A 144,179-nucleotide genomic window follows, 5' to 3' on the forward strand; every position below is an offset into this window, starting at 1 on the left:
TTCAAAGAGTTCTAATAAAATGAGCAATTTACTTATCACCTTATTCTGGTAATTTAAAAAAAAAAAAAAAAAGGCAGTGCCAAAAGAGCGTCACCAGTCTCTGACACGGTTATTTTGGGGATTGCTGGTTGAAAAGTTTGGGAACCCCTGTACTTGTCAACTAATTAAGGATTTAGGTGGCCCAGTGGATAGAGTAGGACGCTTGAGACCTCGAGGGGGTAAACGTTCCCAGATCCAAATCCCACAGACTGCCACTGTGGGTCCCTGAGCCAGACCCATAAACCCAAGACGTCATACAGTGGCAGCCCACAGCTCCCTAAGGGGGGCCAGGGTAAAGGCAGAGGACACATTTCAATGGACTGTGCAGTATGTTGCAAATAGAGATAATCAATTAAGTAGAGATAATCAATTAAGACTGGTATGCACTTTTACGGGTCACTAATAAACTTAGCGGGTAGAATTTGTGCTGACTAGTTTACATGTTTGTGTTTTTAATACAAACCGAATAAGTTGAAGACTAATGCATCAAAATGTCTACTAATTGGAACCTTCTTCCTACTGTAATGCAGGGCTTGAACAAACGTCAGCAGCTGTCGAACTAGGGAAGTGTAGTTGCAAACTGTTTTGCAAGAATTCAGACTGACGTGCATTTTAGATATCTGAATATTTACAAATTGGATTTGCCATACAAGCTTCCAGGCAGCCGATGCGTCATTGGGCAGTAAGGTGGCAGTTTGAACACTAGATGGCGCCAAACTCCGTTTTTTTTCAATCCAACAGATTTGAGAACCCAAGCCTGAAACAATGTTTTTGAATTGAGACGCATTGTAAAATATTTAAAGCTACAGTAGCCACTTGGTTAAGAAAATGATAAATAATACTCTAAATTTAGTAAAAGCTTTTTTTATGACTCATATTTGTGCTCAGTTATCAGGACAATGCTCACATTACACTGGAAGCACTACATGGAGAAGAGGCAAACAAAAACAAACCCTCTGAGCCTCGAGTGAAATTAGAATAAATTATTTTCCACTGGAAGATTCTGGTGATATAAAAGATATCTGTCCTCTTCTAACCAGCACCTTCATATATGGGTGGAAAATGTAATTTTCTGGATCCTTGGAGGATGTTTATTGGAAATATGGAAAGATATTAGTCATGACATCAACCATCATGTCTGCACCTTATAGTCGTGGGAAAATTAAAAAGCCCACGCCTGCCAGTGTTATCAGGACAGTTATGGGAAATATCAGGACCTGATCCAGTTCCCTGTTGAACCCCTTTAATAAACAATAACACACAGTAGTCACTTTCTGTATTACTTTATCTGTCTGCCACATCGCTGTGAAGGAACTACTTTTTCTAACATCATGGCTGAGTTGTGCAGACATTTCCTCATGCACAGCTCGGCCAAAATTATCGATTAGGTAGAGGTCTGGCCTTGGCCCTTGGACCGGGCCAGTGCAGTACCTTGATTCTTTTCTTGTTATAGATTACTGGTTTTGTCAGGGATCATTTTTCTGTTGATGACACAGTTTGGCTCATCGTCAGCTGTCTGATGGTTGGCCTCACATTCGACTCTTCAGTACCTCGGTACACAAGGTATACAACCTTTGACCCAAAATACGGACAGAGCGCTGCGCAGTCTGGCCGAACACCTCTACTTTTGGTCTCATCCGTCTAAAGGACAGTCCTCTTCACTCTTTTCACCTTTTTTTCCAAATGCAACACTGCAAACCCAAGTTGTGGAGTTATAGGAGGGTTTTCTGCCGTCAACCGTTATAAACAAGCCACACTTGTTGAGTCATTTGTTTTCAAATTATACCGCAATGAACTTTGATGCGAAATATGCTCACCAAGGCCCGTAGAGTCCGAGATGGAGCTCTGTTTATGTGTTTCTTTTTTTTTTTTTTTGTTATTTATCTCATTTGGTTGAATTTGGTGGGTCTGCTGGGAGGTCTTGGAAGACCGAGAATTTTCCCCAAAGTTTGCCACCTCTGTGAACTTTTTACGGTGATGGAAAAATTGCAGATACATGGGTTAATCACCTTACATCTCTTTGCAGATTATTTTGGGATGCAGCTGCTACTTCTCCAACAACATCTGTACGTTGCACACCGGCCTACAATCAGAAGAGCGTTAGTAGGGGTGGTCACATCTGCTGGGGATGAATGAATCGGGTCCATTTCAGAAGCACCTTCCAGCTGCTACATTCCCCTCAAATTCTGCTAGTTTCTCCGGTGACTGCATTTCTCACAAAAAAATATTTGTCTTTGTCCCACGAAATCATATCAAAGACTGCTTGTGAGCATCTACTTGTTTAGCAGTCAATGTTGAATCGTTTACACGCATATAGAGCTGCAAAGGAGGAGCGGCTCAAACATTGGCCTTGAAATAGTTAATATCTTCTTGTCTAAGACAAGAACACGTGCGCTTTCAGGAGGTCAGCTTGTGGAACATTTCAAAGGTGCACAAAACACTTTGTGAGAGTACAGAAAGAAAAGCAGCCACTGAGGCCAAGGTTTCTTTGACAGACAAGCGGCGCTGCAGCTAAAAACGCGTATGTGATAGAAAAATGTCCAGATCATATTAGAGGAAGCAATTATTTTTCCTGGGTATGTGTGCGCTCACTCTAAAAATGTGCTGTCACTGTAGTGAATGATTGCTGAACTTGTTAGTGGTCTGCCCGGTTCACCATGTGAGGGAACTGCAACGAAAGATAACTAGGAAAAAAAAAAGAGGTAAAACCAAATCTGTACATTGGTAGATGTTACGTTTGAAAAATGGAGATAAAACATATAGCTCCAGTCTGATGTTGGCATGTTATGTAATATGTAGAGGTTTTAGTGATGAATCTGCTTTTTTCCCCAGGGTTAAATTGTAATCCAAGGGATTTTTGGGGTGTACAAATTTGGATTAGATTAGTTTGTTTGTCACATGCACAGTAATACAAAGTACAGTGAAATGTTTTGTGGTACCTGCAGCTAAGATAATAGCAGCACACAAGATGATACATTTAAATTTATAGTAGATTTACTCCAGTCTGGACCAAATCATAATTGAACAGACGGACTAAAAATGTACAAACACACTAATAATTTGTTATTTATGCTTCAGAGAGTCAACTTTGACCACATCTCTTTTGCTCCTGGCTTCATTCTGGCTTGACATGTAAAAACTCCTCTTATTAGGACCCCTCAGTTCACTTAAACCGATGCTGCCCTCCTGACGTGCACCTGGCTTTCAAGCAAAGCCTCCAGATTTTTATCAGGGTCGGGATCGAGGTCACTGTAGAATATTAATCTGGACCGGCTTTATCCGGTACAGATGCAGCGTTCATGCGGGGTTTTCGTGATCATCGTCCGGTTGGAACGCCCGACTGGGTCCGCGTTGCCACCAGATTACCCAAACTCTGCCCTTCAGATGCAGAGAAATCAGGATACTCTGGGCCGTTGTCCACAATGACTCTGTTTTTACGTCACCATGGACGGAGTGAGTGACAACCCAGAAGAAATTGCCCATCCAAAATTGACATCTTTAATGCGCAGCTGCCCTCATGGGCAAATCGAATGGCTTTTGTTTTACGGTAAAACAAGACAAGGACTGAGTGATTTATCAGCAATAACAAAGAGGATGATGAACTAAAACAACACTTTGCCAGCTTTCAGGCACAGCGGTGGTAGTGGCATCATTCCGAGGGCCTGTCTGAGCCGCCAGTGATGCTGGTGCATGACATAATGTGACTAAAATAGCGAGATTTGGGTACCAAATTCAAATTAAAAACTGGATTTAGAATGGAAAAGCTCAGATAACATCAGGCTTCTGGATGCTTTTTCAAAATCTGTGGGCAACGTTCAAAGGTGAGATTCATGTCAGAAAAGCAGCTCTTTTAAATTAGCTCCGTCATTTCTGACAAGAAGATCGGTCAAGTATCCAGCCAGAATTTGAAAAAAAAAGAAGTCTGCAATTTTCTGTGCTACGTGTTAATCCACATTTAACCAAAGGTCAGTGGAGGTTTGGCCTGTATCTTTGATTATTGACTCTGTAATAATTATGCCTTGTGCAGTTGTATTCAGAAGTTGTTGAAGTTATGTGTTGCTTAACCTTAGCAGTCTGGAAAAAGACATGTTACTCTGCAAAAGCTTTAAACTGAAATCACTGAGGCCAATGATTAGTGTAATAATAATACCAGGAAGAAGAAGACAAAATAGAGCAATGCCAGTTCTGCTGCTCCAAATAAACCAAGCACACACTAAAACAATAAAGTCAGAAACAAACACACATTTGCATATTTGAGTTAGCATCTTTATTTGTTTTCATTATATTATACTTTGTGTTTATTCATTGTTTTTTTTAGATAAAGAGACATATTTCTTGTACACATATAGATTATATGGATAATTTGTTTCTGTTTACAGCATATGTACATGTTAAATAAATCTTAGATCAACACCAAGAAAATAAAACATCTTACAAGTGCAAGAATGCTCGTTAGTGGTCAGCTTTCGCGGCCGCTTACCCTTTGGGAACCACAATCAATGCAAAGCTCGTGTGCTGAACTCATCTGATAAGCTAGTTTTCTCTCCGCCCACTAAAAAAATAACCTTTGAGAAAAAAAAAAAATCATCATCTCGACATACTTTGGAAATTCTTACCTGTTTGTTACATTCAAACGTCTCATCAGAGCAGGTTATAGTGAGATATTTTGGGTAACAGCCACATTCAATTTGGTTCCCTTTGGAAACCGAGACTTAATTTAGCAGACAAAACAGAGAGGAAGATGTCTGTTAGATTAATTTTCCTCACCTTTTTTATTTATTTTTTTCTTTTTAAAGAATTTCCTGCCACGCAAACCCTATTCTACTCTGCATAAAGTCTCAGCAAGAGCACAGAAAAAATCAGCCACTTCCTGAAGGATTCCTTTGACGAAGAGGTGGGGGGTCGGACTAAATCAGAGGTGGGATCGGTTCAAACAGCATGTGTGTGTGTGTGTGTGTGTGTGTGTGTGTGTTTGTGTGTGTGTGTGTGTGTGTGGGTGCTGAGGGGAGGGTTTCATGAAAAATGTGCACAAAGCACATGAGTCATTGCCAAGGCCATAAACTGACTCTTCCAAACTGAACGGGGAAAGAATGGGATGTGCGAGAACACGGCCGATTACAGCGGCTATTGTAGAGATTTTATTTTTTCCTCTGTGTGTGTGTGTGTGTTTGTGTGTGTGTGCAAACGCTAAACCAAAACAGAGTGGCAGTAGAAATTAGTTGAATCAGAGGAGGGAAACGTGGTATTTAATGCCCTTTTACTTAAAAAAAAATAAACTGAAAGGGGATGTTTATGCTGATCATGGGTTTGAAAATGCATGTTTTCGCTCAACTGGTGCTAAAGGGTTCCCTGCAACACACATCATATCTTCCAGGACATCAAACCAAAAAAAGAATAAATAGTGAGCTAAATGTATGTGTGCAACTTCTTTTTTTTTTCTTTTGCAAAAGAAAAAAGAAAAAAGTTCATATTTACAAAAAAAACATTGGATTTCTTGATGCTTCTCCGCAAATGAATGCATAAAATTTAACACACAGCTGGGGCAACCAGCCTGAGTTCCTCGCATGCATGCTTTCTCACACATTCAGAGAATCTCTCTCTCTCTCCATATATATATATATATATTATTATCGTTATTATTTTACAGTTGACTCCTACGACGCGGCTGTGCTGAGGTAAAAAGCAGGTGTTTTAGGTCAACTCTAAACAGGAAGGAGGAGAACTGGTCGCCCGGTTTACCTCCAGTGGGGAAGGGAGACGGAAAGGGACAGACGAATGGGAGGGATCAGGGTCCGTGCATGCTCTAACAATTGGACGTTCTCGTCAGATACCAGCAATGAAAATAACAAAAATTGAACTCTAAAAAGGCTTCAAATATTAGATTTCTGTTTGAAAAGACAACATTCAAACATGAGCTGACTATGAGCTGACTTTCTGTTTGTGGTCAAATTTAGATGTGATTTTCATGTTTAAAATGTAAAAACAGAAACGGAAGAGACCGTGTGGCTCAGTGGGTACAGTAATCATCTTGCAATCCGAAAGTTGTGGGTTTGATTCCAGCTTTTCCCTATAACATGCTGATGTGCCTGGATGTCCCTGGACCAGGAACTTTTGCCCACGGCCCTGTGCAAAGTGTGGACGTTTGTAAGTGTACCTGACCAGTGTGGTGCTTTGAGTGGGCAGAATCACAAAAAAAAAACCAAAAAGCACTTTTCATAATCACAATTCAATCATTGTTGAATTTATTTTCAAACAAAGTCTCATTTCTTAGGCTTTACCCCCAACACCCCTCTTCCTCTTGTCCCTCAGCACTTAAATCCAGGCAGTGGTTCAAATATTCCTCTGAGAAATGGGAAATTTGGAATGTTGATTCTGACTGAATGACACCGGGATCTCCCAAATATTTAAAAGATAGTCTTTAAGACTTGTCAATATGAAAAGAAAAAAATCTCTTTTTATTTACATATAATAGAAATGGCATGTCTCAAATATTTATACCCTTCACAATAATCACTTGAAACACCTTGTTGTAATTGCCGATGAGCTTTTTGCATGTTTCCTCAGGTATTTTGACCGTTTATCTTTGGTTATTATGAGTTCTAGTCTAGGAGGTTGGAAGCCCCTTATTGCCATCACCCTCATTTTTAGCTCCCTTCATGCAGTCTCTGGCTGGGAAGCTCCCAAATATTGATGTCACTTCCAGCCAGAAGAAACGTGTTGGTAAAATGAAAAGATGACCGTAAATGTAAATCTTGCAGGAGCGTCAATAACTGCTCGTCTACATGATTTTAAAAGGCCCTGAAATCAGTCAGACATCACCGCTTACTATTTTCTGTCTCAGTTAAGCATGGACAAAATATATCTGATGCACCTCATTGGAAAATAATTCTGCGTCAATGTGTTTAAAATGCATTAAAGTATAGAAACAAAAACGGATGATTTGGGGCACAGTTGTTCTAATATTGCTAACAAAGTACACCGATGATTATCTGACTACACGTACGCTCTGAAAAGAAAACGCAGCTCCAACCTCAATTATTTGCTTCAACTGGTAACAATCATTGCGTTAAATCGATCCAGCTTCATTTATTTAGTTTCCAAGTTGTGAAGCTAAACTGTCGTGAAGCTAAACCGCCGTAAATAGATTAATTTGGGCAAACCTAATTCAATTAGTGATATGATACAGTATATCAACGGTGGAAATGCTTAGTACATCCATATTTTCCACATTGGCAATGCAGGAGAACACATCAAACAAGACATTTGTGTTTTTTTTTTTTTTTTTGTTATTCTGTTGTTCTTGCAGCCGCATTTCTTGACTTATAACAGCATTGACTTTAGTGATGTTAAAATATTTTAAACAGAGAAATATTTGCAATAATCAGCAGCGATACAGAATATAACATATGGGAAGATATTTCAAAGGGGGTGTTGTGCCAAAAATATATATATATACTTTTACTCACTGGAATTTTTACCTTTGCTCTTGTCATCGTCCCCTTTTTCAAGTTTTATCCCGAAATGCCTCAGTTTCCAGCCGCTAAGAGGTAATCATTGTGTACTGTGACTTTAGGAGGTACGGTCGGCTCTGCACACCTCAGTGGCATCCCGTGTGTTCTGTCCACCGCAAAATAAATATAGATAAACAAGAAGGTGCAAAAAAAACCAAAAAACCACATATCTATTGAATCTTTGACGAGTCTGGATGATCTTTTTTGGGCAGTGATGTCACAGGCTGAAGCACAGACGTTACTAACGTCAGAGTATAAGAAAACGAGGTCGTTATTTTTCTCAAATCTTTTTTTTTTTTTTTAAACCTGTGATTTTATGTCTTTTTTTTATTTTATTTAAAACATGAAAACCAAATCTCTATTTCTGCTCTGACCACAAAACTAAAAAGCAGATTTCCAATATTTTTAAAACAAAGTCAAACCGCCGCTCGGTTTCAGCTCATCTTCCAGTGATGGTATCGGATGAGAAAAACACAAATAAAAAAAATTCCCCATCAACAAAACATGCACGGAGCGCTTGACGCTCTCAAAGACGACATGTGGTATATTGCTATAGAGTCTGTGATCCCCCCCCCCACACACACACACACACACACACATTCTACGTAGCTTAAAGAGAGACGAGTCGGTGTGCTCGTATATGCAAAAACGTCTCTGTGAGTGATTACATTTCAGTGTGGTGACTCCAACCGCAGATCTGCACACATGCACACAAAAAAGCACCTTCGATTAGAGAGGAAACGGTTTGATAGACAGCTTGATAGATATCGACCGTACATAGAGGCTGAGCCTTGGTTGGTCAAGAAGTATTTGGGAAAAAACAAAAAAAAAAAAAACAGTACTTTTTTTTTGTTAACTCTTTTAAATGTTGGTTATTTTCTCACCCTGAAGGGTCTTTTTATCCCCCCCCCATGCAGTTACCGCCTTGTTACTTGTACCTCAAAACAGCTTGACTTGAGGTTTAATGGAGGACGAAGCACTACACATCGACTAATCTAAGCCAACCAGGTTGCTTAAATATGGTAAAGATCTTCTTTTTTTTTTATGTGGTACTTCTAACATTGATTTAGTTATGTTACTTTATTGAGCCTACTCATGCATTCCTTCCAAAACAGTGTGAGATTATCGGAGACTAGTGGCTAAATGTCTGTCAGGCTTTTCGTTTTTGCCCTTTTCGGGTTATTTTTATTTTTTTTTTTTTCATTTTATTTTTTTTACTTGGAGGATTCTGTACAATCAGAGAGAGGAGGGAAAAAAAAAAAAAAGAAGCAGACTGTTAAGATGGCTTCACGTTTGAATAATACTGTTACTGTAAACCTACTGCTACTTCTATTGAGCCAAAAAAGAAAGACAGAAAAAAAAAAAAAAGGCTCCGCGGAAATGTGTCGACGGCGATTGGCAGGACAGGATGGAGGCTGGAACGTGCCATGGAGGCTGAGCACAGATGGGTTCGCAGAGATAAAAAGGAGGAAAAAGTTTGCCTGCAGAAATCTCACACGAGAGTCTCAGTAACCGTCGGGTTTGGAGCGCAAACACTCGTCCGCCGAGTCTGCCATGTCCTCATGAATAAATTCATCCGCCTCCAACACTTGCTTCAGCCTGCTGAGCGAGCTCGTCCGTTCAAATGTGCTCACAGTTGCTGCTCGAGTCGTGGTGTTTCAGAAGAAAAAAAAAATAAAAAATGAACGCGTTGCTCTTCCAAACCGTCAGCTCTTCCAGTGAAACCAATCACATGCATAATACCTTTTATTTAGCTTGCACCCCCCTCCTTAAAAAGAAAATCCACAAAATCCTTCCTGGGCAAAGTCTTGTCACCCCTCCCTGTGGGCCAAAAAAATAAATAAAAAATGTTCGCAGATTCCACTTTTCCATGTTTTTTCCCCCGTAATCCCCGTTGTTCTTGCGGGGGGGGGGGGGGGGGGGGTGGGGGGGAATGATGAGGGTCGGGTGAGATCGACTGTGTGGAGGGCCGTGGGACGGTGACGGGGCCGGGGCGAGGAGAGGGGCCGCTCCTCGGCGCCGTCGCTCAGATGGAAACGGGGCAGGTGATCACCCGGTCCTCCAGCATGACGCTCACCACCAGGAAGACGAGGTACAGCATGAACATGATGAAGCCCAGGAGCTTGCTCATGCGCCACTTGCACGCGGCGATGGAGATGATGACGAAGAGCAGCATGAGGAAGAGGAGCACGATGGCGCAGAAGAGGCCGTTGGAGCTGACCTGCACTGGGATGAAGCCGCGGAACATGGACCACATGAGCCAGGGGAACGGCAGTCTGCAGAGAGAGGAAGACGTCGTGAATGCTGCGCTCTGACCTGTTAAACAGTTTCACATTTTTATACAAGCTTTAATACAAGCTTTAATGTATCGTATTAAAGGTTTGGGGGAAAAGGACATGTGGTTTATGACAGCTTTTACAAATTAAAAGTCTGAAAAGTGTGGTGGGCCTTTTTTTTGGTTGAGTCCCCCTTTACTGTCCTACCCCGAAATAAAATCCAGCGCAACAAATCTACAAATCTGGTTATAGACGAGGAGCCTGAAAAAGGGTCATTGCTGGTCAGATTAGACTAACGTTGTATTTCTTGGTCATTTTCCTTGCTGTAAACTAACAACGCATGAGCTACTATGGAAAGGGTTTTAGATCAAAGCATGTGTGTCTATGGGGAGGTAGTGGCCGAGTGGTTAGAGCAGCGCGCTTGCACTCAGAGAAGGATGCAAGTACCCGGTTCGATCGCCGGTCCCGGCACTCTGGGTCCCTGAGCAAGACCCTTAACCCCTGATTGCTACCCGGGCGCCACACATGGCAGCCTACTGCTCCCCAAGGGTGATGGCTTAAAAAGCAGAGAACAAATTTCGTTGTAATGTATGTTTCAATGACAATAAACGTGATATTACTATTACTATATTACTATTACTAAATTATCCGGTCTTAGTCCAGTCCTTGGCCAATTTGAGAACCTGTGACTGCGCTATAAAAGCTGATGTTCAAAGATGCTCTCCACACCATCTGGCTGAGCATGGACTGTTATGCCAAAAAGAACGGGTACAGATGTTCGTCTCTGGATGTGTAAGGAGCTACTAGAGACAGCGGCAACAACTGCAGAGAAAAAAAAATGGTTCTGTAAAGCAGATCATCTGAATAAAAAAATGCACCAAACTTTTCAGACTTTATTTGCAAAAAAAAAAATTCAAAATTATGAATCGCTTACCTTCCACTTCACAAAGATTTACTTGTAAATGCTAAATGGCCTGTACATGTATAGCATGTAATCAAGTCCAAGAACTATTTTCCCAAAGTAGAGCTGGGCAAAATTGGGGAACAGTAGGAGAACTGAGCAAAGTGAGAGAAATAATCTTGATGTCCACCAGCAGCCTAAGCTTATAGCTGCATAACTATAGAGGTAGCTCAGGGTAACATAAGCCACTCTAACTATAAACTTTGTCAAAAAGGAAAGTTTTAAGCCTAGTCTTAAAAGTAGACAGGGTGTCTGCCTCACGGATCAAAAGTGGGAGTTGGTTCCACAGGAGAGGAGCCTGATAGCTAAAGGATCTGCCTCCCATTCTACTTTTAGAGACTCTAGGAACCACCAGCAGACCTGCAGTCTGAGAGCGAAGTGCTCTGTTAGGAACATACGGGGTAATCAGAGCTCTGATATATGATGGAGCTTGATTATTAAGGGCTTTATACATGAGAATTTTACATTATATTCATGATTTAATTATGACACCCTAATTCTGTTACTTGTTCTGAAAAAAAATATTTTCATCAAACATTGGATTTTTGTAATAAAAAAATTATAATAAAAACAATATAAGATTGTGGTGTTGAAATAAAACACAGAATATAATTTAAATTGATTTCATATATTTAACATCACCAGAAACACAAACGCATGTGCCGGCTGCTACGTGACCTGATAAAATAAAATGCTTTATGTCTTTTCAGAACAGCGTCAGGAGCTAAAAATAGTTTTAAATGCAAAAATGTACCAAGTTTAAATGAGAACGACGTCTTGGAGAGGATCCCGGGGACAGATTCACCCCATTTGACCCCGAGGTCCAAACGACACAAAGTTAAAATGATGTCACGTACCCGACAGTAATGTCAAAGATGTTGGATCCCACAGAGCTGGACACAGCCATGTCACCCAGCCCCTTACGTGCCACAATAACACTGGTGATGAGGTCAGGGATGGAGGTTCCAGCTGCTAATATAGTCAGACCCATAATCTCCTCTGTAATCCCGATGGTTTCGCCAACCTGCAAAAAAGAAGACGGCGAGAAAAAAAGCAAAACAACAAAGTAAAAATATAAGCTCCTGGGAGTGACGAAACTCCACAGACAGCCTGTTACGTTTTGAATGAAAAAAAAAAACTGTAATTATGTTTTAATCAAAAGCCAGGGATGTAAAATTGGAAGAAAAGACAAAAGAGTTTACTTTATTACATGGAGATTAAGCTTACTGGCGAGCAGTCTACGCTGTTACACTGATGTTTTTAATCAAATATTGTAGGGCTGGGTGTACCTGGTGAGCCCACCACACCATTAGGTAGGAGAATACTGCAATCCAGCAGATGGCCCCCAGGAATGTGACGGGGAAGAACTTTTGTGACGACTGAAAAACAAAACCAAACAAAAAAAAAAAAGAACAGGTGAGTCCATTTCCTCTAGAGGAGAGGAACTTTCTAGAAGAAGCTTGTGTGGAAGTCAGCCTTGCACACCGTTTTCCTGACATCAGGAAGAGTTAGCCACAGGGGAAGGACAATGGGCATGATAACCAGGTAGGTGAAGCGCTTGCGGTTGGTTTCGGGCCAGGACAGGCTGAGAGGCTGGTCCTCCTCCTCCTCATCTTCAGCCTAAGAGCAGATGCCACAAGATGAAGGGAAGAAAAAAAAAAAGAAAAAAAAAAAACAGCCGTTATGAAATCAAAATAAAAACAACCATCCTTCATGTTGAAATATGCATTTTTTTTTTGTTTGTTTGTTTGTGTTCAGTATCAGGCTGTCGGGTATTACTGCCATGCCGGCGTCCACGTAATTCAGTCCGCCATTTGGAAATAATTAACAGCTAAACACGAAGCAAATAACCTGATGGGCTGAGTCATGCTTTTTGCTTGTGCATTAAAGGGTGATGGAAAAATTCACTACGGTCCTTCAGCTTGATAAATGGTCTCATCAGGATGCACCTTCCCATAGCAACCAACCTAATGAGGAAGGCAGCCACGCGACAACACAGAGGTCTGCAAGAACCTACAGCACCACCATGAAGCCCGCGTGCCTTCGCTTACCTCAGTGGTTCTGGATATCTGAAGTAAGGTTCTGTTAAAAGGTGCATGTCCAGTAGATTACACTTTCAGGCATTTTCATACAGATCCAAAAGGTAACGACTAATCTTAAATGAGCCCATCAGGTTTATGCAAATCCTATTGTACAAACCTTTATCCTATCATACCGGCTGCATCGATAGGTCAATTACAAACAAGGCAAAGATCATTTACATGTAGATCTAAAATCTCTGTGTGTGAATGAAATACATGATGGAAACAGAACATAAAGCAAGTCAGGCACAGCGATGGAAGAGTAGACGTCAGCGCTGCAGCCATGTGGCACGTTCTTCTCGGACTCTGGCTGGTCTAGGTCAGGAAACTGAGACTTCAATGCTGAAGTGGCATTGAAATTCACGTATAACTACTTTTGAGAAATCCTTTTTTATTACTCAGTAACGCATGTTTATGGTAGCCCCAATAACAGTGATCACTGAGACAACATAATGGCAAGTGGACATTGGGACGTACAACCGATATGACACAGAACGAGGGTAAAAAGTGGGCCATCATCCTTCTGCATCCCATCACACCCGCCTGCTCCGCTGTGATTAGCCGCTTGTCTCACACCTGATTCCTGTTTTTAGAAATAAGAGAAAAGGACAGAATAACACAGCGGAGCAGGCGGATGTGGTGGGATGCAGAAGACAGACGGGCACAAATCATGACTGTAAATGCTTAATTTACCTCTGAAAATACAGCAAGCCACTCTGATAAATGTACTTGAAGTTATTTAACTAAATTGTATTGATTATTAATAGTTTTACTACTATTTATAATAATAATAATAATAATAATAATACATAATAATTACACATAATGACTTACCTGTTTGTGACTAAACAACATAATCAAAATTATATTTATTCACTACAGATCCTATTTAAGAAATTACAATTTTGAATAAAACCATGGAGGCAAAAAAAAAAAAAAAAAAAAAAAAAAAAAAAAAAATATATAAATATATATATATATATATATATATATATATAAATATATATATATATATATATATATATATATCAGTTAATACTGAAGTCAGGATTATTAATTTTTTGCAGCTAAAGGACAATGCTTTATTTTCTTCAAAGTTCGGTTGTTATTTTCCCCTCTCTGATTTCCATAAAGCAGCCAATAAGATCACATTGGACAACCAGACCAGCAGCAGCAGCGACCAACTCGGCCATCACTGTCCACTCATTGTGAACGCTGGATAAATCTCAGTTTGTCGCGAAAGCTTCGATTTATTAGATCGCATCCACACATCGACAAATTCCATGGAATTAGCTTTACAGCGTGGTCCTCGGTCTGCATTTTCAAAATAACTCTATATATTTTTTATTGCTTTGCTTTTGTGACGTTTGGAGCAGCCATTTAAATACAAACAGAATTAATTGCATAGCCCTAACTTACATGATGATGGAAATGTTGTACAACCCAGACCCATTGGGCATCTACTCTCCCATATTTCAGTATTTCCAATAAGAGCAACTGCCTGATAGAAACCTAAGGAAGTCTCAAAATCAATAAAATACTGTTCAACCTAAACGTCTATAGTGTTTTTTTGCTTAAGGCTACGGTTTACTCATATCATGTCACAGTTACTCTGGCAAGAAACAATTTACGGGTAGCTCACTAGCGCCTCCAAACTTTATTTCCTGCATAAATAATGTTACATTTGTGTGGCAAATGCAAACTTGACAATGGTTTTAAAACATAAAAACACAATGTTGGGATTAACTTCAGGGATATTTTTGAGATTTGAGTTGTTTTAAGATTGCTTTGATCAAATATATCAAGAGAAGAAATTAAACGCTTTTAACCCCCTAGAACTTCGTTTGGACAATCCTGAACTGTCCCTTTAAGAAGGCCAAAGTCCAGTGGCGGGTTTGGGCGCCTGCACCGAGCACAACACGCTCACTTCTAGCGGTGGGGCTCATCAGCGTTGACTGCTGATGTCGGCTGTGCAGCCCCCGACCCCCCGGGGTCTGATCGGTCCTTCTACCAGAATGCCAAGTAAGCTGCAGCGAGTCAGTGATTACCATGAAGCGTCCCCGCAGCTAAATCACATTTTCTATTAACTCCCGGGCTCGCCTTGCCTCAGAACTGAAACGGTGCAACGGCAGACACTTCTGGCAGCGGATATTTGTCTCTTCCCCTTTGAATCCGATTACGCGGGATCATAATAGGCCACGGGGACAAGCAGAGAGCAGGTTTGCACGTGCGTGTGTGGGTGACCCAGAGCTCGTCCTGTGCCCTTGCGTGAATGACGTTGGCGAGACAAACAAAGAGCGTACAGGGGACAAACGACGAGAAGAGGGATGTACAGTAACACAGCTGGAGACAGCAGGTGCTGCTTTGTACGCTGTAATTATTTCAAGAAAGCCTTAACACCCTCAATTAGGTCTGCTGCTGCATACCTGCAGAGCCAAGCAGTGATCTTTAAAAAAAAAAATAAAAAATCTTTTCGCACGAATCATGAATCATGTGTCGCTCGTCCTGCTGTGACAGCTACAGCTGCTAAGCATCGCTCGGTAACCTTGGTAATCAGAGCTGCCTAACAAAAGGCAGCACTCGCATCCCTCTCCGGCTCTGCATCCTCATTTCTACCTGTTCTCCATATCCAGATGGCTGCATTGTTGCCCGAATTGAATTAAATAAGACTTTAATAATGCCGAAAGGAAATTTTATGTAGTTGCGCGGAAGATTATTTAGGAGGAGGAGGTGGAACACGTGGAAACATGCTGAGCAAAGAGGCAAAGACAGAGGCCGACGGTGAAATCTGCTGGCATTAGGTTGGATGCATGGTGGAGCGGTTAAATGTTTCTTAAAAGAAACATTTAGGGGATTCTGTCAGTTTTCAATTCTTAGTTTTTCTCACTCTGATGAAACAAAGATGGACTGTAGGTTTAAATCTAATTCTTATTGCTAATCTTGCCTTACTTCTCTTGACGTTGACGAAGACAGAGTGGAAGTCAGTGTGTGAAATTCAAACCATCTTGTTCTCTGTTGTCATTGCTTCAATTCAATTAAATTCAACTGTATTTATATAGCGACAATTCATGAAACATGTCATCTCAAGGCACTTTCCAAAGTCAAGTTCAATCAGATTAGACAGATTGGTCAAAAATAATTTCCTTTCTAAGGAAACCCAGTAGATTGCATCAAGTCTTGACAAGCAGCATTCACTCCTGGAGAAAAGTAGAGCTACAGGGAGAGTCGTCTGCATTGTCCATGGCTTTGCAGCAATCCCTCATACTGAGCAAGCATGAAGCGACAGTGGAAAGAAAAACCCCCCTTTAACGGGAAGGAAAAACCTACAGCAGAACCAGGCTCAGTGTGCTTATGCTTGTAACAGCTTTAGCTTGTTTTCCTCAGTTATGTGCCTCATCCAGAAAGCTCCCATGAGTGTGTGGCTTCATCGGCAGCAGGGTCATAAATCATTAGATGTTACAAAGAACCCCACTAATTAGCTGGTTAGACCATCATAACCAGCTGGGTGGAAAAAACATTAAAAAAAACCTCTTCATAAAATCTTTACATAAAAAAGATAAAATGACAAAATTGTACTTCTCCATATTAATCTCTTTTTGAAAGGTAAGTAAACCGAAGATATGTTTTTAGTTCACTGCTTTACTCCATTGCCACACATTGTGTCACCAGCAGGGGTTCCAATTAGAGACTTTTGATTTATTTATTTTTTTAAAACGTTACTTCTTATTAGGGATTCTTTGTACTCAAATTAAGGCCCTGTTTACACGACAACCGTGCCACTAGTCATGCTATATTCTTTGATACTCAAAGTTTCACTGTGGAAACATGACAAGGTTAAACGACCATAACGCGACTTTGAATTATAGCCGTGCGTAGCCGTGACTGGTCAGCAGCCAAAGCAGAACTCTATCTGCCTTTTTATTTCTTCTTCTGTGGTGTTTAAAACTGTGGGCAGTTGTAATGTTGTGCCTGAGTGCCCTTATTTCCATGGATTTCTGTCATGCTTCATATGAGCCAGGGATTCCCTGGAAGAGAAGTTAAATTTAGTCCCATTTACATGACAATGGAAACTGGGACGTTTTCGAACCAATACACTCTGGAACGTGTTTTCAAATTGTGTCGTTTCCATTGGAAACATTTGGGATTGTGATGTAAATGAGCAGCACAAACGCAAACAGACTTTTCCGTTTTCACAAGAAAACCTGGTCATGTAAACAGGGCCTAAAAGTTGTTTTTCCTAAAGAGAATAAATAAATCAGTTTAATGTTATGCTACTGCACTAAATGTCCCATTTATTTTTGCAGTTCACACATCTTTACCAGGGGTCCCAATCAGGCACCGCCCCCCTTGCAGGCTCTATAAAGTTTTACTGATATCATGTTTTAGCATGTTGAATGGGAACATTTTTTGATCTGCAGAGCAGCTTTCACATGAAAAACGAGCTAGTGTGGCGGACCATAACCCTGCCCGTGTATGGTTTTCTGAACATGCTTTGTGAGCTGAAGCATCCCATGTAGCTCGAGCCCACCGACTCTAGCTCGGTTCTGAAATGCCAGCCCCTCGGGGGCCTTTCCTGAGCTTGCGGTGCCTCAGTTGGTAACACTGCCAACCCTGTGCTTAAAGGGACTGACTTTTATCAGACACCACAGAGCTGCAAGGGGTGGCCTGACATTTGCCCGTTTCTTTTTTCTTTTTTTTTTCTCCTCTCTCTTTTCTTCTGGAGGTAAGCGTTTGCTCTCAGCACCTGGTGCGAGACCAAAGTTACACTGACTAAAATCGTGCAAAGATTTAAGCGCAGCTGCAGCAAACCTAACATATGTGCTGATACGGCATGTAAGTATCAAGGAATGGGCTAAAACATGGCACTCTGCCTGAAAAACCCACCGCAGCAGTACGCATGTGGGATTAAGGTAAGATGCCGGAAACATTTAATGTCAATTTATGTCAAAACAGATTTGCTTCAACATCCTCAGTCATTTTCTCACGGCATTCGCCAAGGCACGGGTGTTTTTTTTTTATTACCCAGGACTCATTTGGAGAGGAAATTCTCATGATGATCTGCCGTTAAATCCTGTCATGGCTGAACACACGACACACGCCGTACAGATTTCTCCATGTTCTTTTTATGTACGATGAGTCACAGGATGCTCAGACTTCTTTAATTTTCCAGTACGTTGCAGGGGCTTTTAAACGAGGTCGTCTTTTTTTTTTTCCGCCGAAGACAGTCGCAGATCCTAAATATAGAAACGAGATCTTGCTGTGAAACATTCGCCGGCACAAGCATCTGTAAGGTTTTCTGCTGTTAAATCAATTTTATCTCCTTAGATTATGGGGAACACACGTCAGAATGCCGTAGATAACATTTGCCGGCGAGAGCTTCATAAAGAAAACTACGAGATGTCGGCGTCAAGTTTTAATTCGACCGTAACAACCCCCTCATTCCTTGTTGCCAGGGCTTCAGAGGAGGGATGGAGCAATCAGTCCGACGGGGCCTCTGGTGGCACATGATGGCGTGAGCAGTTTCCAGTTACTTCCTGGGTGACACAGACGGGCGCACTGTGGGACAGATGTCTAAAAATAGCAGCATGGAGGAATTAGGCGTGCCAATAAGCATCCAGGTCTGTCAAAGTTAGTGAGTCACCACCTGAGAAGCGCTCTTGTATTTGTATGCACACAAATCTGGAGTCGTCGTCTCTCGCCAGCCATAAAAAAATCCTTTTTTAGAATCACATCAGAGGCTTTTGTGTGATTCGGAAACATGAGGTGTTGTTTTTTCTCTTTAACAGAGGCAGATATTTTTTGAAGCTTGAGGGTTTTTTTTTTTTGTTTTTACTATTTTTAACCCAAAGCGTTACTGGAGAATGCGAATATGACTTGCAGTGCAGCGGATCAATACAGACATGACCGAGTGCTGTACTCTGATATCCTTCAGCACGACTCCCACACCGGTTTACATCTGTAATCTACAGCTTTTTGTCCTTAAATAGAAGCTACATAACAAACCGGTACAGTATCCATGTTTTACGTAAATAAAATTGTTTTCCATTCCATCAAGTTCGGATAAGAACCTGTAACTGAAATGATTAAAAAAACAGTAATTTGAGATCAGTTCATGTAAAGATGCTATTCAGTAGTGCTTGTGTGCTTTGTAAATACTCTGGAATACAATGTTGTCTTACTGAATTAAAAATAATGATAAAATAATGAGTACATTCGTAAGAATCGAGGTAAAATTATGTTGATTTGTTCAGAGGATGACGGTTTATGAGAGTTATATAGGACAGTACTTGTAGTAAATACCAAGAGTATGAGGCGGATCCTGTCTATCTAGCCCAGGGGTGTCCAAACTTTATGTCACGTGGGCCAATATTGTCAAGTCAAAAGTATTTGAGGGCCAAAAAAACAAAATTTTTTGAATTACACTAAAATTGTATTATTTTTTTTACTTGCTCCACAAAATATGAAAATGCAATATATCAATTAAATAAATTAGTCAGATTTCCTATAGGAAAAGGATGCATAAATCATGGTATGTCTAAAACTTAAAAAGGATTTTGCACATTTGCCTTATGAAAACATGGGCATCCAGTCTGCAAGTTGTTTTGCTAACTGGATGACCGTCTCAATCGAATTTTATTTTTCTCTATTCTCAGCATTAAAAACAGGATTTGGGTCACACTTTTGTTTTAAACACTTGCTGTATTTAGCCAATTTCATTAGTTAAAAGCAGATTTTTGTGCACCAAAGCCTACTTTTGAGTATCAATGAGGTCCTATTTGCCAGGAAATTAAATAGAATGCAAAAGGTGTGGGAATCAGAGGATGCATTGTGTCGTACCTAACATTTTCAATTGCAAGACGATTTTAATTTGTCCGAGATAATTTAACTAATTAAAAATGAAAATGATCACAAAAATCACAAAAATCAGTGTTCAGGCCCCACTTTGCACACCCGGGTTATTTCATTCCTGGGGGTACAAACGTTGCTACGCCTTTTTTTTATTTTTATTTCAGCCTCTTGTGATGCAAAAAAAAAAAAAAAAAACTGTTGGTGCAGATTTAATGTGTGCAAACTAGTGTGTATGTCTACCTAATTCTCAGACTACACACAAATTAATCTCTGCTCCTATTACGTCTTTAAAGTGCAAACAGATGAGTTTTGTACAAACAGCCCTGCATTCTTATATATATATATATATATATATATATATATATATATATATATATATATATATATATAGATAGATAGATAGATAGATAGATAGATAGATAGATAGATAGATAGCAATAAACCAGAAATTAGTAGACTATATTTCAATACACAATACTAAATGTACTAATGTTAGCAATTTGTTTCCGTCTTAACTTCATTCCTTCTTAAATTTTTGTGAGTGACTTAAATATTAATATTATTCTTCTCATCATCTTTAACGGTCCCCTCTTGTTATTGGTTACAGAAATGCCATTCCTGATGTGTTTCCTTCAGTCCGTTAGTTTTTGTTCTTACAATTTTAAGAAATGCCTCAATCTAGCTGGAAACCTCAACCCACTGTAAGGAACATTTCTAGCCTTTAGTAACCCACACATTGGCTCGCCAGCAGTCCCAAAATGCTATGCTGTCAACATTTTATATGAGACACAAAGCTTATTAAACTTTAATTGTATCTTTCGTCCAAAACGTCATGAATGTGTCCACCAAGGAGACTAAAATGAACGCTGCACTAAGTTTGAAAATGACTCAGGGTTTAGCTCATCTCCTCAGTCGCTGCGATGTGAAGGGAGAAATCCCGACATTTCTGCTGTCTGCTCTCCTCTAAACATGCGACTTTGAATCGCTGCCCGCTTGCGCCGGGGACCGTCTGCTCGCCCGGCGGGCTGCCGCATCCCGCCGCCATCTTTAATGCCAGCACAACTGCCGCAGGTGCGCTTCTGCGTGAGGCAGTTCGTCAAAGAGGTCTCGTTTGGAGCGCCCAGCGGCGGCGAGCTGCAGGTGAGCGAGGGCTGTGATTATAGAACTCTGCGGGAAGAGGCGGGTCGTTGGCAGGTCCGGCCGCAGATGGAGGGTTGCATGCTGGGAAATTATCAGCTGCACTGGCCTGTGCCGTAATCTGTGCCACCTTTCCGTCGGTCACACTCACAGAGGAACAAAGGAACAAATCAGAGGCATAAACTATTTATAAATGCCTCCCTAACTGGGAGCTGGTCTCGCAGATGTGTTACCTTTAAAAAGCCCGATCGCGCTGCATAGAGCGCAGCCTGGTCTCTTAAAGCTGCCGTTTTGAGTGATTTCTTACCGTCTCCCCCTCCTGGCCAGCGGTGCCGTTCATGGGTGGGGTCACCTCCACTTCCACGCTGGAGCTGTTGGGAAGGTTCTTCTCTAAGAAAACACAGATGAATAATCAATGAGTAAAGTATTCAGGAAAAATAAAAGCTCACGATGCCTGAAAAGGATATCAGGATATGAGTTTTGTGTGAGGTACTTGTTAAATTGTTTTTTGCCTCCACTTGCTCAAACTCCGATTTCCAAATAGCTGTTGTTCATCTGACAGTGAATTAATTTCCTTTCATTTCATTGGAGATATTACGCAAATTTTTAAAAGTGTGATTCATTTTCCCAAGGAAATAGGCTTTAGCAAAGGACCGTGCTGCTAAAGGAGACTCACAGCCCCAGAGAAAGTTATACCACTAACACTAATTAGAAATAGAACCAATACTAGTTCCTGCATTCAAATGTTGTTGTTTTTTTTTTGTCAATGAGTTCATGTCAAAGTTTGTGACATTCATCTTCAGTTAAGTCAGGTAAAACCATGAGTTGGAAAATAATAGACCATCATAAATCTCAAACCAGCAAAGTGTGTACTGTAATTTGTCACGTTATGACCAAATTCATGTGACGGACTAACACGAAGACGTGCAATATGTTGAAGTAAAAAGGAAAATTAAACAAAGTTTTTTAAGTTGTTTTATTTTTGCAGCTGGTTATAAGTGCTGCTTTCCTTTCTCTCAGACTTCATTACCCTGATATATTTTGACACAAAGTCTGGAACAAATGTTTTGCTTGGCGAGAAAATAACACGACAACAACTCGAATGCATTCCAAAATCAGATTTCTAACTTTGAAAACTGAAGGCTTCTCATCAGCCATGACCTCTCTCAGCAGAAATGTTGCTTCTGTGTTGCTAAAGTTTCAAATTAAAGATGGACCGATTGCAGCCTCCCTTTGAAGATTTCCCGTTTCCCAACACTTTTACGTTCAGATTTCAAACGCTCTGACTGAGATTTCTTCCTGACAGCTGTAACAGATCGCTTCCAGAAATAAAAAGGTAGAGATTTGAGTAGAAACGTGTGGAGGCTTGGTCCAGCAATGGAAATGGGGAAATATCCAACCTGCTCCCTGACAGGTATGTGCACGACTGCCACTACCCTCATTCTTTCCCGCTTTGGCTCACAGGACTCCATTTCACTGGAGGCTGCACTCACTTAACAACCCTCGCTGAAATACGGAAAGCCCAAAGCCATGTAATCAGATGATAAAACTGTAATTGCTGAGGAAATTGCTTTAATCCAACTGTGGTTGTGACACAATTAGGACGAGCCTCAGATAGATAATGTGACTTAATATGACAATATCCCCAGCTCATGACCCCCCCCCCCCCCCTTCCCCCTCCGCCCTCCTCGGCTGGATTGTGATATTGCAGATCGAAATGAGATACAAATGAAATGCTCTGCACAGACGGGAACTGCTTTTTAGACTGAACTTATCAAACGAGAGGCTCCTCTCATGACCACCAGCGTGGCGTCAAGAGGCTAATATGTTAATGCGGCGCTGTTAACATAAATTTATGTTTTTTGATCTTGCTTTTGATTCTCCTGCTCTTTCAACAGCGAAGCCATGAAAGCGTTTCTTTCGGCCTGTGTTTATTTTTTTATCGTTTGGTCTGGTGCGCTTTGAGGAGTTGGGGGGAGGGGGGGGGGGGGGGGGAGAGAAAAAGCACACCCGAATTACTCTTGGCAGTCAGCGTGATTGATTTAAACACTGCTCGAAGACAACAGTTGCGATCAATTTGGCTGTCCTTGGTAATGTCATGGTTGTTTAACGTCGGCTGTGATCTCATTAATCATCTCGGTGGAGAAATCCTTGCAAGTTGTTATGAAGTTGGTTGAAGTTTCGGCGAGAATGTACACGTTTTCGGAGGTACAATAACAGACTAATAATGTAATAGTAGCCGTGGAGCCCGTTTATTGACAAAAGGCATCACAATAACGGAGTGAAAGGAATTTTTCCAAACAAGAACGCTCTGAGGTTTAGTTTGAATGCAATCCCAAGGTGCAGTGAGTGTTAGGTTTCAAATTAGATAAGGCCCAACACTTAGCAGAATGGTGTCTATGAATCACTTATTTCTGCGGGGAGGGGGGGGGTGCTAATTGTGAACTAGCAAGAGCTCCTGTGATCGCAGGTCCTGATGCTTGGCATCTGCATAAAAGAGGTTCAAAATACCTTGGTTCTGGGTAATTTGGCCAACAGGAGGCTCAGAAATGCAAATGAGGTGAGTAATGGCTGTTTAAACGAGTCTTGACAGACAATCCCATTTCATTGTGTAGGCAATCACAACCCTTTAATAGTGGGTGTATACAGCTGCTTTCCTGGCCATCTCACTAAAATGTTACTGCCATAGGTATCCCATCTGCATGACAGAATTTTAATCGAATTTTAATCGACAGAGTTACACATTTTCCTAAAAATATGGCAGGCTTCTTTGCTTCTACCATCAGTGTCAGTATTTTTGTTGAGGGGAAAAAAAAAACTATTGGCTTTTCAGCAGCAGATAATGAATAGGACCCCTGAGCGTGCCATCAAGTACAATAAGGTAAACGAGGATGCCTTGGCAGGTGTGGTTATAAGGAAAGCATGGAAACAAAATATGTTTTGTGTTTACATCATTTTTTATGAGTTGCACTGCAAAAATTGTAGGAAAAAACCAGAAGAAAAAACAAAATACCTTCTGCAAATTTTTCTTCGTTCTCCAACTTTATGAACACCCCTAAAACCATTACCAAGACTTCCTTTGGATGGTATAACAGTTACATTTAGCAAAAACTCACAACCCACATCCATCCTATGTTGGCTGAAAAATTCACAACCCACATCCATCCTATGCCCAATTTGGAGGTGTGTGTGCTAACCAAACCTACAGCACCTGTGCTGGCCCTGGCCATGTCAACTAGGAGCACTATTTGTTTAGAGCCTGCATGTATGAATTTCCCTGTGAAATGGCTCTGCTCATACGGTGGTATTTATTAATGGGAAGACTGCGGATTGTTAATTGCATCCCTGTCCGCCTGCTGTCCAGCAGAAAGCTTTGCCATAATTAATTGGAGGGCCAACAGCCGGATGTGGATGTGATGAGGTTGTTGCTCTGGCATGCCGCCAGCTGGACCGTCCCTGATTTAAAGTCTCTATCAATCTATGTCGGTGTGATAATGAACCGATATGACTTTCAGATGAAAGCTTTGAGCATGCTCCAAATAGTTTAGGAAGTTTCACATTCATCACGCATAATGGGAAGCGGAGTGCATTCCTAACGCACCCCAGAACACGTCTTGGCGAACATGCAAAGATCATCAACGTAATGGCTAATTTTAAATGCTTTGGTTTCAGTCTGCTTTAAAGGATGTCCATGTAAAGGACACTTTTAAGCATAAACACCAGAGAGATTTTAAAGACTGTAGAGACCGTGTTGTCCCTTTTCTCATTCCAACCCTCAAAACAACAGTGAAAAGACCTTCTCAGCTCCAAAAATCGGTTTAATATACGACAGAGTTGTAGCAGCAAGAATAAAATCTGCTAATTGGGATACTATGCTCAAAGTTGCCATATTTTTTTTTTAGTCTCTTCTTTGTTTCCCCTAACACAATGTCCCTATCTTTGTTATCTCTGTTACTGAAAACACATACGTTGTGGTCAATAAAGGCAGTTAAAGTCCATCCAAAGGGCCAAATATATCATTGATATGCTGAGCGTCACTGATTAGACAATATTTTGAAATTTCAAGTTGTTCAAGACACCACACAATGATATTGTGAGGATGAATGCAATTTGACATATTGTACAGATTTGTTTGCTGTGCTTTGTTTATGGCATGTCAGAAATTATGAATGAGACTCTGATGATATGATGACATAGATATGTCTGCAGGTCTTTAATATGTGGGGAAGCACATGGAAAGCCACATAAAAGTGAAGAGAAAGGCATATGAGGAAATCATGTATTCATGCTGGAGGAAGAGGGATACAATTAATAATCGTTAGCGGATCTGGTGCAGCCAGCTCCATCTTTATTTTCACTAGAATCATCTCGCGACATTGTCAGAAGGGCAGTGAGGTGGTGCGTGTTACCTGCACGGCTTGCTACTCCATTGGCCTTCTCGCTGTCCTCCACTTGGCATTTCTTTTTAGCAATCTTGTGAAGGATAGATGCCTTCTCACGAAATTTACCTGCATGCACAAAAAAAAAAAAAAAAGAAGAGGAGAATCCACGGAGGTTAAGTTTGGAACAAAGTGTCGTCTTCAAAGCTCCTCGGCCTTGCCCATTTACACCCTTGAACAAATACGGGGTCACATTTCAGAAGCACACAGTTCCACACTATTGTGTCGCTCAAACAACGCAGCAGCAGTATGACATGGAGTATCATACGCTGATGATTTTTGCAGCGCCCTGGTCCTAGATTGAGGCCACGGAGAAAACCTGTCGTGAGGAAAATCAAACTTTTGGGAGGTCAAACTACGCCCTGGAATCATTCACTCAGTTTTTATTTCACACTTCTCAGGAGGAAACAACTCTTGGCCCTTCAAATACTTGTATTGATATATGACCAGTGAGCTCCTTTATCTTCACAAAGAAATCCGAACACAGCAGAGACATACAAAAATAAAAACTCGAAGAGCATGTTTCGCAAATCTAAAAGTAAGCTTTCGTGTGCTTTCGTGCACGCACGTTTAATTCGACTGAATATCTGCATAACAGACCCTGCGTGTCTGTTCTCTCCAGGCCTGATTTCTCCACTGGAATCAGTGCTAAAGATTTTTATGTTTCATTGCAGGCAGCGTGGCTGATTTGTCGGTGCTCGACGCAGTAAGGCGTCAATATGTACTCCACCCAGCCATGTCGACACTGTCTGTGACCTTCAGGCAAAAAATCATTAATAACCCCCAAGTTGCTGGCTGCTCCTCTGCACCCATTTCCTCTATCTGGCTCCCCATCTCTGCATCACTTCTCTTCCTCCTCACTCATCCGTCTTTCTCTCACCTTGTCTTCTCGTTGCTCGGCACAACACAGCTCCTCCCTGCCTCTCGCAAAAAAAGCAACAACAACAGCGACACGAGCACGCACACACACACACACACCAGCGTTTCACGAGACAGCGTCACATGTTCGAAAGCCCAGACATCACTCACCTTAGGCCGTTATTCTCAGCTGCTTTTGTGGTTGACGGAGAGCATATATTTGTGTAAGACGTGGGTGGAAAATCATCATTGAGTCGTGCTTTCTGCTAATAAATAGTTATTTAAGTCTAAGGAACCCCGCCATATTTATGATCATTAAACCAATTATAGTACTGGGAACATGAGTGAGTGATGATTTAATTTCTTTAGTAGAAAACAAAAAAACAATCCAAACTAACTCGGCCCTATGTGAAAAAAGATTTTTTTTTCTGACTTTTTGTTGCAGAATCCATTTCAATCAGTGGAACAGGATGGTTTTAAAAGGACAAATAAAGTCATGTATAAATAAATAAAGTAATAAATAAAGTAATCTAATAGTACATCAATCAGAGACCAGTCTTTGACTAGACTGGTCCAAAACTATCAGTTGTTTATATTTTGAGCCATTCAGTGGTTTACTGGTGTGCTTCTGAACATTTATGAGCAGCAACGTTCCTCAACACCTTTGTTAGAAAAGTGGTATGTGTGTTTTTTCTAGTTTTTGGCCTCAGAGCCAGAGTCTCTTTCTTATTGTTAAATCCTGAAGGCTGACTTTAACTGAGGAAAGCGAGGCCTGGAGTGGTTTAGATATTTATATGAGGTTTTCTGTGTCCTCCTGAAGTTATCGATGCACTCTTGGAGTAATTTTGGTTGGGAGGCCACTCCTGGGAAGTTTCACCGCTGTGTTTCAGGATTTCTCTTTTTGTTGAGTAGGGTTAGAGAAAGCTGTAAAACCATTTCCAGGCTTAATAATGTTCATAAATATGTTTCTCATTTGCTCTTGAGATTCATTAGATGGAGGCATGGTGTGTTGATTTTTGAGCCTGCCTAATGTCGTCAAACAGGCCGATTTAAATTATTTCTTCACTCTATAGGTCTGACAGTTTCCTAAGCACGATGGTGAATCAGTTAATTTTAAGAAGGAGAGCAATTACTTTTTCACAAAGGGCTGGTGTAACATAGTAGATTAAGTCATTGTGTACAAACTGCTGCTTGTATTTGTTCAGGTTATCTTCAGATATTTAAGTGTGAAATCTATAAAAGATTTTCATTTCATTTTTATAGATCTATAAAAATGAAATGAAAATAATGTGACTGGATTATTTTCAATAATCCAGTCACATTTTACTGTAATTTTGTATCTTTGTCCCAATATTTGTAATGTTTTGTTGCTGCTTCACTGTGGTTACCTCGCATCACATTCGCATCTTTGTTGGGGCACCGAGTCTGGGTCTAGTCAGTAATCTTAAAAAAGATCCACGAAGGCATAAGGGGGTCAATACAGAGACAAGTCTAAGCGAAAATATTTTCAAAGGTTCAAGGCGGGTTTTGAAAGGGATCCCGTCAGACGCTTTCTGAACTCATCAACTCTGAAATGAATCCATCTTATTTTCTTTAATTTTTTCCAATACAGTTTCAAAACTGTAAAAAACAAAAAAACAAATTGCCATTTGAAGTCCCTTTAATAAGACCTCAGAGTAAATCTCGGAGTGACTGGAGCTTTCTGTGGCTTCTTGAAACAAAGAGTAGCGCCCCTTTACTGACTGAAGCTGTGAACTGCTGGCCAGCAGGCTGAAAGACAGCTTCTACATATTTATCTCAGCTACAAAAATGACAACTTCAGCTGATGCTAAAAACTCATAGTCGAGGTGTGGAAACTAAAAAAAAAAAAACAGGAACCATCACTCGTATTAAGGACACTATGCTGTTGACAGGCTATGAACGGCATGCCTTATAAGGTGGATGGCCGCAGGGTCTACTCAGGGAGATTAATTACCCAGTTTGAACCTTTTTGCTGAGATTAAGGAGCAGGTAAAAGGTATAATAACCTATGCTGTATGCACATTAACTAAGATCATTTAGAAGAAGAAAAAAAAACATTAAAACATGGCTTATAGGGAGGTAGGTTTATAATGCTGTTGCAAATACAGTATAATAAAATGTTCTCCCAAGCAGAAAGACGTAAAAAATCCAGCTACTATATATATATATATATATATATATATATATATATATATATATATATATATATATATATATATATATATATATATTACTGTAAATCGATCAATTCAGCGAGGGCCATTTACACTATGCTATATCTACAATTTGAGTAGTACTGAAGAGTCTTTGAGAATAACCAAGCCCGTTCCTCCCCTGCCTGCCTGGCTCTGACACAGCTGCCCTGTTTCCCTGTCAGCTTTGCTCGTTACGTAAGCGCCGGGCGGATGAGTCACTCCGGTTTGCCAAATTCAGCAACGTACGTCTCAGGTGTGCACACCCGCTGCTGGTGTAAGTGAAACCTCCGAGCGAGCGCTGAGGCGTGGATGATGTATTTCTCAGCAACGCAGATGGGTTACAGGAACAGGGAAACCGAGAGAGAGAGAGAGAGAGAAATGGAGGGAAAAAGAAGGATCTAGTGGTTTTAGTTTAGTTTGTTTAAATCCTAGATATGAATGTGCGTGAGTCTGCGCGCGTTTGATGTTTTAGGAGCCTGTGAAATAGATATTTTAGTACATTCACATAATTAAATATACAGTTCCTTGCAAAAAGTATTCACACCCTTTGACAGTTTCCACGTTTCTACGGTTACAACCAAATTAAACTTAAATTAAATTGTGCATCACGAAGACCAAGGAGCACATCAAAACATTGTGGAGATGTTTAAAGCAGAGTCAAGTTAATTAATTCATCAGGAAGAGTATGACAATATCGCAAACCTCATAAAAATAAGGCCGCTGTTCTAAGCTGACACGCTGGATTAATCATGGATGCAGCCAAGGGACTTAGAGTAACTCTGGAGGAGCTGCACAGATCAACAGCTCATATCTGACATAAGAAGCATTTGTTCTATAAAGCACAAACCTTCATGGAAAGGTGGGGAAAATAGCTGCTTAAAGGGTTTCCCACAAGTCATATAGGGGGCACAACTAACATGTGGTAGAAGGTCTCTGGTCACACAAAATTAAAATCTATTTTTTTGTCTTACCCGAAAACTAACACTGCACATAAAGTTAAAGATATCATTACCACAGTAAAACATCATGGCGGCAGCGTCAGGCTGTGATCTTTTTCTTCCGCAGAGACAGGGAAACAGGGATAAAGTTGATGAGAAGATGGATGGAGAAAGATAAAGAGCAATCCTGGAAGACAAGTCAAGCTCCCAGCAGCAAGAGCCACAGAGAAATAGTTTAGATCAAGGCGTGTTTGTGTGTAAGGACGGCCTAGTCAAAGTCCAGACCCAAATCTAGTCTAGAATTGAAAATTGATGTCCATTCAGCCTGACTGAAAAGTTGAATTGTTTCATAAAAAGGGGACAAAACTTTAGTTTGAGAGATGTGCAGACATACCCCAAAAGACTTTTAGCCTTAATTGCACAGAAAGGGGTTCTGCAAAGTGTTGAGCTGGGCAACTGTAATGCTACTACAACAATAACACTTACTGTTAATAATATTATCATATTTATTATTATTATTATTATTATTATTATTATTATTATTATTATTATTATTATTATTATTATTATTGTTGTTGTTGTTGTTATTATTATTATTATATACATATTTTGTGTTGGTATTTAACATACGATACTAACAAAAACTTCTAAATTAGTGGTTGTAACGTGGCAAAATGTAAATAAATAGTTTTTGCAAGGAGCTGTTGGAAACATATGAAGAAAAATGAAATATGAAGAGAGAAAAAAACACCTCACACACGTACAAAAACATGAGAAATATTCTGAGGGCAAAATAATAATCGAAGCCTCAAAATAAAAATGAGAACTTAAAAAAAAGGCACAGATTTGCACTTATGCCAGTGAAATCTCAGAGAGAGGGTTATCAAACTGAAAAGTGAAACTGCGCAAAATGTGCGTCACAAGCAAGAAAACAAAAAAAGATAGAAGCAAAGTGCTGATTCATCATGAGAAGGAGGGGTTGGGGGGGGGAGGCGGAAAATCAAGAGGGGATGACGACAGCTGAATTACACAAGGAAGTAGTTGAAAGTTTTGGGCTTACCTTCCTCAGTCATTGAGTGATAATATTTTAGTTTCCCATAAGTCCCAAGCTCTACAACATCACAGCAAAAGACAAAGGGTAAGCAACGGACACACAAAGAAAAGGGAAATAGTGAACAAGACAGAACAGCACAGGTCCGCTTGGCTCTGCGAGCATCACGCACAGTGCAAAACACTCACACCGGCACAAGGAGTGACAAACAGAAAGACAAAAAAAATATCTCTCTGAGTCATCACTGCATAAGTGCAAAACAAAGACTGAGCTGCGTCTGAAATACCCTGGAACCTCTCAGTGACTTAGCCTGAAAAAAAAGAGCCCCCCGGTGTTAAGGATTATTTAGATAGAAGGTGTGCGGGGAAAAAAAAGTGGGATGACATTTTTGACACTTATAAAGATAAATTAACAACAAACAGACTGAAGAGGGATGTAAAATAGAATATTCTGGGTCACCATGCAGCAACAACAACAACAACAACAACAGCAACAACAAAAAAAGATGAGTCCCCCTCTCCTCTGTATGCAAGCTTTTTTTTTTCTTCTTCCCAAATAAAACCGCGTGACTCAGCGTTTTATTCCAACAATGAAACTACAACGGCTAATTTGATTCCCTTACTGAAGCAGTTCTCCGTGCCACGGGGACCAGGACGGTCAGCACATCTGCATGATGAATTAGCCGGGAACACAAATCTGCATCAACAGCTGAACGGGAAGCTGCAGAAAACAGGCTTCTGCCTCCCACGTTGCTCTTCGCCTCAGAAATAAAAATAATAATAATGTAAAAAAAAAAAAAAAAAGCAGCTCGCAGCTTGGAGCTGTTCTCTTTCAACTATAAATATGCTCGCTTCTCTCCCAGCAGCGGAGTTGTGGGTTGCATGCTCATTTAGCTGATGCGCATAAGATTAAACTACTGACTGAGTACATCGGTTAGGATAGAAAATCATTTAATAGACAGCAAATTAAGAGTACAGAGTCTTAAAACAGAGGTCCCAAGCAGCCAGGTGATTATTGGGAGTGCTTGGGTAATGAACATAAATCAAGTAAAAGCGAAGAACACTGGAAAACCAAACTAATGATATCATACACAGCAAAGACTGCAAAGTTCTCCTTTCAGTGGCTGTATGACATTAAGGACCGATCTTTGCCTGCAAGACATCCCCTCTGAGCAGAAACCGTAATCTCAACACCGAGTAGAACTGTGGCCCATGTTTAGCCAGAACTGTCAGGTAAGTCCATACCAAAAGGACCTGATTGAGAACATGAAGACTGAGTAATTCCTTGGCAGATCTTTCTGTTTGAGTAAAATACCGGGCAACAGGATAAATATACCACGAAACGCCCCAAAACCAAAACCAACCAGTAGTCCAACCCCACCAACAACTGGAAACCACTGGAATGGCAGTGTTGCTATCCACATTGAACTGAGTTTAGTGTTGCATTCCATTTGCGTCGGAAAACGAAAATAGGAGCTGGGAATGGGGTTAACCTTCAGTAAAAAGTGTTCCAGGTAATACAGTCGGAAAAGTCGGGACTCCAAAATAAGGAAACAAAAAGCTAGGATCCCAACATGGCGGCAGCCAGGAAAGCCGTTGTTTTCTTCGTAATGCCTTCGTCCTTTAAAGCTGTACTTTCCACACGCAAATATTGGTTCAGAGTTGCAGCAACTACATGTAACATTGATTTTAACGCACCCTTACAACTGTGTCTATCAAAGTAAACGTGTTTTATCGCAGCTTACCGTTGTTGATGCGAGGAGCTGCCATGTTGGATCCAACTATTTTTAAAAAATTCTCAGACTTTCGATTTTTCGTTCAGAAGCCGGGATTTCCGAGTTCCGACTGCAAATGTAACGCAACATAAGGTCAGCAGAGACCTGAAGGCTGCAGATCCTGCCTCACAACAAAAACCTTCAAGCTTCACTGATGTGTTACAGTTTCCCAGATGGAAAAGCTGACATTTTTGTTAGCTCTGTGTTACTGGTGGGTTCGCCAGTGCTGGTTATCATCCTCTCTTGTTGCGTTCAACTTTTGTCATTTTTCTTCTCAGCCCGTTTCAGTTCTCAGCCACCTGATGTCCTCACAGCTGCAACCCTTCAGCAATCACTGGTCTGTTTTCTATCCAGCAATCTCTCTCCCTGGCATATGAATCCCTTGGTTTCCTCAGTTCTCTTTTGGTTTTTGCTCCTCGCTGGTCCTGCTAGTGCAATCTTGGATTCCCTCTGTGGGTTTTGTTCTTATTCGGATTTCCTTGCTACCTTTGTTCCCCAATGAAAGTGTGAGAGTGCTGATGCAGCTACTCCATTCAGTTCCCTGCTTCCTCATCACATCCAAACACGACACAAACAAGATAAAGTCAAAGCAGTTTGGCCAAATTGACAGGAAGTATGTCTGAAGGAGTCATGCAGAGGTCTTCAAGACCCAGAACACTGTATCAAATGTTAAGCACGGTGGTGGCAGCGTCATCCTGTGAGGCTGTTTTGCTGCCAGTGGCTGGTGAATTAAACAAAGATGATGGAAATAAGGAAAACTATGGCAGAATTTTTCAACTTTAATGCAAAAAAAATCTGTTTAATTTTTAAACGTTGGTCACAAGCTGATGTTTCAAATAAACATTAAAATGAATTTTAGAATGGACAAATCAGCTTTTGGAATGAGCTTACCAATGGCCCTGACTTCAAAGATGAGGCTAAACCCTGGGTCCATGTAAGGAAACCAGCCAGCTGAAGTGAACTCTACTAAATCCAGCTAGAAGTATCCCAGAAGCTTGCTGTCATGATCTTTGGGACAGATTTATTTTTTGGCATTTCACATGTATTCATACTCTGCTCATACAGCACTTTGTGTGTGTCGATGCTCTGTGCCGTCCGCACTTCTCAAAAACTTGCCTATCTAACTTGAGAGGGTCAGCTCCGTCTCTGAATAGGTCATGTGACCTAGAGTGCTGCTTTCGGTCACATGACCCATTCTAGACTACTGTACCAACAAAACAAAACAGACAGATATGATACTTTCCTGATCAGACATATTTTTGGTTCTCTGATGTAGGATTTAATTTACAGTGGTGAATGTGGTCTTGTCTTTACAAGTAACTCCATGACTTATTAAGCTGCTGGTCCAAAGTGGTCTGCTATCAGATTCCAAAACACTGAGGGAGACTGTTTAATTTTGAGAGGATAAAATCAGTAAGGTCCTATAAGAGACTCAACCAAAAACCATGGATTACACAACATTTTTGCAAATCCCTATTAAAATTACCATATGTCCTGAAGGCAGGAAGATGCTTGAAGAACAGGTATATTTAAGGAAACTGAGCCCTGTGGTCAAATTGAAGTCTGAAAGGCCAAAAACCCTTTCCAAGATTTGACAATGCTCAAAGGGCTTTGTTTTACTAAAAAATAAATAAACTCAGATATAGCAGAAGGTATAGCCTTCTGGCCTGAATTTTGAGTATTATTTACACTGTGTCTCACATGCTAATGTCTATTGCACACTTTTAGCTTCTCAGGGAGTGTTTGTCTGGACACACATGCAAATTGCTCATTTCTGTAACTTGAAGATTAAAATTTTTGCTAATTACTATTTGGACACTTTCTAACTTCTCCAGAAGTGTTTTGTCTGAAACATTCTTGGAAATACGCAGTAATTGACATCGTTTCTGTAAAGTGACTTCTATCTATCTTTTCAGATGCTAGGGACTATTTGTACGCTTTTAGCTTCACAGGATGTGTTGTCGGTGCATTTAACTCTTTAAACATTATGTCTTGTTTGTGTCTATGTGTTGTGTGTGAATTCTGAACAGGTGTCTCACCAAATATTTTAATAATGTTACATAATGACAATAAAGATTCTTCATTCTTGAAACATAATCATAATCAGCGTACAAAAGAAATGTGCACTTAGGATATCCAAGAGTTCATACAGTCTTTCAGTAAAAGGGGAATAAACTCCTTCAAAAACTGAAAGACAAAATTATAAAAAAGTGTTTATATTGTATACTTCTTTTTTACAGGAGGGATGCTAAAATTATGTTAGGTCACTATGTGGAATAACCACAATAAGCCAATTTTTTTTTTTTTTTTTTTTCAAATATTAGGAACCAAGCACATTTTAATGTTATTTGACAAATTCTACTGCTTTCAAGATTGTAGTAAGTTTTAGCATTTCTTTAATCTTTTCTTATTATCCAACCTTGTGTTCCTCGTTCTAAGCTGTTTATTTTACCAAAGTGGTGCACAAAAAAAGAAGGTAGCTTTACTTTTCACCTACAAAAGCTTTATTTTTTCCAGATTCCTACCAATGGTGCGTGCCTGATCATGGGTCTACGTAAAAATGCAGCTTTTTCTGAGCAACTTCAACTTCTAACATAAGAATCTGTGAATTAACACCATAGGAAGGAGACAAGGAGCAGCCATGATAACGCATTTTATTCTTGATTAATTTGATATTTCTTATCATCTCTAGTCCTGTTATTGATCCTAACATCTAATCTTTGGAAATGTACAGAAATCTCCTGATGTTTTTTTCAGTCAATGAGGTGATCTTTATCATCTTTATCATCCTTCAGAATTACTTTATGAGGCTGATTGATTTTTTTTTTTTTTTTTTTTTACAGATGAAGAGACTAGTTGGTTTATGAACCTTAATATATTTAGGCGTAGCTTAATCATTCTACACAAGCCTGTGTTTTCTGATACTCACAGGCGACTCTATCTGCCTTAATGTGCAAATTAGTTTGCTTTCCTACATAGAAAATGTTGCAGTAAATAAGTGCTATTCAAAGCAGATATTTACGGTATCATATTGAGTGCGCACCCACTATGCTCACGTGCGGTGAGATCAGCGTGAATCTCTCATGCTGGATATAAGACATGGCAGCCCTGAAAAATCAGTCTAATAAGATGAAAATCTGTCTCACTACAAAATGCCTCGCTCCTCTGCTGCACTTCCAGACAAGTGCTTCAATCTCATTCAATTAGATGATTTTTATTTAAGTGCACAGCGAGGCTAGTCTGTAACTGAGTCCAGTTATGCCAAAGCAAAAAAAAAAATTGCTGCTTTCACACAGGGTTGTGTTTGTTCCCTGCAAGTGTGGAAAGGCGGACAGATTTGTTGCTGTTTACAAACCCAACTCTTGTCCTTGCGACGTGACCTCCAAACCGCGGGTGAGCCAAGCGTGAGAGGGAATGTGTGTACATGTCCAGTTTGTGTGCTGGGGGCTGGAGTGTCAGGGGAATTCACAGCCTGTGCAAAAGCAAAAAGGCTTTTAACATTGATTATATCACCCGTGTGGTGTGGGGTGGCTCAGAGGTCTGGCATGTGTGCGTGTGCGGTTTTGGTAGCAGGAACGATGGATTGACGGATGATGCCATGGCTGGCTGGGCCCAGTTACATAACACACTGGAAATGTGATTAGTTGTCAACTTAACATTAGGGGGAGCAAAACTTTAATGGCACTTTTGCATGATAGGAGACATATGAAGGACAGGATTGTTTATTTAAACCCAAAGTGTAGCGGCTTTGAGGGACAACATGTATTCTCATTATTACTGAGAGGAGACCAGAGTTTCCAGCATATTTTCAAAGCATTCAAAGCATTTTGTAATTCCATCTGAGGTTTGGGACTTGACTCTCAGCGAATGAGCACTGGAGAAAGGCACCAGACCCCCACGACCCTGCAAGGAAACGCAGGCTTAGAAAATAGCTGAATGTTTCAGAGCTCAATATTTTTTGAACTAATTAAATAAACTGAAATAAATAAACAAACAAAAATCAAAATAAATATTACTTTAACCTGATGGTGTGAGGTGTGTGTGGAACCAGAAGTCCATGCTACTATTTCAAAGTGACCACTATTTTAAAAAAAAATTTTTTTATTTTTTTTAGCTACAAATGTTAAATAGCAGCTATGCTAATTAACAGCAACATATGCCATCCACATATCTTTTAAAATATGTTTCATTTTAATTTCCTTTTTATGCATTGTTGGGTCCTGTGAAGGACTCTGTGATTTATATCAGAAAGGTACTTGATAAATAACGTTTTACTTACTTTGCTCACTATATCAAAATTAGGCTAATTAGCCTCTATGTTTGTCAATGAAAAGATTTGTTAATCATTGCTAAACACATGCAAACTGGAGACCAAACAATTAGATGCCACACATGCTAACTAGAAGCTATATGCCAGTTAGCCTCAAGATATACAATATCGTCAAGCTAAAAGGTAGATAATGAGACGTAACAAATGCTAGCTCGAAGCTAGACCAGTTAGCCTTAACATATGGTAACTAAAAGCTATCATTACAAGATGTGTATGCAAACTATAAGTCATGCTATTTAGCATCTAAATATGCTTGCTAGAAGCTATAGCCATTAGCAGCAACACATATTAACTTGAGGTGAAGTACATTCTTAATTGTAAAGGTCAACATTTTAAACAAAATCTTACTTTTTTTTTTTGGAATAGTCACTACTGTTTTTTTTTGGAATTCAAAAGTGTGATTCAGAGCTAAAGCTTTTCATTTTTAACTTAACAGGATGACATTTGCACAATTCTTGACACAGCTTCTAATTAAGCATTTGTAAAGGAAACATTCTGTGTTCAAGTTTCAGCTGCAATACTTGCTTTGGGCAACATTAGATGATACAGAAACAGTATCAAACTTCTTTCCAGTTCTGTGAGGAGTGGCCATTATTTGTTCATATTAGGATAAAATGTAACATTATGCCACAAGTGTGAGAGAGCAGTTGCTATAAAAAATGTGATTACTATTTTAAATGAAAGACAAAATGACAAGAGTTCACATTACGAGGATTCTTGAGTATCCTGTATTCGAGGTAAGCAGCAAGTGAAGATAGCGTAAGAAAAACGGCAATCGTCATCTGTATGTCCCAGTGAATGTAGATCCTTACCTTAACTGTAAGCTTTCCAAATCCAGCATGTTCCATAATAAACATTGAAAGACTAAAGGAAAAAAACATCCTTTGCTATATTTTGTTTAGCCTTCCTGTTCATACCATCTCTGTACTCCCTCTTACTTACATTTAGACCACATCACGCATAGTGATTCTAGTTTAATTGGAGTCTTCATCCCACTCTAACAACTTCAACAGTAAAAAAGCATCAACAGTGAATTTTGGTAGCACTATAACACGTTCACTGATCAGAAAAAGATTTGATTATCGGGTTTCTGGCTGGCTGGGCATTGGCGAGGGCCGATTAAGCTAAGAATTGTCAGATTCTACTCAACAGCAGATTTGTCTGTCTATTTCTACAAAAGAAAAACATAATTATGTAGTTTTCTAAAGCAGACATTTAACATTGTTTCAAATAAGCACTATGAACCCGAGCTATGTTGATACTGTCTGATTATTGACTGTCAGAAGAAAAATCTTCGGTCATGAAAGAGTCACCATTAAATCTTTGGCTGTGAGCTTGAATCTGAGGTCATTCAGTGTGACAGGATTACCGACAGCCATTTTACTCCTCCTACTGCCATCTTTCTGAGAGAATTGTACCATTTCGCTGCTGCTACAAGAAAAAGGAAAATTATAAATACTCTAAATTACCTTTGACTCCCGACTCAGCTATTTGATGGTGAAAATCTCACTGGTGACAATTATTAGAGGATTTCTATATCCTCATCACTATTTGCAGCATCCCATTTTGTGTTTCTGCATAACTGTGTGGTATGGAAGCTGCTCAGCACAGGAGAGGAAGGATCTGGCACAGGTGGTGAGGTCAGCACAGGGGATTGTGGGATGTTGTCTATAAGATCTAGACACGGTTTATGCTGCACCACTCCGGAGAAGTGCCAGATGTATAGTTTAGATCCCACCCACCCGGACAATGCCTCACTTCCATCAGGTAAGCGATTCAAAAACTGTAAATCAACAACTAATATTTTTTTGTTTTTGTTTTTTAAACAGCTTCTTTCCCAAAGCTGTGAGGGCTATCGCCCCCTGCTGAGAATGAAACCACCAGTCCAGTTCATAATCTGTTACATGTTTACAAACATACTACTGGTTCCACATGTTCTTGATCCCATCAGAATTGTTTTCACTGTCTCACGTGCAAATGTGTATTGAAACACTTTTCAGGGAATGTCTGGACATCCATGCCAACTCCACAGTTCTATAACTTGATGTGAATTTACTGCACAGTGTTTCACCGTGTGCATGAGTTTATCAAACGACAGAGCCTTCGCGTGATACACCCAGGCAACTGCACAGTAATCTTTATCATCAGTGAAGAGACTGCAATCTGAGTCTTTGATTAAAACTGAATATTATTAGATGCTAAAGCCTATTTGTGCACTTCAAGGGTTTCAGGAAGTGTTGTTGGTCAACTGATTTCATGGAGAGAGACAAAAAACGTTTGGAAAGATTTTGTCTTGTCCCTGAATGTTATGTGTAATCTGTGTGCGTTCCTAGCCGGTCTCTGTCTTATCAAAGATTTCATTATGTTAACACCTAATGAAAATAAAGATTCTTGATTCTAATGGCAAAGCTAATTTGCTGGCAGCCAAAACGTTTTTGAAATAACAAAGTTAGCACAATTTGGTGCAAACGTTTTGACTCCTTCCTTAATCCTTCGTATTTCCCCTTCAAGCAGCCAGGATTTCTTTTAATTAGGTAAATTGGTCTTGATCTTTTGGTTTTTCTTTCATGCTTTCTGAAGTTCTTTAAAAGTTCTTTCAGTTCAGTCATTTTCGGTTTAGTATCAGACCAAATTCAGGGGAATGTGTTTTGGTTTATTAAGTCGCCTAGTTCTTAAGTATAATTCAGTTTGTCAGAGTAAACCTAACCCTTTATTTCATCGACAAATAGATTCCCAAAGAACTGTTAGCGGAAAACGAAGCATTTAGATGATAAACTGAAAGACGATGCATCTCTGTGTCAGCCCTGTGTAAGAGAATTATCAGAGTTTCTTACTTCCCTGGTTTTGTGCCTAGCCCTTCTTTTGTCCTCCACTTGTCAACATTTCTCATTTTTAAGTACATTCTGCACAGTAGCGTGTCAAGGTCAGGAACAAGGATTGGACAGAAAACATGTGAAAAATCACCCAAACGTCCAAAGAAAACCAATGAAATGCCTTCAGGAGAAGGTTGTATCGCAGAGCGCATTGAAAGATTGCGTTAATGTCGAACTTATTGGAAGCTTGGTGGGGGAAAAAAAATTGTGAGTGGCTTAAAAACATTGCAGCTTAACAGAGTGCAGGAATTGTAAAATATCTAAGTGTCATTCGGCCATATCTACTGTTGCTCTATCTTGTCTACTGCTATTAACCATTGAATAGTGGCGATGTGTTGATACAGCGTTAAAGTAATAGAAAAAAAGTCAATGTGTTATATTTGTAGAAATGGAAAATGCATTTCCATTGCCCGGGGGGGGTCAGAGACAGTGAGTGCAATATTGAACTGTGTGATCAATGTGGTCCTGGGTCACCAATCAGACAGGGCTGCTGGTGTGGGGAGTATTGCCCCACTCTATTTATAGTTGCTAAATTGAAGGGAAAAAATGGAGTCAGGTGTTTAAATATTTATTTTTGTATGTACACACAAATGAAAGGTTGTTGGCTGTCTTTTGGTTGGGTAGCATCAAAAGTGTCCAAGGGAACTGACAGCCGTGCCCTCTTCTGTGCCGCCACCTTGCCCTGTAAGCAGTTTGTCTGCCAATAAGTGCGTTTACACAGACGACCTTCTCTGGTCTCTCCTCAGACCACTGAGGAGGTCAGCGTGACCTGCACGCGATGACAAAAAAATGACCTGACATCAACAAAGATGCGCAAGGTCACTGTGGCAGGGTGAGTAATCTTTCTTGTCTATCTTCCAATCAGCGGGAGAGCGACTGAACAGTCGGAGCCACCACAGCAATGCAGCTCACAGGGCCGGGCTTTGAGCTGGTGGCCATTTAAAGTAAACAGGAAGTTCAATATATATATATATTTTTTCATATTTAAAATATAAATTTAGTTTACAAACAGTCAGGATGGGCATGCTGACTGTATTCATTTGTGGCTTTTAATGATCGGGCTCAATCTTTCTTTCTCTGGCATGCAATGATTACACAACTTTAATGATAAACAAAAAGCAATAAGTGGTTGCACTGGTTTGAATTTCTCGTGGATTTACTCCACATTGGCTCGGAATTGCAAATACAGGGCTAAATATAAACATACGTTAACCTAACTTTAAATAAGTGGTGCTGAAGGTTCATGTATGTCTTGATATGACAATTAACATCTTATTGGGGAATCAGGAGTCAGAAGACCCAATAGCCAGGAAATGGGAAAGTTCAGGGAGCTTTTTTTGGCCATAATAACAGGGATTATGTTAGAAGTTATCATGGTAAATGTTTCTAACCAAAGAACACTGTACTGAGTGCCAAGCATGGAGGCAGCATCATTCTGTTGCCTTGCTTTGCTGCCAGTGTTAGTGGGGCTGTGCGCAGAATGGATTGAATAATGTAGAAGGAGGAGTAACTTAGTAACCTGGTTGTAAAAGTAAGACTCAACTATGTATGGAAACAAAAAATACCCCAAACACAGACACACTTATTTTCCTGGATAGTCTTCCCGAAGAGCCGATCTCAACCGTGTTGTTGATTTTATGGTATACACCCGGGTCTGTGCAAGTAAAGCAAACGTCATAAGACAAACAAACTATCACTACCTATAATTATGCCAGAAGCTGCAAAAGTTAAGTAGTTGCAGCGAACACATGCTAAGGGAGATCAAACCAAAGATTAGCACCCAGTTCCTGTGTTTGGATTTATTTGCATAATTTTGACGTATAATCATTCTAGCCTGAAAAAGAACACAAACATATTATCTAAAAGCCCCAAATTGAGTAAAATAAATATCATCCCCAAAAATAAAATACCAGGCCCAAACCATTCTGATCTCAAATCGGTAGATTCTACCGACTTTGAAACCTCACACCCTCCTCCTCCCATTTCCCCTCAACCCAGTCCAGCTTACATGAAAGGCTGCCCTTAACTCCAGCCAAATATCTTCAGCATCACCCCACTTTTTGACTTTTCCTTCTCACCCTTACTATTAGGCGAGGTCTGCATTTTCTAATGTGTTTTAGTGCCCATAATGAGTGCAATTCAACCTCTGGCCAAGATGCATACAGATATACATGTAACATATAACACGCAGACACAACAGGACATAATATTTCCAAAAAAAAATTTTTATATATATCAATAAAATCAGTTAATTGCACTGACCAACATGCTTCATGAGAAGCTTAAAGCATGTAAATAGTCTTTAGGATCTGATAAGATTTGTGTCTGAGTCAAAAAAGTCTTATATCAGTCCCTTTGCGAACAATATGAATAAATCCCAAATTTCTAGGTTCTAGATTTATGATCTCAGTGGGATAAATCTTATGGAGCAGCTTGAAGCAGGAACGCAACCTGAGTTCTGAGTGTTTTTTTTTTTTTTTTAAGAGACATGAAAACTACAGAGACATCAGACAGGCGAGTCAGCTCCACCCTTCCCTGCTCGCTCCCAATATCTCTGTGCCGTTCAATATTTGATGGCCTTCCTGAGTGATTTTATTTGTAACTGCACATGGATGGAGCAATTTCATATTGGAGCATGAAACACACTGTCCCAGTCAATTAAAAATGTTTTACTTTAAGCAGATCTCAAGCATGCCACGCCACTAAAAGACATTTGAATTCAGGAGAGCACAAGACAAGCAGATGGGCAAAATCCTGATGCGGAGTAAACAGAGAAACCGCGAGGAGCAGGTGAATGCGAGTCGATAACAGTTTAATTTAAATAGCTACTGAAGGGAAAAAAATTTCAATCGATTGCTCTGACAAGCTCTTATTGACTCTAAGTTCTGACGACAGGGATTCAAGAAAAAAAAAAAAGAAGCTGCAAGCGTTTGCGAACTGCTCAGATCGAGAGACTGACACACCATCTTCTCCAAACTGGTTCTTCTAAAATACCCCGACAAACCTGGAGTCAATGTGCTTTTTTGTTCTTCCCTCACAGAAAGAAAAAAAACATCAGCGGAAAGCTTAAACTTTTAAGAATTCATAAGAGGAGAGAGAGGATTGGGAACGATGGGGGTGGGGGGGGCGGCAAAACAATGCAAAAATGATCACAGAGGGGGTTTCCAAGCAGAAAGCATCCACAGAAGAGAATGACATGTTTAAGGGAGAGAGCTGACATACAGCACAGAGGCGTTAAGGAGATGTATACATAAGAGAGCACGCTGGATAAGAGTTGCCTCCCAGATGCCGGAATGAGAACAAACATATTTGCTGTTGGCGTATATACGAGGGATGGGAATAGAGGAGGAAGAGGACGGGGAGTAGGGACACAGAAATTAGAGTAACTCACCAGAGTCAGCAAATTCTGAGGGGACAGTAAAAGAAAGAGAAATAAGAAGAAGAAGAAAAAAGAAACAAAAGACAAGATAAATCCAGGTGATCTTCAGTGGGAATGCGAGCACTCTGAGTCATTGACGAGCATTATTTCAAGCAGAGAAATGCTGAAAAGAGGGTCAACAGATAATTTTTAATGTTAGTAATTCAATGAAATGATGTAAGCTTAGAGAAACAATTCTTCTATCTGGGTGAATTGTGTTAAATTAGAAGCCAGGAGCCACTCTTGTTTTAATTCGGTAACATATTAAAAATCTCAAGACAAATGTGTTTCTCAATAAATTAAAATATTATTAAAAAGCGAGTTTGTTAGAGTAATTTAGCTCAAAAGGTGTAACTCTTTTTTTGTATATGTTCATCATACACAGATTTATATATATATATATATATATATATATATATATATATATATATATATATATATATATATATATATATATATATTATATATATATATATATTCTATCAGTTTTAGTGATTATGACTTACAACCACAATAAAAAGCAAACACACTATAAAATAGATACTTTATTGTCCCAGTGCAGATATTTTGTTCAATGAGCGAACAAACAAAAGAATAATTGAGCAACACACACAATCTCCGTCAAAACACTCCTAAACGCAGAGAATGTAAAGACAGAATAGCTGAACAGCAACACCGTCTGCAGCACATTACCTCCATCCATATACTACTTTATTATGCACCAGGCTCCTTCAGTGTCTGTTGATGGAATAAATACATAATTGATAAAAACATGTTCTCATATAAAAGAAACATAAAAGTTCTACCAATTCAGACCTTAAGACCATGAAAAACTATTTTAAAAAACTATTTCTTTAACGTGTTTTTAATAAACAAAATTAATTTCAGCACAAAGTGCTGTTTTCTGTTTAAAAGCAGCAACTAGTGGATGATTCTGATCAGCAAAAATGCTTTTTACCTCAAAGTCTAACTCACCCAGATGTAAAGGCATAAGTCCTCCCAAGACAAAAAAAAAAGAAAAAAAAAAAGAGACACAGTTGTGTGGGTATGAATGTTGGGGTGGGGTTGAAGCTGGGCTTGGCGCTGCGGTCAGGACAAGGGAAAGTTACATGTTGAAACATGTAGTGACAACGGCGACATCTGGTGGTTTAGCCACAGTTTGGTCTTTTGAGGTGGAGGATTTTTCACCCCCCCTCATCACCGGAGGTTAGGGGAGTCTTTGTGGAGCCCAGCGGGTCTGAGCCTTATCACTTCGAGTCGCTGGCACAAGGCGCTGACTTAGCGATGCCGTAAGCCGGCACTGCCAAGGCAGTGGAGGATAGAATGGGCGCAGTTCCTAAGTGGTGCTAACATGGGCTGGTGTTAGAAGCAGCAATAAACGTTAAACACAATCGATCAATGCTTTCAGTGCTCACGATCCCAACTCCTGAGCCTGACTCAGATGCTTTTATACCTTAACAAAGGGCTATGGTGACGAAAACATGAACCATTTGAAAAAAGTTAATTTTGGGCTGAGTTACCCTTTAAGATCCAAATGATCCAAACTGGCACTCAACAGCTTTCTGCTTCTTGTCACTATTTTCTACAGTGTGTTCTTTGTTTGGTTCCTTATGCCACTAAACCAGCATGTAATCCAACTAGTAGAACACATAAGTAATATAAAACATCTTCAGCATTTTACAGATAACTTCAAATAAAGCCAGGTTTTCCAGAAAGTATTGCCTTTGCTTTCCCTTGAACGAGTTCTATGTATTTGTCCCTCTTCAGGCTGTTTTCTAGAACCACCTAGGGATACGTTAATTCATTAACAGTCCTCTAATAGCTGTCAGACTTAAGGTTGTGACAATCTGGTTTTCAATCTGATAAAATTTCCAAGTCATATCTCGCTCTAGGATATTTTTGTGAATATTTTTGAATATATCTATCTGTCTTTTAATTTTTCTTTGTATTTCTCAGTGGGTTAATCTTTTCAGTGGTGGGCTAACTTCCTTAAGGGAACGTACGTTTTTTTATACACGTGTCTTAAATGTCTTGGTGGGCAGAAGCCATTACAAAATTCGATACAGTCCCATCTCGCTTCAGTTTGTTTGAGTCTGAACATTTAAAAACCTCCCATTTCGTGCAGTCGAAGCGTCCCTGGAATGCCATAATGCTTTCTTCAGTCCGGATCCTAAAATGCGAGCATACATCACCGTAAAGCAGAGCTGTGGAGATTCACGAGGAAGATGATATGGATGAAGAGGACCACAGAGCAGCTCGATGTCAGGGGTCTGTGCGGACAAGAAGCCCCACTTCACCACTGGAGTGGAGACTTGCCTTGGATCTCGGTCAATCTTGTAGAAGGTGAAGCCAGCCGGTTCCACCTCGGTATACGGAGAGCCGCCGTCCAGCCATGTCTCAGTGGTTACCAGCGTGCAGGTGTTCCGATATGCACACAGGAAGCTGACGCTTGCAGCAGGTTCATTTGTCTTCACCCTGAGGGACTGGGCGTTTCTCAACGAGCGGAAAGGTAGACATGATTTTACCCTCTTTGGTCTCTTCAAATTCTTCCTTTTGTTCCCGTTTATTTTGTATTTAACGAGAAGTCCTCAAATCACTCTGTGTTGAATTAAGGTTTAGTGGTTCAGGAGTACTCCGTAGAAACAGATGTGTTGGAAGACGCGCTTCGCAGTGTCCACAAGTTAAAGATATGATCAGAGCTAGTAACAATGCTGCTCCAATAATCCATGGAGGTGAAGCCACAGTTGAGGAGGTTGGTTGTGAGTCTGACTGAAAAATCTAAATCTAGGATATGCACAAAGAGTGTAGAAGACAACAACAAAGCAGTTCAGGCCGTCAGCCACCGCAGAATGGTCAGTTTACTCTCCGATACAGAAAGTTAGAATATTACAGTAAAGCAATAAAAAAGGTTTTCCTTTGAATACATAAATGAGAGCCGACTCAATAGCGTCTCCATGTAGTGTTTAGTGTTTAGACTCAGCTAGCCGTCTTTTTGTATGAATTACTGCATCGATGCAGCGAGGCATGGAGGCGATGAGCCTTCGGCATTGCTGGGATGTAATAGAAGCCCAGGTTGCTTAACTATCAGCTCATCTCCATTGTTGTTTCATCTTCCCTTTGACAATGCTTCATATTTCTCTATGATTTTAGGTCAGGTCACTTTGCTGGTCAGTCAAAGACACTTGTGGTCATTGAAGCAGGTATCGGTTCAGTTGGCAGAGCGGCCAGGCACCAGGTCTTGCTTGAAAATGAGATCAGCATCTCAATAAAACTTGTCAACAGAGGGAAACATGAAGTACCCGGAAAGTCCCTGGTTCACCGGTGTTCTGGCTTTGGACTTGATAAAACCCAGAGGACCAACACCAGCAGATGTGGAACGTGGATTCTGTGCCTCCTCACGCTTTAATTACCAGAAATTTTTTTACTTTGAACCACTGAGCAACAGTCCAGTCTCTTTCCTCCATATTCCATGTAAGATGCTTCTGAAGGTTCTCTCTGGTTCATCACAAAAATTATAAAATAAACACTGATCTGCTTCTACTTTATAAAGCAAAAGTTTTGATGTAGAGAGTTTAATTTGCAAGCTGGCTAATTTAGAGGTAGGGGCGGCCTAGAGGTTAGAGCATGGAACTTGCATCCTGGGAAGGCTGCAAGTTCCCCATTCCAGAACGCTGCTTCCTAAGGGATGGGTTAAGTGCAAAGGACAAATTTCGTTACAATACGATGATTATTTTTGTGTAAAAGCAGCTTAATATAAAGTGTTAAGCTGCCCACCCCAAGCCTCTTGAATTGGCTTCACAATCCTTGGAGTGGTACAACTTCCACAGTTGCTTTTGCTCCTTTTTTGACCACACTTTTTCCTTCCAGTAAACTTTCCGTTAATATTCTTGAATACGGCACAGGGTTTCGAAGAGTGTCTGCTGGACAACTATGAAAACAGAGGTAAGAGATCCTCTTTTTATTCGTCTTGTTGAATATTTTTTTATCTGTAAAACTGGACGTTGAGTTTTTATTAGCTGTAAGTTATAATCCCCAAAACAAATAGCAAATGGAGTTTCACTTTTTTAATGAAATTGCTGAAAATAAACTTCTTGTGTACTTGGCTGGATGGATGTACTGTGTTACACTGAGACATATTAACTGGTAGCTTTGTTTCTATTTTGAAGAAAGAAAAAAAGACGATATGTATCAAAAAAAAAATGGGCTTTGAACAACACAGCAAGTGATCAACTTTCAGACAAACACACACACTTTAGCCATCTGCCTGTCCCAAACAGGGTTTCACTTGATTGACAAACTGAACTGTTACTTTAGCTGTTTCAATTATTTTCCTGCTGTTGCTTCGGAGAAAAAACATTTAAATGCAGCGTTTCATAGCATGACTGGGTGCTATCTAGTAGCACAGTCGCACTGCCTAATGCAGTCGATGTACTTATGCAGCTTATTTAATAATGGATATGTTTCATTTCTAGGGCAATCCTTTAGTTTGTAAGGACCTGGGTGCATGAAGTGAGGGATTTAAAGCCACCAAAACCGGGATAATTTTTCTAAATAATTTAATTAATAATAAAAGTCAATTTCAGTCATTGAAGCCATAAAATCTCGGGGTAAGATTGTAAGTCCATGTCGCTCGTTTGTGAAATGAGATCAAGTATAATGGAGCGAAGTGCCGGCGGATAGGAGCAGCTCAGAGTCCTTTTTAAAGTAATCCTTATCAGTAGTTCTTGAGGCTTTCTGAAGCTCTGTTAGAACTTTTCTTTCAAACATTTTTCCTCATTTTCTTTCCAGTCCTTATATGCCTGACTGCGGAAGTGTATCGGCCCGGTGTAGGCTAATCAGGAAAGTGGAAAAGTGGACAGAAGAAGGATTGTCTAGAAAAAAAAAAACTTTTAAAGGACTTGTAAAAATCTGTGAAGAAAACTGTGGGTCAAAACATCTAATAATGACCAAAGCAATTCTGGCTTCTTAGAGGCTTAATATGGGAAAATAAAAAAATAAAAATGACTTAACACAGTTCTGAATGTTGGAATAAATGCGTGGCTTTTATTGGCCCAGGAGAGAAAAGAACAACACCCGATACCGCCGGCCACTGAATTTATGGTCAGGAGCCCAGATTCAATGGTGTGAGAAGAAGGTAAAGGGCCGAGCAGTTGAGAACCGGAGCCATAAAACCTCTATAGACACAAGTGCACTCACACAAACAATCAACATATGCAAAACAATTATACTAACTAACAAACCCCTCTCTAAAAGTCGAACAAGAGGAAAAAGCACTTTGCGAGCACCGGCAAAACAACTTCAGACTTTGGTTCAGGGTGGAGGCTGCAGACAGCTTATTTTGAGAGAGGCCTATAAAAAATGGATGGATGGAGTCCTGCTAGCTCCCTGCAGCCCCGATGAACTGCTCTTAGAGGCCGGGAACAAACGAGGACAGGCAGGACGGTCTCCATCTTTGATAAATGCACTTGTTCGTCTGTCTTCGTGCTGTAAATCCATCAGGAAAAATGATCTTTTACTGGGAGAAAACCTGTGAAATGCGGCGAAAATAACGTAACATCTGCCCCCGCGTATCATCGGCACACTTTAGAGCAACGTACATGAGTAGACGGTCGAAGATATGAAAAAAGACTATTATCGGTTTTAAAATGTTCCCAGGAGCATGATAAATCTTTCCAAAGCACTACAGGAAAACTCCTAATTGATGCATTCAAATGAGCCGAAGCCTTAGGTGTTGCTTTTGTTCTCTCGGCTAATTTATTCATTGTGCACGTCGTGTCACACTGTACTTGCTGTTTCGGTGCATTCAGTTCTAGTCATTTGTTTGGCAAAGGACCCGTCAGTCAAGTCAGGAAGGATTTGTTCTGTATTCATGCCGGATCTGCTGTTAAAGTCTTTAGCTATTCATCAGCTCGCAGCCACTTAATTTGAACCTGAATGGCACAATGGTTAACAGGCGCCGAAACCGAAAGAAGTCGACGCTGCTGTGAAAGCGCTAAGAAAATGAAAGTCAGAATTTAATTGCGTAAGCCTCGACGATGGATGGGATCGTGCTTAAAACTCTAAACGAGGCGTAAAAACAAGCTGACCTACCACCGAGAGATACACACGCATTAATTTGTTGTGGTGAAAGGATAAACATACAGGGTGACGGGTCGCCCCGTATTCCCCCGCACAAAGGCATATTAATGCACGATAAAAAAGCCCGTCGTTATTGTTTGTGAATCCCTCCTGTGATGAGTCACGAACTATTTTGGATTTCTGAAGAAGTGAAGTTTCTTGGAGTGAAGCCAAAGTGCCTCCTCACTAGTCGTTAGACATCTGCTAATGTGACTGCGTGCACCCATCGGGGAATACTGCAAGTCTAATGATTTTGGTTCAGATCTTTCTCTCTGGACTTTATGCAGTCGGGTATTATGCTGTGTTGTAAGAATCGTGCATCTGCGCAAAGCACGCTGCCTTGCAGAAGCGTTCATACGTCTTAAACATTTTTTCCCCTTTTTTGTTTCATAATGCAAGCTTGGTTGGGTTTTATTGGGATTTTTTGGTGTTTGACCAACACCAAGCGGTGCATAACCCTGGAAAGGGAATGATTTTCAACTGTTATTTCAACTGTTATAAATAAAACTCTCAAAAGCGTAATATTTGATAAATTATAAAATAACCTTCTGCAGCAATCACAGCAGCAGATATTTTGGGGGTATGTCTCCACCACAGACTGACATTTCTGCCTATTTGTACTTCTCAAAATCACTCAGGTTCTGTCCAATTTATATCTCTTTTCATTTAGGTCAAACAACGTCATTCAGATCTGACCAGAGCATCATCTTCCGCTTTACCTCCCATGTGGTCCGTGGCAAACTAGAGAGATAACGCTGAATCTCTTAGGATTTTATGTGTAAAAACATTTGAAAATCATGTATTGTTTTCTTTCCCCTTCATAAATATGCCCCACTTTGCACTGGCCTATCACAGAAACTTAACATTAGGGTTGTTCAAGGGCTATTAATAGTTTTGCTTAGCACGGTAAATGGAGAGTAGATTTCTAAGTCCCTACTTATATTATAAAAGTCTAAAGACAACCTTATTAAATTAGCTCATGCTGTTTGGTCTAAATAAAGATACAGTTTCTCATTTTACCTTCATATTGTCATGGTGGGAAAAGAATCGGATGACACAGCATCTTTACCGCCCACCCTCACCCCCAGAGCCCTGGTGCAGCTGTTATACTCTTTCCTGAGTTTCAGCTAATAGGCCATCGTCTTGGATTAAAAGCAAATAATCTACCACCTCAGCGGCGCTGGGCCCCAAGCCTGTTCTGGATCCTTATTATACGGTTTGTGTATGTTGAGACTGGTGAATCAATCTTGACTTACAGTACGCAGGGTTTCAACTATTGTTTCTGATGTTGGATGGATTTAACTTTGGATTTGTAACAGGTAAACATGACCCTTTATTGAAGAATTTTCATTTGTGAATTACGTAAAACTTCTCAAGGACATCTGATGAGGGCCTTAAAACTCCGGGCCAACTCCAAACTTAGCAGCTTACAATGAAAGCTCGTTTTATTTGTTGGATTTGTTGTTGTTGTTTTTTGTTTTTTTGGAGTGGGGTTCTGCAAGGTAGTTATGAGTAAGTGGTATTTTACCCACAGCAGAAAAACTTATGGCAATCTGAATTTATAAAAATGGGAAAAAAGATCTGCACACTAAATTAGAGTTAATAGTGAGAGTGTTTTTTTTCAAACTGACAAGCTCCACGCTAAGGTTCTCTTTACATGTTGCATTTCATCTTTCATCTGTCAGCAATCGCTCTGTATGTGCAATTTGGAGATGTGTGCTCTTCTCCCCAATTTGGAGTGGAGCAAATACCGATCTGTTGGAGAATGGCTCCTGATCATAGCACTGTATTTATTTGCATGGACGTCGTGGATTGCTTGATTTAGCTACTTGGTGAGATCTTTGCGATTCCAGCCAGGAGTAGCGGCGGGACGTGAGCTTCTTTCGTGGCCACCATTTCAAAAGAAATTACTCAAAGAGCTGTGATCACATTGTTCTGATTAGTTGTTGCATTGGTTGTTACATAGGCATGAGGAAATTATTGCCGGTCCCACTTTAAAATCTCTTGAAGACCAAACCGATCCAAGGCTTGCTGCCAACATGTCACAGATGAGTTTTTACTGCTCCTCCACATTATACCCAAGGCCTCAACATGGGCCACCGTTGGATTTTTTGTGCATGCTCAAAACAGCAGACAAAAACTCATATTGAGAAGAAGCTTGTATTCTTGGTACACCCCAAAAGCTTTCTCCAAGAGCTTCCAGGGACCATTCATGTTCTGGTGGACTTCTTATGCCGTGGAGCATCACTAGTTCAGTCTGAAGACGTCTGTCTTGCTGTTATCCCTGTATGAAACTGTTCCGTCTCTCTTTAAATTTGGTTTGTTGTAACTTCTGTCCCTTACAGGTAGGGCTCCTAAGTAATTACTTTACAAAATCCGATGTAAAGAACTGAATGCACTGATTTTTCAAGAGGAAAACACAAGAATGATGACACATACCAGGCTCTCTCAGCTTGACCGTGCAAAAATCTTGCTGCGTATTCGTTGAGGTTAGAAATGGTCTTTCTGCTGCACACGTTTTCTTACCTTCACTTAAAGGGTCCAGCGTGTGAATCATCAGCTGGAAAATGCTGTTCCTCATCAAACTGTTGTGCAAGGAGGCGGAGCTACCTCCCCTTTGCAGGCGAGGCCTGGCCTGTGAGAGGAGAAATAAAGTGTCGGTCATATATGTTGCTACTGGTAAAGAGCTCTTGTCAGTTTGAACTTTTATCTCCAAGTCAAAGTCCAGTAAATGTCATAAAATTACATTGACGTATGATTCTTCTAAGAACCGGATTCACAAGGTTAAGGTTATTTGTAACTCCCTGAAGTTTGGCATGTTGTGCCATGCGCCAACTAGAAACATTGGTATGCCTGGGCAAATTCTCAGCTATCCGGGTCACTGCAACAGCAAACAGGCTTAAATCGGAGGCAACCGGACTAAGCCTGTTTGATGTTAGAAACATTGGTATCTCAGTTATATAAAAGACCAACACAAAGTAATGGGTAGTGATTAAGTGGAAGGTAAAGCATACATCGTTTTCTTTCTTCTTCAAAACAAAGACCTATGTCAATCAAAGCTGCAGTTTATAGTTTTTTTGGGGGGGGGATGTCTGTGTCAGCTTTGCACATTGAGACGGGGCCCATTCCTCCTTGTAAAACAGTTGAATCAGATTAAATGAAGACAATCTGCAAGCATCAGTTCTGAGATCTAAATTAAATTCAAATTATTTGCTAATTACTTAAATATTAAATATATATATATATATATATATATATAATGCCAATTCACAACACGTGTCATCTCAAGGAATTTTACACAGTCAATTCAAACAAATCATCCAGTCAGATTGGTTAAAAGTTTCCTATCTAAGGAAACCCAGCGGATTGCATCAAGTCAATCCCTCATACTGAGCATGCACGTGGCGACAGTGGAGAGGAAAACTCCCCTTTAACAGGGAGGAAAACCTCCAGCAGAACCAGGCTCAGCGTGAACGGCCATCTGCCAAGACCGGTCTTACCATAGATTGCTTTGATTTAACCTATAATCCTTTCTAGTCGTGGTTCTGTGTTTTATTCACTTTTATTCCCAGAATTCAACTGTATTTAGCTTCATCCTTCTTCCCATCAACCCTGACCAGCTTCTCCTTCCCTGTGGAAGAAAGGCCACAATCATATTTAGTGATGGAAATTGAGGCTCCAGGGCGTTATTTTATTGCCACGCAGTTTCTTTTTTTTTTTTTTTTTTTTGCATGTGGGCCTGAAAGCACAAAATTTGTCTAACCTGATCAGAAAAGCTTCTTCCACATATTTGCCGCATCTCCTGTGATGATCTGCAAAACTCTGCCTTTTAAACAATTCACCACTCTTGCCACTCTGCCATGGCTCCGTGACATATTCAACACTTTAAAATATTGCTTCATAAGCCAGCTGCGTGTTTTACTTTCCACAACTTTAACCCTGATCTGTTTGGTGTCCATAATGCAGTTTGCTCACTAATGCGGTCTGGTCTAGCAATCCTCTGAGGCTCTAACAGAAGAGCTGGATTTATACTGAGATCAAACCTAAAACAGGTGGATGGTATTTACTGATGAATTGACTTCTTAATATAGATAAATGGATGCATTATACTTTATTTGGGGGTGTCAGAGTAAAGAGGGCTTAATGCTAATGCACATAACACTTTTCACGCATCGTTTTTTCCCCCATTTCACAATGAGGTTTTACTTTGTGTTGGTCTAAGCACTAAATGAAACATGTTAAAGTTTATTGCTGTAACACAACAAAACATTAGAAGGTTTGGGTGGAATTGTTCCTTTTGCAAAAACGACCTTTAAGTATCTGTTTTAAGCTAATAGGAAAACCGAGATTCTTTTATCTGCTGAGCGGCCCTAGTCACAAAATGGATTCGTGCTGCTGCACCGTTTGCTCAGAAATGCGCTACGACCTTGGAGGAAAAAAAAAAAAAACGTCTCTCTATAATCCTCTTTTCCCTAAAACCCATGTGTGGAACCTGAAACTGAGTTAAAAAAAAAATAAAAAATCATAAAGCACTACAGCTTCTTATAAACATAAGCCCCTGCTGGTCGAGACAGGCGTGCTGATTTGGAGTGACAGTTCAGTCTCTCCTCCTGAGCGAATCCTCGCCAAGGTCACCCCGCGGCAGCCGAAGCTGAGCTGGGGAAGAAGGAAACAGATCAGGCTCCGTCACAGGTGACAGCTGCTGGGAATGTGTCTGCCTTCGGGTGATCTTAGGTGCTGCGTGGGCACCGGAGGTGTGAGGTGTTAATTCACAAGTCTGTATGGGTGTGAGCGGGAGGCGAGGGAGACAATGTTGGACTGGGGGTGGGCTCCTCCTGCTGCCTGTTTTTTTTTTTTTTTTTTTTTATCTCCACCCCTCCTGCTTTCTGGATGGAAGTTCTTGCGAGCATTAAAACAGCCTGGAAGACACATGCTCCCTGGTTAATTGCCTTTTGCGTGCCGCGTGCAAAGGCAAAAAACGGAGGGTGGGGTAGGGGGGTATGAAAAAAGCAAAAGGCTTCAGAAAACAGACGGCCGCCTATTCTCCGCACACGGGGAGGCTGAGGGTTGGAAACAGCAGTGTGCCGTGTCTCGTTCATTGTGGCGGGGGAGAAAAGGGTTACACGACATTTGCACTAAGGACACCGACACAGAGAACAGGGACAAACACAGGAGCAAGACGGCAAAGAGTGTCAGTCAGACGAAACCTACCGACAACTTGCCATCGTCCTCTGGCGCCCCGGGGCTCAACTTCTCATCCAACACAAAGAGAAGAGGAAGTAAAAGAGAAGGGGGAGGGGGGGGAAAGAGAGAGAAAGAGAAAAGAGGACAAACATGTGAAGCATGCCACACACATAACCACACGTACTAGATGAAGAGACAGCAAAGAGATAGACATTACTGCACAGCAACAGCGACGACTGACTGTGATGTTAGTGGACGAGACTTTGAGGGACGGGTCCCCCCCCCCCCCCTCGCTGCCAGGGCAGCCCGCTGTGTTTGTGGCAAGCGCAGCAGGAGCTACGTGAATTTCCTCGAGATTCCTTCAGAAACGTCACTTTAGCTTTTCATTCAGGTCAGTGATGTCAGCTGCCGTGTCGGACATTTCAGTCGTTTATTGGTCCGGATTTTAAAACCAGCACAGAAATCGGTAAAAAAACAAACAAAAAAAACACTCACTTTCATCTGTTCAAAAAAAAAAAGATAGAAGATTTTTGTACTAACAATAATACATTTTAGTATTTTATTAATAATAAGAATAAGAAGAATAACAAGACTAAGAAGAAGAAGAAGAAGAAGAAGAAGAAAAATAGCAAGAAAACCAAATTGGAGGTTCTGTGAAATACATTAACAAGCCATATAAAATACAACATGTTTATGATTATTCCTAAATTCATTGTAAAATGGTTTTATATAACTACTGTTATGATAAAAACAAAGTTGGGGAGTGGTGACCTAATGGTTAGAGAGCAGGATGCACCCTGGAGAGGCTGCAAGGTTCTGGGTTCAACTCCCACAGGCTGCTGCTCTGGGTCCCAGAGCAAGACCCACTGCTCCCTGAGGGATGAGTTAAATGCAGAGGATGAATTTAATTGAAATGTATAAATAAAGATGATTATTATTTAGAGTTGATGCTTTTTAATTTGAGGTTGTTGTTTTTTTTAAAGCCGTACTATGACTGCTTAAAGTTATGCTGCCACATGAAAACTTGCCCTAATAGCGTTTACGCTCTACTTTTAAGTACTGCTCTTTTGTTTATATGTAGTTAGGACTGACATTTCCTCGTTTGGCGATTACGTCAGGCATGACAGTCGGACTAATAATTTTTAATTCCTAAAACGTCAAGCTACAGAGGATAGGTAAAGCAGAAGAGGTTAAAAATATTTGTTCATTAACTGAGCATGTAGGTGAACTAATACGGTGTTTCGCCAAGCAACACATCCAAAAAAGGGTACAAGGACATTTTTCCACAAACAGACTTTTCAAGGACAAACGGAGTAAATCGGAAAATGATAGGACCTGGTCAGGAGATGCAACCAAAACAGCCCGCTGATACCTTGAATAAAACTTACAGTTATTTATCAGAAAAAACATGATAGACTGACCTCTCTTTGTACAAACCCTCTGTCAATCCCACTGTTAAAGCACGGAGGTCGAAAAGAAGCCGTTTGTCACTAAAAGGCACGAACAGCCTTGAAGGACATTGTCCTCGAGAAGTCGAGTGTCTGCCAGATTACAAAAAGCCAAATCTAATCAGGTGGTTTGATGAAATTACCCGGAGCAACCAGGAATTCAGCGTTCCCGCATCTTTAAACTTAAACTAAAGCTGGATATTGTTATTTTGCTACTGCAGTGAGCAGATTAAGACAAATATAGCTGCAGAAATAAATAAAAAGAACTCTCACTTAAGAGCTGTTTGACACAGCTAGAGATGATGAATGTATTTTTTTTACAATTAATCACTGACATTAAAAACACAGCTTGATGATGAAAACAGGAAGCATCTCAAGAGGCTGTGGCACTTTTGCAAGGCACTTTTAAGGTGGGGAAAATGGAAAGCCCAATCATTTTCCATCTGTACTGGTGAAAAACTAAAGCGGGGCCCCTTTTTCTGTTCCAGGCCAGACTCAAAAACAAAACACGTTCTGCTCGACTTCCTCTCTTAGGGTTCATCAAACTAGCATGCCGTACTTTCTTCGGTCGCCTCGCTTGGCAACTGAGGCGTCAGCTTGACAAGTTGGGCTTTCATCTTTTAGCAGGAAAAGTGAAATTAGACCATCGTGCCAGTTTCTAAAGGCGAGAATTTTGTCACAAAGAACGTGCCACAACTTGCCAAGGAGACTCTTGTCTTTTAACAATCCCTCCTTCTGCCTTCGTCGTCGCCGCCGCCGTTCTCAGCGGGGCTCTTTTCTTTCCCGCTCTTTGGCACGCACAAAACGCCGCTGCGGTTTATTTTTTGAAACGAAAGACTTTCTCCCAGCGACGTGACTGACTGACTGACTGACTGAAGTGCGCTCGCTTCATCTCCAGAAAAACCCGGGTGTGAAACAACAGTCGCCCGAGGCCCTCAGCCTCTAAATGCGAGGGGAAACAAACAAACACACACACACACACACACACACACACACACACAGAGGCTTTTGTTCGGCTCCTGGAAAATCAAGGCATTGTTTCCCCCTGCCTACGTGGTTTCAAAGAGGAACGTGCAGACCGCCGAGGCGCTGGTGTTCACTGATAAGGCTCCCCGATGTCCAGTGAAATTCAGATACTAATCCAGTTTGATTTCAGTGTTTGAAAAAATGCACAAATTCCTGGACGGGGCGACGTGTTTGCACGCCTAAATGACACCGCTTCGCACCGAATTGTTCGACGGCTGCCGGGAGCTTTGGCCCTCGAGGTGAAGCCATCATGGGGGGAGGGGGGGTGTTGGTGTTGCTCCTAACAGACTGTTGGGTTAAACGGGAACAGCTTGAATTGCTTGGGACCTCTCCGGCGATGAGGTTTCGGATTGAATCCGCTCAAAACTTTGCCTCGTTCTACGGAAAGTCTCAGCTTCCACTGTTTAACGGCTCATAATTTACCACGCGCCGGTTTTGCCTCTGCGGGTTAATTACAGAAGCGATAATGATGCAAAAAAAATGTAAAAAAAATAAATTAAAAATTTAGACGTTGAGCTAATCCTGAGATTTTCCCATTATAACCCCTCGTTTCCCTCTTCCCGTTTTCCCATTCGCGGCTTAATTCCCCGCGCACCGCGGCTCAAATGTGCCATTTCACTCCAGAGTATCCAGCTCAAAAGCAAGTCAAGAGGGTTTAGGAGGGAGCAGGTGAATGTGCCGGATGGAAACCATGCCGCGAGCTCCCCCATTAAGCCGGCGTTAAATATTATGACTAATAATGGCGCAGGAAGATTAGTATGTTCTCTGGAGTTTTTTCTGCTCCCTAATACCCAGCAGCAGCAGCGGTGTAGCCGGGAGGGCTCTTACATAACATCACGTCAGGATCTTTCCTGGAAGCGGATCAGCCGAGGGTGATAAATGTCCCTCGTGTTAACACCATCTTATGGAGATTTATTGATTAATGGTGTATCCGAATGTTGAAAATAAAAATAAAAATGGTTATTTTCCTTTTTTTTTTTTTTTTGTCACTCGGTTTACTCACAGCTTAGCGTAGGGAGGTTTCAGAGGGATGTGTGGACTCTGACGAAAAGCTGGAAATAGAGCCGGAAATCCTGAATTTTGAATATCAATAGTGGATTAAAGGTCTTTACACATGAAATCCAAGAGCAAAACGTTCTATTTATGGAGGAGTTTCATTTGCATTTTCTTTACGCTTTAGCTTCTAAGTAAAATTACACTGGATTACAGAATCCACATGTTTTTGCTAATGACTGACTATATTTAAATCCATGGCTTAATTCATGTCAGTATATAGACAGTGACGTAAAAAAGTATTCCCTCCCTTACACGTCTCTTAGGCTTTGCTTTTTTTTCTGTCACACTTTTGTAAAGTTTTGATAAACAGTTTCTGATATCACATAAACATAGTCTAAGTAAAGGCGAAACATTATTTTAAAATTATGATTTAATTTACGATGGGTAAAAAAAACAAAAAACAAAAAATCTAAACCAACCGGGTCCTATGTGAAAAAGTAATTTCCTCCAGAGATGCTCCTTCAGGACTTTCTGCTGGAGAGCAGGATTTGCAGGGCCATTAATTACAGCAATGTATCCAAGAAGAAAAAATGTATAGAAAATATATGTATAGAAAAGTTATGTGTGAGACAATATAAATAACAAAAGCATTTGTAGCCAGCAGGATGTATAGCAATAATGAACAGACTGCATGAAGGATGCAGATAGTAAACAACAAAACAGAAAGTGATAAAAATACTAGTGTGGAACCATAAACTCTGGCCTTAAACGAATCAACCGAGAGTCTGACGATCTTTGGATTGTGGGATATTTTCTGACTTCCTGGCTGGGATGTTTAAACGCTCCTGGAATAATTTTTGTAGGCCGGCCACTTCTAGGAAGGTCCCTTACTGTTTGACGTTCGCTCCATTTGTGGGAAATTGTTCTCACTGTGGTTTGCTGGAGTCCCGCAGCTTTAAAAATGTTTTTTCAGGCCAATTTCAGACCGATAGACATCAGTGACTTGGTTTCTCATCTATAATAATAATAATAATAATAATAATAATAATAATAATAATAACTTTATTTAAAAAGCACATTCATTTAAAGGGCTGAACAGTAGGTGATAAAAATAGTAAAACGTGAAACAAAACAGTACAATTTAAAAACAGGTAAAAACATAAAAACTAAAGGAAACAACAATATTAAAAATATATAGTTTAGGGCTCGAATTAGGCTGCATAAGATAAGGTGAACAAGCGGGTCTGTTCTTGTATTTCTTTAGATTGGGATGTGATATACTAGGTGCTCGAGTCTGAGATCTTTTAGCCTATTTCATGTTGTCAAACAGGTAATAATTAAGTGATGTGTTGATTCTACACGTCTGGAAGAAATCCAGCTGGATTTTAGCCAAGAAAGTTGAACTCAGCTTTTTAAGAAATGCAATTTTAACTCATCATTGTTGATTTACCCAGGGGAGAAATTTACATTTTCACATAGGGTCAGGTTGCATGGTATGGAGGACCAAGTCTTCCATATTTAAAAATAAATACAGAAATAAATCAATGCTCAATAAATAAATAAGCATACAATTAATTGCCACCAAAATACAATAAACAAATAAATGTAGGTAGAAATTATAGCCTTAAATACTCAGAGAAATTATCTTTAAAAATATTTTAATATTCTCTTTGGTTGTCTGATAATTAATGTATTTGATCTAAAACAAGTGTGAAAAAAGAAAAAAAGGACTTTAAAAAAAGTAAGGTAATAAAATGAATCAATTGTAGTTTTTCATGTCTTAATAGCTACGTTAAATGCAATTGCAAGCTAATTTCTCACAATTAACAGATTTAGTGGAGCCAGAATTCTTCAATTTTAGCTTCTCTTAATCAGCTTTCAAATAATGTATTTTACTTTGTTGAGTTAAGAGCTGTATGTTTTCTGGTCATTACCTATTGGCACTTATTTAGTGTCTTTTTTAAGCACTTAAGTCATAAACAAGCAGGCAAATTTTGATGCCTGCTTGCGAGCAGGTGGGTCCTGCATGGTATTATTATTACAAAAGTCAGTCTATATAATTATGTTCATGTTGACTTTGTTTGAGCTGTGCTCGCTAATCTTGCTCATCTTAGACCGAGTTAGATGGTTATTTGATGTTTCTGACATCAAGAATTAGTTTTTGGGATTAAACAGAGTCTGACTTTAGCTTTGATATCTATGGACACGCAATTCAAAATGTTCAAGGGGAATCGATTAAAGATTAATCTTGTCTGGGAGGGTGAAGCCAGCACCACTGATAGTAGCACATTACTGGTTTGGAAAAAAACTGCTGAATAGTTTTTTGTAGTAATTAACCACGCTCCTAAAAACAATTAAATAATCTTTGGTACAAGCGTGACACAAAAAAAATGTTTTGTGGCGTTGTGGCAGCCATCTGATCAAACTATATATATATATATATATATATATCAGTTGTTGGATTTTATGGTTCTGGTTGGGAGATTTTCTGCTTTACACAATCTTTGTACTAAAATAACTCAGAAAGGGTTGGTCTCAGTTTAGTCACTTCCAAAAAAAAAAAAAAAAAAAAAAAAAAAAAAAAAAAGGCGAGGCTCTCTAAAGCAAGAACTGTTATATAAAAACGTACTCCTCAAAAATTGCAAAACAAATAAGCTCAAATGGGTGTGCTCCAACCAAAGGCTCAGTCACAGCTCAGTGACACTTGACCTAAATGATCTGAAATATGTGCAACGGAGAAATTCAACAGTACCCCTGCCAAAAAAAAAAAAAAAAAAAAAAAAAGCTTAAAACTTTAAATCCCCAATCCTGCACAGCTCCAGCCATTTGCCTGCACATGCTTACAGCAGCCGGCCTGTCCGTCAGAGCGTGACAGAACCTCCTCTGAGATTCCTCCGCCTAAATTCGTAGCATTAGAGCTAAACTGTCGAGTGGCACGATGGCGGAGCGCCGCCCTTACCCTCCCCCCCCTTTTTTTTTTGCTTGAGAGACGATAATGATGATCTTTTAAGGGAAGAAGTGAAAAGATGCACAACAAGTCAAGAAGCCATGCGCCTGCTAATTAGTAACCCCTTCATTTTTTTTCTAACAAGCAGAACTAATTACAGGAGCTGCCATCAGACTGATTTCCCACAAGGCGATGCTTTCCAGGACACATGCTTCCCTGTACTCAGCCAATCAGTCGCCCCAATTAAAAGGAATTAAAAGTGTGTGTGTGTGTGTGTTTGTGGGGTGGGGGGGGGGGGGGGGGGGGGGAGAGAAAAACTGCTGTGTCACTTCTGCAAAAGTGCAGTCATGCAAAATCGCTCTTATCGTAAAATTGTTGCTGCTTTATCTATTAGCTAACTTTTTTGTGCAGCAAAAAAATGAAGAAGTAAATAAACATAGAGACATAGACATCTCAGCATGATTCACTGGAAACAAGAGTGACTTTGTGTTTTTAGATCACATTTGGTAACCCCAGGAAGGTAGAGGACCTACTGGCTGATATTATCTGGCAGCGTTTGGGCCGTAGTTACATTCACCCATTCACTGCATTCATTCTTCACGCATAAGCTAAGTGAGCCTTCGCTAATCTTCATCCTGATACATTTCTGCCAGTGTACAAAAGGTGCAAAGCATCGAATGTACTGACCGGCAGGCCGAATAAACAGCAGGGTGGGGCCGCATCCATGTTTTGATACTGTTAAGACAAATTAGGACGCATTATTAACGGTTACAGTATTACCGCTCCATGTAATTTAGATATTTTTAGAGTGAGCTAAAAGCGTTTGTCTGCATAACAAAACTGTTCCAGACGTTTTGTTTTATTCAGATTAAACACGATTTCCTGTGAATTTGATGAAAACTTTGGTTAGTCCAGAATATTTTTTAACTATAATTTTTTTAGGCCAAAGATGCCGATAGCAATACAGCCATTATTAAGATTGTGGAAAAAAAGTTAAAGACATAACCCAAAACAATACTGTGGCTAATTTTGGATGCAGTTTTAAGGACAATGGTGCTTGTGTTATTGCTGTCTGTAGTTTCTACCGTGTTATGAGTTTCTGAAATATTTTAGCTTTAATTCTTCTTTTTGTTGATAAAACATGCAGTTTGGCGGTCCAGATATTTACAGCAAAGTTTAAAAAACAAAGCATTCAAAGCACGTGTTAATATTTTCAAATTTTCCGGTGGGCTAGAACAAATGTTATCACTGCATGCGTTTTGAAAAGTTACTTTATACGTTTAGCTTAGGTTTCTTTTCTACAATTAAGCCTAAAATTAGTCATACCCCTTGCGAATTCAGATTTAAATTTTCATTCAACCAAAAAGTGTGTTTCCGATAGTAAATATCTCAAAAGACGATAAAACAAGAGTATCAGTTTTTAAAACAGTAGTTAATCTGCGATGATGCCATCATCAATAATCGATGAACAAAGAATTAATTGGCAGTACAACAATTAGACCTTTTCAATCATTGCTGAGCAGCGTTCTGTAGGTTTCTGCTGGTATTTTGACTATGTATCCTTGATGATTAGCTCTAAGTCTTTAAGGTGGGAAGAACTCCTTGCCATCACCCTAATTCTTAGCTCCCTCCACCGATTCTGCAATCCACGGTGTTAATACTACTTTTAATCTTAATCTGACAGGTGTATTAAGATACAACGCGCAATATGATACATAATATTAATATAAAAAATGGAATCAAAGTTACAATAGCAGAATTCAAAGCAATACCACTGCTATTGTTGAAAATGTGGATAAGACAACCTATAAAGACTTATAATTCTGTCTCATGAATGCAAATAATTATGGGGTTTATTCTAAGGGGGGTTCTGTTCAGCCATTTTTAGATGTAGTTTATTGCATGAGAGAAGCCACAGGCAATATGGCAAAAAAAAAAACTTTCAATAACTGTATACAAAACATCACTTTTGGTATTTGAGAAAACTTAAGTTACGTGGTCATGTTCAATAGATTAGAATATTATCAAAATGACAATTGGTTTCAGTAACCCAATTAAGTAGGGTAAAGACATTATATAGATTAATTACTCAGACTGATGTTTTAATGCTCTTATTTCTGTTCATAACAAAGATTTTCTTTGCTTACATATATTGAAAACATGATTAGATTAGAAGATCACAACAATACATTAAACTGACAACAAAATAAATTTTTAATACAGAAATGTGGGCTTAATAAAAAGTATGTCTGATACCTGCTTAAAGGTTGTCATTTTCTTTCTTTTAAAAAAAAAGTAATAAAAATAAAAAAGGGAAATAAATACATATAAAGGTTGACTTTTGATCTGACAATTGAGCCTCACTGGAACCCATACTCTAATTTATGGAATATGACTGTATGTTAGATCCCACTGCCTACAAAAATTAACGTTGCTTTTTGGCCGACCCGACACCTGGAGCTCGCTTTTATAAATATTGTTATTCCGGGATACCCTATTGCCTGGTACACTGAGTAGATATTCTCCTAGCTAATTTAAACAAGCGGCCTTTACATGATGTTTGTCAGCTTTGTCTTGATTCAAGTTACAGGTCTTTTCCTACGCTGGCAAACCTTTTCGTAGTGTTGATGATGATTCCTGATCCCATCAGCAGCGACTGATCCATTCGGTCCTGCTCTCTCTCTCTCTCTCTCTCTCTCTCTCTCTCTCTCTCGAGCTGTCCTCAGCTATAGCTGTGAGGTGCCCTTTACCCTGCTGCTGTGAAACAGCTGGGCAGCGTCGTTTTTAGCAAATGTTATTCAAACAGGAATAAATAAGGGATTTGTCGAGGCTATTTTTAACTAAGGATCACTTTACATTTGGTGTCGAGGGGGGCGGGGGGTAAAATGTTATCAGAAGGACACGCGTCTGCTGGGGGACGTTGACATAAAATTAACCACAAGAGGTTCCAGCGACAGTCCTTGACGCAGCTGTCCCAGGTTGGTGTCCCCAGCCCCGGGTCATTCGCGGCAGGTGTTTCCCTCCTCTTTCTGATCTTCAACCTATCGTAGCTACAACACGGCAAAAGCAGAACTAAAAATAAGTAAAATGTTCTTAAAAAGAGTGTATTTGTCCTTGATTTGAGCAGGTAAATAAGATGATTTGCCAATGGAATAAGATTTTCACACTTAAAATAGGCAGAATTCATCTCCATCATCTTATTTAAAATGCAGGATGTCTAATTATCTTATTTCACGGGCCAAAATACTCATTCCATTGGCTGATAAACTGCAAAAACAGACTAAACTAAAATAAAAATAAGTTAAAATTTTCTTGAAATGAGTTTATTTGTACTTTATTTGAGCAGTAAATAAGATAATCTGCCAATGGAATAAGATTTTTGCACTTAAAACAGGAAGAACTCATTTCCATCAACTTATTTCAAGTGCATTATATCTAATTATCTTATTTTAGGGGTAAAAGTAATCTTTCAGTTGGCAGATAGTCTTATTTAGCTGCTCAAATCAAGGACAAATACATAAATTTCAAAAAAAAAATTACTTATTTTTGGTTCTGTTTTTGCAGTTTAATCTTACTTACCTGCTCAACTCAAGGACAGAAACACTACTTTTAAGAACATTTTACTTATTTTTAGATCTGTTCTTGCAGTGTAGTGAATAAAGGCCACTTTTGAGAAAAGCTTTGGTTTTGGAATACAAGTTTAGCATGTAAATCCACAGACATCCTTCTAAATGATGCCCTATCCAAGGACAAGAAAGCACCCAGAAAGTGTTTATAGAGGAAGTGGAGCTGCAGGTACGCAGCGAAAGCTCGCTGCCTGTATTTCACTTCGCCGGCGGACATTTAATACAGACGATAATGCGCTGATGGAGCCCTTTCGAGGTCACCTTGGTGGGCGTCGGAGGAGATGGGTTTGAGCTGATGGAAGCCTCCTGCATCAGCGATCGACATGAAAAGGGTGAGCCGCCTCGGATGTAAAGCGCAAAAGAGAGGCAGACTGACAGAGGCCTCATTAGGGACTTGATTGCACTCACTTTGATTTTAAGAGTTTCTGTCTCTCGGAGTTGATTTAAAATTCCTGGCAATGGCCTGTGTGATGTCAGGTCTGTCTGCAGCTGGGTGATCTATGCAGCAGCACTTTGAGTGGTGCAGACATCATTGCCCCGGATTTCACAAATTACGGGTATTACGTGAACCGCAACGCTCGCGGCTGATGTAACGTTCAGCTGCTGCAGATTAAAGAGGCTGATGATGATGAGGGTCAAACACCCCCCCCCCCCCCACCACCTTCCTCAGAGGAAGCTGTTTAAGCCTTTCCAGGCCCGCCAGCCGTTGACCGCGTCCAACCATATGCACATTTTCCGTCATGCTGGGCCCGGCCGCGTTATCCTGGGAGATGGGGATCTCGGCGTCCTTCACGTGATGCTTTCAAAGTGCCGTTACATTATCCTAATTCGATTCCACTTTCCAAAATAGCCTCTGATCAATAAGGCTTTCGGTTTCTTGCAACCGTCGACATTTTACCTTCAGACGCTCTAATTTCACGTAAGCACAGCTCATCTGCTTAGACCTGCGGTAATAAAGCTGAGAACCTACGTGCCTTTTACCTTTGTAATTCCAGGAACACTGACCCTAAAAAGTCTCAGAAAGAAAACTGGTCCTGTCGATGTTTTCTAAAAACAGCTTACTTAGAGCTGCAAGCACGTAGAAATGGCCTTTCAATCAAAAACTGCCTCAGTGCTGGAGCTGAAGGGAGCTGGAAGATGTTTATTTCAACAGTGCTACCAGAAGGTTTTCACACCCTTTCAATTTTTCCACCTTTTGTTAGGTTACAGAAGTATTCTACAACAAATCTGAGCATCATCTACACATGGTACCCAATAAATGAAGAGGCAAAAACAGAGATTTTCCAGAGATACCTTGGCTGCATGCTTCAGATCATTGTCGTGTTAGAAGAGGAGTTGTCATCCTGTCATCTACGTATGTTCTACAGTAACCTGAAGCAGGTTTTTCTTGAAGGATCTCTCTGTATCTGTATCCATTTGACATCTTTCCTTCTGTGCAGACTATTTGCCATTTCCTGCTTCTGAACAATGTCCCACAGCATGATGCTGCCACTGCTATGCTTCATAAAAGAGATGGCGTTAGCCAAGTGATGAGCCATGCCTGCAGAAGCTGGGAGTTCAGGCCTCAAAATAATTTTTTGGATTCATTCTGAGTAGAGGGTTTTTGAACAAAGAAACAAAGCTGACCGCGCCTGAGCAGGTCGTTTGGTATTCACTTTTGACATTAACACGGCCTCATCAGTGCACAGCAGATCATATTATACCCCCAAAACCTCAGAAAAGTGAAATTTGTTGTCATGGCCCCTTTAAAACAAGCTAAAGAGTGGAGAGGTGCTGTCCATGGTGCTGCAAAAGGAGCAAACACTACAAAGACATGAAGACTTAACATTTCATACTCGTAGAATTAAACTTAAAGAGCAAGAACCATGGAAGCTAGAAACTAGTGCCACAGTAAGTTTTGTTTTGAATGGGTTACTTTTGATAACGCATTGTAATATTCTTGTTTCTATTCTGGTTTATGTTATTAGTTTAGTTTTCTTTCTCTCTCCTGCCTTAGGTTCTCTGGTTGTTTTGAGTTCTGTCTTGTCTGGATCCTTGTTTAGTTGGTGTACCGTTTTAGTTTATCCTGTTAGGTCATCACATTAGTCTTAGCTTTATCTTCGGTCTTTAGTTTGTACTTCAGGGTTGTTTTGATTCTTAGAAAGTCTGGTTTAGCTTCTGTTCCTGTTTGCCTATTTGTCTCTTCCCTCCTTGATCACTTCCACCCGGTTTTGGTTGGTTTGTCTCTCCCTGTTCACCTGTCTGCACGGCTATTTATACCAGCCTCAGTTCTCTGCACTTAGCCAGAACGTCTCTACTCACAAGCCTATGGTAAGAGCATTCCAGCCTCAGTTTATTCTGTTAAAACTACCTGTCTGTTGCCAGACCTGTTCTCTGCCCCCCTGTTTCTGAGTCTGCCTAGTCCCAGCTGTGGTTCTGTTTGCTGGCCAGAAGTCCGCCTGATTGCTTCTGGGAATCTGTACCTGCCTCTGGAGAACTATCGGGTGCTTTGAGGTCCTGCCAGTCACCCGGTTCTGGACTCGCTCCCTGTTGGATCCACCCTGTCACTACTGTGGCTGGAGCTCTACCTGTCCCTCCCTCCGTCAGTGCCGGCTCTCCCCTGTTAATCTGCCTGAGATTATTTATTCTGTTCTGTTCATGCCCACTGGACTTTCTGTTAATAAATCCTTTAAGCATCAGCTCCGTGTCCGGCTTATATTGGGTTCAATCTAAGCAATTTATTACACGTATACAAAAAATACAATAAAAGAATACACCCATAAGTATTGGAAAAGGGGGTTCCTGGGATTAAAATTAGTCTAGCAGACAACATCTGTGCTCTGTATCCCCCAAACAGCCAGAGCGGTGTGATAAAAAGTCCCTGCAAGTGGGCCATTTGACCCAAAAGGACAGGAAAAGGGGGGGGGGGGGGGAGCTAGGGGCAAAGATGCTATGCTCAATCCAGTTTACTTTGGCAGATGTTCAGTCAGAGGAGAATGGAGGGGTTGCAATGGGACTCATGCTACGGCAACAAAGAATCCAAGACCGTTGTGTTCAGATCTCTGCAGAGACTTTGCCTCATCAAAGCAAAATAAACAGACCATGTCCTGTGCTGACAGGGTAAGACTCAGGTACGATGAAGAGTTTGTGTCTGTGTCACACACTCAGGATGTGGAGTCTGCTCCAGATATTGAGAGTCTTTATAAAAAAAATATCGCAAACCCTGACCATCATGACGCAGAGATTTTGCATTCATAAAAATACTGCTACAGTCACATAAAACATAATCTGACTTACATTTCATTGTTGTACCGACACTCGCATCACATTATCTAGTTAAAGGTGTTCGTTTGGATCCCTACGATGAAAATAAATATCAAGGGCATCCCTCTGTTTTCATAATTAAGTGCTTTGAGGAACCAGTCGGGGGACCCATTAAAGCCATTTCTTCCGCTTCCCCTGGACCCCCTTCAGTTTGTCTGTTATTTCAACCGGTCCACAAACGACATGATCAAGCAGACCTTACACACCGTTCTAACCCACCTGGGGAAAAGTGCAGCTATCCCAGGATTCTCCTCATTCCCATCAGACGCTCAATATAATTATCCCACAGCAGCTAACAGGGAAGCTCTCACTGCAGAAAGCCTGTCTACTTTTAAGACCTGGGTAAAAACTTTCTGTTATGATAAAGCTGATGGTAAGAGTCGTTTTTGGTCATTTTTATCCGTCCCTGTAGACGTGCTACAGTGGGCTTGGTCTGCTGTAGGATGCGCTCTGCTATTTTCTCTTTTTTCCACAATATGTTTATGCATTATTTTCAATTATTAGTGCTGCAATTATCATTGAAAGTACTTATGAGTCGCTTCCTCACGTCTCTGTATTTCTGTCTCCTTCCCAGAATCATTGACAAAAACTGTTGCTGCCATACCTTTGTTTTCTCTATTTGTTTTTGTTATCCATATAAAGTTCTACTTGCACTGTGTTCAGATTTGTTTCACATTTATATCCAAAAGAAGAATAAAACATATCTGGAATGAACATTTGTCTGGAAGGAATGCTGGTATCGCATAGCTGTATGATGGCTATACATTCAATGAATAGCATCGCACATCTACATTGATCTTGCGGTGACCAGAAAAAGACTATGTTTGTTAAAGAATCGGATGGTAGAGGGGATGAAGGACCTCCACAAAGGCTCAGTTCTGCACTGCAGAATGCTGTACACCTCTCACCTTCCCAGGTAGATTCATTAGCTGGTCCCATTTGGTATTGTCACACCCCCAGCAGACTATCGCATGAAACTCTGCTAATTCCACGACAGTCATAGAAGATTTTTAAGCATCCTGCACTCTCAGAAGGACCTCAGTCTCCTCAGTAGATGGAGCCAACTTTGATCCTTCTTGTGCACGGCGTTAGTGTTTGTGGACTGGTGTTGACCTCCCCAGTAATCCTGGTTGTTCCCCTCCATAGGCCATACACGGCCTGCAAAGGCTACGTCATCATAATCTCCACACTTGGCAGTTATCTGAGTGGTGTCTGAAGTCCGAGGTGTAGAGGGTGAAAGGAAAAGGGGAGAGGACCGTTCCCTGAGGGGCCTCGGTGCTGCACATTATCACATCAGACACAGTTGTGAAGTATGATACAGTGTCGTCCACAACGATGCCCCAACGGTACGCAAACAGCGGCGGGTTCAGTTCAGAGTTCGTAGTGGTACTTAATTGATAACTGTGCTGATACGACTGTCCTGTCAAATTCAGTGAAAGTCATTGTAGCAGGTTTGGCGATAGGACAAACACGGACATGGATGCTAACTCTTACAGAATGGTGGTACAGCCAGTAATCTGTCTGTTAGCACATTTAAACAGCTTATTTTTGTCTCTTTATGTAGTCAGAGCAGATCTCTGTCACAAAATAAGTCAGGCAGCTTTATGAGCTGCGTATGCACAGAAATGTATTCTCCTGAAAGTCACTCTAATCTGCGTAAAAAGGTAATTTAATTCTTCTGTTTAGCTTTTGGCAAAAGCCAAAGGCGGGTGCAAGTAATAAGATGACATGAAGCCACTCTGCAGAACGTTTCAAGTAAATTTCTGTTCTGCAATTTATTAAAAGCCATCAGGGCGCAAACATACATTTCTTTTTACCGAGTCTCTTTATTATTTTTTCAAAGCAGATTCCTCTCTTCTGCATGTATAACTATCTGTTTGAAGTCAAACATTAAGAGCTTCCAAGTTTCTAAAATACCAACTTAAGCTTTAGTAGAGACACTGACGTGAACATGATCCAATGACTGATATGAATGTTGGATTTACACACATTATACGCTATATATCAGCAAATGTGCTGGTAATGGGAACTTGCTCAATGATTATCACTGAGTGCAGTTGAAATGAATTTGAACAAAAGCGAGACAAGATATGTTTTGTGTTGAGTAACTGATGCAGAAAAACAGCAAAATGGTGAAAGATTAAAATCTGAACAGCCCTTCACTTTCATTTAGGCAAATTAAGCGCTGCATTTTGGAACTGTCCATTCATATTTTGCAACGCTGACTGCCATAATTGTCCAACAACAAGGCCTCAAAACAACCTGAAAAAACTGGGGAAGATAAAAATGACTGTTTTACTGATCACTGTCCTAAATGCTGCGCTCACATGAGGAGCCACAGCTGGAGCGGCTGAAGACGAGATCACAGCCACAACTTTGTTGTTTTTTTAAAACTATATGATTCTGTTTCTATTGGGTTTCTGCCAATAAAACAAAATGTATTGGTTTTATCGAAGTCCACATTTTTACTTTTCAGATTACCAGAGATTTGTTATTACTGTTTTGGCATCCCTTCTCCAACTAAAATAATCCCCTTGGCTTAAAGGAAAGTCTAAAATACAGTATTTCTTTAGCACATGGGTTCAGATCCTTTAGTTTAGATTTATTTAAACTACTCATGAAAGAAACTCATCCTACAAGCTTTTGTAGCCCTTTTAGTGGAGGTAAGCCGATTTTTTCCCCCCAAAGCATAAAAACTAAACCAGGCAGGATAGAGGCTGTCTAGCAACCCTTATTTTAATTTCTCTGGACAAAGTTCAACTCTGGACAGTGCTACTTCTCTTTTCAGGAGTGTCCTAGTTAACATTAGGCCTCAGTTTTGTTTTTGTCCTTGTTTAATGGCAATAATAATACTTTTTTATACACGTTCTGTATCTGGAAATCCGACAAAACACCCTCTCCTCTAGTTCTTCTTTGCTCATGTAGCTTGATCCTAAAATGTTCCAACGGAGAAACTGTAAACCTTGGTTTTGTTGCAAAATCCATAATATAAATGTCAATGGATGCCCTTCAAAGTGGAGCCAGGCAGCAATTAAACAGTAAGGGCTTTGTAAGAAACAGCTGGTGCTACGGTAATGACCAATGTTAATGCAGAGGTGGTTACATGCCATTTCTGGTTCACTTTAGCTTTTAGCAGCTGTTTTTCCTCTACTGAGACAGTATCTGAGAAGGAGCTGATAGATGCCCGCTTTTGTGTCTGCTAACAAGATAGTACAAACATGATAAATAATTATATTGATTTAATTCCGGGTTCCTATTGGTAAAAAGATTTGAGTATAAAATAGAAAAAAAATAATTGCTTACAAGCCAGCTCATAGGATTTAGTTGGGTTTAGTTTCCCCAGCTCTACTCTTTTCTATAGTCATCGTCCCAAAAGGTCATTGCTTTCCCTTGTGTACTAGTGCAGGGTCTTAGAGTTAGGATGTAAATAAAAGGAAAAAAAAGAAAACAAATTCTCAGAATGACAATTTTAGACAATTCAGTAAAATTATAAATGTAACACATACAAACATTATGTATCCATAATATACTGTATGTCATTAATTATATTATATATATAATTTAGTGATTATGTCTGAAAAGTATGAAGACTTTACAGACATAAGCTTGTATTACTAGTTCAGTATATTTATGAATTTTAAGCATTTTAAATCCTTAATTTGTGAACTTCGTCTTTAATAATTTGTTTACTCTTTCAATTCTTGACAAGTATTATCTGTATACGGATGCATTTACATATTTATTAAATGTTTTAACCTTAAACTTGTTTGAATTACATCAGACAGTTATTTTTATGATGCCATCTAGCACTTGTTAAAAAAAGGCATCCCTTTTCCGACATTTCCTAGGGAAATAAATTTAGAGACAACTGTTTAAGTATTTTTGATAGAATGTTGTTAATTTAAAAGGTACAAAATGAAAGTGGGAAACCACAAAATTAGTCCAAACGGGGTGCAAATTGCAATAGGGACAGATAGATTGAGCTCAAAATCTGGTTTATATGTTTTTGCTTATTTAGCCTTTGGGACCTTCTGGGCCCTAGTATATTGAAGAAAACATTTAAAAATAATCTTCAACGTTTTTCTTACTCAATGTTCTTCAAGAGGCTGCTGGCACATAGTCTGTACAAAAACTCAAAAGGTTTTCATCAAATCAGGGCTGCACATGATGGCACATGGTCTTAACCATAAAACCACACGTCTAAGCTTCTTACGATTGGACAGTTTCCATCAAATTAATAGTAGGCCTTAAATATTTCAAACTACCTTTCTGTGCTCACAGTAGAGTAATTTTTATGTAATTTCTCCACTATTGCAACCTCTGCATTTCAAGAGGCACAAAAAAAACATTGCTGATATATTTCTAGCCTTCAATTTGGACCAAGGTCACATCTACAACTTTCTTTTCTCAGGAACTTTTTTGGAATTGAAACATTTATTCAGTCCACTCAAGGACGATGACATGTAGTAACAAAACAGGTATTTTTTATAGAGTTTAATAACTGTAACATGTGTATACTTGAAATAAAATGTAAGACTTTACTAATTTGCCTGTGTTTACTAAAAGCCCTTTTTATGTAATTAAATGTGAGTATTTCAACAGTTTAGAAGAAATTAGCTTTACAAGGGCTTTTATGATCCATTCAAATTCCCCCAAAGGCCATAAACACAGATGTAGCTGGCGTTTTGCATGAATCTGGCAGAGCCCATCTGGACTTTATTGAAAATTAGCCAGTCATCCACCATAATGGACGATAATCCCCAGAACATGACACACACGACCACGATAAAGAGCTAAAAATGGAGCTCATGCAGTGCACTGCTATGCTGTTATTACTACTTATTTACTTACGGTGGATAAGAAAGGAAAAACAGAGCAGACAGAAGCATAAAAAAAAAATAATCTGATTTTAGGTGGTGAGTGTAAAGCGTCATCGACGTGTTCAACTCCAGCACCCGACTGGACTAATCCTCCGGGAAGGAAACACAAAACAGCCTCCAGCCCGTCTGCACAGGACCTGCTTTGTAACCAATCTTTGAAGCACATCCTGATGGAAGATCTTGCCTCTGTAATGCTATTTATAGCCCTGTAATGCATCAGAGGTTGCACCTTCTATGTCGGCAGAACCAACATCTGCCGCTGCGCACGCTGGTTTATCTATCCGACGCTGTATCCCGACTTCACTGTCCTAGAAACTATTCATTTCCGAACGCCATCTTCTTACCAAGCCTGAAATCTTAACGCAGTGCCATGAAAAAAGTATAAGTAAAAGTATTCACACCTCTTGAACATCTACAAATTATGTCACGTTACCAGCACACTCCACCTCAATCTTACTGTTAAAAAACAGAAACATTTTCAAGTCTTGCAACATATTCTTAGTTGAATTGAGGTCTGGACTTCTATTGGGCCAACACATTCATTTGGTTCAATAAAAACCGTTCCATTGTAGCTGCCTGTTTAAGGTCGTTGCCATGACGGAAGATGACCCTCTGCTCCAATCTCAAAGACGTTTTCTTCCAAGATCGGCATGAATTTAGCGCCATCTAAGTTCCCATTAATGCCCATCAGCTTCCTGGTCCCTGGTGAAGTGAAGCATCCCCACAGCATGATGCTGCCACAACCATGTGTCATAGTGGTCATGGTGTTCAGAGTGGGGTCCAGTTGTGTGGAGGCCTTTTGTCTATTAGCTTCGTCTACCTGTAGACAGGTAGATCTTATTTTCAGCTCAGAATCGTGGCCCACACATCTAAAGCCTGGTGCGCACGGCAAGATTCTAAAATTCGAGGCCGATTTTCAAATACCTGAGAGACCCCACACATAACAATAAAAAAAAATTGTTGATGTAACAGGTTTGCTCGTACTGTGTGTGGTGTCTGGTCAAACGGCAAGCACACCACACATGAACAGATTTCACTCAGAAACAATCAGATGTCAGACGGGAGATCTGGCCAAACCCTCTCGGGATTAAATGGGAGTACAAGGTAAACAAACATGGACGACGCCATACTAGGGAGCAGTAGGTGGCGGTAATGCTCCTTTAAGTTGGTTGCCAACCGACAATAAGAAACCCAAAGAAGGAAGAACAATGCTGACAGTTTATAAACTAACCTAAAATGAGGAGAAACATTACAAAAAGAAAGGCCATTGGTTAAAGGAGTGGAGACAACGCGAACAGGGGCTCTGTGTTTACTGCAATATGATTGAGAAGAGTTGTCGGGGAGGCGGGGGGGGGGGGGTGTTTCTCTGTATTTCCTTCACCTCATTTTCTGATTGGCTACAAGTCAAATTCAATGGGCTGCCTGATCGTTTGTCCTCGGGGAACACCACACATGCTAGGATGTCAGGCCAAGACAATCCAACATGTTGAATTTCCTGACGTCCTACTTAGCAGACCAGATCTTAACACACCACACATGGCGGTAATATCTCTTAAGAATATCTTAAGAGCCATCCTGATAATCAGGGCATGTTGGAAGAGGAAGATCAGGCAAATTAACCTGCCGTTTGAACCAGGCTTCACAGCTGTCTTGTCACTTTGTACCTGGGCCGTGGATTTCTACTGCTCGTCCATAGTTACCGTGAACCTTTTGGCAACTTCTTTTGAGTAATTCCCTCCATGGCCACGGTTTAGCTGGGTGGCGAACACTTGGTAGGTTTGCAGATCTACCAGTAGTCGATATTTGGATGGATGGTTTGAACAGTGCCTTGACAGGCATTAATGGTTTTGATATTGTAATCTAACTCTACTTTAAAATTCCCCACAACGTTCTTTCTGACCTGTCTACTATGTTCTGTGGCTATTGTGATGCTATTTGTTCCCTTTATGTTCTCTAACAAACCTCTGAAGCATTACTAGAACAGGTATACTCAAATTACAAACAGCTGGACTCTATAAACTGGATTTTAATTAAGGATATCTGAGCAAACTGGGCTAAATGCAAATGTGTCAGATTTTGGTTTATGTAACATTTTCAAAGCCTTGTCTAATTTTCCTTCCTTTTGACAGTAATATAGCAATTTACGTTGATCTTTAATATTAAATCCCATTACATAAGAGTTTGAAGCTTGAGGTTAAAACACAAACAGAATTTGAAGAACTCCATGGTTTATGAACACCTTTGTTTAGTTTTTCAATCAAATGAATAATAGTTCTAATCAACTTTATTTATATAGCACCTTCAAACAAAGCCTAGCATTGAACAAAGTGCTTTACAAAATAAAGTAAATTAATGCAGAGCACAAAAGAACAGTGCTTGTTAAAAATACAACCACAATAAAAAGATAAAAGAACATAAAACTACTAAAAGTTAAATATCAAAAGCTCTTTTAAATAAATGGGTCTTAGGTTTGTCTTTGAACATGGCCAGATCAGAGGAGATGGCGCACAGCTGAAAGCGAGGACTTATATATATATATATATATATATATATATATATATATATATATATATATATATATATATTCAAAACATTGAGTTTTTGCTACCCTGTCCTGTATAATCTAAGCTGTCTGAATGAGCAGTTTCAAAAGCAAGTGGCTGATCTAACAGCCAAACAATGAGAGGGCACCAAGCAACAAGCCTCAACTGAGCTTGAGAAAACAAAAAAAATGGTTTCCAATTGTTAAAATACAACAATATATGCTAAAAACAAGTATTTTTTCTGATCTAAATGTCGGAAAAGTGATGCCTTCAAACGGATAAATTCAACTGGCAGCGGAGTCACGCTTGGCTCATGCAGTGATCTTCTGTGTTCGAGGGACCAGATTGGTTCTGCATTTCTGCTGTGACTCTTTAGTGGTCTGTGCGCTGAGGATTTCAGAACTGACGGCTGGCTGGGAGATGCATTCATGCAATTGCTGGCTTCCTTTTACACTCAACGTACAGAAACGATAGACAAAGACCTCTGAGATCGGAAACGACGCGGAAACGATTGGATTCTGTCTCGTTACATCACAGACCACCCCAGCAGTGTAAGGAGCTTAACTGTGACAGAACGTGCAACAATTAAGAAGCAGGAGACCGTACGCTGAAGCCCTCTCTGACCTATAAACATCTGCAGCCAGCACAAAACGGACAGAACTTGTGGCAGAGACGTTAGCATAGTACCCAGAGTACCCAGAGCATAAACAAGAATGTCCAAGTAAACAAATCATAGCCTCAACAGCATCTTGATGTATTTCCAGGTTCACAAAAACCCATAATTGTTGCAGTTGTACTTAATTGCCAGCAAAGCTTCAAGAAACTGCGTATTCCTCCAAACCATCTAACAATTATGTTATGTTGCTATTTCTGGCTTCCAAGCTGATTTAAATCATTGATAATGGGAAACTATCAACAGCAATAATGAAGAAAATCAGAGAGTAGCACAGAAATAATCATTTGTTTTACTGTTTTTATACTGTTTAACTGGTTTACTTGACTGAATCATAAAACACTTTGGTCACCTTCTGTTCCGACCCCCCTGAAAGGGAAAAGGCGAACGTAGAAGATCCAAACAACTTTCACTCCAGGGCCAAGTAAATCTCAATAGCACAGCTGTCCACTCATGATTTAGACATTGTTCAGAAGTATTTGATTTAGAAATTGCTCACTGGGACCATGATCCATTATGACTGCCTAGTGTATCATAAGCATTTGCAGCTGCAGTGATAAATAGTTGATTTACATGTCTGAAGATTCGTGTCACATTAAACTAATGGCACACATGGTGCTGCACAACATGCATTTGTGAACGCATCAATTTGCTGTTTGAATGCATAAAATCCAGGGAAATATGTTGTTGTTGGCTTTTATTGCTAAGACCTTTATTAATGTGGCATTACTCACCTCACATATCTCACTCAGGCATTATTGTTTTGTTTCACACTACTTACTATTTTAAATCTTTATCCTTAACATTACATTTCTTTATCTGGAAGCCTGTTTAATATGGGATTTAAATGATTTAAATGAAATTACACCAAGGGTTTTTACTTTATTACCAGAGGCCAATTTAATGGTATCCATATTAAGTGATTGATTAAGAAGTTTATTTTTTAAGGACTCTGGTCCAAAGATGACAACTTCTGTCTTGGCAGAATTTAAAAGCAGAAAATGTAAAGTCATCCAGCTTTTGATGTCAACAAGACTTGTAGTTGAAGTAAATGACTGGATTCATTGGGATATATATATATAGGTGAGTGTCACTGGCATATCAGTGGAAATTAATCCCCTGCCGTCTGATAATTTTACCAATCTGAAGCAAATATTTAGTAAAGAGAATTGGTCCAAGGACTGAATCCTGTGGTGCTCCACAAGTGACCCTAGAGTTTGAAGAAGATTTATTAATAATGTGAACAAACTGTAATTTGTCAGACAGATTTAAACCAGCCTAATGCTTTCCCCTTAATCTCTACAGTATGCTCAAGTCTTTCTAGGAGAATATTGTGATCAACTGTATCAAATGCAGCACTGAGATCTAACAGGACAAGTACAGACACAAGTCCATTATCTGAGGCCATGAGAATATCATTGGTGACCTTCACCAGAGCTGTTTCAGTGCTATGATAAGCTCTGAAGCCTGAATGAAACTCTTCAAATAGGTCATTTAAAACAATAAATTTAAAACAATAAAAAAATATATAGAAATAAAAAATTGAAGCAAATAAACACACATACCCCCGGACTTACTTTCTTTAACCTTCACATTAACGACAGCAGTGCAAGCAGAGTTCATTTTCTACCTCCTTCTCATTGAGTCATTGACTGGTAGCCATAGATCGCACGATGCTGCAAGTTTATTTTTACAGTCAAGACTAACCTAATGGAGAAAGAGTGAAACAATCCTTGTGCTGCCTTGTGTTGCTGGTAGTTGGTCTTAATGCAGAGTTTTATGAAGCACATAGCTGTATTAACCTGATCATTGTTGATTGCTTTTGATGAGGCTGCTGAACTGCCGATAAAACAATAGCCTGAATGGCTGCTGCAGGGAACTCAGACAAACATAACAGGTCTGTAAGTATTTTTTTACTCAATGTTATACATCAGCCTTTAGGTAATAAAATAAAAAAAAAACATCACTCTCCTAGTTTAGCAGTTCAGCTGGAAGGCAGTGGGCGTATTTTGTGAAAGACAAAATGGAAATAATTTCATATATTTCAGTTTGATAAGGAGACGAAAGAGAGATTTACACATCAACAAACTGCATGGTAGAAGAGTAAGCAGCACAAGCAGTTATGTAATGAGATTAAAGGTGGCAGACGCACAGCACAAAGCCCAGCTAATGACATACGACTGCAAAACATCACACTGCTCTTCATGTTTGTGTCTGGATCATTTTATTACACGTGCTAAGCATACATTTGCCGACTACCAAGCAGGCAACCAATAGACTCTGCAATAGCCCCACCAGCTGCTGGCAGCTTGTCATTATCATGACGTCCTCAGAAAACCTTGTTTTAATCAATTTACCCCTAGATCAACATTTAATTGTTGTCATAACGTCCCGACAAAGGAAGACTTTGGAAGGAATACCTTAGAGTTCCAGGAAGAGGTTTACATGCACTCATCATAACTATTAATGTTTTATTAATGTTGAGCCTTCAGGTAAAGTGCATTCTCAATATTTTTGAAAAGCAGCAATTACCTGCATTCATTTGAATGTACAGAGGATTCTTTCTAAACCTCTTGGGTTTAAAACGATATCTACACACCACCAAAATCTTCTGACATATATCTGGTTGGATATTCAACCAATATTCTTGAATTCATTTGAAATGGTTGGTTTCCTGGCACAAATTCGGAATTAGGAGGTTCAAGATCCGAGACGACACTTAGGCTCAAGCTTATCATTAACTGGTAGATACTGGAAGGCCAGTGAAGTGAGTGCAACATCAATATAGATCCAGAGAGTGCTGACAAAGAAAGTTAAGCCTCCTCCAAAACCAACGTCTTTATATGCAGCTGTTCACAGAGATAAGCCGTACGCCTTCTGGATGAAAAGCTTTATGTCCAGACTAGAAAAGGATTGAGCTGTTTGGCCATAGAGACAAAAATAATTTTTAGAGGAGTCAATGTAAAATGTAAAAAAAAAAACAACAACAACATTGTTCCAGAGGAAAAACATGGTGGTGGCAGCGTTGTGATAAAAGGCTGTTTCACTGCCAGCGTTATTGGTGCATTGCAGTGAGGTTGGAAAAAAAGTAATTTCTTCAATAATATCAAACCGCCAGCTTGCTGGTTGAAAAATGGACATCGTTTGGAGTCCCAACAGAATGATGATGATAGCATTTAGCATTTAGCGTTCAGTATTTAGCTTTTATCATTCAGCATTTAGTGTTAAATTTTTAGCATTTATCATTCAGTATTTAGCATTTAGTGTTCAGCATTTAGCATTCAGTATTTAGCATTCAGCATTTAGCATTCAGTATTTAGCATTTAGTGTTCAGCATTTAGTATTTAGCATTCAGCATTTAGCATTCAGTATTTAGCATTTAGCATTCAGTATTTAGCATTCAGCATATAGCCTTCAGTATTTAGCATTTATCATTCAGCATTTAGCATTTAGTGTTCAGCATTTAGTATTTAGCATTCAGCATTTAGCATTCAGTATTTAGCATTTAGCATTCAGTATTTAGCATTCAGCATATAGCATTCAGTATTTAGCATTTAGTGTTCAATATTTAGCATTTATCATTCAGCATTTAGCGTTCAGCATTTAGCATTCAGTATTTAGCATTTAGCATTCGGTATTTAGCATTTAGCATTCAGTATTTAGCATTCAGCATATAGCATTCAGCATTTAGCATTCAGCAGGGATGTTAGGAGAGCCTGTATGCATATTTCTGATCCTGTGTGAGTTATAGAAAATAGAATTTGAGAAAAACCACAGCAAATTCCAGCTTGTGCACTTTATAAATCCTTGAAAGTATATGTTTGATAATCAGTCAAGCCTGAAAAATTGATAGCTTAAATACATAATTAGAAGACCAATACTAACATACCAAGAGCATTAAAGCTGAAACGTACAGGGCATTTAAACTAACCTGAAATACAGAGAACATAATTGTAATTTGGAGTAAGGAGACTCCAACAAGAACCTTCACCAGATATTTTTTTTTCAGTACTCTTTAACCTCTTGTCCCACTCTCCATCACTGCTGCAAGAATTTACTCACCCAGAGACACACTTACAGAGGCTACTATCAATTAATTCTCAAAATAACATTTGTGTCCCCAAAGTGTCAAAGCTTGATTAAAATCAGTGCTTAAATGAGTGTATTCTAATAATATGTGTGTCAATGTGGTTTTACTAACCCTAAGACAAGGACAACATAATAAAAGAGGTCAACTATAATCTGGTAAGAAATTAAAGGTTTAAATGCTTATTTTTCGCTTGGGTATATACTTTTAATTCTAATAGGCAGTGCTGCAACTTGAGGCCATGTGTTTGTTATACAAGATGCAAATCAAGGCATCTGCGGAAAATGACTAGAAGAACAGTCCTTACATGCTCCCTATGCCCAAAACTCCCAGAATGCACTGCATTTCAAGGTCATCTGAGTCTCTCTCTCTCTCTCTCTCTCTCTCTCTCTCTCTCTCTCTCTCTCTCTCTCTCATAGCAAGGCGTAAAGGTAAAACTGATAGGGTTGAGCACCATATGGTGCTATTGGCTTACTCCAGAGGGTTTTTCAAACATTGTGTAACCTGCTGTGTATATATATATATAAAAAACAGAAAAAAACAATCCTTCATGTGCTTAAAATAAATCCCAATTTAATGACAGTTCAGAAATACAACTTTCAGAAAATTTAATTTCCATCTCTTGTCACAAAGGAAAATCCATGAGGATAATCTCCGCACCAGTATCAAATTGCACTGCGGTGTCTTTTGCCCTCGAGTGTCATTGAGGAGGTCTGTGTCAGCTGAAGTAACCGAATGATGCTATTTCTGACCGACCGAACCAAGATTTTGCTTGCCTTCTCGTTTGTCGGGCGAGGAGAGTAAATTCCACGTACCAATAGTGCATCGAGAAGGAAGACCCTGAGACAGTATGACTGACCTCGTCAAATGAGCTTGTGAGGAAAATGTTTAACTGAAGGGGTTAAAGTCAGCCCTCCGATGTTCTGAGGGATTTGTTTGTCAGACTGAGACATAATGTGTAGAGCTTAACCCAGTATTTCACATTTCAGTGTGTTTTATTAATCTCACAGTGGAATACTGTTTGCCAGCGCTTCACGACAGCGTGGAGGCAGTCATTGATGTAAAATGATCTGCTTAGCTGTTGACAGCACTCCATTCTTGACTTTCTGCCGTTTTAAAAGTAATGAGAGGAAAAAGATGTGAGCAACGCGAGGGTTTGGCAGCCGCCGACACGCACTGACTGATCCAGTAGAGGAGATCTGAGAGATGCTGATCTTTGGAGTATCTCGTCTAAACAACTGGCTCTATTGTTTGCTCTTTGATAGATAAACCCATCGCAGAATATAGACACGTGAAAGGTTTAAGGGGGCCGTTCTGCCAATCTGGTCACCCATAGCATACTTACCATTTCATACCTATGTACTTAAACCGTTATGTGTCAGTTCGCTTCAACTTGCAATTTAGTATTTTTACAAGTAATGGTGATAAATAGTCATTAAAAATGCACAAAATGTTGTAAGGTTAGTAGAAAACATGCTGCGGCCAACTACAAAGGTACAAAATGATGAAGGGGTGAAATGACCAGCAACCCCAACTTCTCAAATTAAAAACTATCTGTTCAACTCACCTTGGGCTGTACCTCCACTTCCACCACTTGGTTCTTGTGCATGCAACCCTTGACGAAGCCCTCGACCGTGCTGTTGAACTTCATGAAGATCACGTAGGCGGCGTAGGCGGAGAGCAGCGTGATACTTTCCCAGATGGAGATGACGTTATCCAAAAAGAAAATGATGAGCATGATCAGATCCAGGATGTAGAAAGACACGTCGCGGAACAGCGGCCACCACGTCAGGTTGAGGATCTCTTTGGAGAAGATGGCGCACATCCCGATGACGAAGAGGATGTTGAAGACGGCTGAGCCCACGATGGTGCCGATGCCCACGTTGCTGTGCGAGATGAAGACCCCAATGATGGAGGTGAAGAGCTCCGGGGCCGAACCGCCCGCCGCCATGAAGGTGGCACCCGCCACGTCGTCCGAGATGGAGAGCTTCTCGGTGATCACCGTCAGCGCTGGAACAAAGAACTCGTCGCACACGATGGCTAAGGCGATGAACATGTAGATCATGCCAAACATGTGGAGGACCACTGCTCCCTGCCGTCTCTCCTCGCGGGTGAAAAGGTCCCGCGGGTAATCCCCCTGTGTCTTATTGTCGTCTGCTGTGGATTTCATGGCTATGGGCATATCAACGGAGACGTTTGGGTCGCCCTGTTGAGGGGTGAAAAGTAGGGTCCTGTGTGGGGCTGACTGCTGAGGAGCCACCTGGGGGGAGGATGGCTCGCTGTACCCATTTGAACTCCTGCTCAAGGCACTTATAGAGACGGCACTTAAAGCCACCAGGCTGATGACCAACCCCAACACCCGCACAGGCCGGAGCTTTTTCCGCAGATACCTCCGTCCCAGCTGCGTACAGCCGGGACCGTCTGCAGACCTTTTCTCTGGGGAATCCATGCCGGGCTCGTCTGAAGCCATGTTGGTGCAGCTCTCGGTGTCCTCGCTCTTAATGGATGGTTAGGGACTTTGTGGAGCCAATCATTGCATTGCCCTCAGATTCAAATAAGATGAGAAGGTTTTCCGTGCTTTCCGGTATCCAGTTTCATCACATCAGGCTTTACTAGATAACATTGAAAGAATAGAAAAAGAACGACAAACGTTAGTGGAGAGGAAAGTCAGTACCCTGAGCCAAATTTCATTGAAAAGACATGCAAAAGATAACTTTGGTCTCCGTCTAAACAAAGAGAATATGCGATTGAAAAGTGAAAGATTGCCTTTATATACCTATTATGACCTCAGACATGAACACTACTTATCTCCTCATTATCGCCCATTGTTAATAGGTTGGATATACAGTTGAAACCAGAATCCCTTCAAATTTAGAAGCTTACATACATTTCCTCCCCTACTGAAGCTGCTTAACCTGACTCAGCCAGATAGATTTGCTCCGCATATCCATATGGAAACCTTCCGTTGAAGTAATTTTGGGAAGGGGCGAAAATACTGGTTAGCTGATTGGCCTATGTTGGTGATAGACGGGCCAAATAAACCAATCAGATCAACGAAGCATATGACGTACTCGTCAACATGCTTCGTCGTCGCTCGTAACAGAGCGACAACGAAAACACAACCACAAGCTAAGCTACTCTTGCTGCTGCAGGTAAAGGCTCGTTAGCTCAGCAAAGAAATACTCTGTAATTCCGATAAAACTTGCTCGATAGCCACGCTAACGCTAGTTTCATCGGCTGAAGCCGCCATGTTCTTTAGACTGAACTGTCGCGCTTCTCGTTGCATCACACCTCAACCCGCCTCAAAGCCAACGCTGATTGGACGGTCGTTTGGTGAACGGCTCCAAATTTTCTTTAACGGAGAGTAGCCAGACTGATCTGCGAGTGAAACCTTGAAAGCTCGCGAGATCAGGATGGTCTCACGAGGCTAGAAGCTGCTACCCCCGCGACCCGACCCCGGATAAGCTGAAGAAGACGGACGGACGGACGGACAGACATAAATTTCCTTATAATTTGGCAGAATTGTTTTTAAACTGTATGATTTGGATCAAATATTTCAGTATGCTTCCACAACCTTCCCCCAAGAGTTTGCTGAAAGTTTGGCATATTGCTGCCTTGCCTATTAACACCTTATTGGAGCCAACCACAAATGTTCTATGGGACCTAAATCAGAGCTTTGTGATGGTCTAAAACATTAACTTTGTTGTCCTTAAGAAACTTTGTGACTAATTGGGTAGTATGATTAAGGTCATTATCCATTTGGAAGACCTTTTTGTGCACAAACTTGGATTTCCTAACTGATGCCTTGAGATGTCTCTTCAATATTCCCATATAGTATTCTTTCCTTATAAAGTCATCAAGTTTGAGAAGTGCACCACCCCTCGATGCAACAAACACTCACACTTGAAGGTACCGTGACATGGGCTAAGATAGTATTCTCGGGCTTGGAGGCTATAACAGCGGTAATTGCAGTCAAACACTTGGCACATGACTCCAAAAATCAAGGTATTTGTTCCAGAATGCATTTCCAGCGAGTAATCTGTTTTCTGTGTTGGTTTTGGAGCAATAGCATCTTCTCTTTGAGCGCCCTTTCTGTCCATGTTGGTACAGGACTCGATTACTCGATTTACTGTGGATAATGACTTCAACCAACACCTGTACAAGGCATTTTAATTTTAGCTACGTTCCCACTGCAGGTTCTCGAAGCCCGATCCCGATTTTTGTCTAAAATCTTAGACTAAAATCTTTTTGGCGAGGTTGTTCATATTACTTTTAAAATGTGTCCTATATATGAATCCGGTATGAATTGTTTGCGGCTCCATACTGACACGCATGCGTGAAAAACATCAACGATCACATCACACCTGGCACGCTTTGGTCTGGGAAACAGAAGAAATAGGTGTTATTGTTTTAAGCATCCGATCGGAAGCTTTGTTTGTGCCAGCGGGTGCTGAAGGGAAAACACGTGGAAAAAAGGAGTGAAACTCTTTATTCTGGCATTTTAGTGAGCTTTGGGTGCTAATTTGGCACTGGCTGTGGGGACGCAACCAGGAACGGTGGGGCAGGAATGTCAACAACTTCACAGAGACAGAGTTCATTCGGATCTTTGGGAAGACAAGGCCAACCTTTAATTATATATGTCTGCGCCTTTGTATGGCATTGAAATGATGGCAGATTATAACACGCTGCCCCGTTGAACTGCGTTACAATGGATTCCAACGAGTTGAAACTTCTTCGGCATAGGAAAGTCCTCTAGGATTGTACCAAATTTTGCAGGCCGTGCGCTACGTCGCTTACCCAAACAGTTCCTATATGAGCCATACAATTAGGCTTTAATTTCGGTTTTCATTGCATATATTAAGGTCTAACCTCTTGATGTCCCCTCACTAAGCAGTGCCGTGTCAAGCAGCTGTCATCTGTCTTGCTAATGCTAACCGCTATCACTTCCAGCCGCCCACGGCTCAAAGCTGTGAAAAATGTCGATGGAAAGTGACGTCAACTTCACGTAATAATCAGATTTGGTTGTTTCCACTGGTGTCACATTCCAAAAAGATCAGATACAATTCGGATTCAGCAAAACGTATGGAAGTGGCTTGAATTTGACTTTAGGCCACATTTACCTGCAGTGGGAACGGGGCCTTTGTTTTCCGGGGTTGACACGCACATTTCACACCCAAACATTAATTGCTGGGACACAGAACGCCTCTCTTTCCTAAACAGTATATTGGCTGCAGTTTCCCATGTTATTTATACTTGCATTTAATTGTTTGAACAGACAAAAATGGGACCTTCAGATATCTAGAAATTGTCCCCAGGGATGAATCAGTTGATGCGGTCCAAAATTATTTTCCTGACATCTTGACTGATTTCATTTATTTTTTTTTTGTTTCCTCCATGATGTCACACAAAAATTGTGTTTAAGATGTTACCTTGAAATACATCCAAGGGTGTGTTTACCTCAAGTGTTGTGAATTAACCAGTGAGATGTGTGCAAAGCCATGGCATCGTCTTCTGAGCGTTCCCAAATGGTTTAATGACATATTAGTCATTGTGTATGTAAACTTCTGAATTTGAAGCCAGTAATCAAGAAAATGCCAGAAAAAAAAACAGATTTTAGTTTAAATTAAATAAAGTAAATTATGAACCTTATTATATGTATTTAGCTATTCAAAGGAAACAAGAAAACAGTTCAACATTAATGTTTTAGAAGCAGGAAAAACGGGAAAGTGTAAGGATTTGAACAGGCTTGGGTAAATAACTCGGCCAGCGCATCTTCAAAACATTCAGAGCATCTCTTTGGTGAGGTGTTCCTGGTGTGCTGGGTGCATTATGTCAGTATCTTTCAAAAGTGGTCCAAGGAACGACAAGGCGCACTGAACTAGGCGACAGGGTCATGGGCAACCAAAGTTCTTTAGAGCTTGTGTGTGTGTGGCCCGAAACGATAAATAAGCTATACTGCTGGATCAAATTGCTTAAGCATTTATTGCTAGATCTGATAGAAGTGTGTCTGTCTTCACAGTACATCGCGGTTTGTTGCATAGTAGCAGACGTTGCTCATAATGCTGTGCCTGATCGGTGTGAAAACTTCTATCTATGTATAAACTTAACTGTTTGTTTAGTTTGGTCAGGTAGTACAAGAATCATATGAATTAAATTAGGATGCAAATGCGGCTGAAAAGTTGCTGGGGTTAACCAAATCTGACTCCCAGCCTCCTTGTTTTTGCTACATTTCAACACATTTTCAACATATATTTCTGGGCTGTATTAGGATAAGGACAGGTCATGCAGAAAACAGCCGTAAAAGAGATAAAAGTCAGGCGTTTGCAGGTGAAAAGGAATGTAACAAACCAAAGCAAACTAACACAAAAAAAACTAAAAGCTGTCCTCGCATTAAAAGTCTAATTGTAAAAGCAAAAAAGGAGCAACTGTCTAAATGTTTATCCCCATGGAAGACTGCTTTAAAGACTTTCAAATAACAATTACAACTGTGTGCATATAAATAATACAGATTTAAGAGTTTGTCCAGTGCATATAATTTTGTTTTTATGACAAAGCTAAATATAGTTAAAACAAATTAATTATAAGGCTATTATAGCAAAATTAAACAAGAATTGATATTGTTTCGCCGCTGACCGTCACCATCATCATTAGGCAGCCCATCAATTAGATCGCCCTTTAAAATTAGCTGTAATTCCCAGTCCCGAGTTGATCAATTCATTGCGTAAGATGCAGAGAGACACAAACTTATCATGCAAACAGCATCATCGTGGATTTAATGAGCGGACCAGGCAACAATTTCACAACAACAAAAAGATGACTTCTGCTTTTACCTGGCAAAGAAGCATTCTGAAATAAGACGAGCGGCGGTTTACAGACATGACTTGAATGCAATCCGTAAAACGCAACAACGTGACGCTTTTGCGGGGGAAAAGGCAGCAAAAAGCAGCCCGCACGCACCGTGCGTCCTGCCCGCTCTGTTTGACTTCTCAGAGAGATTTTTTGCTGCCTTCACAGCTGAACTCTTCTCTTTTTTTCCCCCCTTCCTCCTCCTCCTCCTCTCCGCTCCCTGTATGCCCTTCAGTTTCGCCCTTTCAGCTTAAAGCACCAACCATCCTCTCCTCCGGCCTGAACAAAAAGAGCCCAACACTGTCAGTGTCCCCTCTCTCTGTTTTTTTTTTTTTTTTTTTTTTTTGGCCAGGCGCGTGACGCGCACCCGGAGTCATGGCTTACCTTTGATGGAGGCGACAGGGCAAAACATGCGCGCGGCTCGGCTGCACGCGGAGATTAGGAAATCCTCTCCGGTGCCCTCTTGCTCTCATTGAGCCACACAAACACACACGCGCACACACACACACAAAAAATGTGACCACTTGCGCCGACGATAGAGGAGGAGCTCTGCAAACAGGCAGGAGAGAGAGAGAGAGAGAGAGAGAGAGAGAGAGAGAGATGTCGCCTCACAGCAGCAGCATCATCAGCAGCATCCTCCACGATTACGGTCGCAGAGAAATCACCTCCCGTTAAAAAAAAAAAAAAAAAAAGAGAAGAAGATGAATGTTGTTCTTGGCTTGGCTGACCACGTGATCTGGCTGGTTTACCAATAACAGGTTAATGGCAGCCAGGTAAGCGGCGGGCTGCGTCCCTCCCCTGTTTTTTTTTTTTTTTTGGTGCACGCAGAGGAGGCTTTGGTGATGTTTCAGTTTAGAGGGAGGAGTTGCCGTGGTTACACAGCTAAGGCGGCAGCATCCCCCCCCCCCTCTGGTTCCTCTGATGACGGAACAGGTGGATGCGCTCCAGCTCAGCGCTCCGACTGCACGCCTCGGGTCATTTCAAGGTTACCTGCGAGCCGCGGCTCCATTTCTTAAAGATGAACGCAGGCTGAGGATGAACGCTGCTTTGCTGCATTCTTCCCCTTTGGACAGAGGAAATCAAGAGTACCAAAAAATAAATCCAACACACCTGCTGTCCTAATCACCATAATTTAGTCACACACACCCGAAAGGGAGCCGTGAACATAGTACATAGTGTTGAATCCTGTGGATTTTACAGTTTAATCGCCTGAATGGAGGAGCGTAATATGCATTAATGCAATGGAGGGAAAAAACATGGCAGCTTATGTGAAACTTTTGACAGAAAGAGCCGATATGTCAGGTGGGAATTAAAATAGGATCAACCTTAAAAGTACAAGTTTGTCTAAAAAAAAAACTATTTTGAAAAGTCATACAAAGAATTGATTTTCACAAAAAAATGAAAAGGGTCACTTAGTGTCCTTTATTAGGATGTGGGGCTTCATCCTATTTTTTTTATTTTATCTTATTTTCAAACAGATTGATTATTGAATCACAGCTGACCAACTTGAATTGAAATGACCAGATGTAAAAATCAGGTTTCAGTTAATATAAAATCTAAATAACCTGAGTAAATACAAAAAGCTGTTTCCAAATGAGCATTCTATGTATTAAGGATAAAAATCCACCCAAAGCTAAATTCCCCCATTTCTAAATGTGCTAACTGTGAATACTTACAATTTTTAGACTCAATTTTAGACCAAATACAGTTAGACCTGTCGACTCAAGAAACCAGCCAAGTTGAACCTGTCTGACAACAGGAAGTAGGCTAGAAGATCTAGAAAAGCAACATACATCATGCCCGATCTAAAGACATCCAAGAACATATGAGAAAGAAAATTAATCGGGTCATTTATGAGCTGGAAATTTCTTAGAACCTCCTTAAAGCTGAGATAGCGGAGAACCTACAATACGGCAAGAGGACATCCAAGGCTCGTTTATGAGGTCACAAACAAACCCAATAAGGAACCCAAGAGCTACATCTGAAGCACGGCAGGCATCATTGTTTGAGAGCACGAATGATGCCGCTTACATATTTATCTTGGGAGTTTTATGTTGTGCAGCTCATAGACTGGAGCGAAATTGATGGATCATCCTTATTCCTTGTACGTACGCTATGTTTAGTACCTTTTTGCCATCTACTCACTTAAGAGTTTTTAAATGCATTAACGTCATCTGGAATCCTCTGGACAAATGTTTTTTGGAAATGCTGACGGCGCAGCGAGTCGGGCCGGCTTCACTTACATTGCTAACCTACAAATTGTAGAGAAATTTAAAAAAAAAAAAAAAAAAAAGTAACACAGCTGAAACTTCCCTTGCTGTTCGCGTTTCTTGTTTAAGCTAACGTGCTAACGTTAGCGCCGCCGCACAGTTAGCCGTCTGCAACAGGAATTTAGAAAAGCATGTTTCCATAACTGTTTTTTTGTATCCTTAAACACCAATGGAGAACAGATTTAAAAGGCCACGGCTGCTTCGCTGTGAAAACGTTAACCCTATCTGTCAGCCGAACAGTCAAAAGATGGGTGGATGAACGGCGGCGGGATGGGCGGGTAGACCGAACGGATGGATGCGGTGCTGCGTGAAGCCCCAGCAGTGCCTCCGAGCTGCGTGTCTCCCTTTGTCACGTCGTATAAAACCTCAACCACTTAGTATCAGGCAGGTTCAGCTCTGTCAGAGGGAAACAGGCATGTGATGTTTGCACACTGTCTGTGTGACAGTAAGGGCCTGCTGCCGAGTAATAAATCACGTGTCACTGACCACAATGATTCTCGCCTTCTCCGTTTTTCTGTTGTGTTCTGCAGCTATTTCTTGTTAAACTACCAGGCAGCATGAAGGTGGACTTGCCTTATGAGGTGATCAGAGGCTTGGTGGCGAATGGATCTTTTATCATTAATATTGTTTTCTTTGGTTATGCTGCATGTTGCACATGTCCTTCTCTTCGTCATCGTGACCCATACATGGTCAGAGCAGACCAATCTTTCTGATGAGCAGCGATTCAGCTTGACAGCAACACTAAAGTTTTCTTCGGTAAATTAGAATATCATTGAAAATGTTGTTTATTTCAGTAACTCAGTTCACTGAGGGATGCACATTACAAAAATTAAGAGACTGATGATGTTTCGAAGCCTTTATTTCTGGTAGCTGTGATCTTTTCTCCACCTTCCGTTAATAAAAACACAACATTTGAAATTAGGATATTGCACCAGACCAATAAAAAAAAAAAAGCAACATTTTTCATGCAGAAACGGTGGCTTAAAGAAAACTAAGTTTAATACCTACTTAAAGGTTGTTGTTTTTTTTCAAAAGGCACTTTTCATCTGACAAACAAGCCTCTAAGAAAAGTGTGTTCTGGTTTATTGAATGTGACGGTACGTCGACTCCATGGAGCGTTAGTATTCACATTCATTTTCATGAAGAGAAAATCAAGACTTTTTTCCACTCAAAGATCTGAAGTTCCCATCCATTCATCCATCCATCCATCCATCCATCCATCCATCCATCCATCCATCCATCCATTCCTAGCTGCTGCTCCACGGGTGGCTGGTGCCTATCTCCAACGGTAATGGATAGATGGACACATGGACGGATGGATGAATGGATGCACAGAGCAAAGACGGACGGACCAATGGATTTGCTACATACAGTCATGTTTGATAGAATATTGTTTAAACGTTAGTTTTTCAGTATCTTACTTCCCGAATACACACAGATTCATCTTTTCAAGCTTTATTTCTCTTAATTATGACGAGTTTCCACTAACAGCTAATTGAAACTTGACATTTAAGATTGCAGTACTAGAACAGACCAATGAAAAGAAATGTAATACACAAACGTAGGCTAAAATGAAATGTACGCTTGATACCAGTTTAAAGGTCGTCCTTCTCAAAAGGAAACTTTTAATCTCAGGAGCGAGTCTCAACTGAACAGATATTCCGATTTATGGTATTATTACTATGATTATTATTATTATTATTATTGTGCAGCTTCGCAAGCCGTGTGTGACATGAACTGACCAGGTGAGACAAACGGCCCTTCCACCGTTTTGGTGATGCTTTACTGCAGAAACGTGTCTAATCGGGACACATCAGCGTCAAAAAGTCCCCCACAAGCTGTTCAAATTAGATCTGTCAATACTTTCTGCCTATCAAATGGGATCAGATCTGAGCTGTCAGCTGTTTTTATCAACAATGGGCCCACTGTGCACAGACAAGCCTCTCCTGTACCCAACATCCCAGGCCTGTCCTGATCTGGCAGCATGTCCTGCATAAAACTGATGAGTGGTCATTGGTCATGTCGGCTGGGGCGGGGAAATGGGTGGGTGGGGGGAGGGGGTGCAGGGGGAGCAGACAGGGTTGATGGCTACAGAAATTTCCATGCTGGCCCGGCCGTCCACCCACCCCCCCCATCCGGGCCCACCCTAACTTTGGCCCGGCAGCTAAATCCAAGCCTTTGTGCCCCACATAGTTGTGTGGATTTGTCAGCAGCGAGGTACGAGCAGTGGGAGGGAAACAGGGCGGCAATAATGTAGCAAGCTTGTTCCAATGAAGAGGATAGTTCAAATCAATCAAAAACAGTCACTCTCAACAGGTCTCTGTATTGACCGCTGCCAAGCAAAGGCTTTACTTATTTTTTTTTTTATTTTTTTTTTTTGTCATGTAGACGAGGAGGGGAACAAAAATCTGGACAGCACAATCTGGGTAAAACAATCGTCTTTTGTCATGTTCCACCTCTGTAAGGTCTCCTTCCTCCATTTCAAAAGCGTCGCCAAACTTCGCCCCTCCCTCTCCCAGCCGGGTGCTGGGAAGTTGATCCATGCTTTTATCCATGACGAGGAGGAGCAAATACGACCATATCACTCCGGTCCTGAAATCACAATCCCACAAACTTTGGCGGTGTTCAAAAAGCACCTAAAGTCATTCCTATTTCAATCGGCCATTTAATGCTTAGTGGTTTTTTTTCTGTTTTTATTATACTTTGGGAACTGTTTTTAAATCCCTGCTATTGTAGCACTTTGCAATTTTTTTTTAAATGTAAAATGCGGTATAAATAAAATGTATTATTATTATTATCATCATCTTTACTGCTGCGTTACACATGCAGGGCGCAAATGTGGGTACACCCCTCACGTTTCTGCAACGATGTTATCATTTCTTTTCATGGCACTACACTGAAGATATGGCGCTTTGATCCACTGTAAAGTAGTCAGTGTTCAGCTTGAATCACTCACACAGTACGTAATGTCTTAACCGCTGGCAACAAAAGTGAAATGTCCAGAGTGTTGATGTTTTGTGCGGCCACCGTGATTCTCCAGCACTGCCCCCCAAAATCTCTGCCGTTCACTAGAGCTTCCCAGGTTGCCTCTGGAAACCTCTTCCGCTCCTGCAGGACGACGTCACCGAGGAGCATCTGACCCCCCGGATGATCTACGCTGTTAACCAAACGGACTTCTTCACCTGGTATCTTCAGTGCTGTCACATGAAAAGAGCGCAGAGGTTTATCCTGCTCGTTTGCTCTTTGCGAAATGGATCGAATTCGGCCAAATTGGACGGAGAACGTCTGCAAAACTTGGATTGTCATGGTTTACAACAGATTCCTGACAGGTTTTTGGCTCGAGACTTTCCGCTGGGCCATTTTCACACATTAACAGGTTTTGATCAGAAGGAGATGAACCTTCACCCCGGTCTCAAGTGTGTCGCGTCTTGACAGGTTTGCTGATGTTTGGCTTCATCCATCAACCCATTAGCTCTGAACAGCTTCGCTGTCCCCGCTGAACAACCAGACGAAAGTGCTCCAAGGAAAGAACTTTGAAGTTGGGAGAAATTTGAGACGATCAGGAATCTGGAAGCACAAATATTTATCGGCGTGGACTCTTCCGGACCTACAATGTACTTACATCTCAGAGAATAGACTTTAAAATCCTTCTGTTGGTCTATAAATCCCTGAATGGCTTAGCTCCTGAATACATCACAGACTTGTTATCAGTGTATCAACCCTCCAGACCACTAAGGTCTTCTGACTCCAGCCTGCTCTGCAGAACCAGAACCAGAACTAAACATGGAGAAGCAGCATTTAGTTCCTATGCCCCACTTATCTGGAACAAACATCCAGAAAACTGTAAAAGGGCTGAAAGCCTGAGTTCCTTTAAATCAAGATTAAAAACACATTTGTTTAGGATTGACATTGACTGTTCTAGTTAAACCGTTTTAATGAAACATCATTAGTTCAACTTTGTCTTCCAACTGTTTTTGTTTGCTTTTAATTTCTATTCTCCCATGTTCTACTTTGTTTCTGCATTTTATTCCTGCTTGCTTTTATTTTGTTTTATTTTCCTATATTTTAATCATGTAAAGCCCTTTGCATTGTCTCTGTACTGAAATGGGCTATATAAATGAATTTGCCTTGCCTTGTCTTGCCTACATCAAATTCAATCCTTCACCCAACTTCAGAGGAACCCCGTGAGAGCTCCAAATCTGTTTTTAATCAGACATTTATTTTAATGAAAACATCTTGTGTTGCTTGCTCTTATATTGGGTTCAGCTAAGGCATAAGATCCAACTGGTGACCTTACAGCCCCCGTTTGATATGACGGGATAATGTCCTTATGATCTTTTGCGCCTACAAAGTCTTCTCCACAGAGCACTAAAGGGCGTTTTGTATGTTTTCAAATGCCCACAGATCACAGGACATTATGGAAACACTGCCGCTTACATCTGTTGGTTGTCACCAGTCGTGGAGAAGTCTCGTCTGATGTTGGTATGGCGCCGGTGCAGGACGGGCGCTGCATTATGAGGTCAAGCCGTAAACCAGCAGCGACGCAGATGGCCCGACCTGCACGGCTGCAGGGATGAGTCTTCAGAAGAGGAGAGAGGTTTAAAATCTGCGCCCGTGTGTTTGTCCCTCCGTCTGTCTGTCTGTCTGGGACAAGAAGGACGGAGGAAGCGGTATAAGCTCGGGCAAAAACCCAAACAGGAGGGGAGGAGGGGGCAAAGAGGTACAAAAAAATAAAAATAAAATGTTGCGTGAGATGATGACATTGGCAAGGCAAAAGTGGAGCTGTAATCCTATTTTAATCGCAGTGGATTTATTAAACAGGAGCAGCAGGTTTAAATCTCAGCAGATTACACAGGAGGCCCAAGGAGGTGTGTGTGTGTGTGTGTGGGGGGGGGGGGGGTCCTGGTGTAATCAAGTGGACTTTTAGGTGAAATAGCTTTTCTTTATGGAAAAGATTAAGAAAATATATACAAAACTGGGATTCGGTGACATTTAGATAGATGCCTTAAATAAAAGCATGTGTCCGTCGTGCATTCGACGACATTTCTCTCTGGATTAACTGTTGGAATTAAAACCCTTTAAGAATAATTACTTCTTGAGAAATTAAGGCCGCCTGCGGATGCGTCTTTGTAAGACCTTGAATCTCATGGAGAACAGGTTGATCCCTGATCCCCGCGCAGCTGGATTTAGTCAAAATCCACCGACTGATCGCAAAGCGGCAGGTTCAACCTTCAGGGATCAATAAAGATATAGAAAAAAAGAGATTTATTTGTGTGACTTTTTTTTTTTTTTTGTTCAATGCACATTTACAATACAGTAAAAAGCTCATATTACTTTTGTCCCCCACATATACTCTACCAGATGCAGGTCACAGTTAACTGTTTTACGATAAATTCAATTTGACACAGCAAACCTAAAAGTGTTGGAAAAGAACAAATTTCCCTTGAACTTTTTTTTTTGTTTCGCTTGAACTTTTACAAGCGAAACCTTGAATGTCTTGTGATAGACCAACTCAGTGTAGCTCATTATTATAAACTGGAATAATTTAATTTACCAAATAGAGAGATTTGTATTCACCCCCCCCCCTCCTCCTCCCCCCTATACTATACTTGCACAGCTGCAAACCTACCGAGATCATATCATTCACCTAAAGTGGCAGAATATCTTAAATCAGGTAAAAGGCAAGAGTCTTATGGTAACTCTCAAGGAGCTGCAGAATTTCAGAGCTCAGATGGGAGAGTGTGTTGAGAGGAGTCTACTAAAAAAATTTCAGACCTTTATGGAAGAGTGGCAGGAAGAAACTCATTGCTGAACGGCAGCTAAAACACGTTGAGGTTCAAAATATTTAATGTTTTAGTTTGCCAAAACTAAAATTGGACAACACTATGAATACACCAATCCTGTTATTATACTAGGGGTGGCAGCATCATGCTGTGGGGATGATTTTCTTCAGAGGGGGCAGGAAAGCTGGTCAGAATTTTGGGAAGACAAATTAAACTAAATTGATGGAAATCCTACAAGAAAACAGATTTGATGTTGAAAGAGACTTAAAACTGGACAACTCAACTTCTACAAACATAAAGCCAGAGCTAAAGTAGAATGGTTTAGATCAAAAGTAGTTTCATGGGTTGGGATGTCCCAGTCAAAGTCAAGGTCTTAATCCAATTGAAAACATTTAACAAGACACGATCGTTTACAGAAACTCCCAATCCTATCTGACTGATCTTAATCCTTTTTTCTAAAGAAGAATGGGCAAAAATGTGAGTTCTTAACTGAGCAAAACTGATAATAATGTAAAAAATCTTGGTGTTATTTTCGACCAAGACCATGTCATTCAAATCCCATATTAAACAGGTATCCAGGGGTGATGTTGACAAACTAGTCCATGCATTTGTTACTTCAAGGCTGGACTATAACAATTCTTTACTATCAGGAAGTCCACAAAATGTAGTTCAAAGATGTACAGTGGTAGTTGCAGTGAAAAGTTGTTTTCACAAATTCTTGACCCAAAAGTGGAAAACAATTTTCTTCTACTTGACAATCAAATACTACTCATGAAAAACGAGTAAAAAAAATCTATGAGAAAAAACACATTCTGGAGTGTAATAACTTCTGTAAAGGGAATGTACGACAATCAAACAGGAAGTCAAGGCTGTTAGGTCTTCTAGCTAAACGTAGTACTAAAGAAACCCAGTTCCACAGCATCACATTTCTCTTGCACAAGTTCCGTCAAGCTCGCCATTTAAAAATCAATCCATTCAAAACCAGCAGAACAAGAGTACGTGAAATGGAATACATTTCTGTGAGGATGTACAAGTGCATACTTGAAGAAAGCATTTAAGACTCACCTAAAGGGTTAACTGCAATGGAACCCAACACCATAAATTGAGCCAAAAGAAATATGGACATGTGTGAGATTTTTCTTTTTTTATGGATGCACTAGTCAAGTCTTTTTGTCCTTTTATATGACATTCCTAATACATACATATATACATATACATATATATATATATATATATATATATATATATATATACATATATATATACATATACATATATACATATACATATACATATATATACATATACACATATACACATATACATATATACATATATATACATATACACATATACATATACACATATACACATATACAAGACACACATAACATACATATAGAGACATAGATAACACATAGTAGGAGGATATATTATACACATAGATAGATTAGAATAATAGATATATATATAATAGAGATCCATATATATGAAATAACCATGAGAGATATGAGGAGAATAGAGATACACAGAGAGAAGATATAAGAGGATATAGATATAGTATAATATAGATAAGGAGAGAAGAGATATATATATTATAGATATAACATATATATATATAGATATATATATATATATATATATAATATATAATATATATATATATTACTACACACATATATATATATATATAATATATATATATATAGTAATATATATATAAATAAAGAGAGAGACACAGAGAGAGAGACTGGCCTTGGCATTAAAAAACTACTGTTGTAGAAATAAAATAAAATTTATCTGAAGGTAACATGATCATGCATTGCTTTTAAAAGATAAACTTTGCTTGTAGAGAGATACAAATTTATTTAAGGTTAAAATTAACAGCAATCAGATGTCAGATTTTCATCTAGACACTAACGTTACATAAAAACATCCTATTCACAAATATGGCTCTCTACTGCCATCTACTGGAAAGCGAAAAAACTCCACGTTTCATGTCATTGACTGAACTTGCCCTTTTAAACTGTCACAATCTAAACAAATTACTGCAGATACTAAATTTTATAGCACAAACTTAAACTAAATTTAACGGCACTGAAATGTAATCACTCCGATTTATAAGGATTCCTATGTGACGCTGCTTTCTTGGATTTGATTAAATAGGGTGTTCAGTCAATTTATCATGAAAATGTCAGCATATTCCATATGAAATCAGAGAACTTGACACTAGATCCAGCTCTTTGTTTATTTATTTTATATTAAAGAACATGATACACGACGATTTTGTTTATTTGGCTCCTATATTAAAAGGATCAAAACATAAATCGTATTGATAAAATGTATATTTAGGCTAAACCTAGTTGTTTGATTAACTTTACATATTCCAAAATAGATACAAGCATATCTGCATGAAACGTTTTTTTTTTCTTTTTCCTAAAGTTTTACTTTCTGAACATGTACCAAAAATGCATTTAAAAAAGGGTAAAGTAAGAAAGCATTCCATGCCAGTAAAAGCATATAGCCGAGAATACAAGAAAAAAGGCTTTAAAAAGGGCAAAATACCTACAAAATGACAAATAAGTGCATAAAACAGACCCGTTTGACTTGCTTGTTTACTTTTATTGCATCTATACATGTTTTAAGGCTTTTTAAAGCAAATATAAAACACGTTTTTTTCCCCCCCAACTAGCCATTTAGCCGAAGTAATAAATATTTTCCCGAGCCTCCAGCAGGGGGCAGCAAAGTGCCCTGCTCTTCGGAACTTTAACCTCCGACTTCCGCCTTGCTCCTTCCTCTTCCGGTTACGGCGAAAGCAGGTATGGTGGCTCCCGTTTTCTTCTGCATGATTACTACATTGTAATCGACTGTAATCCTCGGGTTTGGAGGCTAGTTCAACCAATTTCAACACGTTGTTTCACTCATAGTACATTCTTACACTATTGAAAGGGATGATTTCATAAATTGGGTGGTTTTTGCGAAGACATTTTATTTCACCCATCTCCCCGCTGTCGGGATGAGGCCGCTCTCCTAAACATGCTAACCGGTTGGCGGTATGATAATAAAACCGACACACAATGGGTGCCGGAAGCAGCTCAGTACACAGGACCTGCCCTTAAAGCGTGGACGTGGGGTTCTTAACGGCGTTTGAGTGGACTTGAACGCGCAGGGTTACAGCCAGAACAGCTTTCTCATTCCACTGCAATTTGTCTCGCAGCTTCACGATGGTGCAACGCCTGACTTACCGCCGCAGGTTGTCCTACAACACTGCCTCCAACAAGACCAGACTGTAAGTGAGCCGCCCGCTGCTCTCTCTGTCGGATGTTTTCACGCTTGCTGTGCGCGCAGTGATGAGGCTTGTTGTCGGCCCGCAGGTCCCGGACTCCTGGTAACCGCATCGTGTACCTGTACACCAAGAAGGTCGGCAAGGCCCCCAAGTCAGCATGTGGCATCTGCCCTGGAAGACTGCGTGGCGTAAGTACACCTGATGGAGGCTGGTGTGTGTTTCTGGTGGAGGAGAGAGCACGTGTTATTATAAATGGTTTATAATAAGAATAATGACCGTGCCAGCAGAGTTAAGTCTTTCCTGTTATGGGTGAAAATGACTTGGCTCGGTTAAAAGTATTGTTGAAATGCGTAGAAAGGATCCATTTAAAAGCCAGTAAGTTCTGTATCTAAAACTAGAACAGTGAACTCCCAGCTGGCTCTAAAGACTGCTCTTTGGGAACATTAAAGGTTACATAGCCAAGTAGAAAAGACCAAAAACAGTTTGATTGATAAAATCAGAATCAGATATACTTTAATAATCCCAGAGGGAAATTGCTGTTTCAGTACCATCACTATAACATAAACATCACAAACATTTCAGGGTTAAAGTAAGATTATCTACACCAAGCCTCTTGATAATGTTTTGATAGTCCTTTTTGTGAATAAATTTAGCTATAGATTTAAACAGATGTGGCAACAATGCCACAGAACTATTACAATGCCCATTTGCTTAATTAATAAGTCAAAATGAAATGATGCCAGACTGAGCCTGATCCCCCTGCAATGCCTCGCAGAAAACAGCGTGATGGAAGACCCAACAGTATTTATTAAATATACCGATCTACAGCAATTTTAAGAGCCTAATACCAGAACATTTACTCACGTCAGTCAACTCTGCGCTCACATCTGAGCCTCGGCTGGCTTAGCGTCCACTTCAGTGAACACCAACGTTCATACTGTATTCCCAGCGACATTCCAGTCGTTTCCCTCTTGGAATCATAAGTTGTTGTTTTTTTGTTTTTTTCCTTTGGAACTTGGGTCTTTCTTATTTGTTTCACTGGGAGATGCTAATGGCCAGTAGCTGCTTCCTTGATTTATCCCCCTGCTGCGCATTATGCAGTGATGTACTTCCGTTAAGATCGTGAATAAACATGAAAGGCTTTATTTACTAACAAACTGAGCAAAAACAAAGCGTAAAACACCAAAATAACAACTAATGCGCCAGCAGGGCGATAATCCTTCATAAAAACTTTGTATGCAACCAGAGCGAGCTACTGACATATATAAATTTAAAAAGCCAATTAATGTGGCTTTGCACCTTTAAGCTTTATTATTCAGCTGCAGCGTTGATGGGGAGGAAAAGGAAAGGCTATTTTTTCAGCATTGATTGATCATGTACTGTAGCTCGCTACCACCTAAGCCTGGTCGATAAATCAGAAATTTACCGACACCGAAATTTTAGGGTTTTGTGTGTATTTGCATCTTTTAAGATGATTTAGCTGTGATTGTCCAGGTCAGTTATACCACATCCAAAGTGACTTTAAATGCATTTATTTCTCATATATGGTCACATTCTGATTTCAAATGTTTTAAGATCAGCATTAACCGTATTCAGGAGGTTATATTATGTAATCTATCCAGGCGTTGGCAGATATACGACATTATTCATTTAGCAAAATCCAAGCAAATCAGTCAGTTCTGTACTTTATGCTTTGTTACAGTTTTGGGGGCACAATAAAACTGATTTAACTTCAGATGTTGGAAAAGAGCATTTGTTTGCTGCTGAGCAGCGTAAACTGCAAAACAGTCCTACATTAGGATTTGTTTTTCTCGACTGCTGTTATTTAGCAGTGGTGGGGTTTTTTTTTTTTTTGGTTTTTTTTTCATGTCACTCAGTCACGTGTCTCTCACACAGAATGTCACATTACATCTTTTTGATCTCAGTCTTTTGCCTGTGAACAGAGAACTCTTTCACCTCCACGACGTTACCGGTACAGGTTACTGTAAAATAAAAATCTGCAAATTAAAACAGAACAAAGTCTAGGTGTGCAGAATTAGCGTGTAGTAAAACACACGTTGAGTCCAGTGAAATGAACCCAGTCTGCCACAGAATGAGATGCTGGATCACAGTCTGCAGCGCAGGGCACCGTTAGACCGCTTTTAGTTTTGACAGATGGCGATTACATGTGAACTGTTACATGGAAGGTCAGAGTAGGTTGTCTGAAGACTTTGAAGTAAGTTGTCTTGGTTCATCACCTGTCTTTAGACTCTTAAAAACAGGCAGAAAGTTTGGTGTTATTTTGGTTTTCCTTCTGAGAAGAGATGATGATAGTCTAAGAAGTGTGAGAAACTGTTCAGAGGTCAAACAGACTCACCAGCCAGCTTTATCCACTGGAGGCAAGCATTGGTTTAGTGCGCAGTGTTGGAACAAACTTGTATTTTGACACTTAAGAGCCACACAGAAAATTATGGTATCGGATACAAAGGTTGTATCTAAGGGCAAGTTTGTAGCATTTAGTGTCAACGTGTCGGTGATTTTAACCACTTTAGCATAAGTTTGCATCGCACAGCTTAAGTTGTGGGGAAGGTGTGTGGTTTGAGGAAAAACACCAGAAGTACAGAATGATGCAGAAGGGATCAGACTTTAGGTTAATGATCACATTAATCACTGACATTTTCATGTAGTTTTTATTTTATTTTTTTAAATCACATCTTCATTTGACCAGATGAGACCTAAAGAGATCACGGCCTCTTTCAGAAGGTGATCTGGCCAAGAAAAAGGCAGCAACATGTCAAAGTGGACAACAGAAGAGCAATTAGAATATAGAAAGCGTGAACAATCTGACTCAAATGCTGAGTTATTATTACAGAGCATAAGGCATAACAGCTTTCTGTTCTCCGACGAAATGTGTATAAATAAGCAGAAACAGCTAGTCAGTCATCCATTGTGAAGGATGGAGTGGACGGCTGCAGTCAGGGAGAAGTCTGAGCGCAGGAGTTCGCTGGAGTCCAGGCCTGCAGGCAGCGCCTTACATCCACCTCAACATGACCAAGAACTGGCAGAGAGGGGCTGCTGTCACATTTCTGAGCTCTGGGGGAGAAACGTGACTTTATTCTGCAGTTTAAACCAAAGTTTATTCTTAATTTGATCAAATGTTTCAGGTGACTTTTTAAAAGAAGGCTCTGCATTACAGGGCTTCGGGTGATTAGATCGAGAGTTTCACCGTTTTGTTTGGACCTTGAAATAACGGCATCGGTCAAAGGAGCGTAGTTAAACTCCCCCCAAGCTTCCCAATAGTGAGATCATTAGTGATGTATTTGGTGTAGTTTAATTCAGCTTTTTGACATTTAGTGCAAAGTCTATTAAAACAATGAAAGTTGCATTTTGGTTGTTGACTATTTGAAATTTGCCTTTTAGTGTGGGGGGATAACAGAATCATGGTGGTGCAATTATTTGTTTTTGAATTTTTCCTTTTGCAATATATCGAGATTTCTAAATTATTGAGATTAAAAAAAAAAGAGAAGTCATATGGTTTATATCAAGATTTTGCATTATAATAATATTTTCTGTATTATCTTTCAGCTGTTTCTCATATTTATCTAAAGTAGTTTGTATTTAAAAAAAATAGACGTTTGGGTAAAACTTTGAGAGATGCCTTTCTATAGGTTGTGGAAAGAAAAGCATGTTGAGATAAATATCGTATGTCGACATTCAGCCAAAAAATATCGACAATATTCAACACTGCAGCTCTAAGAGTATTGCTCATATATTACAATACCACAATTGCTTTTAAGCTAATTGCTACCCTTTTGACTTCTGGGGATCATGAAACAAAAACTGCAGACGGAAACTATACATCTGATACGCCACTATTATCATTGTTTCTTCAGCTGATTAAAGGTCCAGTAAGCCGGTGCTTCCGTTCTCATGATTGACGTTTGTGTTACAGATCCGCGCTGTTAGACCTCAGGTTCTGATGAGGCTTTCCAAGACCAAGAAGCACGTGAGCAGGGCGTACGGTGGCTCCATGTGCGCCAAGTGTGTGCGTGACAGGTAAAGAGAGGCCGTCGCTTTTATTTTAAGCTGAGAATTTGTCCGAGTTTAACCTGATTTTGTACAAATTTGGCTTCTACCACAAATGTTGAAAGATCTGCGGTACTGTAAAGTTTTGTTGTGGAATGGTTCAACGCTAACATGGACAGGACTTTTTCTTTTTTCTTGGGTGAATAATGCATTAAAGCTTCTCTCTTGTTGTGATTCACAGGATCAAGCGTGCTTTCCTGATTGAGGAGCAGAAGATCGTTGTCAAAGTGCTCAAGGCACAAGCACAGAGCCAGAAGTCAAAGTAAAATCTGTATTTGTATTGCCACAATAAATAAATCACCAACAAATGGGCTTTCAGTTATGGTTTGTTTAGTCTGTGTGTGTGAGCTCTGGAAGTGTGCAGATACCAGCTAAGGTTTGGCCGTTTGATCCACGGTTCTCTGGACAAACGGGAAATTGAGATATCAACTGATGAAATGTCCAAGTTTTTAATGTTTACTTGTAATGAAAAGTGTAGGATCATAAATTGGGTTAGCTTTTAATCCCTGTAAGACCCACTGTTGCAGAATTACATTTTTTGGTTCAGCAGCATTAACATACTCATTGGGTCCTGTTGTGTGGTCACAATGATTGATCAATGGTTGATCGACCAGAACTCATAATCCTCACTGAGAAGCATTTCTGGTCCAGATGTGTCAGCAAGGCAGAGCACTGAAGTGCTAAAAATAGATGAGAAATGTCTGGATGATGAAGGGTGTACTGGAAGAATAACCTTTAAAAGCTGATTATAACGAGGAAGAAAAGGCATGCATTCAAATGTATATCAGTTCTTGACCCCCTTTTACATTTGGTGAACAAAATATTAAAACATGAACGGTGTTAAAACGTGCACTTGTTTAAACAGCTTTGCAATAAAAATGGGGAATAAGCACAAGAGTGTGCATGAAATCACATAAAATGGAAACATTGGAGGGTAAATATCTTTGTCCCACATTACAATCATTTTTGAAAATGGAACTTGGAGCAGAGTACTGGAAAAATAAAATGTAACGCATGACTTAGAAGTGTGCATAATCAGGTTTCTGGTGTTTTAGTGCCGCGATTCCCTTCAGTCCTGAATTGAGGTAGGCCTATATTGGGCAAAGCAGTTTTTGTTTACATGTATATAGAGATATTGTACAAATAAAACTAAATAATCCAAATGTTTAAAACTAATTATTCTATATTGAAAAGAAGTGCCACGAAACAGAATGCATATTAGGATTTCTGTCCAATTGAGACGGGCTCTGCAAGTTACTGTCACTTTAAGTGACGTAGAAATGTAGTTGTTATAATTCAATATTTTTTTTATGGTTTCATTTGATTTATTTAGCAAATTTCATTTGTGATTGAGGTCGATGCGTATATTTAGATTTATTTGGTTTTTGTTTTAAAACGAATGACCAAATAAAAAAAAAAAAACATGTACTTCCGGGACACGTCGCCTAAGCCAGTGCGCAGGCGTACCCCAGCCAGCGGTGGAAGCAGCGTCGCTGGAAAGAGGGGAGACAATTACCTTCATCATGGAGACTTTATACGGAGTTCCCTTTGCTGTGCTCGAATGCCCGAATATAAAACTGAAGAAACCTTCATGGCTGCACATGCCGTCGGCCATGACCGTGTACGCGGTCGTCATTGTGTCCTACTTTCTCATCACAGGAGGTAACAAGCTAGCGACCAGCTAAGCTACGGCTAGCCTCTCTTCATAATTAACACGACCACACGCAGAAGTTTTGATGTTTATAGTTTTGTTTGTATTATTTCTGTACTTAGGGTGAATTTGTAGTTTGCAATGGTTAACTTTTTAGTTAAACTAAGAAGTTTGTTTTCCCGTTTATGTGCAATTTGAGCCGAGCTATGCATACGTTGCTGAACAAGCTAACATAAACATTTTGTGTACAACAGAACATAGCATTAAATAAAAAAGGAAAGCGTTGGATATAAAAGCTTTAAACATATTTAAAGCGCTCACTATTAATTTTTTGATCATTTTAATGTTTACGGCCCCTGTGGAGGATGTCAGCGACTGACCAATCAGCAGATTTCTGTACCAGAAATATATTTTTATTGGTCTTACATACTTTTCACATTTTCTGAGAAACATGCAGATATAGTCCTTATACATTCTTACACATAAATGCAAAAAAAAAAAAAAAAAAAATGTGGAGGAATTCTGCAGAATTATTGTTGCATTTTGCTCATCAAGTGTGTTTGTCTCAAGGTTTTTATATCTGATTGTCCAACCTGCAGGTATCATCTATGACGTCATCGTAGAGCCTCCAAGTGTGGGTTCAATGACGGATGAGCATGGACACCAGCGGCCAGTTGCATTTTTGGCGTACAGGTGTGACAAGCATTTCTTTTTGTATTTAAACAAACAGGGGAAAAACAAAACAAAGTATGCTCACAGCTAATTTGTTTTTCTTTTTCAGAGTTAACGGGCAGTACATCATGGAAGGACTGGCCTCCAGTTTCCTCTTCACCATGGGGGGCCTGGGCTTTATAATCCTGGACCGCTCCAACGCACCCAACATTCCCAAGCTGAACCGCTTCCTGCTGCTTTTTATCGGCTTCGTCAGCGTCCTCCTCAGCTTCTTCATGGCCAGAGTCTTCATGCGCATGAAACTGCCGTAAGTTCGAAGCTCAGTGTTAGCCGAGATACCACGGCACACCAAATTTATCTATAAAGCACCTTAAACACCCACAGGACCAAAGTGAAAATGCAAATGATCAATCATAAGACAACAATAAGCAAAATGGTATATAAAATGAAAGAAGATAAAAAGCAGTAGAACAAAGTCAACATCTCAGATTGTGTTAACAGCCAAGGAAAAGAGATGAGTTTTAGGAAGGGATTTACAATCATGATGTAAATGACGGCATAGGGCTGGACGATAATTCAATAACAATGTATGTTGAACGATAGACTTATATTGATGATACAAAAAAAGGCTCAATAAATAGTTTTCCTTCCTTTTGCATTCTAGCCAATCATGTAGGTTAATATTTCAGTCATTAATCATCACAACCAATCACAACGCAAACCCAGGAACAAAGCTCCGCCCCCTTCAGAGAGTTCAGAGAGCATGCATTCTTTTTTTCTTTTTTTTTTTTTTAAACTTGCAGTTTTGTTAAAAAGTTGGTTGAATAAAGGATTGAGTTTGAATTCAGTGTTTGTATCTAAAAATGGGTCGCTAAGCAACAGCATATAATGGCCAGGGCTGAACTTAAATGTTTTGAATTTGTTGACGGTTATCGATAATATCAATATTTCTATTTTGTCGATATACTTTTTTCCCTATATCATCCAGCCCTATGACAGCACTTTTTTTCTTTTCATCAAAAGTATTTAAAAAAAATCTGTGATTATGCTTTTTCTTAAGGGTGAGGATGCCAGACTGCTAATTTAACTTTTGTCTTTTCAGAGGGTACCTCATGGGCTAAGGACGCTGACAACGGAAATGTACCAAACACAATCAGTCATAGATGAAGGTGACAACCAAATCTTAACCAGTTGAGACTGAAAGCACTGACTTTGCTCAAGAAACCAGACCAACTTCTCCTCTCCCTAAATAATATTTTGGAAAAAAAAAACAACCAACAGAGCCACCGGCAGACCTCTATTATTAGGCTTTGTGTAAATGTTACTGGCTAATCACAGTTTTCTCCTAAAACCTGCCATGAACAGAGAATACGGGGGGTGGGAGATGTTTTGGTGTCGCTGGGGGTAAAAAAAAAAAAAAACTAGAAAGGAAGCTGAGCGCTGATGGGATGCAGCCAGGGGTTTAGATGCAGAATTCGAACTGTGTGCTTTATTTTGCTGAGTGTCTGAAAGTGTTTGTCAGTTTTTGTATCAAAACAATTGAACAAGACCATGAAACTGGAAAGGTTTTGTTTTTGTATAAGGTTAAATAAATCATTTGCACAAATCCTTAAATTTGTCTTTCATATTTTAATAATTGAACTTAGTCATTAAAGACGCTATACCTGAATTTATTTTTGTCTGGTTAAGAAAAATGTTTTTTGTTTTACGCAATGTATTATGAGCTAAAAGTCATCATTTGATAATTGTGCGATCCAGTGAGTCTGGGGCTTCTTGTTTTTTTTTGTGTGAACTTTGGACAACTCAGGATGACTTTTCTCTACCAGTGGATTCTTTCTGTTCAGTGTTGATTTCCAGGTTTCTTGTGCGTTGGTTCTGATCACCATACGGAGGAGAATGAATGACTTGTGGGTTCTTCTCTAGACAGTTTATTTGACTCCAGCAGATAAAGGATTTTTCCCGTGCATATCCTTAACCCTCAAATTCAACAAGTGTATCGAAGGAAAATGCTGTCAATCGATGCTTTTATACAATGAAAAATGATGGGAGCTGTTGGTTTTGATTGATTTAAGGAGTGATCTGGTTCAGTATTTGAATTTCCAAACACGAGCAAGTGACAAGGAGCCATTTCTGATCTCTGCCTGACTGGCGCATTTTTGAGTTTGGCCTTTTTTTGCATTCACACCCAAGTGTAATGTCACAATTCTACCACAAGGTGGTGCTGTTACGCCATTGACTGTTTTTCGTTGTGAATGGACACTAGTTTGCCGGTGCTGGACAGAATAACAAATACAGGCGTCCTCTGGTAACTTTGAAACCAGATTTAGTATACCAGCAGTTTCTTAAAGGATTATCATACAAGCACATATGGCTCCAAACAAAAAAAAAGTTATTTTTATGACCCTTGTATAAAAACTTAAAACACTTCCTTTAATTACTGCTGTAGTTCAGAGTAGGCAAGTTTGTGTTTTTTCTATGTAGTAAGCAAAAGCAAAAACTGGATTTACTGCTTCCAAATGAAAGCCAAAAAAGTTGCACTAGGTGTCGGTATGTCTGTAATTTCAGATCATTTTGACATTTCTCTGTCGGTTTACCTTTCCTTTTAGTGACAGAAGCATCACTCTCAAAGATACAAGGGAAGTGCTTATTATTTTCAATGTTTCACCAGGGGTTGGTTACCGTTCAACCACCTCGGTCTTTCCAGCCCAAGCGTGCCTACAAATAGGACCAAATGATTCTTTTTTCCTCTTTGGAAGCATGTAATTTTGAGCATGTGCTTTTTGAATCCTGGTTTCTCCTCCCCATATCCTTGTTTACTAGCTTGTATATCGTTTTATTTTGGGCCTCTGTCTTTTACACCTGAAAGTGTTTATAATCTGTGGCTGACATGTTGGGCAATATTTAAACTGAGCGTGTTAACGTCCATCCCGTCTGACAAAATAAGTTTCTAACATGTTTTCATGTATTTTGGGAAAGAAAACAAGGGTTCAGTTGGATTATTACATAAGCCCAGAAAAGCAATCCACTGATTTCTTACAGATACACCTCAGAAAATAAGTATAACACATCGTTTTCCTCAATAAATATGTTTCTAGAGGGTCCATAGGAAATGTATGTTAGATGAAGGCAACAACCTATGTAATCCTTGCAAACAAAGCAAAACAAACGAGTCTATAAAAGATGTGGAACAGTAAAACCTATAAGTGTGAGACTAATCCTGTTTCCTGTCTAAAATGAGCTGCTTTAGTGCTAATTTATGGTCATAAAAATGATTGCAAAAGAATCGCGTCATGACGGATAAAAGCGATCAGTGCTTTCTCGGGATGTTTACAAAGCCTGTTTGTAAAGCGTTGGTCGGTTAAACTGGCCTTGACCCGGCGCATCGTGCAGAATGTCTGACGGTCACAATTAAAACCAGAAGAGCTGAACCTCCCCCTCAACGGCCTCTATGCACACTCACTGCACAAGACTTGTTTTGTTGCGGAACATTTGGACGAGCCAATAAATCGTTGAGAAGCTATAGTTTGGTCCGATTAGATCGGAGCTGAATAGTTTTTTTGAACGTCAGATGCTTGGAGAAGGAATATCGCTACACATAAGCTCATAGGGTGACATCTAGTGGCGTAAACCATCTGAAGATTACATTTGTTTTTCTTTCCAGTTTGTTGATGATCCCAAACATAAAACCATTGAAATCTCAGGTTAAAAAAAAAAATGAAGTGAAGATCAGATTGTATATTAGAAGACCCCCAGAACCCTCAACAGTTTGTGCTGGAAGTAAAATCAAAATGACACATTTGCAATGCACAGAAGTAATTTCTCCTCAGATACGCCGTTTATGAATTGTCGTTAGAAAAACTTGCTTTTCTGCTTTATTCCCTGTGCCATTCCCCTTAACTACACATCATTTTTTAGACTTTTTTTTTATATTTATTTTGATGTCTTTGTCTGGATTACTTGGGTTGCTACTAACATGTTCACCGCTGTATGAGCCAAGTCTCATACCAGGTGCTCTCCCTGCAAGTAGGTCAGCACAGGTCTGCATTGTTACACCCCCCCCCCCCCCCCCCCCCCCCTTTCCACTCTAATGGAGCAGGGCAGCCAGAACTGTGATATGCTGCTGTGAGGTAAACCTACACCCCCGTCTCACATCTTTCAGAACCTCTAATGGGTTTTCTTCCAGTCTTCCAGGATTGCCCTTTATTTAGCGCCATCCAGTTTTTCCCCCCCATCAGCGTCCCGTGGACATCCTCCCTGTCTCTCCTGTCCAAAAAAAGCATCCCTGCAGTATGATGCTGTCGCCGCCACCTTCCTCCCCATATTGGCTGTGTCGAACCAAAAATCCAGCGTTGCTAATCTGGTTTCTCTCATTTGGCTTCTTTTCGATAAAGGGTAGATTGGTGGAGAGTAAATTCAATATATTTTTTAGACTGCTTTGATTAATCCTTCATTTTGACAACACTGTCTGCTGTATACAGACAGCTATACCAGGGTAGTTGTTATAAAAGTGTAATGCACTCATTTTCATGTCCAGTTGTGTTATCTTACAGCCGTTGTAGCCAGTGCATTTACTTCAGTAAAAGGTTTGCGATGATTCTGCTACTTCTACAGAAGTATGTTTAAACTCTAGTATCTATACTTCTATAGATATTAGATAGATGATAGATGTGAATACACCTTCGCCTTCAAGCCAAACTCTGTCTGCATGGAACATTGGTGAATAATTGTCAGACGGTTTCCCCCTTTGGCGGACGTTCAGGGAGATAAAGAAACAGAGCAAACCAGGTTAAAACATTTCCTTTTTAATTAAAATGTGGTGTGAAATATATAGTATTTACTGTGATGCAATAGAACTTTTGACCGGTCCATTAAAAGAAAATGAAATTTGTCGTCCTTCAGAATGAATTTTTTTCTCTTTTTAACAGTCAAGATGTTCTGCTGCTACTTTATCAGTGTAAAACCACACACACACCGCCCCCCTTTATGTCCTAATACGTTTCCGTTGTCTGGTTTGTTCTTGGACTTCTTCGGGGCCGTGGCCGTTCTCCTCTGTCGACAGCTGGAGAACAAACGAAGCGCAGAGTAAAGTCAGCGGACCTGGATTCCTGGCGTTGACACAACCTGCCATGCAGCTTACCTTTCCCCGTCCCTTTCCCCGTTCTGTTTTTTGGGAGTTGTTCCCCGTCACGCCTAATGCTCCCTCCAGCTCTGAAACAAAAGCAAGCAGCACAACCTAACACCTCCTGATTTAATTTTTTCCCCGCGCTCGCGCAGCTCATAAAAACCAAAGTACCTGTGAGAATGAGGTCGATCTTCTCCACCACCAGGTCGGCGTCCTGCGCGGTGAAGCACAGCGGGGGCTTGAACTTCAGCACGTTGCGGTGAGGTCCGTCAGCGCTTAGGAGGATGTGCTGTTCCTTCAACCTGGGAGTATTTCCACATTTATTTATTTATTTTTAATTAGCTCTGTGGTTCTTCATGAATGCGTACAGCTTTATGATAGCAGGCCCCTGATGATTGGATGACAGCCGTGTGCCAGAATGACCAGTTTTCTACAGCTTTATGGCACATAGAGGAAAACATGCTCTTCATGTATCTGAGCACTGCTTGTCAGCCTGCTGAAAAAACAACGCCGTACTTTTCCGTCGGTTACAATAAAGGCAAATGTGTTCGAAATGCAGACTGTAAGGAACGTGACCACACATTAATGTTTTTTTTTAAGGTAAGGCTGTTTTAAAATGGCAGCGAGCGTGTCTACTAAGCAGACTGCCGTGTTCTGCCTGCGTTGTATCAGCTGATCATCTCACTGGCTTCTAGACAAAGCTGACTGGGAGCAGTCGTCTGCTTCTGCCCATTCTGATTTACAACCTGAAGATTTTATTTTTTTTATTTATTTTTTTGTTACTTGCAAACTTACACCTGAGCATGAATTTATTCTGGAAAAAATGCGAAACAAAAGCCACTTTTAATTCGCCGTTGCTTGATCGCATTATTGTAAACTAAACTGAACAAAATTAGGGTTGTGTGATTGTTAATGGTGAAAAATGTTCAGTTCCACCCTACTCAAAAGGATTTCTTATTCATTTGGGACTTAACAATATAATTCAGTTCTATCTGTTTAAGTTTTGCTTTCAGTAAGTTAACCAGTGTTGTATAAAGTACTGAAATCTCAGAGTCAAGTAAAAGGTACCTCTCCAAAATGTGACTTTGGTAAAAGTCCAAGTCACTGACTGAAATGTTACTTGAGTAAAAGTCTTAAAGTATCTGAAATGTCTTGTACTTAAGTAATGAATATTACTGTAAAATTAGATGTACTCAAGTAATGTAATGAAAAGTATAAGTAAAAAGTAAAACAAAGCAAATGCAGTTTGAATGATATTATTTTTTTTTGCTAAACTTTGAAAGTCAAATTCACTTAAAATAATATAAACAGCCAAGTGCAGCAGAAATGTAGACCAAGTTTAAACAGAAAATACAACCTTTTTGTAAGCTTTCAGTTTTCCTTCTTCAAGTAAGGTCAGTGCTATGCACTTTAAAATTGTACACAACCAAGTGCAGGCTAAATGTAGACCAGGGGCTGTATACTAAGAACATGGTTAAGTAAAAAAACGGGTCTAGCAGGTATCATTTAGTTGAGAAAATTAGGACTCTCTGCTATTAGATGCTCTACCTATACCACAAGGTTAATTTAACCTGCTTTATTACTGAACCAGCTTCTTATCCTGTTGGTGGTGATGAACAAGCCCAGGCAAGTCTGTCTCTGTCTCTCTCTTTTTTTTTCTTTTTTTTTTGTAACGAGTAACTAAACCAAACATTGAAAATGTATCGGAGGAAAAGTATGCAATTAAGTTCGGAGATACAGTGAAGTTAAAGTTATCAAAAATGTTATACTCGAGAAAAGTATAAAGTACTCCAAGATATACTTAAGTACAGTAGTGAAGTATTTTTCGTTACTATACAACACTGAAATTAACATCCTATTTTTGGTGTCGACTCTGTTATATTGTGATCACAGAGATAGAGGCAAAGGTAAAACCTTAGTTTTTGCACATTGAACTTACTTATAAATGACTTCCTGGGCTTCTGCTGTAGCTGGAGTGAGCTTCACTCTGTCCTTCACCAGCTCCACGCCAACAAAGAGACCGCAGCCCCTGCAACGAGAGGACGACTCCTTACTCACCCTGAGGCCGTCCAAATCTTTTCAAACATAACATTCCTGAATGTTGCATTACAGTTAAACTGAACAAAAGGTGAAATGAAGATGACAAAATGTAGAAGTTTTAAAAAAAAAAAAAATGGTAATGGAGATCAATTTTTATTTTCCACATCCTGGCAATGAAGCATAACTTTCCTTTGGAGAGAATAACGTCCTATGAAGCAGCACCTTTCTACATTGTGGCACAAAGTGTGTGCATCTGTGAGAAATGTGTTTTAATTTGTTTAAAATGTAAATAATAAATCAATTTGAAAGGTTTTATAACAGAACTGGAATTCTCTCAGCTCGCCAGACTTTATTTCAAGAAGGATTTTAAACTGCTGGCGTGGAAAGACCAAGCCTGAACCAACATGCTGCCACTTGTTTAACACAAAGAATGTCTGTGCTTCTTTTTCTTGTGAAGTCACACAAACTTCTGCGAATTTGAGTCTGCATTTGTCTCACCTAATGTCTCCAATTAGTGGATGCCTCTCCTTTAGTTTTCCCAGCAGGTCGGTAAGGTGCTGGCCCACGCGCAGCGCGTTCCCCTGCAGGTCCTCCTTCTCGATCACGTCCAGTACGGCCAGGCCGATCGCGCACGACACGGGGTTACCGCCAAACTAAAAATGTTAGCGTAAAACATTATCTGAATCTATAAAACAGATTCAAAAGAACAAATATCCATTGCTGGCTGTGCTGCTTTATTTGCCCCCCCTTTCTCTTTAGAATAAGCTCTTACTGTATTGAAGTACTCCATTCCTGATGCCATGAAGGCCTCGGCCACTTCCCTGGTCGTGACCACGCACGACATGGGGTGGCCGTTGCCGATGGGCTTCCCCATCGTGACGATGTCGGGCACAAAGTCGTCTCCCTGAAGCTGGAAGGCCCAGAAGCGAGAGCCGACCCGGCCAAAGCCCACCTGAACCTCGTCTGCGATAAAAACGCCTCCTGCCTTATGGACGTGTCTGGGAAAAGGGCGTTAAGAACGAGACGACAAAAAGCTTAAGAACAGACGCACCGGATCTGACATCAGACACGTTAAATGACTCTGTTGCTTTCTTGTTGCTTGCATTGTAAATACGAACAACAATGCGGGATACGTACTCGGCCACTTGCTGGAAGTAACCCACCGGGGGGATGACCTGCCCGCCACAACTCTGCAGCGACTCGGCAATAAAAGCGGCAATCTGCCCAAGAGCAAAACATATCAGCGGCGTATATCTGAAGCCGGACTGATAAACTGCCAAAGAAACGGTTCCCCGTCGTCTTTGACCCTGTACGCCCGACCCCTTTCAAGTAAGCTGCTCCAGTTTTCACCAGACTGGGTGGAATAAGATTGTGATTGTTGCGTAATGCCAGGGTAGGCTTGAGCGTTACTGCAGGTCATCAGGTTGAATGCTAGCGTGGCTTTCATGCTGCGTTGCCAGAAAATAATGCTGGGTGTTTCATTAAGTCAGAGGAAAGTATTAAACAAATGATAGCGTGGTAATTTTCATGCAAATGGGAAAATTCACAACAAACACTATATTATGTGCTATATAGGAAGCATTGTGGAGGCCTCGGCGCACAGAAACATCAGACATGAGCTTTACCTTACGTCCCTTTTTATGAACGTTGTCTATTATGTCTTTGACTTCGTCCGCGTACGCTGTGGCTGCGTCAGGATGGTCCGCCCGGTATTTGCCTCTGTACACATCTGGGCTCGAAGCCTGCATGGAAGTTGGTATTAGAATAATTACAACAGCAGATTCACATTTGTTTTGCGTGGTCAAAAAAAGCTTGTTCATTTTCTTGGTTCAGTGTTTATACGTAATTATTTAAACAAACCCAAACTTATATTTTGCTTCTTAAGATCTGGACCAGGCTTGATCAGTATTTGTTCAAAGATCTTTCTAAGTTTTCTTAGCATGCTGGCTGCTTTTTTGGCTGATCTACAGTATACCAGGTTTTCTGCTAGTAGATTATGATTAGGAATCTGTCAAACTGTTAGCATTTTGTTATTCTTTGCTAACTTAGCTTTCATAACCTGATTGCTGCCCTGCTGTCCCAATCTTACCATTGTGATCTACACGCCCTCTTTGAATTGCCTTCCTGCCATGGCTGCACAGTATATAGTAAATATATTGTCACTGCAATATCAGAGTGTGGACAATATCACAAAGTAATGTTTAGAACCCACTATTTGTTGGCTAATACATTTGAGTTATCATGAACGTACACATTGCATGCCGCTGTAGTGTTCAGCCTCAATAATAGAAACCAAAAGCCAGAGAATGCTGAAAGCACGGCAGAGAAATGCAGAAATGAGGAAAATGTGTGTTTATCACAGCTGATATCATTGTCTCAGTATTTACCACTGATATATGCATCACATTATTTTCTAATAATTTGCCGCCGTACATTCTATGCATATGTTCCTGTAAAATAATTAATGGAAATTAGCAGTCATACTCCCATTGTTTTTTGTTTTTGGATTAAAAAGTAAAAAAAAAAAATTATTATTATTATTTTCTAATAATTTGCTGCCGTACATTCTATGCATATGTTCCTGTAAAATAATTAATGGAAATTAGCAGTCATACTCCCATTGTTTTTTGTTTTTGGATTAAAAAGTAAAAAAAAAAAATTCCCAGGTGTCACTGGTGCGTGTTGCTGCTAAGAAATTAGGTTACAGCTGCAGAAATGTAGCAATGACCCAATGATTTTGTTACTTAATCTCATGCAATACTATGCACACACTCTGTCTGTACTTTGGAAGATTAACTGCCATTGGCATGCTGAATGTTTGGAGACGCCCATATGGCAGGGTAATTAGAGCTATTTCTGAATGACCACAAAGTATGACACATTGTGACAGTAATTAAACAATGAGATCAAACGTGGTTCCTATACACCTTTCATGTGAAACCTGTATACTTTTCCAGACCCAGTTTTGCAATGGTTTCTGAGAGAGTAAGAAAAGACACAATAAAACAAGAAAGGACAGAAGAAATGGAAGGGAGAGAAAGAAAAAAGGAATGATAAAAGGGAGGAAAAAAGTAGGATACAAGGAAGAAAGAAACAAAAGAATGAAGAAACATAGGAAGGTAGGAAGGACACAAAGGAGGAATAAGAGGAAACACACAAGACAGAGAGGAAGGATACATGGCAAGAAAGAAATGAAAGGAAGGGCAGAATGGTGGGAAGGTCCAAGGGAGGAAGGAGTGAAATAATGAATCACACAAGGAATCCAAGGAAGGAAATAAGAAACAGAGAGAGACAAAGTATGAAATAAATCCCCCATGAAAAGAAACAATGACAAAAAAAAGAAAGGGAGAAATTACACAAACAAAGGATGGAGGGATGAAGAAAGGACACAAGAAAAGAAAGACAAGTTGTCAAAATGAGCTAAGGTAGGACAGAAGACGAAAGGAAGAAAAAAAGTACACAGATGAAAAGAAGGAAGGAGGGAAGACCAAAAGGGAGGGAGGTGGTACACAAGGAAGCACATGAAGGAGGACAAAAATAAGGACCCAAAGAAGGAAGAGAAACAAATCATCTCTTTGTTACAGGCTGCTAGCAATACGATACGTCACTGCTACATCTCTTTTCTTTAGGCGCTAAGAGGATGAAGGTACTGTAAGTTAGTGCAAGCTGGCATTTATAGGCTTGGAAAACAGTAATTCACCTAAATTTTTATCTATGTTTGTCTTTTTTCTCGTTTAGGGTTAAAATATATATATATATATTGCATGCATTTTCAATGTCCTGTCCCTCTTTCTTTCTCATCGGAGCCCATTTGTATGCCGAAAACTCTGTGACCTGCCACAACGCAGCAGCACAGAGCTGAGTGATGGTGTCTTAATAGTGTGCAGGCGGGCGGAAGGTGAGAGCAAAAACCACACTCACCACGTGGACAAACAGGTTCTGCTCAGCGGCTGACAGCTGGTGGAACTTATACGGACTAATGTCGATTAGTGATGACACGTGGCCGTGGTACGCGCTGCGGACAGAGTAAACACCAGCCAGAGGATCATTTACAGCACCGGTGTCGAGCTCTAGTCCTCCAGCTCCTGCATCCTGCAACTTTTACATGTGCCTCCGCTCCAACGCTCAAATACTTTACATTAGGAGGACATTGTATAATCTGACTGCATGCTGAAGAGGCAATTTGGCCATCTGGATCATGTGTGCTGGACCAGGACCACATCTAAAAGTTGCAGGACCAGGGCCTCCAGAACTGGAGTCAGCACCCCATATTTGGTGTATAGCTTGGGTTGTGTGGCTACTATGAATCTGATAGAAGAAGGCGTGGCTGTTATATCACAACATACGTTATCACTGAGATATACGGGGCCTTACTTTTCCAGTGTTATGACATCTTTGTTTCCCGTGTACTGCCATGCGAGCCGAAGGGCCAGGTCGTTGGCTTCAGAGCTGAAGGGGCAAAGGGTTACATCAAGTTACTCAGTCACCACAAAACACACAGATGAGACCTCGCGGACGTCATTCGCCGTTTGTCATTTCAGCTCCCAATGTAAGAGCAGCTGAAGCGGGCCCCTGTTTGTTCATTCTAAATACATAAATGACTCAACAAGGGTTTTTAAGTTGTCATACTTCCAAAGGCAAATCATCTGCCTTAATCAAAACATTCACAACACCTTACAAAACTATTTGAATGTTTTGTGAAATTATGACGACAGAAATTGATGGGTTTTCCATCCATCCATCCATCCATCCATCCATCCATCCATCCATCCACCATCCATCCATCCATCATTTTTTCATCTGAGATCAGGTCATGGGGCTACAGGTCCAGGCGGAAAACCCAGACATCCCTCTCCCCAGCAACATCCTCCAGCTCATTCTGGGAAACCACAAGGTCTTCCCAGGCCAGACGAGACATACAGTCCGTCCAGCAAGTTCTGGGTCTCCTCTTAAAGAGACGTGCCCAGAAAGCCCCTAAAAAGAGAGGCACTCAGGGGGCATCCTGATCAGATGCCCAAAACAACATTAACTTGCTCCTTTCAATGTGGAAAAGCAGTGGCTCTACTTTGAGCTCCCGCCGGATGACGGTGCTCCTCACCCTATTTCAAAGGTCCAAGGCTGGCTAATCTATGGAGGAAACTCATTTCCGGCTACTAGTATGTGGGATCGCATTGTTTTAGTCATGATTCATACCTTGTGACCATTGGTGAAGGTCGGGGCCTTGCTTTTTGGCTCGGCACAACAGACCGGGGCAGCGTCCGGATTACTGCAGATGCAGCCCCCACCCATCTGACCATATCTTGTTCTATCCAACTATCACTCATGAATGACACGCCAAGATACTAGAACTTCTCCACTTAAGGTGGAGACAACCCCCCAATCAAGAGGGGTCAAGCCACCTTTTTCTGGTCAAGGACAATGGCCTTAGACTTAGAGTAGCTGATTCTCATCCCGAACCGCTCCAGCGCACACTGGAGGTCATGGCTTGAAGAAGCCAACACTACCACATCACCAAAACAAAAAAAGCAAAGATGTAATCTTGGGGTTTCCGAAACGCACACCCTCTCCTCTCCACGACTACACCTTGTCCATGAACACCACAAACCGGATCGGTGACATGGGGCAGAACCTGGCGGACTCCAGCGCACACTGGGAACAGGCCTGACTTTGTGCCTTGAATGTTAATACAGCTCTTGCTTTAGAATAGCTTTAAAGGCAATCAGGGGAATGTGATCCTGAGGCTTCAGAGAACTCTATTCACGCCCATGGGGGCAGCAATTGAAGCTCTGTGAAGAACCTGGTTGACCAACACAAAAAAGGAAAGGAAAATAACCTGTGTATGTTGACCAACAAAGGTTCGAAACGTATGGCATGCAGTTGTATTCAGTCCCTTTATTTCACATGAGACAGCTGAAGACCTACTAAAGCATTACTGTCCACCTAAACCAACAACGCCAGCATTAATCAGAGAAGCAAAAAGGGTTCTGGAACTTTGGAGGAGCTGCAGAGATCCACAGCACAGGTGGGAGAATATTTCAACAGGGCAATTAAGTGTTGTGAAGAGTGATGAGAACAAAGCAGCTGGAGGGAACAAAAAAACTAATCCCTGTTTGCTGTTTTCCAGACTTTATGTAGAGAACTCAGCAAACACGTGAAAGAGTGTCCTCTCGACAGATGAGGCCAACATTTTTACTTTTTGGCTTATATGCAAAGTACTTTGTGTGGCAAAAAAGTAACACTGCACTGCCCCCTAAACACACCATCTTTACATTTGGGGAGGGGGGTGGGAGATTAATGAATATTACATGCCATTCTTTTATTTGTAAAAAAATTGTCTTCTTCTTTACAATTATACTACGTCCCATACCACCCTAATAACAAGCAGGGAAGTTTTCTGGGTGTAACGTGGAAAAAAATGTGCAATAGATGAAAGGCTGTGAACGCTATTTCAAAGAACTGAAGGCATATGTTTACATTTTCTACCAATTGTTAGATCAAACTCTGCCAGCTCACCGTCTAGGCTCAGTTTTTGGACTCTGAGGACCTTAATGGGGCCCCTTCCATGTCAGCTTTATGACTTCACATCTCTGATATGTCTTCTGTGTAGTATTGAGGGTTTATGGATTATCAGATTATCAGAAACACAATTGCTTTCTTCTAGATAATCAAGGCAGTTTATGCTGCAGTACTGTAAGTACGTGGTGTAAATAAGTAACAATGGTGACCTGGATCAGTTTGTTAAATCAGACCTTTAGGAAGCGAGAAATGCTGAGTGTGCATGTTACCCTTATCCATGTCTACAATATCTGTCAAACCGAGGAAACTTGCTCCCTAGTAGTTCTTTAATATTGTTCTAAACTAAAGCCTTTAAAATGTATATTCATCCTAAGATCTTAATTTTCTATGTAAATAAATAGGATTCACAAGTTTTGCGAAACCTGAGCTTTCACACTTTAGAGTAATGTACGTCTGTCACACCTTCACATCCATAAGAAAACAGGTCTGACTGTAATTAATCATTTTTGTAACGTCGCCCTCTTTGTTTGAAGCGTGCAAAAATATGTCTGTGAATATTTTACCCCGAGTTGACAAAGTAGCACACGGAGAGCTTCTCCGGCAGCGTGGCCTGCAGCCTTTGAGCATACAGCACCAGGTTGTCATGTAAGAACCGGGTGTTGGTGTTGAGAAAGCCCATTTGCTCAGCTCCTGCCTTCACCACGTCTGGGTGACAGTGGCCCACTGAAACAAACAAAGAAACAGACAAACAGAAACCTTAAATCAGTTTACTGCTAATAATTGTGGGAGGGAGCAGGTATTCTAGTCAGAAACATTGGTTACATAATTTTTGTGTATATACATATTACGTTTTATGTTGACGTTTTCCTGTGATGATGTCTGAAGTGTTTTTTTTTTTCTAGCTTTAAAAGTGTGTCTTAATGTTTGCATGCTTACCATGAGCCACGTTGTTGATGCAATCCAAGTAGCGCTGTCCGTTTTCATCATACATGTACTGGCCTTTGGCTTGCACGATCTTGATGGGGTCATGGCTGAAGAAGATCTTGCAAGAAGGTCTGCAGAGGAACTAAAGGTTATTAAAAAAAATCTTTTTTTTTTTTTTTTTTTTTTAGTTTGACTTTTAACTCCAGCAGAAACACTGTTGTTGTTGTTTTTGTTTACTAGTGTTTTATTGGTCCTTTTTCTTTTAAAATCATAGACCTGTACAGAAACTTTGGGAGTGTAAAGCGCTCTATAAATAAAGGCTGATTGATTAATTGCAATCATGAAGGTGCATCCCCTGATTCAGCGCTACTTTAGTATAAAACTTATATTAGTATTAGGTGAAATTGCACTGTGAGAAAGGGGTAATCATGTCATAGGCTACTGTTGTAATACCATGCACAGACGTGGTTATAGTTAAATGATTTAGAAGTTTATAGGTAAATAACTTGGTCTTAGTTGTAATACGACCAAGTTACCAGATTCCATAATTATAAATAAGTTAAAAGTCATACAAAGATAGATCCCCTCCAGCCTCCAGAAGATGAGGGTTCTGGGCAGAGTATCGTTTCTGTAACATATTTAGTTGATCTGAGACGATCTGCAGTCCTTTAAACAGTAAAAGTCTTACCCAATGTGCTTCTTTCTCAAGTCTATCGTCTTCTTTTTCTCCAATCCTTCAGCGGACATCGTTGTCTCGTGCAGCAGAAAAAAAGAAGCTCGAGGATCACCTGTTCCTGCCGAAATACAGCGCTAAGGTGTTACGAGATCCGCAGCTCGGCTGTCTGCCTTGTATGGAGAGCCAAAGGGGCCAGAGAGTGGGAAAAAAAGAAGCAAATGTCTGCAAAAAAAACCTCTTTACATTTTGTTTACAGTTTGAAGCTAGTTTTGTGTTTTAATGTAAGCTACTTAATTTATTTTATTCTTTAACAAGCCTCAGCTGAAAGTATGGTATGAAAATACTGCCAAGTATGGAGAGCCAGAGGGGCCAGACAGTGAAAAAAGAAGCAAATGTCTGCAAAACAAAATACCCCTTTACATTTTATTTACAGTTTGAAGCTAGTTTTATGTGTTTTAATGTAAGCTAATTAATTTATTTTATTCTTTAACAAGCCTTAGCAAAAACTATGGTATGGAAATAGTGATAAAAGGAGAATAGAAAGAATATAGAATAAACAAAAATGGATCATGAATTTAAGATAAATAGATAAATTAACTAAAAGGAGGTGTTTTGGTTATTTTAGAATTAATTTATTTGAATAATTTTATGTTATTTTCAGGATTATGCATTTATTTGCTTCTTGTATTAGGCAAATTACGAATGTCCTAACATCGTTCATTAAAATATGAATGTAACAGAAATATTTCAACCAACACTCCAGATACATATTTTTCCGCTGATCACATACAATGCTTCCTGTTCAGCTACCTTCAGCTTTCAAAACATCGTATTTTTGGTGTTTTAAAAGATTTGACAAAATAAAGAGGAAGCTGATTTAAAAGACAGGCCATCAGCTATTTTAAAACAATTTGTTATTTCTTATTTAATATAATGTTAATATGTATATTTGTTGATTTTTTTTAAATATAATACAAATTTGTTTGTATTTCATTTCCTATAATACTACATATTAAGATTATTTTTAAATTACAATTTTAATTCTACTAGAAAATGGTCTGCACAGTGGGGCAGCGGTGTTGCCTTGCAGCAAGAAGTATTTAGGTTCGAGTCTAACCCTGGGTCTTTCTGCATGGAGTTTGCATGTTCTCCCTGTGCATGCGTGGGTTCTCTCCGGGTACTCCGGCTTCCTCCCACAGTCCAAAAACATGACAGTTAGGTTAATTCGTCTCTCTAAATTCTCCTTAGGTGGGAGTGTGTGTGAATGGTTGTTTGTCCTGTCTGTCTGTGTGTTGCCCTGCGACAGACTGGCGACCTGTCCAGGGTGTACCCCGCCTCTCACCCATTGAGATGCTGAAGATAGGAACCAGCACTCCTCGCGACCCCATGAGGGATAAAGCGAGTAAGAAAATGGATGGATGGATGGATTCTACCAGAAAATGTTGCGTGGTTTATTGTAGTTTCCCAGGTCCTGATATTTTTTTTATTTAAAATAGTATAAGTATGGAGGCCCTAAAGGGACATTGATGTGGGGTGGGGGGAGGGAACGTTCTTGTGCGAATCAGGTCTTTTTTTTGTGCACACCAGATACTTTTTTTGATAGTGATATTTCTAATATCAATAAAAAAAAAAAACTATGGTGTGCATAAGACAGTTTCTGACACATAAAACTATGTGGCGTACACAATGTCCCTTAAGAGGTTCTGTATTTAAATTATTTATTTTGTTGGAACTATTTCATAAAAATTTACTTCATTTGTAATGCTTAAATTTTACAATCTCAAAGTTTTACAGTTTAAATAGAAACCAGGGAATAGAGCAAGAACTGAAGAGAAACATCACAATTAAATATTCCTTTAGACATTGTAAAATATTTGTTGCAATACAGCAGATTTATTCCAGATTAGTAACGCTGGTATGTGTACATGTTTTCTAAACAATTCCTGCTTAAAGCTTTTTATTTTTATTTATTTTTGCAAACATGAATTCTTTGAATTGGCCAACATTGTGCTATTAATACATTCTGTATTTAAGTATCTGAACATAAAGAGCAATACTTCATATCAAACTAAAACCAGAAATAATGACGATCATGTTGTTTGGTGTATTTAAAAGACAGTTTATTTGCCTCCAACAGCACAGTCATATGAAATACCAACATGAAATACAGAATGTGATCTCAAGAAATGTAGATAAAGTTTGTATGCAGCAATAAAATAAAAGGGTGAGCAGAAACTTAAAACAAAACATAACATAATAAACATGTCCAATAGCTCAGACTGCTTCACATTAGTAATTCAACCAGAATTTTGATACACAGCAAGATCTCTCTTTCAATTTGGCTGCAGGGTGAATAAATTATTTTTGTTGATTCAATAAAAGTCCTGTGCTTTTCACATTAATGGAGCAGCAACAACATTGTGGATGTAATTAATCGTCGTGTATATGCTTTCTCTCTTGGAACATTTGGGTTAGTAAAAAATAATGGTTGCGCCTCACTGTGGCCTTCATGGAAGTCCTGAAAGATTAGCAATTATTATTCTCAATATACCTAAGATGTATTGGCAGGGGGAAAAATAGTTCTGGTTTTATATGTATAACTTTCTGTTTATCTTTCAGCTGACCTTGAAAAGCCCATGAAAACCAATTTAGGGGTCTTAATTCTGATCAGTTATACTTTCCCCCTTGTGTTTAAGGCCTTCTGACTTTCTAAAAACATATAATTCATGCAATTTAGATTTTATTTTAAAGACTGAAACATTTGTTTTCATTCAGTCCTGAAAGTTGGGTTATATTCACGAAAGAATCTTTCAGTGTTTCGTAATTCCTCTATTGGCCACAGGAGGCGCTGTAAAGTTTGTTTCTTCCAGAGCAAAAGTTAAATAAAATATACAGTCTAAATGTGCTAAATACATGAAATAAGTATGTAATACACCCCCTATTATGTATTCCCTTTTTGATTGCCTTTAGGGGTCAAGCTAAGAAAAAAAAGACCTGGGGAAAGAAAAGAATCTTGGATTAAATCAGTTCCAAACAAGAAACAATGGGGACGAACCAAACATAACTTTTTGATCACTTAGGTTGAAATGTGAGAAAATCCACATCACTTTTAGAGCTTCTTTAACTCATAAATGAACGTTGACCCGGAGAGGGTTTGTACTTATTATTGATTTGTAGCATCCTACCGATTGTGCAGCTCTAAAAAAAACGCTGAAAAAGAAGATTTTGGCACCGCTGTCTAGCTTAATAAACTAGATGTGAAACCTTAACACCAAACTCAAACAAACATAGCTTAATAAAATAGAATTACAAAAATAGCTGCACATTCTAAAATTACAGCAAGTTATGAGAACGAATGCTGTAATAAAGGCTGGTAATCAAAACACAAAATGAAGAGGAAAAAAAAGTATGAAATATCGACACAAATATCGGGTTAACAAAAAAGGAGATTGAACCAAAAAAATCCTGTAAATTAAGATTTAATTAAAAGTCTGTGTTTACATAATTCCTCCATGTCTCCAGGTAGTGGTATACAGGGTCGCACGGCTGAACAAATGAAGCTAAAGAAAACCACTGTAGTGTGATATTTAAGCAGCATTTGATGCTACACGCATGAACCAAAGTATAAATTGCACTTTATATCAAATGAGCACACATCTCAATAGTACATTAATATTCCACTATACATATATATCAAACTACATTCAATGTAAAGAGACAGAGAGAGATAGAAAGAAAAAGAAAAATAGTGAGAGACAAGGCTGTCATAAAATGGCGTGTCGTCATAGTTCACACCCAAAGTTAGACAAAGCAGATGTACTCCGGTCATGTAAGGCCTATAAATTGAAATAAATGCACAGTTAAGTACACACTAACATGCAAATGCCCTCTTGATTTCCACCAACGTTACAATTGCAGATGTGTTTTATGATGCCTCGTCGTGGGCTTAAAGTTCCTTCATATCGACACAAAACTGGCATCAGAAACTAAAAAGGAATGCTGCTCAGAACCCAACAAAATGCCTTCATTTACAAAAAGAAAACTGTAGAAAAATAAATAATGCACCACTTAGAATACTGAAAAAAGTACAGAAATAAATGTTTTTTAAAAAAAAAAAACTATTTAGACATACATAAAACTCCAACAGCTGTAAAGAAATCATATACTTTTTTTATTAGCTGGAGCTGCTGGTATGATAAAAAAAAAAAAAAAACTAACACTGGTTTGTACAGATGTGCATCCACTTTTTTTTTTAATCACGATGAGATGAACAATTTAAACTATAAAATCCCCTCAGATCGAGCTGTTGTTACCACACGTGTTCTTACAGTGAATAACGAAGATCTGATTGTACAGCGCCTTGCAAAAGGTTTTACACCGCCTGAACTCGTTCACATCTTGTCCCGTGACAGCCAAAAAAAAAAAAACTTCAATAATTTGGGGGAATATTTCCCGTGATAATTCAGCACAAAGCACTGCCCAATTGTTAGGTGGATAAATGATGCACAGTATTCTGCATTTGTCTTTCCAGATAAAACAAACGGAAAAGTATGCCATGCATATCTATTTATTTAGCTCGTTTTATGCTGACACCCCTGAATGAAATCCAGTGCAACGAGATGCCTTCACAAGCCAGCTGGTAATTTAATCTCAGTATGAGAGCAGCTGTTCTGTAAAGGTCTCAGAGGTTTGTTGGAGTACATGAGCAACCAAACTGAAACAACGAACACCAAAGAATACACCAGGCGTGTTAGAGTTAAAGTTCAGGAGATTCCATTTGCCATTTGTTGAGATTCATTCTCAACAAATGGCAAAGTGGCTGCAGCTAAAATACAGGATAATGCAGGAAGTAAGCCTGGCAAAAATGACCTTAAAATCCCACAATGAAATGGGTTAGGGCAAAGCATATTCATGAGTAAGAATATCCCTTTATTATCTATACCTGCTTATCTGTGCAGGGTCACAGGACGGTCATTGGCTGAGAAGCGAGATACACCTTGGATAGGTCACTAGTCCATCAAAGGGATGGACTTAAATCTAATTGAAAATTTTTGGTAGGTTGCTCACAGATGCTCTTCGTCCAATCTGACTGAGTTTGAGCAGTTTTGAAACGAAGAATTGGCAAAAAAAATTCCTGGCTCTAGTAGACGTGTCTAGGTCTGAAACTAAACCACAGAAACAGGTTGCTCAACAAAGTATTCAATTAGGCGAATACATGTGCATGACATACTTTTAAGACTTATCTAAAAAAAAAAAAAAAAAAAAAAAACATTTTCCCTTCACTTCACAATTATACACCGCTTTGTGCTAGAGAACCACAACAAATCCCAATAAAACCTATTGAAGTTTTAGGCTGTCTAATCTCGAAATGCGACATAGGGCTTTCAGTGCTTTTGCAGAGCACTCTGTATGAAGAAGAAAAAAGTACAGTATTACCTTGCATAGCACCTACAATGTGAAAATATCCGATGTTAATGCTGGAAATATGATAAGGCGAATGGACTTGAATGAAAACATAAATATCAGTCTAGATTTATGATTGTTTTTGCTCCATGCGATGAGGAATGTGATAGAACTGGCCAGACTGGTGTTGATGGAAGATGATTTAATGTTCTGTCGTTTAATAGAAGTTTGCACTATATAATTAAGACAATATACAAGATGTATAGGAAAGAAGCTTGATTTAGACCGTTAGGTTTACCTTTTTTAATTTTAGATCTAAAAAAACTGTGGGATTAGTTACATTTTATTTAAAACAGCTTTTGGACGCACGTATTTTTTATTATTTTTTTTCTCAAATCTACATTTTCTAAGCGGTGTTCATGCAGCAAACCTGACAATACTGTACACATGAGATCCCTTTACAACAAGTTCGGCACATTTGCGAGCGCATTTCGTCGAAACCAGAAGTGAACCTACGAGTTTTGAGTTGTGTGATAGAAGTTGTCCCTGGAATAACGTTTGCACAGCTGTAATGTTAAAACGTTAACGCTACAACATTTTCTCCAGTTTATTTTCCGTAAAAACACAAACCGTAGAAAAGTGAGACTTTCAGCTACTTCCATTCGTGGCCGCAATCTTTGAACGCACGCACGGCGCAGCTTTAGTGACCGCGCGGTCGAAGTCGACGCCGTCGCAACGCAAAATTAGGTGGAGCTATTTTTTTTGGCGAAGACGAAACAAATCGAAGAAAAAAAAAAAGAGAAAGAAGAAATAAAGCAGTGCGCAATGTCTTTTCAGTCCTTCACCCAAACAAAAAACGTCCCCTTCCTAATTTTTGAAACAAACGCCACTCAGATGGTTTAAAATAAGGTATAAACTCTCGATAAAGGAATGAATAAAAGCTTGAGGCACCAAGGGCTATTGTACACAAAATACAAATGACGTGTAAAAAAAACAAAAAACAAAAAAATGAGTAAAACAATAAAAACATGAATAAAGAAAAAAAACATCACAACCGCATACTATCAACGTTCCCAGAAGAGCTTGAAGCATTCCCCAATTGATCTCGCAGGGTTGAATGACGAGTGACTCTCCCGCAGAACCCGCTTCCTCTCCCGCGCTCACCGAGCACGGCCGTCCACGTTCCAATCCAAACCGCTTTGAGACTGATCGGTGTTCCTGCCAGTGCAGAGACCCCCCCCCCCCCCCCTGCAGAGCTCTCCGATCTTGTCCAGAGATGTTGGCGCCCTGAGGAGCCGCTGCACTGACGACGCCGGGGTGGGGGGGCCCCCATGATGAGTGCAAACGGCAGAAAGCCTGCTGAGAGCGGTCTGCCCCGGCCGGCCTCGCCACAAATAAAGCAACAGTTATCGACACCTTTACTTTCAGGAGGGAGAAGGAGGGTTTTCAGGCTATGAGCCAGGGTGTGACTCCCTTAAGAGGATTAGAGGAAAGAAGAAGTTATCATTTTAGAGCTTTTGGGCCTTCCGGTTTTTGTTTTTTGTTGTTTTTCCTCCACACAGAACTTAGGAAGCAATCACATAACAGTGACATGTATGTACATTACATTTAAATACAGCACACTACTCATGCTTTTTCAAGGGATGATGGGGGAGGGGGGGAAGCAATGTTCAGTCAGCTCAGTGCAGTTTTTCTCCTGTTTTTTTATGTTGTTGTTGTTGTTTTTTTTAGTCTTTGAGCAAACGGTGCCGCATGGATAGTTGGTGAGCTCGTGGAGACGAAACAGCACACGACACTTAGCGTTTTGTGTTAAGAAGCCAGTCCAGATCCCGTTTCTCCCACTTCGCCAACTCCGCTTCTTCTCGTCTCGCTCCTTCCGACCCTCAGGATCTGGCGGGGGGAAGTGGGGGGTTGGGGGGGGGGGGGCTGCCATGCTCCAGTCGGAGCCATGCAAAAAACCTAAAGACACGAGTTCTGCAGCCGGCAGCCGAGGATCTCAGCTCCATCACGAAGCAGATGTGAGACGGCGAGACACACGCGTGTGTTGTTTTTTTTTTTTTTTTGTTTGTTTGTTTCCACGCAGCGATGTGAGTAGAAGCAGCTTACACAGACGGTTATCTCTTTTGTTGTATTGTTGCACACATAGACTTCTTTTCCTTTTTGACTCTTTTTCCATTAAAAAACTATAAATACCATAAAAGAAGCATTATTTACAAACTCCATGCGTTTCAGGTTAGAGTGATCACTGCAAAAAAAACAAACAACATACAAAAACAGGTTGTTTAATCACAATGGGATGTTTCACACAGCACTCCTATATAGTAGTATCATTTTTCAAAGACCCCATGCAAGCTCAAAGAAGCTAAATCCACATGAGAAATGCTGTCACTAAATCAAACAACAATTATATCTTATAAATTACAGGACAAAAAACATTAAACAAAGATTAAAGGGCAAATATCATCATGTTTTATACTTAGAAACCTAATAACTTTTAATCTGGTTTTGTTTTTTGTTTTTTAAGTGAGTAAATTGATTTCAATATGCATTTCTCTGACACAAAGAGCCTTCTCTTCTAAATTAGAATCAGTATTATCATGTGTGGATATATTGACATTTCTAATGGGAATACATCAATTGGATGACAACAAAGTCAATGATGGAGCCAGTACTCCTATTTTTCGCTCTTCAGGAAAAGTGGGACAGATTTTTATTTTATTTTTAAAGGCAGAATTCTTCTAATACAACAAAAAACTGTCCATCTTTAAAACAATCTTCACCCCCAGGGTTAGGAAACGATTTGAATCTGAACTTCAAGCGAAGGAACAGCCGAGAGCAGAGAAACAAAGACAAAAAAACAGGTAACACTGTGGTGATGGCCCGTAGTTCTGCCGAAGTTAGCAGCCAAACTATGAAGGCAACTTTGTTTGGGAGTTAAAGGTATACTATGCAACCGGGGTTGATTTTCCAGCGAGGCTCCCCCCAGAGGGCGAAAGTAAAAGTGCACTGTCGTAAAGATGCTCAGCTGTTCTGGTTTCTCCGTCAAGACAGGCGCGGTTGTTTTGAGCTTAGCAGACAGGCGAACGCAACGAATACAAAAGTCGAAAAAACGGCAGTACAAACAATGACTAACACAGTGAAGGTATGAACATGCACACAGAGAGAGAGAAACCATTCCAATGCAGTGTTTCCCCTAGGAATTTGGGACGACCGGCGGAGGGGGGGGGGGGGAGACAAGCTTTGCGCCGCTGAGCGGAGCGGAGCGGGGGGGGAGAATGGGGAAGCTTTGCGCGCATATCGAGTTAGTTTTTTTTTTTTGGAATGTTGGCGAGGCGGTAGCGTGAGGGAAACCCTACAATGTTACTTACAATCGCATCAGCAGAAACGCGAGGTCCGCGTCAGCCTTGCAGCCTTCTTTTTCTTTTAGCTCTCGCCATTCAGAAAAAGCTTGCCCGATGTTCACCTGTGTACGACTCCTCTCTCTGTCCAGAGCCCTTTTCCTCTTTCTTGCCTGCTCCAACATGGGCTTTCGCTGTTTTCTCGCTGGTTCCGCCATAATAACTGCACAAATCTAGCAACGAGCATGCCTTTCACTGCGGGCGTGTAGCAGTTCTCCCCGTAAAGCAAGACCGACTCTCGCGATGCACCAGACTTCTGAGCCTGTGAGTGCGAGCCGAGGGCTCCTGCAATTGCAAGTGCGGTATTTCCCCCACAGATCACCAGGGCGGCCGAGAAAACCTTTCTTCAACCTGAAATGACTCATTTAATCATCCAAAACGTTATGGAACATATTAATTAACTGAAAAATGTTGCATAGTATGCCTTTAAACGTTTCCCAGGTAAGCACATTTATTTTAATATATTTATTTTCATTTTATGTTTTCTGTCAGTAAAAGTCCATGGATCATGTGTAGTGGTGTCCTGATTCCAGTGTTGTCCAGAAAGAGTATAAGTACACCAGTTTAGGTACTCGCTGATTTTAAGTACTGATAGTTATAAGTAAGTTATAAGGTGGTACTTATACATCACAATATAACTTAACAATATCGTTGACCACTGGAAATGGCCGAATATCAAGGGCGATGAATTCTGTAAGAGCTTTTGTTATCTGTACCACACATAGATTGTCTGTTGTAATTTTTCTCATGTTTCTGGAGTACTTGCTGTGTCACGTTCAGTCTTCAAATGTTTATCAAATTATTAGTTTCAAAACATGTATTTTTCGCCCCTCCTCTTCACAGCTTAGCTAAGCACAGCAGACGCTCTGATTCGTTTAATGTCCTCCATGTTCCCCCTGAAATATCTCCAAAGACACTGAGATTTTCGGTCCCTCCCACTATCAATTTAGTTGTTTTTCGTCTGTTTTTTTTTGGAGGGTCAGCAAATAACCTCTTGGGGTATTAGCATCACCACCTGGTAAGGAGTGGGGTTGCAGCACGGCTCAGCCCAGGAGGAAAATCAAGCACAGAAGTGGTATCGGTTTAGAGTATCGGGTTGCTTTTACAAGTACAAATATGAATACTTGACTCTGGTATCGGTATTGGGACACCACTAATGATGTTAAACTCAACGGCTGTTTTTTTCTCAGGGAACGAGCCAAATGAATGAAAACTGTATGTCAGCATTTTGACTTCCTTTACAATTAACTTGAATTGACTTTATCACACAAAACAGTGAGAAGATTACATGTAGACAGGCTACAGAGGTGTGAAAAATGGCATTCATTGAATAATGGTTTGACAGCTACATTACTATAGTGTAGTTGATCGCTTTTAAGTAAAAAAAAAAAAAGCTAACTAATTAGTTTTGCAAAAGTAAGTGCTCCTATTCACTACTATATCTCATATGGTAGATTTTAGGTCCTTCTGGTGATAAAGTTGTTAAATAAATGCAAGTGTGTACCAATGCTTTATAATAATGTAGGTAAGAACTGGAGCAGAAATTACAATGTTTACACAAATGCTGCCAGAATTTAGGTTTTATGGATTACGAGTTTTGTTATACAGTAAGCTGGTATGTTCTAACGGGGGAAGTTATTCAATGACTTTCGGCAGCGAGCTCAGCTACCTTGTGCTAAATATATTTCTTTTACTCTACTGTTTTGCATATTTCCCGACTTCAGACATAAAAATTAATATGAATATTGCATGCTACAAGCCCTAACACGATTAAAATGTAAAATTGCAAAGATGATGATATAAGCCTTTTAATGCAAAGTTCTGTTTTGCTATTAAATATAGTTAATCCTATTTGCCAAACAAACAAATAACATTGCTGTAAAACACTGCCTCAGAATATCTCACCTTCTGCCAGCAACCAGGCATTGGTAATCCATCCGGACCCTGTTTACAGAAGAGAAATAGTTAGAACTGAAACAATACTTTACTCTTAACTTGTGTAAAACTGTTACATATTGTGATTAGTAGGCATATACTGTATGCAACACTTCACATTATGTCAGACGATTATTTATCTATTTAAAAATGTTTATTAAGTTAATTAACTTTTATTAAGTTAATTATTACGTTTATTAACTTTAAAATATCATGATTATCAAACACAAATCTAAAAAGTTCACTTCTGTTGAATAGACATGCAGTTTTAATGGAATGACAGCAATATCATTCCTCGGGTTTATTGGTAATGATTTCACAGTTTTAGTTAGAGGGAATAAAAGCGTATTTCAAAGACCCTTTGATGATTTAGAAAGACGGAAAAAAGGAATGTTTCAAACTACCCCTAATTTTATTTCTTTTTGATTTCAAGTAAATATACTTTCAGGGACCTTATTATGCTATTTAAATCATTGTGTTTTAAGAAATTTGAAAGATAATATATATTTTTTTTGGACTTTGGATGCCTTTTTTAGTTTTTTTTAGTAAAGCAGTTAAATTAAGACAATGTTACTGAAGATATTTTATATAATAGTGTTCTTTATCACACTTTATGATGGATGATTCTAGAAACTACTTAAAATTCATAGTATTTTGTAAGAGGCTATCTTAGTTTGACAAGAGTACTTTACATCAAAGCGGGAGTTAAACAGGAGTAAATTAGTTAATATAGCTGTGTGGTACTTGGTACTTTTGTATTTCTTCAGGCTGATATAAACATATACTGTAACTTCATGCTTGACCAATCTGTATAATCTGACCCAATCTGTATAATATGATTGAATTTGACTTTGTAAATTGCCTTGAGTTGACATGCTTCATGAATTGGCGCTATATAAATAAAAATTTAATTGAATTGAATATACGACTGTTGGATGTGTTATTATGATGCTGATGAGCGCCAACAAGCTGAAATGCCTTTGAGAATAAAAAGAGTTGGTCTTTTGATAATGCAGATTGTCCATTTATTCATTTTATAGCTTTCAAAATGGTAACTTACTACCTTTAGTAAGAGAGAAAAATCAGCCAAAGTCCAAAGAAAACATTTAGGAAACTTGCAAAAAATCTTGAAGAACGACTGTTAAAGAATTTAGGGAGGTTTGGGTGCTTGGAAGTGAAATAGAAAGAAACTAGGGAGTTAAATGTGTGGACACATTTAACTCTCAACATGTAAAAATGTCAGGCAAAAGTTTTATATATATATATATATATATATATATATATATATATATATATAGATTACTTTTGCTTGACATGTTTACATGTATATCTCCGTCTGACAAGGAACTCTACCTATTACTAGAATTTCAACACTAGCTACGTTTACATGGACAAAAGTTATGCGAATAAAGCCCCGATCAGAATAAAAATCATATAAACAAGCCAATCGGAATATGATCACCAGATTAAGGTGAATCGGAATGAAATTGTAATCCGATAGAGAGTGGTGGTTAATGCCAATTGATAATCCGATCAACAAGCAAATAAACGCTTGTTGTTTCCGCGTTGTTGCATGGTGGTAATACGTCAGGAAGCAAAACTGTCGGGGCTTCCCATATAAACTTGCTATTCGAAAAAATAAATGAGCTTAAAATTGTTGGTTACTCAGTAACACTTCAACCGTAGTTGGGCACTCAGAAGACAAACAAACTTGTACAATATTACTTTTTTTTGTTGTTGCTATTTCTTGTTTAGCAAAGACGGAAGTTTTTCTTCTATGTTTTTTTTAGGGGAATTTCATAACTGCGCATGTGAGAGTTATATTCTGAACAAAGCCAGGTGCATATGCATGCACATTATAATTGGATGAATTGATTGTGTGCCCATATAAATAGTACAATCACATTATTTAATCCGAATACAATTTAATCCGAACGTGAAATTTTGTGCATGTAAACACAGCCATTAAGGGTTTCGTACATTTAATCAAATGTCTAATTATTAATTTGCATTAATCTTTCAACCGGTGTCTGCCTGTTAGTCGTATAACACACAATTCATCTGATTCTAGCCAAAATAAATGAACCTATACATGCACAAAATACATAGAAATATGTTGGTCATGCACATCATGGTGATTCTGCTGTTGGGTTTTTATTATACAGTAGTTGCTCCTTAGCAGAGTTTAAAAACAGCAGGAAGCCAAAAAATGGCAACTGAAGACACACAAAAATCAAGCTGTCTTGAATAAAAATAACACAAGTTTAAGTAAATTAAACTAATTTGAGAACTCTGAATGCTTTTTTTTACTCGCTATGGCTCAATGAATGTGTGCACACAGAATCTACATCGCCTTGCAAAAGCATTCATGCCCCCTTTCCCATTTTGTCTCTTTACAGCTGCACATCTAACTGCAATTTATTGGGATTTTACAAGATAGACCAACACAAAGTAGAGCCTAAGTGAAAGGAAAAATATAGTTTCTCACTAAAAAAACACCAAAAAAAACTAAAGTAAGGCATGTGTTTTTGCCCCACAGAAATACTGCAATTAGTTGAAAGACTTTGTGGTATTTCTCTCCTATCTTTGCACATCTAATTGGCACACTAATATGTGCCAATTAATCATTGTGAAATAAATGAGGCTCAGTCAAATTGGAAAGAGAGCATAAGTAAAAATAAAATGTCATGTTTTGTCACGGATTCTCAATTGCATTTAGTGCTAGACTTTGTCTACTCCATTTAATATGTGAATACTCTTTAATCTAAACCCACCCAGTGTATCTCTGGGTGTATTTTCATGGTTGTCATCCAGCTGGAAGGTGAACCTCCGTTTCAGTCTCAGGTCTTTCTTAGCTTTTTACAAATTAATCAAAGCTTCCCCAAAGCATGATGCTGCCATCGCTAAGTTTCACAGTGGCGATGGCATCCTGAGGGTAATAAACAGTGTTGGTTGTCTTTCACACATAGCTTCTGCATGTACCAAGTTCAGATTTGATCTTATCTAAACAGAACGCCTGATTTCTGGTTCCCCTACATGGCTTGTGACTATCTCTAATCAAAAGTTGTGGCTTTCCTTCATCAATAGCTCTCTTTCTACCACTCTTCAACAAAAAACAGATTTGTAGAGTGAATGATTAATAGGCTGTAATGGGCAGAATCTCCCACCTGAGTTGTGGCTCTCTGCTGCTCCCCCAAAGTTACCGTGGGACTATTGGCAGCATCTCTGGCCGGTCAGTTTAGTTTAATGGCTCTGCTTTATTAGAAATACAAGCGTGCCATACTCTTTTCTCCTTTTTAGATATATCTGTTTTTGAACAGTGCTCTGTGAGATGTTCAAAGCTTGGGAGATATTTATGCTAAATTATGTACAGGTGGACTCTACAAATAGGGTGACCTCCAAAGGTAATTATCTATGGCTAACTTGAATTTTGGGTATCCAATTAAATACATAAGCATAAACACACGTTATTTGTAAAAAGTTTGAAAGCCATATGTAAATTACTTTCCACCTTACTATTGCGTGTTTCTTTGTGTTGGTCAATTAAAGGAAATCCTAATAAATCACATTGTTTGTTGTTGTAGAGTGACAAAATATGAAAGAAAAAACAGTTAAAGCCAAGGTATATGAATTTTCCCCACATGTTGTTCAACCCATTGTACCAGAGTCTTCATGCGTCAGACCGTATTGCTTCTGCGACATGAGTAAATAAAAGTACCAATCAGTTTGAATGGCTCAAAATTGCTGTGGGTCTGCAGTGGCAACCAAATTGATCTTTTATTTCATTTTATTTGATGGTCTGGCCCAATTGGTACAAAAGCAGGAAGGGGATAAGAGAGTTAACGGATTGAGAGAGGGAGATCCATGCGCTCGTAGCATGGCTAACTCATCAGTATAAGGGGTCTGTGTTAGCATCAGGTTAAAAGGTAACTGGTCAAAGGAGGGCTTAGCAGGGTGGACAGATGATTTTTAGCCTTTTATTCCAGTTTTATCCAAAGGGAAGACAGGAATTGGTTAAAGGGATAGACCAAATGAATCAAGTACCATTTATTAATTCAGTATATTTCACGTGTGTCATCTAAAGGAGGCTGCTTGCAGTGAAGATGTTAGTGTTTGTCACTAAAAAATGGAAAATGAAAACTGTGGTTAAACAAAGTGGTCATGCTTGTCAAGCTCTCACTTCATGCATGAGTGCGTTGATTTTCTGTCAATGGGCTGAAAGGTGAGTGGCATGCACAGGTAGGAGGTTTAGGAAAAAGAGAAATACTGTACCAATTGGCACGGGGCATCCAGCCCATCCAGACCTGGCTGCCCTGGTTCCCCCTTTTCACCCTTAAATCCCCGGAAACCCTGTTTGCAAAGATGACCTAGGAGTGTTACTGGGAGAGAGGTGGACGACCCTTCACCCCCTGTTTCGGTCCGTCTCGACAGACTCGTAGGGAGTGTGAAGGAGGAGCTGCCCTGTGAGCTTTCCGACCCCACGATCGGGCCCAGTCGCATGCTTTTGGGATTTAACGGGCACTTTTTGTAACTAAATTTGAAAAAAGATACTCATAACATTTCACGTTTTTTTGTTGGTGATTTCCAGACTGCAAAAGCAAGAAGCTGGGTGTCAGCGGACCCAAAGGGAGCTCCATCCTTGTTTAGAGCAACCGCTCCACATAGCTGGCAGGCAAACTCCAGCTCACAGTTGTGACATACCAATGGGCAGGGTGCATCTAATCCTGGGGCACCCTGTTCTCCTTTCTCGCCCTTAGGCCCTTTTTTGCCCTTCTTTCCCTTCTCCCCCTGCGGATACAAGGGTTCGGTCAGGTTAAATTCATTTTTCCAACAATTAAGACTGCTGTGAGGAAAGATCATAGAAGGGAAGTCTATGACCCGTAAAGGAGTAAAGGCACATGGTCAGATAAGTTAGATAGGAGGGGATACAAGGCAGAATTGGATATATCTTTAGAGGAGGGAGGACAAGAACAGCAGGGAACAAGGTAGAGTCGGAAACACTTAATCAAAGTAGTGTCAAGGGCACAAAGGATGAGAAAGACTAGCAGGGAGAAAACCACCAGAAAAAAAAAAAAACACAGGAAAAGTTCAAACTGTATCACTTTGAAATGAAATGTCACAACATTTCTTTGAAGTCATAAACAATACGAATAAGAATCCATGCAAACATTTTAAAAACACTCATATCAGCATAAGTGCTGTTTCAAATTATCACCTTAAAAACTCAATTGACACACACTCTTCACTGACATGCGTACGAATTGGTAAAAAGGGGCTTTATCTGTGTCACAATATTGTAAATCTTAAAAGTAAAGCCCCCAGCAGAGCGCCTTGTGAGGGGGAGTGAGAGGGAGTCTTTGTGGTTTTTCAGTTGTCAGAGGGAAGGTTTGGACGGTTCTTGTATTCCCAACAACAGATCAGACTACTTGGCCTTCTTGGAGTTTCTGGATGGTGTCCTGGAAGAGGCAACGTCTGGGGCTGCTTTTATGATTCTTGGTAGCGTCAATGCCCAAGTGGACAAGGAGGGTTTCAACAGCATTGTTGCGATCTAAATATGAACCACGGTTTATTGTTGGACGTGTGCCCAAGGTTGTTTGTAACAAACACCGTGTGTGAGCAAAATGTGGCAGATAAGCGTACTCATGACCCAGCTATCTTGGGCCAATGGCCGATTAATTTTGTAATAATATCAGCAGACCTGTGGTTGTATGCCTTAGAAACTTGGGAGAGGAGAAGGGCAGAGTTATGAGCTGATCAACACTTTGGGGAGTTGGATCCGGTGGCAGGGGAAGCTGTAAGCCAGACCAGGATAACCCAAACTAGTGGTGAACTGGGACCATTGTCAACTCCCACCTCCAAGAGAGTTTCTCTCAAGTTCCAGGTGACTTTGGAAACAAGGAGTTGAACTGGGTGATGCCCAAGGCTTTACCTGCAAACCTGGCTTCCAGGAGTTATAGTTTGGTGACATTGGTGCAAGTAGTGACAGCAAGTAGATCTGTTGGTGGACAGCAGCAGTGATGGAAGCCATTCAAGAAGTTCAAGAAGATGGTATTAAGGGCTCGGTTGACTTTGGGGATTCTTGATACAGCGGACAGATACTGGATACACAAGAGAACAGCGGCATCTGTCGTTGAAGAGATAAAAACTTGGGCGCGAGAGGAAGTGGCTAAAAAGAACATAAGGGAAAAGCTTTTGTTGCCCTCCACAAAGTTTTGGCAAACCATTTCGTGTGTTCGGCAAGGGGGACTGTAGGCCTGGAAGAGGCAGTGAATGAGGAATCAACAAAGGCGTGCCAACAACCATGGCTGCAGTGCCAGAAGTGGACGAGACTCCTTCCCAAATCTTGAAGGGTCAAGACATTTTGGGGCTGTTGTGGCTTCAAAGCTGCATTGAGGACTGGTACAGTACCTGTCGAACAGCAGACCTGGGTGGTGATCCAAATTCTTGTGAGTGTGTTCCAGTGATGGAGGGATCGCGCTTCTCTGTCTTTGTAGGAGCGTTTCCTCTAGGGTGCTGGAATAGACACTCCAACTGACTGGTAAAACTCAGATCGAGTAAAGGCGTTGCAGGTTTCATCCTGGCTGTGGGGAAATGGACCAGATCTCACAGAGTTATTATGAGGGGGTCAAGGGAGTTTGAGCGTCCAATCCACATTTGTTTTATTGGCTCTCCAGAAGGATTAGGACCTCCAAAGCATTCTGTAAAGGAGCGCCGGTGGGACTAAGGATTACCAGGGACGCTAATAAAGGCTTTCTACTCTCTGTATAACAAAAGAAGGGCTGTTCTTTCTTAGTGCACAATAGGGTCGTTCCAAGGACAAGTTAGACGGAGTCAATGTCAAGAGGCACCTTAATAGTTCAATGGTGTGAAGCAAAATGTATTTTCTAGATAATGTACAATAAAAAGAATGGTATGAGGGCAATGCGTTTTATGGATCGTGCCTAAAGTCAATGCCTCTGAGGTCCACAGTACTGAAAATTACAGTGTTCTATACAAGTCAGTGTTTTCTTACATCCCTAATGTCTATGATGAGTGTATGTCAACATCTTATTACTGATGTTAAGTGCCTGAAAGCGATGTAATGTTTAGATCTATTCTACGTTCGAAAAAAAGGAAGCAAAACTCAATGCAGGGAAACGGGATATACTTTAAAGCATCTAAGAAAAATGTTAGATCTTGATAACAGAGACAAACAACGTGTGCAAAAACAAAGAACGTAAGCGTTACCAACAGGCTCAAGAAATGAGGGATGTGAAATGTGTTACTTTATGTTCATGCATGGAAAACAACACATGTATGATTCTGAAGAGCCTGTTGTCAATGGACATGTTTGGATTTATATATGTTGATCTCTCTTTTGGATGCCTGAAAATGAAGTTAGATTGGAAACAATGAGATGGTAAAACTACTGAAAAGAGAAAATAAAACTGATTTGAGAGGACTCAGGGTGATCGTTTATGTTTCTGCAAAAGAAAATTACGAAAATCCATTAGGACTATAAAGGCAAATGATTGAAATTGTACTTTAAAACCCCAAAATTTACCTCAAACTGGGGATGTAAAAAACCCCACTAAAGATACTTTAAATCGAAGATCTCTACACTGTCCATTGACATCAGTCCTATTATGTTAGGAGTTTTAATAAGCCATTACACAATATCTACAGCTACCTTTTCTCCTCTCTCCCCATCGTCGCCTTTATCTCCTTTTAATCCAGGTAACCCCTGTAAAGGTACAACTTTTCTTAATCACGCTGTCTTAGCACACAAAGCTAACCAGATCAGGAACAAACAGAATCTAAATGTAATGGAAGATGATCATTAACATGTATTTATTTATACCACAAAACAGAGAATTGTGAACAATGAAAGAGCTGCGTGAAAAGAAAAAAAAAGTGATACAGTTTGACTGTACATGACTGGATTTTAAGTTATACATGAAGAAACATTCTGGAATATGTTGCTTTAGTATGTGAAAAAATTGCCCTGTGGGTTTTTTAATAAAATAAACCTATATTTGCTTCCTTTATCCCTTAGTTAATCATTATCAGCTGTGAACAGAACTTATTTCCCTATGAAATGTATTTAATCACCACCAAACAACTTCTCGACCTTACAGGTGATATCCTGGATTGAATCCTGGAAATCGGATCAGAAGTGTTTTTTTGCCTAAGTGGAGTCAATTTATATCATGCTCACATATGCAATAAATGCAAACATTAACCACCCAAAAATAGAAAGTTCGAGGGCCATTGTTTCACAGCTTAACAAACTTTTCTGGGTAATTCCAAGCAAATAAATAAATAAAAATAAATAAAAAAATCAGAGGAAGGACATACATTTAGGATCCTTCCTAACATCTAATCCAATCCAACTTTATTTATAAAGCATTTAAATTACCAAAGGGACCAAAGTGATGTACAAAGTACATGAAAAAATATTTAAAAAAGGAAAAAAGGAAACAAACATAAAATACAGAATTGGGATATAATTAAAATGCACTATGCAATAAAAGACTAATAAAATAAGCAGATGTTTACATCAACTTCTCACATGGTGTCAAAGGCCAAAGCAAAGAGATGAGTTTTAAGAAGAGATTTAAAATCAGACAGTGAGGCAGATTGTCTGATGTTTAATAGTAGCTCATCATAAATAGGGCCAGACGTTCAAGTTCAATAGAACAGTTTTACTGCCTTTTCCATTCTAGCCATGTAGGTTATTACTACAGTCATTAAATCCTCCCAACCAATCACAAGGCAGACCCAGGAATGCTCCACCCCTTTCAAAGAATTTGAAGAGCCTGTGTTCAATTTTTCTTTTTTTAAAACTTGCAGTTTTGGTAAAAAAAAAAAGAAAAGTTGGTTGAATAAAAGATTTAGTTTAAATTCAGTGTTTGTGTGTTCTGTATCTAAAACTGAGTTATTAAGCAAAGGCAAAAATGCCCAGGGCTGCACTTGAAATATGTGTTTTGAATGTTTTGATGATGATTTCTATTTTAGCAATGTGCTTTTTGTCTGTATCTTCCAGCCCTAATCTCAAAATCAGTATAAATTAAATTCTAAGAAAAATGGCAGCTATAAGCTTTAGGTGGTGAAACTGCCAAAAACAAACGCATCTAGAGCAAACAATTTACAAATAAAATAGTAATATATGGCACAATTCAAACAGAACATGAATAATCCCAATAACCTTTCCTTTATATCAAAATTCATAGAAGCTTTTAAAGCGGAACTTTTCTAACTTCCTGTAATGACTAGCTGTGCCTCATCACTAATGGCAATTTGCATGAGAACAGAAAAACTAAGAAAAGATTGGATTCCAGTTTTATTTTTATTTTTTCTTTCCACAAACATAATTTGTTCTTTTTTTTTGTTGTTGTTTTTTTTTGCTTTCCCCGTAGATCTTAGCCGCTTCGTCTCGCAAGTTAACTTATGAGCCAGAATAGTTGAACCGACTTACATCCAAACCTGGTGTTCCAGCTGCTCCCTGGAGAGAAAATAACAAAATTGAACATTACATTACAACTAAAGACTTTACTTTCAGACATTCTTATATTTACACTACAGTACAGAGCACTCTCTCCATTTTTATAAATGGTGGAAAACCACAGCAAGAAGTGTTTATATGGCGAAATTCTCAGCCAACAATAAAACCCGTCCAAAAGTGGAAATACTTAATGTTAAAGACTAAAATTTAAAATGAAATATCTTGTGGCACTTTTTTTTCCCCAAACAACAGCCTTAAGAGAGGCATATTAAAGCAAATAATTGATTATATAGTATGCTTATGAGGACAAAATCTACTAAAACAAAATTCAGTGCCAGACGAGAGATTGTACACTGCAAAAATGGAGCTAAAAATAAGAAAACATTTCTTGAAATGAGAGTATTTTTCTTTGATTTGAGCAGGTAAATAGGATTATTTGCCAACGGAATAAGATTTTTACACTTAAAATAGGAACAATTCATCTCCATCATCTTATTTCAAGTGCATTATGTCTAATTATCTTATTATAGGGGTAAAATACTCATTCCATTGGCAAAGAATCTTATTTACCTGCTCAAATCAAGGGTAAATACATTCATTTCAAGAAAATTATACTTATTTTTAGTTCTGTTTTTGCAGTGTAGCTCGACGTCTACGAATTGCGTGACACTGTTGTGAGACTTACTGGTAGTCCGTAAGGCCCTCGTGGTCCTGGCTCACCCGGAGCACCTTTCTCACCCTGTTTCAGATAAATCTCAGGTTAATTCATTCCTTTGCGCTCGAGACGCCGTCTTTAAACTGTGGCTAAAATGAGCTGCATCATCTGTCAGCTGTAAGACAACGAGGGAATCTCTTACAATGTCACCCTTCGGCCCCGCGAGACCAGCTGGACCCGGAGGTCCGTCAGTGCCCTGTGGAGAGTAGCGTTGCCAGGGTGAGTTTAAATCTTTTCCACTGATACAGGGTCGTTCTGCATGTATTCATCGGCAAAATAATAAAAAAAGAAGTGCCGTAATTGTACAGTATTCGTATAGGATAAGAGCTACAACCAGCACACACAGCTTGTAGACGTGCAGTGGCCACAAAGGACGCTTACAACACCGCTGACACAGTTAATGTATGAGTGTGTGTTAATGCGACACGGGACAAAACAAGAGTCTCAAAATGTTTTTGTTTTTTGGTTTTGTGTAGCAGCTATCTGCGCCTTGGTTTAAAATTAGAAGATCGACAACATGAAGTGTGTGGAAAAGCTTACATTATTTGCATTTTGGAACAGTGTGCAAATAATACGGTGACAAAACTGAAGGACAACTGAACTTCATGAAGGGAGAAAGAGAGACAGATTGAGACAGATGTTGGGTGGTGAAGCCCCTCGATCACATGACACTCACCCTAATTCCGGGCTTGCCGTCCAAGCCGGAGGCTCCCTGTGAGGTTATGGAGGTATGAGTGACATGGACAAGGCGGGATTAGTACCAGATGAACACTGTTATTAGGACAGGTCGATGGCAGGGTTCACAACAGCTATATCACAGGGAACTTCGGCTAAGCTAGTCAGAGCAGGCAAATGAAAATGAAGACAGAACGTGGACAAGGCCCTTTGGACACACGCATGTACAAACAAACTTGCGTAAACGTAGGTTGGTTGACAAAGTGGAAATAAAATTCTGACCAAGGAGTGAATGTCTTTTAAAAAGAGGTTCTGGTCAGCGCCGCTCAACTTACAGGGAGACCCAGCGGTCCGCGGTCTCCTTTGTGTCCTGGTTCGCCTCTCATGCCCTTCAGTCCATGCAACCCGGGTTCTCCCTACAGAAAGGAGAAGCAGGAGGGAGATCATGCACCACTGAAGTCCAACGCCTGGCTAAAAACATCCGTGCAAGCTTAAAACTCAGAATCAGGGTCCGAAATTAACACTCGCCAGACGCCAAATGCGAGTAAATTTTCTTTTTGGCGAGTGAATTTCAGAGGGCTAGCTAGCTGTCGCATGGCGAGTAAATGTCTGTACCAAATAAGTTGTGTTTTTTTCAGTCACACTCGCACATGTGACGTGAGACCTACAGCAACTACGCCATGTCTGTTTGCTAATAACTAGCGTTTAGCTCAGGCTAATTACGTAGCGGGATTACGTAGAGATATTTAGCGGGGGTCAGTCAGAATTAATATTTTGGCCAACTTGGCCGGTGAATGAGGAAGTTAATTTCGGACACTACTTGGAATATTATGTCACCTAAAATGTTCTTAATATGATAAACCTGCACAAAGTGGCGCTTTATTAAAAATAAAGATCTGAGAAGTGTGGCATACATATGTTTGTATTCCTAATTAGTAAATTCACTCCACCTTTTAGATTAAAAACTGTTTTGGCCTACATGGTAAATGTTATTTACGCTAGACTCCACATTTCCTTGAAATCACCAGTCCCATGGTGAAACATGGTGGCGGCAGCATAATGCTGTAGGGATGCTTTTCTTAATAAGCGACAGAGAAGTAGGTCAGAGTTGATGGGCAGCGGATAGAGCTAAACACAGGATAATCCTGGAAGAAAACCTGTTAGAGGCCAAGATGACTTCAGACTTGGATGGAGGTTCAGCTTCCAGCAGGAAATGACCTTAAATGTACTGCAAGAGCTACAAAGGAATAGCTAAGATCAAAGCATGTTCGTGTCTTCGAACAGTCCCATTAAAGTCAAGACCTATAGTGAAGACATTATGTGGGCAAATTTAAAAATTGCTATTCGAGGACACTTGCTTATTCGAAAAGATAAGATGGGAGAATGTTTAGGTTTCTAGTTGTGCATCACTGGTAGCAACACACCCCAAACAGAGTTTTAGGCTGCAGTCATAGTGAAAGTTGCTTTTATGTTTATTTACAAAGTTATGACTGAGGGGAGTTTAATTCAAATGTATGCTACATATTACAGATTTCAATTTTTTTTTAAATAAAAAACAATAAAATCAAACATGAATCCTTATGCAGTTACACATTATGTAATACTGGTGAAATGCACTGTTATGTTAACGGACTGAAGTCATCCTGACCACTTAAAGCACTTTACACTAGAGCCATATTCCCCCAATCACACTCATAGACCGATACACAGACCAGAAGACAAGTTGGGGTTAAGTGCCTTGCCCAGGTGCACATTGACATGTGACAGGGGGTATAAAACTGGAATAAAACCCACAAATAACTTTTTGGCCCATGTTGTGGTGCTTCACAGCTACCGAGGTCTCTAGAATTTGCACATTGTTGCCTTTAATAACATTTTTGAAGTACTGGACTGGTGCTATAATGGATAGTCTGAGCATGTGCAAAGTGCCCACGTGCTTTCATGAAAACAAGATTGTCCTTTGGATGCAGAGTTAAGTGCAAAATTGTCAACACCCCTGATAGTACAATCTTTGACTTTTACCAGCAAGTTTTTGTCTGAGTGGAAGTAAAAATGCTCCAGAGTGGCCGAAACTTAGTCCTGACTTAAATCTGATGGAGCTAAAGATCAGGGTCACGGCTAGGAGGTCTTCCAACCTTGAAGACTTGGAGACAAATAGTCAAAATACCAGTGGAAACATAGAAAAGGCTACTCAGCAATTCTGAGAAAGACGTGCCCCGCCTTTTTCCCAATGACCAATGAATGGATGGATGGATGGATATAGAGATGAGTACAAATAATTTGACGTGCCCCTGGGCATAAAATGTCAAATAAAACAGAGAAAACATTTTTTTTTCTTAAAGTTGATTTTACTGTCTTCTGCGAGATGCCTGTCACATTTTGACAGATAAATATGCCGGAGGGTATTAATAATCTTGCACTTAACTGCATAAATCTGTGTCTTTAAAAAAAAAAACATTTACCTTAGGGCCAGGGAAGCCATGGGGTCCCTGAAAAACATCCAAAATAAACACGTTAGCTTGTTGGTACATGAATAATGTCAGTCGTTTGTTGGCTTTGTCACATCAGCAGCCTTCTGTTGAAGCCTTGATGACACGAAAGGGAAAGGTGATCAAGTTCAACAGCGAGAAATTTCCCAAAGCTCGGTGTTATCAGGCTCTCTGCTGCGTCTTCTGTTTACTCTAGAGCCGTGGGACTTTACCTGAGCCAAATGCCGCTTTTTATTTGGACAGGCGTCAAACTGAAGTGTAACACCTGACTGACGGCATCAAAGCATTTTGTAGGGTTTGCTTTGTTTTCCCCATACATTAACAGCCAGAAACGCCCGTCTTTTTTTCTTTTATTAACCCGCCGTTAACGAAAAACAAAAACAAAAGAAAAACAAATAGCTAAAAGAGACCCGAGCAACAAAAAGGGTTCAACGGGTTCACCTTATCTATGTCATTTCATTTATACAGGAAATACAAAACTCACCATAGGTCCTGGAGGCCCGTGGGGTCCTGGTGGCCCTGGAGGACCAGTTATCTGAAAGTTTAAATAAAATGCGATACTGAAAGCCACGTTTTGACTGTGCGCCATGATAAGAGTAGTTACCTGTATAGCTGGTCATGAACAGCATGTAATGCCAACTTTGTTTG

The 144,179-nt window shown here is 40.0% G+C and overlaps 5 protein-coding genes across 27 annotated transcripts in view; 2 read left to right on the forward strand and 3 right to left on the reverse strand.

Annotated features, from left to right (window-relative positions):
* Positions 1-9,460: 9,460 nt before the first annotated feature.
* Positions 9,461-87,230, reverse strand: LOC105927900 (sodium/potassium/calcium exchanger 2). 8 transcript variants are annotated; one of them, XM_036146547.1, is made up of 12 exons: positions 86,812-87,230; positions 81,149-82,188; positions 54,080-54,127; positions 51,395-51,503; positions 42,725-42,739; positions 30,366-30,416; positions 25,264-25,362; positions 21,162-21,244; positions 12,273-12,407; positions 12,077-12,166; positions 11,645-11,811; positions 9,461-9,826 (listed from the first exon to the last, which is right to left on the reverse strand). In XM_036146547.1, exons 2-12 carry the CDS (start codon positions 82,049-82,051, stop codon positions 9,577-9,579), a joined length of 1,950 nt encoding a protein of 649 aa, XP_036002440.1. In that variant the 5' UTR covers positions 82,052-82,188; positions 86,812-87,230; the 3' UTR covers positions 9,461-9,576. The 8 variants fall into 8 exon arrangements, with proteins under 8 accessions (XP_036002440.1, XP_036002442.1, XP_036002437.1 ...); XM_036146549.1 differs by having other exon boundaries at positions 54,080-54,118; positions 81,149-82,193; XM_036146544.1 differs by having other exon boundaries at positions 81,149-82,193.
* A 9,996-nt stretch (positions 87,231-97,226) lies between these two features.
* rpl34 (ribosomal protein L34) lies at positions 97,227-102,143 on the forward strand. Its single transcript, XM_012864930.3, has 5 exons — positions 97,227-97,299; positions 97,698-97,769; positions 97,855-97,954; positions 101,698-101,801; positions 102,013-102,143. The coding sequence occupies exons 2-5, from the start codon at positions 97,705-97,707 to the stop codon at positions 102,095-102,097; spliced, it is 354 nt and encodes a 117-aa protein (XP_012720384.1). The 5' UTR covers positions 97,227-97,299; positions 97,698-97,704; the 3' UTR covers positions 102,098-102,143.
* Positions 102,144-103,273: 1,130 nt separating this feature from the next.
* ostc (oligosaccharyltransferase complex subunit) lies at positions 103,274-105,760 on the forward strand. Its single transcript, XM_012864929.3, has 4 exons — positions 103,274-103,493; positions 104,082-104,175; positions 104,264-104,461; positions 105,257-105,760. The coding sequence occupies exons 1-4, from the start codon at positions 103,355-103,357 to the stop codon at positions 105,273-105,275; spliced, it is 450 nt and encodes a 149-aa protein (XP_012720383.1). The 5' UTR covers positions 103,274-103,354; the 3' UTR covers positions 105,276-105,760.
* A 3,175-nt stretch (positions 105,761-108,935) lies between these two features.
* etnppl (ethanolamine-phosphate phospho-lyase) lies at positions 108,936-119,576 on the reverse strand. The gene is made up of 13 exons (XM_012864928.3): positions 119,445-119,576; positions 118,769-118,887; positions 118,396-118,555; positions 115,691-115,765; positions 115,238-115,331; positions 112,942-113,058; positions 112,454-112,536; positions 112,089-112,314; positions 111,815-111,969; positions 111,216-111,305; positions 109,448-109,578; positions 109,292-109,362; positions 108,936-109,213 (listed from the first exon to the last, which is right to left on the reverse strand). Exons 1-13 carry the CDS (start codon positions 119,501-119,503, stop codon positions 109,136-109,138), a joined length of 1,458 nt encoding a protein of 485 aa, XP_012720382.3. The 5' UTR covers positions 119,504-119,576; the 3' UTR covers positions 108,936-109,135.
* A 1,954-nt stretch (positions 119,577-121,530) lies between these two features.
* Positions 121,531-144,179, reverse strand: part of LOC105927933 (collagen alpha-1(XXV) chain) — a 242,659-nt gene continuing 220,010 nt past the window's right edge. For 9 of the 16 annotated variants that reach the window (XM_036146555.1, XM_036146565.1, XM_036146553.1 and 6 more), the window contains 11 exons: positions 144,016-144,066; positions 143,505-143,531; positions 141,378-141,458; positions 141,044-141,079; positions 140,510-140,563; positions 140,338-140,391; positions 139,626-139,652; positions 137,838-137,891; positions 134,870-134,956; positions 130,139-130,177; positions 121,531-126,308 (listed from right to left, as the gene is read on the reverse strand). In XM_036146555.1, coding sequence (XP_036002448.1) covers positions 126,282-126,308; positions 130,139-130,177; positions 134,870-134,956; positions 137,838-137,891; positions 139,626-139,652; positions 140,338-140,391; positions 140,510-140,563; positions 141,044-141,079; positions 141,378-141,458; positions 143,505-143,531; positions 144,016-144,066 — 537 coding nt within the window. In that variant the 3' untranslated portion in view covers positions 121,531-126,281. Of the gene's footprint in view, positions 127,081-130,138; positions 130,178-134,440; positions 134,519-134,869; positions 134,957-137,837; positions 137,892-139,625; positions 139,653-140,337; positions 140,392-140,509; positions 140,564-141,043; positions 141,080-141,377; positions 141,459-143,504; positions 143,532-144,015; positions 144,067-144,179 lie in introns of all 16 variants that reach the window. The other 7 variants (XM_021317686.2, XM_036146564.1, XM_021317695.2 and 4 more) reach the window with 5 other exon arrangements.

The sequence above is a fragment of the Fundulus heteroclitus genome, chromosome 14, assembly GCF_011125445.2.
Source record: "Fundulus heteroclitus isolate FHET01 chromosome 14, MU-UCD_Fhet_4.1, whole genome shotgun sequence".
In the NCBI taxonomy this organism is placed as follows: domain Eukaryota; kingdom Metazoa; phylum Chordata; class Actinopteri; order Cyprinodontiformes; family Fundulidae; genus Fundulus; species Fundulus heteroclitus.

What these genes read in the sequence shown, in the direction of transcription:
- LOC105927900 (XM_036146547.1), bottom strand. Translation starts at nt 82,051, where the DNA reads ATGGCTTCAGACGAGCCCGGCATGGATTCCCCAGAGAAAAGGTCTGCA. An exon ending in TGGAGTAGCAAGCCGTGCAG is followed by an intron (nt 21,245 to 25,263) that starts GTAACACGCACC and finishes GTGTTTTCTTAG; the next exon opens with AGAAGAACCTTCCCAACAGC. An exon ending in TGGTGTGGTGGGCTCACCAG is followed by an intron (nt 11,812 to 12,076) that starts GTACACCCAGCC and finishes TCTTTTTTGCAG; the next exon opens with GTTGGCGAAACCATCGGGAT.
- rpl34 (XM_012864930.3), top strand. Translation starts at nt 97,705, where the DNA reads ATGGTGCAACGCCTGACTTACCGCCGCAGGTTGTCCTACAACACTGCC. An exon ending in GCCTCCAACAAGACCAGACT is followed by an intron (nt 97,770 to 97,854) that starts GTAAGTGAGCCG and finishes GTCGGCCCGCAG; the next exon opens with GTCCCGGACTCCTGGTAACC. An exon ending in GCCCTGGAAGACTGCGTGGC is followed by an intron (nt 97,955 to 101,697) that starts GTAAGTACACCT and finishes TTTGTGTTACAG; the next exon opens with ATCCGCGCTGTTAGACCTCA.
- ostc (XM_012864929.3), top strand. Translation starts at nt 103,355, where the DNA reads ATGGAGACTTTATACGGAGTTCCCTTTGCTGTGCTCGAATGCCCGAAT. An exon ending in CTACTTTCTCATCACAGGAG is followed by an intron (nt 103,494 to 104,081) that starts GTAACAAGCTAG and finishes TCCAACCTGCAG; the next exon opens with GTATCATCTATGACGTCATC. An exon ending in GTTGCATTTTTGGCGTACAG is followed by an intron (nt 104,176 to 104,263) that starts GTGTGACAAGCA and finishes TTTCTTTTTCAG; the next exon opens with AGTTAACGGGCAGTACATCA.
- etnppl (XM_012864928.3), bottom strand. Translation starts at nt 119,503, where the DNA reads ATGTCCGCTGAAGGATTGGAGAAAAAGAAGACGATAGACTTGAGAAAG. An exon ending in TGCTACTTTGTCAACTCGGG is followed by an intron (nt 115,766 to 118,395) that starts GTAAAATATTCA and finishes TTGCCCCTTCAG; the next exon opens with CTCTGAAGCCAACGACCTGG. An exon ending in GGGGAAAGGGACGGGGAAAG is followed by an intron (nt 109,214 to 109,291) that starts GTAAGCTGCATG and finishes TTTGTTCTCCAG; the next exon opens with CTGTCGACAGAGGAGAACGG.